At 45.9% G+C, this 143,759-nt stretch overlaps 2 protein-coding genes and 1 pseudogene across 2 annotated transcripts; 2 read left to right on the top strand and 1 right to left on the bottom strand.

The window, feature by feature from the left end:
* The first annotated feature begins 56,307 nt into the window (after positions 1-56,307).
* Ccdc174 (coiled-coil domain containing 174) lies at positions 56,308-77,349 on the top strand. The gene is made up of 11 exons (XM_021165298.3): positions 56,308-56,435; positions 58,597-58,701; positions 59,602-59,702; positions 63,652-63,710; positions 66,472-66,658; positions 69,187-69,282; positions 70,528-70,670; positions 71,085-71,179; positions 72,836-72,968; positions 75,644-75,796; positions 76,780-77,349. Exons 1-11 carry the CDS (start codon positions 56,394-56,396, stop codon positions 77,073-77,075), a joined length of 1,410 nt encoding a protein of 469 aa, XP_021020957.1. The 5' UTR covers positions 56,308-56,393; the 3' UTR covers positions 77,076-77,349.
* On the bottom strand, positions 60,274-60,813 carry LOC147003883 (small ribosomal subunit protein uS17 pseudogene; annotated as a pseudogene).
* A 3,087-nt stretch (positions 77,350-80,436) lies between the features above and the next one.
* On the top strand, positions 80,437-138,212 carry Fam194c (family with sequence similarity 149 member C). The gene is made up of 19 exons (XM_021165293.3): positions 80,437-81,634; positions 91,464-91,516; positions 91,755-92,423; positions 93,457-93,597; positions 94,437-94,553; positions 95,115-95,123; positions 95,478-95,610; positions 96,447-96,716; positions 106,553-106,702; positions 107,880-108,000; positions 115,472-115,603; positions 119,839-119,962; positions 121,232-121,475; positions 129,758-130,061; positions 131,667-131,774; positions 132,866-133,008; positions 136,779-136,874; positions 137,423-137,557; positions 138,037-138,212. Exons 3-19 carry the CDS (start codon positions 91,946-91,948, stop codon positions 138,131-138,133), a joined length of 2,802 nt encoding a protein of 933 aa, XP_021020952.1. The 5' UTR covers positions 80,437-81,634; positions 91,464-91,516; positions 91,755-91,945; the 3' UTR covers positions 138,134-138,212.
* Positions 138,213-143,759: the final 5,547 nt, after the last annotated feature.

The raw sequence follows: 143,759 nt of genomic DNA, 5'->3' as shown, positions 1-143,759 counted from the left end.
CATAATCGCATGGTCCAGCTGCTCCAGCCCCTGGCAGCCAACTACTGCCCTACAGAATAAAATGTCCAAGCTCAGGACTTAAAAACCTCCCTGGGAATCTCCACCCTGGAAAGTGCCCCTCTTCCCACCAGGAAACCCAAAACAAACCCTGTGTTCTGCCCAGTCCTCTGCTGCATCTCACCTGAGCAGGGTTTTCCCGAGGTTTGTTGTATGGTGTGACTTTGTGGTGTGACTTGGTTCTCCACAGCCAAGTTACCTTTTCCTTAGGGACCCCTTTCCCATCAGAGCTCTAATGCTTACTCTGATAGCTGAAAAACATTCTAGCCCTTTCCCCCTTCCTCTCCTGTGGCCTCCTCTACCTGTCCCTGAACTGTTACTCTCAGCCCCAGGAGGACAAGGGCAGCATGTTTAAGCTGCCTCAAGATGTTGAGGAAGCCTCTGCATCTCGTCACCAAACTGCTGGGCCATAGTGGCCAACAGGTTGGTCAGACATTACACTAGCTGGGAGAATGAGTAGACACTGAGAAAAAAACCTATTGCCTTTCCCCAGCATGGGAATAATGGCCCTAATAAGAGAGCAAGGGTCTAACTAGAACAAGGCTCATCCAGAGAAACCCCCAGCCTAGCCTGCCCTCCACAGTCAAGTGAACCAGTTCCTAAAAGTAACTAACAGACAGAAAGACAGGTACACATGGGGTGAAGAGCGGGTGGGTGGGTAGGTGGATGGATAGACAGCAGATGTACTGGTAGAGTTCTACAGAGCATTGGAGCTCCACCCTTCTCATTCAAACAAGCAGTTCTGTGCCCATAAGCCACCCAGACCGCCACCTCCTGGTACCCCACCCTCATTTTGTCCTGGAGCAACCTCTGTCCCTCCTCTTTGCTCATGTACAGTTCAAAGGGTTGACCTTGCTCCCAAGAAAGCTACTAGCTAAATTCATCCAATCAGGAAAGAAGCCATTCTCCAAGGGAGGAACAGACAACAGAATTGATCAATGGGAGATGTGCCTGGAACATTTGCTAAAGCCATCCAGGCATTCCCATGCCCCACCAGAAAGTAGAAAGATATAAGTCTGATAGACTGCTATAAACAGGAAACGTTTGGATGCGTGCTCTCTGAGTCCCTGGATACAGCCCTTCCTGAAGCTGATGTGAGCATGGAAGAAGCGCTCTCTCTCTCTCTCTCTCTCTCTGTGTGTGTGTGTGTGTGTGTGTGTGTCTCCAGTTGGGACTGGGTTTCTGTTACATAACTAAATCCTACCTAGCTGTCATTGCCTCCCTGGGAGGCATGTGCAGAAATAGCGAGGCTCTTAACTAGGAGAACTTGGAAGGCAGAAGCTGGTGATGGATCTCTTAGAGCTGAAGTTGTGGGTGGTTGTGAGCTGCCCAACATGGTGCTGGGATTGAACTCAGGTCCTCTACAGGAGCAGCACACACTGATAAATGCTGAGCCATCTCTCCAGCCTGTATTTTCACTCTTTACACTTGAACAACTCTGCTGTGTATACCAACCAGCCTTTCTTTATCTGCTCATCTGGTGATGGGCATCTTGTGACCGGTCATCCTTGTGTACACCGGTTTGTTGATCCACTTGGCAGTCCTGGTGTATCCTGTTCTCCAGAAAACCACCAGGACCTATGGCAGTGCCTGGTAGAGTTGCTGCTCAGTGGAACAACTAACAAGTCAGAAGTGGAAGCTTAGGGGTTCTTTGGAAAGTCGGTTGGATGGTGTTTCGATGAGGCAAACACATGAAGGAGTGTTTTCCTGATGTGGACACAGGCGAAAGACTAAGGCAGACTTGTGAAGGAGCCCATGAAGGTAGACACAGGAGAAAGGATGTTCTGCTAAAGCAAGCATATGAGAGGACAAGTGATGAAGGATTCTTTGCTAAAAACATGCATGTATCGGTCTGCCTTACATTGTGTAGTTGAACTGCATTTGTCGGGACTCCATAGAGAGAAACACACGAAAAAAAAACTTCTAGTGGTGTGCTGGCGGCTTCTTACCACTTCCTTGAACTCAGGCTGATTGGCAGAGTGGGGTCAGCTGAGACAGACAGGTGCTGAGGCAAGACACGTGGAGGACACGTGATGTTTGGAGGGAGAATAAAAAGGACTTGATGACCAGTGAGAGCTTAACTTGCTTATAGAGCTAGCTGTGCAATGCTCATGGGTCTCACATCTTTGCTGATCTTCGCTTCCCTGAGAGAGGCGCAGCAGAGAACACTTCTCCTGGCCTTCCTCCTGGTCCCTCCTGCTGACTCAAGCCAAGCTGAGACCTGGCTGTCTCTGCTAGGTAGGGCCACCACTGCTGATTTGTGTTTGCTATCCCATGTCTACCAAGCTGAACTGCTGGTGTATCCGTTAAGTATTTGCAAGTGGATCAAGCTGCCACTGCTGACCTGTGAACTGAACTGCCCATTTCCGGACAACACAGACTGGAGTTGCTCTGAAGAACCTTTCTAACCAGGTTCACTTCACCCGTATCCTTTCTTTCCCACTACCTAAAGGGGTGATGGGCTAAAAAAGTTAAAGCGTTTAAGAATCAAAATCAAAAATAAAGTTTGAAAAAGTTAAAGATACACAAGTCTCACAAAACCCCACTGGACCTACACTGGCCATTTCACACATGAAGACATCAATACTCAAGAAGTCTATTGTCTGAGGCAGAGGGAGAGTCGGACCTTTGACTCATAGGTGGTGCCTGCTCTACTCCCTTCCTAGACTGCTTTCTGCACTAGGGCAGCAGCTCCTAGATTTGTCACCTTATCTTAGAGCTGCTCTCGGCTTCAGGATAAGAAGGATAGGAACAGCAGGGGAGAGCTGTCTGAGTTGGGAACAGGTAGGGGGTGGGGGTGGAGTGACACAAGAACTGCAGACACAAGCTTGCAATCCTCATGGGTGGCCCTCTCAAGTGGGTCCCTATAGTCTCGTGGTCCAATCCAACGGAGAGCAGGATGCCAGTGCCTTTGGTGGAGCTCTTTTGGTCTGACTCTTAGGCATCCCTGAGGCTCATGGCACCTTGGTTGCCGGTGATGGGGCTTGGGATGGTGGATTGTGAGGTCCCTGGAGGCAAGCCTCTGAGGGGTATGCCTGGTCACCGTCCATCCCTCCCCCTCTCTGCTCTCTAGTTGTCATGAGGTGAGCAGTTTTGCTTCACCCGGGTCCTTCCACCAGGATGTTGCCTCCTCATAGGCTCGATGGGGCCGGTGGCTGACTGTAACCCCAGCTTCTGGAATGTGAGTCAGAATAGTGACCATCAGACCAACACAGACACTCACCACTTCCCAGGACAGTTTGGTCAGGTCCTGCCTGCCTCCAGGGGAAGCCGAAGGCCCTGGGCCTTCTCCGGCTGGCACTCAGCTGAGCCAGGGATGGGGTGGAGTCTAAGTCAGGGAGGAGGCTTCAGTGGGGGTCCTCAGCTTTCACCACAGGCCGCTCTCCATCAGCAGAGGCGGCTTCTATGCTGTGCCACCGGCTGTTGCTGCCTGCCTGGGTGCGGGTGGATGGGGGCAAGTGAGATATTTTATTTATGTGTTGTGCATATTTATTAGGAAGAAGTAAATAAATTAGCTGCCTGCCATCTGCACCACAGCCCACACTGAGTTCCCTCCCTCCTCTGCCCCAGGAGCTATGCAGGCTGCAACAGCAGAGCTGGCAACTGAGGGACGAGGGGGCCGCTTTTGAGAGGAAATCTCTCGATGGTGTGCAGAGCCCCGGAATGAGAATCTCTGAAGTGTAAGCTGCTGGCCAACGCCTGATCCATGCACTGGCATCTTCACTGCAGAGGCTCAGAGAAGGCAACTCTCTTGCCTGGAGACACACAGCACATGAGTGGAAGAGGTAAGCCCCAGAAAAGGGAGGCCGAAAGCCGGGTGCAGTGTGCCAAAGGAAAGGCTGGGCCCCAACACCACTCTAGTACTAGTTGCTATGGATCCACACTAGTTCCTTAGCTGTCCTGGCCATTTCTCTGTTGAGGGGGAAAAAACTGGTAGAGCAATGTCAAGGCTATGTGAAGAATCAGGATCCCCTCAAATCTCAGGTGACCTTCTAGCCCACTATGGAGGCTCCTCCCACCTCCAAGGGCCACTCAGTCCCAGCACTGCTCCAGGCTTGCTGGATGCTGAACTTCCTGTAGCCTCAGTTTCCTCTTCTATGAAATGGAACAGCACTGTGGGGAGAAAGATGCCGGCTCTGACAAGCAGACTCACAGCTATGAAACGCTTGAAAAATACATGTCAGCCAAAAACATTGGCTATGGACGGAGGCAAATATGGCAGAGCCCAGAGAGGGGTTGCCACTGGCACACAGGCACACAGTACTTGGAGCCCTCTGGAGTACAGACCACCTGCCTCCCAGGCTGCAGGCATAGAGCCAGGTGCTGAGCCTGGCCATGTCCCAGATCAGATCAGCCAGAGCTGAATCCCTTATGAAGCACCATAAATCTCCATGGAATCAAGCCTGCCCTTAGCCCACAGGCCCTGCCTGGCTGCCTCTGTCTCCCTCTAGGGCCTTTTCATTAAATTATGTGTGGGGATCCACAGCAATTGCTTTTGATTGTCCCCCAGGGAGCCACCTTCCACCTCCCTCCAGGGTACCTATGGGCAGGGACTCAGGCAGGGTTCAAGATAAAAGAATATTTTTTCAAGACGTCTGACTCAACATCCTGGAGTGGGCACCTGTGAGTCCCGAAAGGCGCCCATCACCCCTGTTGCTATGGCGGGCTGGATAACTCTATACAAGTGCAATCCTGTGGGCACCCTGGAAGTGAGGAAGTGGGGGAAAGGACTTAAAATGTACAACCACCCTACCCTAAGGCACCTGTCGGAGGAGGCCCTGTGAGCCACAGCAAGGAGTCAGGTTGTGTTTAAAGGTGAACTGAGTAGCCTCGGGAGCCCGAGAGCAACACACAGGCCTCAGCCCTGGCTTCTGTCCTAGGCAGTTAAGGCAGCTGCTCTCAGAATGCTGGCCCCACTGCTGCCTTAGCTCACCTAGCTACCCTACCCTCAGCGATTTCCTTGGAGGGCTGCACTGTTATTCCTTTTGATGAAGTGCAGTGAAGGAGTAACAGGTGGGAGGTGGCAGGCAAGGTCACATGGTAGCCTGTTAGAACCCTGCAGAGCCTAGAGCATCATGGAACTTATAGCACTGCCTTTGGCCTGGGGGCCTCTCCAGTTCCCTAGCTCCTTATCTAGTTCCCTAGAGCACATAGTGGCCACATTTCTCCATAGGTTTCTACCACTGGAAACCCTCCTTTTCCAAGTCTTCCCCAGGCTGGAGACAGCTTAAACATCACCCGCTCTGACAGACCATGTCTCTGAGCAGCTCTTCTCCCTCTGTGAACAAACATTCACTGTCCACCCAGCCCCCCAACCCTGCATGGCCCACCTGCCTTGCTCCACAAGGGCAGTGACTCAGCCTGTGTGTCCTGCACAGGGCCAGGCTAGCTGAGCGATGGGTGGGTGGAGGACAGGAAGGGAGGCAGCACCTGTAGTCCATGTGTGGGAGCCAGGTGATAGTGTCCTGAGTCCTGGTGACAGAGCTGTACCCTTCCCTCCCTGACAGAGGTCACTCAGAAATGGAAGGAGCGAGGGGTCCCTTCCCATAGGGGAAGGGGAGTCCCCATGGGATGAGAGGGAGAAATGGCCTAAAATAAGAACAGCGATGCTCCCAGAGATTTTGTGGCCACTAAAACATGACAAATAGAAGAAATAGCATAGGGGAGAGCTTCCAGGAGCCATTGCCAGGCGGATCGCAATTCTCACGGCTTTTATAAGCAAGGCTGAGTTAACCTTAGTGCCCAAATGTAGTGGAGCTGATGAATAGGGCAAGCCTGGTATGGTCACCTGATGGGTCACACAACAGCAAGAGGGTTTTTAATGACCCAGGAACATGCTGACCTTGGGAAGCCTGTGAAGGCACAGCAAAGGTAAGGCGTTGCGTGTGGTGAGACAGAGATGATAACAGAGGGTGTGTGTGTGTGTGTTTTCCCTTCCTTATAAAGCCACTAGGATTTAGTCATGGACTCTCTAGCATGTGGTGAGACAGAGACAAAAACAGAGCGTCTCTGGAATGCTGGGTCTTTATTATCAAGAAAGTCTTCAGTAACAATTACACCCTGAATCCGAAAGCTACTATGACAAAAGACTGGCTTGGTTTTTTGTTTGTTTTATTGTTAGCCAAAAGTCAGAGAATCATGCATCTATCTGTCTGGTGGGAAACCTCTGTGGCAGCACTCTTGTGTAAACTAACGTATTTTCATTATTTCAAAGGGTTGAAGTGCCCAGCAAACACCTTACAAGGAGATGTTTCCTTCTTCACTGTGGTCACCAGGACAGAATCATTAGGCAAATCTCTTTCCTCTTTTCAGCCTCCCACTTCTCAGCTGTAAAATGGGATCTCAGTGTGTTTTTCCTGACTATGATAAAGTTCCTGAGGCTGCTGCTGACTTTATGAAGGAAAGAGATCCACTGGAGCTCACAGCTCTGGGAGTAAAGTCTTTGGAGTCTTATCCTTTCGCTGCAAAATCCCAAAATCTCAAGGCTATAGAGAGCACCATGTGGGGTGTGTGTGTGTTTCCTTTTCTCTCTCTCTCTCTCTCTCTCTCTCTCTCTCTCTCTCTCTCTCTCTCTCTCTCTTCCTTGTTCCCTTTCTTATAAAACCACTAGGATTTAGTCATGGACCCTCTAGCTAAATGACCTTTCTTTCTTTCTTTTTTTTTTTTTTTTTTACTTTTTAAAATTATCTCTGTCTGTATGAATATGTGTGAGTCTATGCACATGTGTGCAGATGCTCTCAGAACCCAGAAGGGATAGGATCCCCTGGAGCTGGAGTTACTGGTAGTTGTGAGCCACATGGATGTATAAATGGAGGGTTTTGACATCAGATGTATAAACTGAGGATAGGACTGCTCCAAAGTATGGTTGAGGGAAAGGTTTTTTTATTGTAGACATGAGGTAGGGTATTACCGGAGGCATCTGGAAGAGTCCAGGGCAGTGAGAAAGTAGCACACGGAACACAGCCAGCAGACTGGACTTGTCCATGCGGCGTGGCATAGGAAGAGAATTCAGGCAGAGGAGACCAAGAGAGGGATGGGCAAGAGAGGAAGACAAAAGGGAGGACCAAGAGAGTGCACGGATGAAGTGACAGATTACAGAGGAATGAGAAATTGGGGAAGGGAAGCCATGAGCTGGGGAAGTTTTAGGGTAGGAGGAGGGGTGAGAAGCGCTGAGACTTTGGTATGCTAACAGGTGCCAAGGTAGCTAAGGTAGCTACCCATCCCACTTCTTTTGGACCTGACAATGACGTTGATGCTGGGAACCTGACCCAAGTCCTCTGCAAAAGCAGTACATACGCTTCACTACTGAGCCATCCCCGAACAGCTCATCTTCACCTTCAAAGATCCCGGCCTAAGACTTTCCCTACAGGTAGGGAGAGCATGATCCTCAGGACAGGATTTTCCCTGTCCAATTACACTAAAATATTAGTGCAGCAGGAGGCCTGTGATTGGACAAGGAAAAGGGAGGCGGAGCTAAGAGTTGCAGAGACAGAGAGCATTGGGGTGGGGTGGGAGGGCGGAGAAGGCCACAGGTAGTTATGATATAAGGATAGAAAATTTAGGATAATTTGTCAAATCTAGGTGGGCAGCTTTTATCATTCTCAATTGGTTCTGAAATTATTGTATTGGCATCTTGTGAATTGAGAATTTATTGATACATAAATCTGATTGGTTAATTATAAGCTTCAAGAGTTTTGATTTACTTGGTTCCTGGAATGTGGGACTTCCCCCCTCAGAGGTTTATGACAGAGAAGGAACTAGCAGCTCCAGGGACAAGCAAGCCAGAGCTGGGTACACAGTGATTGGTGACCATGGAGGTTAGCTGGAGAGAGTTGCCCGCGATAGTGCCGGAAGTCAGCCGGTTGTTTTTTAGTATTTCCCACAACAGTCCTCCAACCCTTATGGCTGTAGACCCACACTTGTAAATGATATCTATGATGTCTAAATAGTCCCAGGCACATGTAATTTGTTATTTTTTAATAATATATCACACATAACACACAGAAACAGAGAAAAAAAAGTCAAATACCAATGGAAGCTTTTGGTATCATTTTCTACCTTCCTCCTCGGGAGGCTGTCATGGGCGTGTCCCCACCAACCCCTAGTAGACGACTAGCTGAGCCTGTGCAGTCTTTTAAAAAAAGATTTATTTACTTAATGTATATGAGCATGCTGTCGCTGACACACCAGAAGAGGGCATCAGATCCAATTACAGATGGTTGTGAGCCACCATGTGGTTGCTGGGAAATGAACTCAGGACCTCTGGAAGAGCAGCCAGTGCTCTTAACCACAGAGTCCAGCCTGAGACTGTGCATTCTCCTTCTCCTTCTCCTTCTCCTCCTCCTCCTCCTCCTCCTCCTCCTCCTCCTCCTTCTTCTTTGTTTTGTTTTGTTTGTTTTCGAGACAGGGTTTCTCTGTATAGTTCTGGCTGTCCTGGAACTCACTTTGTAGACCAGGCTGGCCTGGAACTCAGAAATCCGCCGGTCTCTGCCTCCCAAGTGCTAGGATTAAACCAGCCAAGCCTATGCATTCTTGAAGGCAGGCTTTACCAAGCTCTTAGGCACTGTTATTGTGCAAATCTCTGGCTTTTGATCCAGAGTTAGCTCTGCATAGTAGCCCAAGTCTTTTTTTTTTTCCCCCAGAGCTAAGGACTGAACCCAGGGCCTTGTGCTTGCTAGGCAAGTGCTCTACCACTGAGCTAAATCCCCTACCCTGGTAGGCTCAAGTCTTTAACCCCATCTCTTGGAAAGCAGAAGCAGGCAGATCTCTGTGAGTTCGAGACCAACCTGGAACTCCATAGCAAGTTCCAGGTCAGCCAGTGCCACATAGTTGTGACCCTGTCTCAAAACACCCCAAACCAAAACCCAGTTATTCTGAGTGAGGTCTGTGGTTTAGCTGGTTTCTACTGGGAAGAAACAAAACAACTAAAGAACCTACTCAGAGGACCCCTGGCCACTGCATCTCTACCCAGTACCCAACTTCCCCACCTAGAACCTAAGACAGGCAAACCAAGTGGTTTCCCTGGGCCTCTGTGCATCACTGAAGGAAGGCAGCCTCAGGCATGGTCTCCCTGGACCTCTGTGCATCACTGAAGGAAGGCAGCCTCAGGCATGGTCTCCCTGGACCTCTGTGCATCACTGAAGGAAGGCAGCCTCAGCCCGTCCCAGCCTCACAGTGAAATACTGCTGCCCCTGCCACCTGCCTGCCATCCAAGACTTCACCAATCGCAAGCAGCTACTCTGTACCCCTGATATCAATCTGGTGTCCAGCCCTCTGCACCGAAGGCACAGGCTGTAAATCTCAGGCTGCAGGGGCTCCGGCAGGGAGGCATCATGGGAGAATTCATTTCTCATCCTGGAATAAATTACCTCCCCTGACAGGAAAGGGGGGCAGTTGTTCATTTGGTTGAAGAGTGGCTGTTTGGATGGCTCTCTGCCTGCTAGGATTCCCCAGCTCTCAGGGCTGGGAGGAATCTCAGCAGGAAGGCCTGGAACCTTTCCTCCCAGCCCATCTCATGGCCTACATTCCCCCGCACCCCCAACTTCCTCTGGGGCTGAGGTCTCCATCCTGCTGAAACAAGCCAAAGGGGATCCAAAGTCACTTGCTAACCAGGGACACTGAATAGCACTAGAGTCCTTTTCCTACTAAATAAGTCACTCTTAGGAGGCAGGACAACCTAACAGAGCATCAGCTACCCTCCAGGCCGGCTCCATGCCCAGGAGCAGTTGGCTAACACAGAGCAGACTCCATGTTCTTCTTGTGCTCTTTATGAGCTGTTGTGTTTTGGATTTTTTTGCCTTATTTGGTTTTGTTTTGTTTTGTTTTTTAGTTTGTTTTTATTTTCTTTCTTTCTTTCACTGTTTGGTTGGGTGGGTGGGTAAGGAGAGAGATAGATCTAGGAGGAGCTGGTGGAAGGGAAAGAATATGATCAAAATATAGTGTATGAAGACAAGTTTTAAATAAAAATGTTATAGCAGGGGCAAGGCAAGGTTGAATAGCATTTAGAGAGCCATGCAGCACTGGGTGCTGGTGGTTCTGTTGTTTAAGCTGGGGTAGGGTGCAGTGGGCTTCCCTGTGCCAGCCTCAAAGGTGAACTCACTCAACCGTGGGCTTTGTTTATTTGTTTTGAGACAGGGTCTCTCTATGGAGCCCTGGTTGTCCTGGAACTCTCCATGGAGTGGAGGCTGGCCCCGAACTCACAAAGATCCGCCCCGTATCAGTGCTGGGATTAAAGGTATGAACCACCCAGCCCCAAAGGTGCACACTCATGTTTTAGCCAGTCTCTGTGCATGATAGACTTCACAGCAGGATGCAGAAGCACGGGGTGGCATGGCCGCACTGGTGGGAAAGGAGGAAAGATAGTATCAACCATGGCTCACTGAGGTAAAGACATTTCTGACAAGACATGCTACATACAAATGGCTAACCATGTTTCCCCAGCAGAGGAGGGGTGAGGACATGGTTTGGGGCAGAGTATTTTATCAAAGCAGCCGGGCAAGTATTTAAGACACACTGAAGCAGATCTCGTCCCATGCCCCTGTGCTAGGAGGAGCAAAGGATGTCAGCATTGCCAGATTAGCAAGTAACTGTCCAATCCCCTCCAACAGGGTTCTGCTGACTGTAATGTCAATGCCTGCTTCCCCCAGGGTCTCACCAACACAGAGTGCTATGAATTTTTGCATCTCTTCTTGGTTGTTGCTTTGTTTTGTTTTGAGACAAGGTTTCCCTGTGTAGCCCTGGCTGTCCTAGAACTTGCTCTGTAAACCAGACTTGCCTTGAAATCAGAGATCTGCCTGCTTCTGTCTACCGAGTGCTGGGATCAAAGGTGTGTGCTGCCACCACCACCTCCACCCAGCTTTACATCCTCTTAAAACTGATGTTGTGCTGGGGCTATTCAGATGGTCCAGTGTGTAAAGATCCTTACCAACCAACAATGAAAGCCAGATGACCCATGCTCTTCTCCCAGAACCCATGTAAATGCAGAAGACAGGAACTGACTCTCCAAAGTTGGCTTCTGACCTTCATACCTATGCTTTGGCAAAGTGTACTTACATACACACAATAATAAGTAAAAGTGTTAAACTTGATATTATGGGGCTGAGTAGTTAAGAACACTGGCTGTTCTCGCAGGGGACCCAAGTTCATTTCCCTTTGTCACATGATGGTTCATTGACTGTTAACTCCAGTTCAGGGGATCTCATGCCCTCTTCTAGTTTATGAGGGCACTGCATGCCTACAGGTAGAACACTCACACACATAAATAAAATCTTTTGAAAAATAAATCTTTAAGACAATTGATATCGTGGCCAAGCAGTGGTGTCATACGCCTTTAATCCCAGTACTTGGGAGGCAAAGACAGGTAGATCTCTGAGCTGTATGTAGGTCAGCCTGGTCTATAAGAGTGAGTTCCAGGATAGCCAGGGTTACAGGCATACACACACACACACACACACACACACACACTTAAAAGAAAGAAGAAAGACAGAGAGAAAGACAAGAAGGAGAAAGAAAGAGAGAGAGAGAGAGAGGGAGGGAGGGAAAGAGGGAGGGAGGGAGGGAGGGAGGGAGGGAGGGAGGGAGGGAGGGAGGGAGGGAGGGAGGGAGGGAGGGAGGGAGAAGAAGGAAGGAAGGAAGGAAGGAAGGAAGAAAGAAAGAAAGAAAGAAAGAAAGAAAGAAAGAAAGAAAGAAAGAAAGAAAGAAAGAAAGAAAAATACTGAGCTATTGTCGTTATGAGTGTCCCCAATGCCACCATAACATTTTCCAAAGATGATGAGGTGGCCATCTTTCATCTCGCCCTGTTCCCTCACATGTTACCACTGCCTAGATTTCTTGACTCTTTTCACTGACTGGAGGGATCTTTCTACACTCAGAATATTATCCTTTGACAGTGCCACGTGCCGTGAACTCTTCTTCCTGGCCTGGGCTCAGCCTGAACCTTGTAGGTGGTTTCTTTTACCATACACACCTTTTTACTTTTTTTTTTTTTTTGGTTCCATTTTTTTCCCAGTCTGTTTACCTTGTGAAATTGGCCCTTGGAGTTTCTATTTCCTTAACTGATAACAAGTTGACAACTCAGTCTCTCAGAACTGTGATAAGGGGTAGAAAGATAAAATAAGACCCTGCAATTTCTGCTCGTAATGTGGTCCTTTAGTGTTCCCCCTAAGTCTGCTTGGCCCCCAGTCCTCCAGGAGCGGTGGAAGCTTCCTGAAGATGCCAACCTCCCACCTGAAAACTCAACTGTCTGAGAAAGAATGAAGTCCAAATTCCTCTAGAGTGCTATGGGCTAAGCCAGTGAGAGGCAGCTGATTGGGCTGGGCGCGGAGTATGGCAACATGCCTCCCACAGACAGCAGGAGTGGAAGCTCAGGGCTCTCATGTCTTTGAAGGAAAGCTGTGTGAAATCTCTCCTGCCGTTTAAGTTAACAACTGATATCTCAAGCCACAGAGAGCCAAACAAGCCCTGCCTTTTAGCCAAGCGCCGCCATTTTTGCTTTTCTGGTGAATCGCCCTCCATTTACAGTGTCCAGCCAGAGGGAGGACTCCGTGTCCCGGGATCAGGCTCTACAGGCACAATCCTGGGAAGAGGAGCCAATCCCCACCCCAGGAAAGGCTCTCGAGGGCAGGATGTGGACATCCAAGGGGCATCTTGGGGAAGACGGTGTGGTGCAAATCAAACCCTGGGCCTGCAGCCTGGGTTCAAGTCCAGACCTGCTCCTCGTTGTCTGCACCCTTGGAAGCCACTCAGCCTTTTTGCCTCAGTTTTTTCGTCTGAAAAATAGGGTTAAACATAGTGCCTACCTCAGCCAGGCATGCTCCTGCCTGTCTGTAATGTCAGCACTTAGACTGCTGAGACAGGAGAATTGAGAGTTCAAGACCAGACTGGGCTAGACATTAAACTGATGCCTAGTTCAGTGGTAGTGCATTTGCCTGCCTTATGCAAAGCCCTGGCTTCCATCCCAGCGCTGCCAAAATAAGTACTTACTTCACAGGGCTGCCACGAAAACTAATAGTTAACCTGGAGAGCACACAGAGCACGAACCGCAGCACACTCGGGAGCCATTGCTGCAGAGGACCCTTCCCTCACACTGTCCAGCTCCAGTGTCACCAGACAGCTTGGTCCCCTCCCGCCCACATTCCGGTCAGGATATGGGCTTTTCTCTAAGAAATGAACAGACTGTCTTCCAAGTGGCCGCTCTTGCCTTCCCGCCCGCAGACAGGTAGCAGCATTCTCTGTTGTCGTCTCAGTGTGACACTCTGGCACAGGTACAGCAGTGTGGGCTAATGTTTACTTGCCATCCCCCAGTGACAGTGATGTTCAGCATCTCCTCATGTGTTACCAGCTTTTAAAAAGTGAGAAACTTGCTTTCCCTAATTGCTGGTATTTCCTCTTTTGCTTTATTTCATTGTGCCCAAATGTCACTTCCCCAGGGAGAGTTCTCTTATCATTTTTCCCAAGGAGGAAACGGAGGCCCAGATGCCTAAACAAGTACCCATAGGTGCTGTCTAACCCAAGGCGTTTAATTATTTTTTTTAAAAACTTCTTTCAAATATTTTATCCTTTTCTTTTTAAATAAAAGGGGTTTCTGTCTGAGATTATTTTAATTACGTTTTTAAAAAATTATATGGTGCTGGAAAGGTGATGGCTCAGCAGATAAGACCTCTTGCAGAGGTCCTGACTTTGATTGCCACAACCTGTATCAGGAGGCTTACAACTAATTGCCTGTAACTCCAGCTTCAGGGTGATCCCAGGTGCCCTCCGTGGGCACCTGCACTCATGTACACCCACATATTGTTTGTTTAAAATTAATTGTAAGTTGTAAAAATGGAAGGACATGATTTTATCCTGTTCCAATATAGAAGCATACATTGATTGGCCTCTGGCTCCCAAACTTGGCCCTGGGGCACAGGAGGACATTGGTTCTACTCTGCTCTCCCTAACTAGGCTCAGACTTTATTTCTCTGCTACTATCTCACAAGGACTCCATCTCTCTCCCACCTTCATCTCTTTAGCTCCTCCCAACTTCTCTGCCTGGATACTGTTCATGCTCCCATTTTACAGAGAAGACAAGTGAGACTCAGAGGCAAAGTCATCAAGTATAGTCACACAGCTTTGGAACAACTGCTGGTACTGGTACCCATGTGGTAGTCTGGAATAGAAGTGGGAGCAAGCCTGGGTTGGCAGGTGCTGCACACCGGCGGGGGAGAGAGTCTTCAACTTAACAGGGATGCCCTGGCAACCCTCAGCCTCAGACCAGGTGATCTCTCCTCCCCAAACTTCACTGAACTCCCTGTGGGCATCCTCACAGGAAGAATGTGGGAGCCCAGGCTTGGCTCACAGCAGGTGCTCACTGCAAGCAGACTCCTCTGCCTTCCCCACTTATGTGTTGTTATGCATAGGTCAAGGAAGTGACCAGAGAACAGTGGAAGGTCAATCTGGTCCAATGGAGGTGACAAAGAGTAAAGAAGCCCTGGGCTCCCTTAACTCCTCTTGTCTTGCCTCTGAGTGAGCCCTGGGGCATTGTGGGTGATTGTTTATATAGTGGAAGACCCCAGATTTGCTGTTCAAATGGCTGAGAGGATGACATGGGAAGTGAGGAGCTGGGGACAAGGCAGAGGACAGATGTCTCATTGTGCTATATAACCACGGTTGGTCTGGAGTCATGTCAATATGTAGACCAGTCTGGCCTCAAAATCACAGAGATCCATCTGCTTGTTTCTGCCTCTCAAGCTCTGGGATCAAAGGCTGGCTCTAGAGGTAGGATTTTCTTTTTTGTTATTGTTCTCGCTAAAAATAAGGAAGAGGATGAGAAGTGTTGTTCTGGGCATGTGAAAACTTCAGCTTAGGACAGAGAAGTCAGGAGCAGGGGGAACTTTGATGCCTTCCTCCCTGGTCGTATCTCCTGCCACGCTGAAGCATGCACAGGGAGAAAGGATGCAGAGGGCTAGCCTTAGAGCCAATTTTTGTTTTGTTTTCTTTTGTTTCTTGTTTAAATAATTACCCTCTCCCACCCCCAATTGCTATGGAAAGGTGGCCCATAGCTTTGTTCCCCGGACACCTTTCTAAGGAGAATGTGGATCTCATATCTCTTCACTCACGATGTACAAGAAAAGGAAATGTTCTAAAGATGGGGAGGGAAGGAAAAGCCCAATCACAGCTTCACTTCACCCAGCAGGCCAAGTGGGGGCGGGGCAGCCATTCACTGACATCACCCGCCTCGTCATGGGAAATAACTTCCGCCGTTCAAAGCCTTATTTGCATTTTTGGAGGCACAAGGAGGCATTTAAAATCAGCTTGGGTGTTGACATTCAGTTATTAAAACCAAACAAAAGATCCCTTCCCGAGTCTGGCTAGTTCTTCTTAAATTTATCGGGTCCCCACTACCTGATTTAAAGCCCTGAGCAGATGTTTCACAGCAGGACGTCCATCAGCTCCAGATGCCGCTTTGTTCAAGCTGCGTGCATGGCACGCACTGGCAGTCACACTCACGCAGAGGGCCTGGGGCTGTGAGCATCCAAGGCTCTCTCCGGCATTTGGCATGCCCACAAGGACCATTTGTAACCCCTGCCTGCAGGTCTGACAGAGAGATGAGCAGCAGAAGTGAGTAGCCAATCACATTCCATCCTATCATCTTTCCCGTTGTCTCCTAGGTAACCGACACAGGGACACATCAGCTAGCTGGGTACCACAGGACACAGGCGTGTGCGTGCACAAGCACTTGCATGCCATCCTAACAGTCTGTAATTCCAGACAGTTGGCACGCGCCTATCAGTACCCTGGACAGCTCCTGCATCCTCCTAGGGCCTGTTGTAGACGCCTCGGGGCTTTCCCCGCATCTGCCCTGTACTCTGTCAAACCTCTGTTTGGGATGTCTCACCCAGCTGCTATTCACACTACTTGGGATCCTGCTTATCTGTGAAGACAGCCCAAGCTTGGGTTCTAAGGTTCTCACCAAAGTCCCTGCCACTGGGCCTGCACATCTTGCATCTCAAGATCTGGCTCATTCAGTCTTACAGCTTGTTACTCTCCGGCTTGTCTCCTTCCTTGCCGCCAAATCACAGGGTTCAACATGTATGACCCCTGCATACCTATCCTTTTCTCTGTACCCGCTGCTCCTGGCCCAAATCACTGCTCCTTTGCTCTGGGCCTAGCTTATTCTTCCTATCCTTCAGGCAACTGAAGTCACCTTTCTTGACCACCTGCACCTTGCCTGAAGAAATCTCTTTCCCTGGGACTTTACAGTACATTTCCCCCACTCTGAAGCTGTCCCTCCTCATTGACTTGTATACTTCTTCATCTGTCCCTTGAGTGTGAACTGTCCCTGCAGGTCTTTTGTTCACAGTGGGACCCTCCACACAGAACAGAGCCCTAGGCATACTGGCTGCTGCTGCTTCGTTTCCCATCTCTATGGAGAAGGATGGGCATCTTCTGATATCCCCTGACTAACAACCCAAGAGGGTGTCAGAGAGTAGGAAGGACCAATAAAGGAGCAACCCAAATCAGGCCAACCCACAGAAGATGCTGCTGGCAGACAGCCGACCATCTCCATGGAGTTGCACAGGGCCTCTTCTCGTCCCTCAGTACCATCCTCCACACACTGGGTACCTTGGATGTCTGGCAGACCAAAGCAACTTTCCACTAAAGACCAGTTTTGGTGTTTCTAATGCACAGTCACTGGCTGCTGTGTGCATGTATGTGTATGGGGAAATCTTTCATGAAGCACTCGCTGCAATGAATAGAAGAGAATGTGTCACTGTCTATAGGAGCATGAAGGTCAAGGTGAAGGTTCACTAGAACTTCTCTCTCTTTCTCTCAAACACACACACACACACACACACACACACACACACGAACACGAACACACACAGAGTGAGCATCTGGAAGCAAGTATCATACAACTCTCTCCACAATTGAATGGCCATGTGTTTACTTCTTCCAAGAACCTGGCCACTACTCCAGGCCCTAAAAATTGTGCCAAGTAGTCCTATCTCTTGAAGTCAACCTCAGAGTGCAAGACCAGACAGTGACCAAATAGCCATACCATAGACACTACCCTGTGGATTCAACTGGGTCCTAGCAATGAAGACTGTCACAGAGGCTGTGACACACCACAAGCTCCACACTGGGTCCCAAGCCCTTCACTGATCAGTGTACTAGATTGTTTCCCCAAATCTAAGGTCAGGTCAGCTGTAACACTCAGGAAGGAAGACCTCCTATTGTGTACTGGTCCCTACACTAGGACAGGACAGCAGGGACTCTTCATGACACCTGCAGGGTGAATGACAATCTAAAGTTGCAAATCAGGGTGGAGAACTTACCTAGCATACATGAGGCCCTGTCCAGTGCTTAACACTGACAAAGGAAAGGGGTGGGAGATTAGCATGGCCAGGGTCCCACAGCTGACACTTAGAGAGGCTGCCACAGCTTCAGCTGTCAACCTGACACTAGCCCGGAGTCACCTGGAAGAGGGAACCTTCATGAAGACATTGCTTCCGTGGGCATACCTGTGAGGAATTTCATCCATTGCTAACGTTGGAGGGCCCAGCAGTCCACTGTGCAGGAACAGCACAGAGCATGTAGGCCTGGACTCTGTCTTAAAAGGCCAACTAAGCATGAGCCAAGAAACAATCCCAGAAAGAAGCAGCATTTCCTTCATGGCCTCTATTAGTTCCTGCCTCCATAGTCCTGCCCGAGCTCCTGCCCCGGCTTCCCACTATAACGGACTGTGACCTATAAGCAAAATAAACTCTTTCCTCTCCCCCACCCCCAGTTGCTCTTGGTTTTGACGTTTATCGCAGCAACAGATAAGCAAACTAGGACAGAGATGTTAGACAGACTTGAGTCTGGTCCCGAAGGCCTTACATTACCCAGCAAGGCACCCAGAGGAGTCAGTCTTGTTCAAAACACCCCTTTGTCTGAGTAAGCGCCTCTCTGATAGACGCCAGCGGCCCTGTCTCTGTATCTCTTCTGCTGTCTGCTTAGCTCACCTCCCACCACCCAGCCTTTTGTCCAGCGGGACCCACATCTCGGAACAAACCCACGGGAACCAATTTTCCTGCAGTCCAGAGAAAGCCAGAGATCTTGTCTCTTTAAAATAGTAATTTCCTGTCTCGAGATGGCTGCATCAGCCACCCGTGATGTAGCGCTGAGGTCAAGGGTCAACCCCAACTAAGATTTTCCAGGAAAGGCTGAGTGCTGCCTGTCACCAGGAAATGGCCTCTGCCAACAGAAGGCAGCCATGGCAGGCAAAGCTCCCAGGGGTCAGTGACCCCATCCCTCACTGGTGTCACAGACCTCATATGCACTCCTTATGTAGGGAATACATGCCACCACCTGCTTTCACACACACCCTGTACTGTGTATCACACGGTGCTCTATGTACACTTGTCACATGACCCAGGTCACAGGCCCGTGTGTGCCCATGGAGCAGGGGAGGGGCTGAACAAGAGAGCAGCACTTTCCCTACCAGGACATTACAGCTCCCAACTTCAAAGCTGGCTCTGGGCTATGTGTTGGGTCAGGACTAAGGCCTCAGAAAAGACCTAGCCAAAAGACCTAGCTGTTTCCAGAAAGCCCATATTGGGGGGGTTGTGTCGGGGCGCACCTGGCTGAGCTAGAATTCCTTCTTGATTTGCCGGCTCCCTGAGAACACTTCATACCCCAGCTGTTGGCCCTACTCAGTGCCTCCCTCTTCACCTCAGGCAAGAAACTTCCCCCTCCTTGTCCCTAAGGTGCCCAGATGTGCCGTTCAGCTTCTGAGTGCTAGGCCCATAAGCATCTTAGGCACCAACTCAGGCTTGATGGATTATCGGGGTCTAAGCAGAACGGATGGACAGGACCAGTTCCACAGGCCCACCGTTCCTCAGAGCAAGCTTAGGAAATGAAGACTGTAAATTTCAACTTGGGGGCTAAAAGACACCTAAAGCTTTTGGGTCTTATAAATTTAAATTCACATCCCAACTATCCCCACTATCGGGCTGTGTGACCTTGGGGACCGGGCTTCACCTCTCTGAGGCCATTCTCACCTGTAAAGTGGAAAGAATCACAGCGCCCCCGAGAGGTGGTTGTGAAGGTTAAAGACAGGGGCAGGTGTGAGGCAGTGCTCGTGCCACCCAGTGTCGCCCTCAAATGTGAGCTGTGGAGCGGGGGATGGCAGCTGCCTTTTGCCTCACCTGGTCCGGGACTCGCGGCCCTAGGAATTCCTAATTAGCACCAAACCCAAACTTTGCTCCGCTGTGACAGCCCGGCGCAAGTCCTCCCACTGCCGCTTCACCCTCATCCTCTACCCTGCGGGTGGTGAAGACAACAGGTAAGGGGAGGGGCAGCCTGGAGGTGCGGCGTCGCAGCGCTGCGGCAGGGGAAGCCCAGCAGGGACCCTCGTCAGCGCCAGTCTCTTTATAACTTGGGCTGCTGCGGGCTCCGGGTGCGTGCAGTGCCGCAGGCCCAGAGTGCGCAGGAAAGTTGGGCGCAGAGCTCTGTCAGATCGGGGTCCCTGCGCTCTCGGCCCCGCGGGCGGCGCGGAGGAGGAGGCACGTGGCTGTTAATGGCCCGGATCCTCTGCGGCTGTGCGCACCGCGGTCCTGTCGAGCTCTGTGCAAAGCGCGCGTCCCGCGGTGACCCTCCGGCCCCAGGGACACTTGGCCCCTCCGCGCCCGCGTCCTACCTTCGTCCGGCAGCCGCTGCAAGCAGAACGCGAGGTTCCTGCGCCAGCCCCGCATCCCCGCAGCCGCCGGGCGGCCCCACCCGGCCTCGCCCCCGCCGGGCCAGGCGCAGCGCAGGGCTCCGGAGGCCGCGGGCCCAGCGCACGGGGCATGAGCGGCCGGCTCGGTAGATGCCGCCGGCTCCGCTCCGGCTTCCGCGCCCGCCCGCGGCTGAGCAGCGGCTCCCCGAGAGCGCGCGCTTTCCCGGCGGGGGCGGGGCGGGGCGGCGCGGGAGCCAGGCGGGAGGGGCGCCTGGAGGAGGAGGGCCTCGCACCCGCAACCTGCCAGCGCCGGCCTCCCGCCCCAGCGTTCTGCACTCAAGGATTCATGAATGAACGATTGCGTGGGGGAATCTATGCATACGTGCATGGATGAATGAATGAATGAATGAATGAATGAACGAACAGGTCAGTAAGTAAAGGAATGATATGAATGCAAGGATGAATGAATGAATGATTGCATCGTGAATAAATGGACGAGAGAACAAACAAATGAATGCATGGGGCGAATAAATGCCTGCATGCATGGGGAATGAATGGGTTAGTAAGAAATGAACAAATGCATGAATGAATGGATGACCAGATGGGTGAACAAATGAACGAGTGGGTAATAGACTGAAGGGGTGTGAATAAGTGACTGACTGAATAAATGAATGAGGTCATAAAATGATTATTTCCTCATTGATTAATGAGGAAATTAGTGAAGGAAATAGGTGACTGTTAAATGAATCCTTGTCCTCCAGCTTTACCTGTGACAGGCAAAAGGCATCCAGGACCCTGCCCTGAGGCCTGGGCTCCTTCCTGCTGTAGAGGGAGGCCTAAGGCTTGGATTGTGTAAGCGAAGCCAGAGAGGCTTACACAGAAGGGTAGGGCTCATCTGAAGATGACTGTCTGAACATCTGGGGAAGGGGGGAGTGGGAGGATGTCTGCTGGGTTCGTCTCTTTACCTAGAATGGTTCCACCCCATCAGGCTGGCAGCTGTTGGGTTCAGTAGACCTCAGCTCTGAGGAACAGCTTAGAACAGCCAGGTGTGGAGAGGGAGGGTACAAGAGGGTCTCTCTGGTCGAGTGATGGGCAGGTAGGTGCACTGCCTCCGCCTGGAGCCTAGGTCTGTCAGAGCTTAACTATGTCTGTGGGAAAATCATTAATTTCTCTGAGCCTCCCTCCCTCTCTGAAGCTGCAAATCTTCACACCGTGAAGAACACCGTGATGCTCCAGCAGGTCAAGTCAGGCTGGAGCCAGGAGTTTGTGTTCTAGAAGGGAGCCTCATGGCAGAATAGGGAGCTTGATCTATCAGCCCATCCATTTAAACTCTGGCCTTCAGAAAGAGCACCTTTGAAAGAAGAGTGTGACTTCAGATCCTCAACTATTCGTTACGGTTGCTGTAATTGACCCCATTTAGCAAATGAAGATACTGGGGCTCAGAAAGGTGAAGCCCAGTGCCCAATGCCACACAGCCAGGAGCTAGCAGAACTGACATTTAAATCTGGGTCTGCCCAGCTGCAAGGCACCCCAGTCAGCACTACCCACGAAGCCTGACATATACGCTTGTCACTTATTTGTGCTCCTAACAACCCTTGATGGATCCCATCACAGGCTGCTATTCATTCCGAGCCATTAATCACTCCACTCAGCAGGACTGAGGCTGAGAGCCAGGGAGGGGCAGATCAGCCAGACTCAAGTTTGCAAAGTGAATTCTGGAACGAGGCCTAATAATAGCTGTGTGTCCCATGGGAGAGTGGGTACCCACAGGGAGCTATGCACCCAACAAAGAAGCGAGTCTCCAAGCAGGGGCACTGCACGTTTCTCCCATCTGTGCCCAGAATGATGGTCGCTATGGCTAGAATGCCAGCGTTCCAAGGAGGATGGGGTAGATTTACTGATGGAAGAGGAGAAGGTCCCTATGCTCAGACAGGGCCCCCAGAAGAGGCCAATGAGGCATTCAGGAGACAGTGGCAGGGGGTAGGGACAGCCTGTGTAGGGAGGGTCTTCAGTGACCTGTTGCTGACAAACTGGTTGTCATGTAGTACAGCCACTTCACCATGACTGTGGATTCTGCAAAAAGGATACATAACAATCCTACAAAGATATAGAGAACGGGGCAGGATGCAGGGCAGCTGACAACTGGGGCTGGGATCCTCTGGGATATTCCCTTGCTGGTTGGTTCCTGGTGTCTGCAACTTGAGCTGGCATGGGTCCTCAAAGGTGGGATGAGTGAAGACTGACCCTCCCCCATTTGGGAGAAGGGCTAGTCAGTTACTCTAACTCAGCTGGAGTCATCCAACTTATCAAGAGAAGTTGTTGGTTTTGACTCGTGGGTTCGGAGGTTTCAAGCCAAGGTCACCTGACCTGGCTGTGTGGGACTTGTGGTGGCACACATCTCGGGAGAGCTCTCGAGGCTAGGAAGCAGGACCTGCAGAAAGCCCCAACACAAGCATCTTTCTAATGACCTGAAGATCTCTGGACTCCAGTCTTTTGATATTTCTCCACTTCCCATGAACACCAAGCTGGAGACCAAGTCTTTAAAATGTGAGTCTTTGGAGTGTCCCTCAGATTCAACTGACAGCAGCATGTGAATACACAGGTGGCCCCTGAGTGAGGATGGGCTGATTCAGGACCTGCTGACTGAATGGTGATATAAACGTGACACACAGTGCTCTGTAGAAAGAGCTGCTCTTGGCTCTGGGCAGCAGTTCATGGTCAGGTACTCAGCTCTGTCCATCCCAACCAAGAGGGACATGGCCTGACATCTGCTTAGCCAGCTGCAGCTGAGCTATGGTGGACCACAGGCCAGGCGTGTTCTGGGTATTCTCAACCTGGGATACTTTGGCTTGCAGTAGGTTTCTATGAACAGAACCCCACTGTAATACACATAGTGTTGGAGCTAGGAGAAGCAGCAGCCCAGGACACCCAGTCCTGGGGCTATGACATAAGTTATACTCAGAGAAACAGAAATGGAAGGAAAAGGAATGGGACAATGAGCTGCCTGGCCTCCTAACTGAGACATGGCCTCTGGTGACTTTCTAACTGGACCTCAGTTGTGTCCTTTGTAAAAGAGAAATAAACTCAACCCTGCCTGCAAGGGTTGACATGAGAATTGAAAGAGTTTACATGAGTAAGGCGTCTTCTGTTTGCCTCACAGAGAAGGCACTATGGAAGTGTGAGGTCTTCTGAAGAACAGTAGCCGCATGGCGCAAGGCTGTCAGGCTAGCTGATAAAAGCTGGCTGTTGCCACCTCAATGGCACTCAAGTATGTTCAGCCCATGAAGCTGGCCTGCCTGCCACATGGTCTGCTCCCCCATCCTACATAGCCTAGGCTTCTGAGCAGGTAGGTCCCAGCGTGTCCTTGTTAGAAGACTGGTAAAGACTACAAGACCTGCTGCAGACAGGAACCAGACTCAGCCAAGGTCATTTCCAGGGTTCAGGCACAGATCCTGGGCCCAGCCTGGCTTCCAGGCCCTTTGGCTTGGGTTCCCTGGGAATACAAAGGGAGGGGGGATCGGCTCTGGTGCACTAAAGCTCCAAACACTCACTGACTGCAATTTGGGGAATCTGCCAGCCTTTGGTGGAGGGTAGACAGAATTGGGCTCGGGAATGTGGGGTGGGTAGGGTCAAGGGAACTGAGACAAAACACTGGGGCAGAGGAAATCACTGTCATTAGTTATTTTTAATGTAAAAACCAAACAGGAAGCTTTCCTAGCATTTGACATGGAATGACAACCAGCATATACATTCAATTTGTAATCATGTACATACTTTGGGGTATGCACTCCCAAGCCATTTTGCTCACAAAGGACCTGGAAGTTCAGAGAGCCTTGTGCAAAAGTAATCACCCCAGCACAGGCCAGCCCTCTGGGTGAGTCTACCTGCAGTCAGCACTAACAGTTGCTCTGCAATTACTGCAGGACCCAGCAGGCTCCCAGCAGCCTTTGTGCTCTCACTGCAGCTCCTGTATAAGGCACCACATGGAGCTGAGTGGAGCCCGGCCTCCCCCTTGTCCCTAGCTGTTCTTCATTCTTCCCTGATGATTGCCACTGCACAGTTGGTATTCTACATGCTTCTATGCCCTTTGCCTTCTGCAACATAATCCAGATCTTTCTGTTGGCCTAACCGGAGACAGTGTTGAGCATTCAAAAGAGCAAAGGCTTTGCAGTTACATAGCCAGGGCCCAAACCCCACACCGTTATTCCATACATTCACTATGTGGATGCTTATTGAGATCCCACTAAGTGCAAGCCACTATATTTCATGCTGGAGTACAGCAGTGACTGGACCAAAATCTTTGCTCTCATGAGCTAACATGCCAACAGATCAGCTCACCTAATCCACAAACCCAGTAATATCACTGCACTTCTCTGAGCTTCAGTTTACCTACCTTGGAAGTAGAGCTTACAGCATGACAAATGTAAGGGGCTGGGAACATTTACAGAGGCATTCCATGTGCCTAGATCTAGAATGAACCTCATTCGAACCGTGCTTTCTGCAGCTATTGACAAATATAGATGATAAAGGGAAAGAGGTTCCCAAGGAAAAGTGGGGTGTGCAGAGCATGAACTAGCCCCTTGAGGGGCTTTCTGTACTATCCAGCCAGGAATAAAGAAGCCCATAATATTCTGGCATGGAGGTGAAGTTCTCTAGCCCCAGAAACTCTGCTTTACCCTGCCTGCCAGAGAGGCTAGATGCTGGCTCTGCTCCTTCGTGATCACATGGTCCCCAGAGGAAATGGGTCCCTGGTCCCTGGTAAAACCAGTAGTAACTAGTGGAACAAAGGCTTGGGACCCAGGACTCTCAGCATTTGAGTTGTACAAATCGTATGTGTGTGTGAGTGTGTGTGAGTGTACTCAAATGCACATGCATGTGAAGGTCAAAGGTCAACTTTGAATACTGTTTCCTGAAAGCTGTCCCCCATTGTTTTTTGAAACAGCCTCTCACTGTGACTTGGGTCACTTTACTGACTGAGGTATTTCTCTAGCCCCAAGACTTCGATTCTTGGGACACAATACAGCTGTAATTATCCAGGTGCGGGGTGGAGTGAAGGGAAAAGAACAGGGAAATGGGGCTAACCTATTCTCAGCATGGTAGTTCAGCCATGGATATCACTTGCTTACCTGCCTAGTCAGACCACAGCCTTAGCCCTCCTCAGTAGCCTAGAGACCTTTTAGGGACCATGTTTCTAGAGGGCTCAGGGTTCTGATCTTTTAAATGTGGTTTGAATAAGTGTCCTCCAAAGGTCTAGTGTTAACTATGTGGTTGCAGACCCATGAGGCTGTAGGTGGTGGTGATGGAAGAACCATTAAGAGGTGAGGCTTGATGGGTGGAAGTAAGACCACTGGGATATGCTCTTCAAGGGGATGTCAGAACACGGTCCCTTCTTTCTTGTTCACTTCCTCCCTGCCCAGCTCCTTGCTCCTTCCCACCACGATAAACCAGGATGTTGTTGCTGTCGCCTGGTTTTAAGACATGGTCTCACTGTGTAGCCCTGACCAGCCTGGAACTTGCTTTGCAGTCCAAGCTGACCTTGAATCCATAGAGATTCATCTGCCTCTACCTCCGCCATAGTGCTGTGTTTAAAGATGTCCACCATGCCCATCCCTCCATGATAATCCTAGAGCAACAGGGTCGAGGGACTATGGGCTGTCTATGTTTGGCAGGGTCTTACTATGCAGCCCTAGCTGGCTTGAACTTGCTAGCTGGCCATGAACTCAAAAAAGTTTCATCCATGCCGGGCAGTAGTGGTGCATGCCTTTAATCCTAGCACTTGGGAGGCAGAGGCAGGCAGATTTCTGAGTTCCAGGCCAGCCTTGGTCTACAGAGTGAGTTCCAGGACAGCCAAGGCTACACAGAAAAACCCTGTCTGGAAAAACCAAAAAAAGAAAAAAAAAGAAGAAGAAGAAGAACTTTTATCCTATCTATGCTGCTTGAGTGCTGGGATCAAAGACCTACTGCACCATGCAATGCAATTTTAAGTTCAAATAGAGTGATATACACTTGCTGTGTCCACAACCACAGGAAAGGGAACCGTCCTCTGGAGAAAGGTAATAAGCAGCTCTTCCGTGTTTCATGCACCCTATCTGACTTTCCATTTAAAAGCATGTTTTAACAACTGTACCAGTTAACAGATAAGATGGGAAGAGAAAAGCAAAACAAAACAAAAAAAGTCATAGAAATAGACCAAGAAGTTTAGTATTGTTACTGTAGACAATGTGGTATTATCGCAGAAGGCAGTGTCATCAAGCACAGGTTTAGAAATGGCCCAGAACAGAGCGTTCTAGAGACTATAACAAATTTCACCCAGCACCAGGGTCTATAAGAAGATTTAAGGACAACGACAACAAAAAAAGTGGGCCCTGACATCAAGAACCCGACGCTTACGGCTTAATAAACACATCTTCAGAGGGTTAGTGGCTTGGAAGGCAGTCTTTTTACCAGATATGCAGAAAACTATTTCTGTATAAGGAATTAATGAAAAACACAGAAATGAAACCCGGGGCCCAGGAGAACGTGTACTATCCGTGTAACACTGACACCAGGCAGGAAGAAAAAATAAAATGGAACAGAAACAATATTTTTCATAATGACCCAAAATTTCCAAAATTAGTGGGGAAAATAGACATCAATTTCTTAGCAGGATAAATTGAAGAGAAATCATATTTAAACATATAAGAAAAACTTCTAAAATCCAAATCAAAGTAGTCACAAAGACCAAAACATTGTTGTCTCATCTGTGTATGGAATCTGCAAAATGAAGGTCACAGAAGCAGAGCAAAGAACAGTACACACCATTGGCTGGGATTTGGGGACTGGAGAATCTTGGTTAAAAGAGACAAAATTGGGAGCTGGAGAGATGGCTTGGCAGTTAGGATCGCTGGATGCTCTTGCAGAGGACCTGGGTTCCATTCTCAGGTCCCACATAGCAGCTCACAACCATCTGAAACTCCAGTTCCAGGGGGGACCTGATGCCCTCTCCTGAACTTCTCTGGCATTACATGCATGTGGTACATAGATATACATGCAGGAAAAACACTCGTGCACATACAAATAAATAAAATTAAAAAAAAGAGAGAGACAATTTTTTGAAACAAATAGAGGAACAAATTTAACAATTCAGTTGTACAGTGGGGTGACTATAGATGACAATGTACTGTATATTTGAAAAATCATGTCAAGCATGGTACACACCTTTAATCCCAGAACTGAGGAGGCAGAGGCAGGCTGATCACTCTGAGTTTGGGGTCAGCCTGGTCTACATAGCAAGTTCCAGGCCAGCCAGGGATACACAGGAAGATTCAAAACATTCAAACATTTTTTAATGTTTTTTTTTAATTACATATTTTCCTCAATTACATTTCCAATGCTATCCCAAAAGTTCCCCATACCCTCCCCCCCCCTTCCCTACCCACCCATTCCCATTTTTTGGCCCTGGCGTTCCCCTGTACTGGGGCATGTAAAGTTTGCGTGTCCAATGGGCCTCTCTTTCCAGTGGTGGCCAACTAGGCCATCTTTTGATACATATGCAGCTAGAGTCAAGAGCTCCGGGGTACTGGTTAGTTCATAATGTTGTTGCACCTACAGGGTTGCAGATCTCTTTAGCTCCTTGGATACTTTCTCTAGCTCCTCCATTGGGGGCCCTGTGATCCATCCAATAGCTGACTGTGAGCATCCACTTATGTGTTTGCTAGGCCCACTTATGTGTTTGCTAGTCTCACAAGAAACAGCTATATCAGGGTCCTTTCAGCAAACGCTTGCTAGTGTATGCAATGGTGTCATCGTTTGGAGGCTAATTATGGGATGGATCCCTGGATATGGCAGTCTCTAGATGGTCCATCCTTTTGTCTCAGCTCCAAACTTTGTCTCTGTAACTCCTTCCATGGGTGAATATCTTCTGGGATTCAAATTCATGATAGCAATGGGGAAAGTTTGAATGAAATTAAAGTAGTCTAAGACCTGGCATTTTTCAAAATAGGAAGTATAAATTTGCACTTGATTCTAATGAATCAAAGGGAGACTGTAATATTAAGCTAACAACTAAGGCAGTAAAGGATTTTTCGTTGATATCCTAACCCAGGACGTATGAAGCAGTAACAAATACTTCTCAGTTCCTCTCAGATAAGGAAAGAAAAGAGAGGAAGCAAGCAAAATAGTTAGGACTGACAAACATTAGAAAGGTAAGTATAACATGGAATTAACTCATTGAATATTTTGTTAGTACTTAGAGCAAGGAGTGGGCTCGGCAATTAAGGCAGAGTCGCTTCTGCCATTTGAAATAGAATGTAAAGACAAGAGAGGAATTCAGGAGATGCCCAATGAACAGAGCTTGCTATGTGAGCTTAAGGACCTGATGATGTGGGATCCCCACATGCACCTGTAGCCCCAGCTCTGGAGGGGCTGACACAGCATTTCCCTAGCCTGGACTAGTGAGCTCCAGGTTCAAGGAGAGACCCTGTCTCAAAACAATAAGGTGGAGAGGAACTGAGGAAGACATTCTAGAGGTAACCCCTGGCCTCCACATGAACCTGCATGGGCAGGCAGACATGCAGACACATGTACACAGACCAAACACATACAAAACATGGAGAGAGAGACAGAGACAGACAGAGATAGAGAGACAGAGATTCAGGTCCATAGGGAACACAGACTGCGGGTAGGCAGGGGACACTGAAGAATGTGGTTAAACAACATATTTATGTTTGCAATTGTGAAGGAAAAGAATGATGGAGACCCTTGGATTATCAAGCTCCCAAATCATAAAAGCATCTATTTAAGAGTCCTGGGTTCATCCGGTCAATCCTGTCATTTTGTAGGCCAATAGACTGATATGTAAGCAAAAAGATAAACTTCAAACATAAGCATGTATTCATGGTTTTCACATTGCCATGACAAAGCGCTCAAGAAGGAAGGGCTTCCATTAGCTCGCAGTCTGGGGTGAAGCTGGGAAGATGTGTGAACAGGAATGTCAAGGGCTGCTCACACTTGCCCACAGTCCAGAGCACTGAGAGATGCCCACTTGTGCTCGGCTCACTTCCTGCCTTTTGATTCAGTCCAGGATCCCTTGGGATGGTGCCGCTCACATTCAGGGTGGGGGTGTCACCACCTGAGGCAAACCAATCTGGAAACACCCTCACAGATGCAGCCAGAGGCATGTATCCCTAGTAACTCTACATCCAGTCAGATTGACAATCTAAGATTAACCAATCACAGGGGGAAGGCATGATGGCTGCCATCATCAGCCTGGTCTGGTGGCGCACACCTGTAAACTCAGAAATTGGGTAGAAGCAAGAGACAAAGGTCATTCTTCACTACATATTGATCTCCCCCCCCCCCCCCGAGGCTAGCCTGGGCTATGTAAGACTCTGTCTCAAAAGATCAAAAGCAAAACAGAACTGTGTGCCCAGCTGGGAACCAAGTGTTCTAACACATGAACCTTTGAGGAAAACGTCACACTTAAAAAACATAACACAGACTGTAACACAATTAATGTGCGGTGTGGAGCCCTCATTCTGTGACCTTTGGGAGGTTAGATCAGAAGCAGAAGCACTACAAGCAAGAGACCAATCAGGAGCCAGTGCAATGCCTTGGAAATGACTGGAGAGGAGGAAGTGCATACAGGTGACATGTGATGTAGCTGACCTCCAGGAGAGGCAGACTTTGATGAGAGCGCATGCTTTGTGTAGTGTAACAAACAGCTCCCCCTGCCTACACAGCATGGTAGTTACAGGGCAAAAAAGGCAAGAGGGCTGAAAGGATGGGGGTTTATTTGTTTGCTTGCTTGGTTGGTTGTTTGCTTGGTTGTTTTGTTTTGGCCTCTAGCTGGGCATTGCTAGCTGTAGTTAAGGAAATGCAATGAGTTGTGACTTAAAGAATGTCAGCTGATAGATAAGTGTCTCTTGTAGTCAGTCATTATAAAGGAGTTGGTACGGTGGGGAAGGGCAAGAGTCTAGGAAAAAAAAACAAACCCCAGCAGTCAGGAGGCAGAAGGCAGGTGGATATCTGTGAATTTGAGGCCAGTCTGGTCTACATAGCAAGTTCCAAGACAGCCAGGCCTACACAGTAAGACCTTGTCTCAACCTTCCCCCTGCCCCGCAAAAAAAAAAAACAAAAAAAACAAAAAACCAGAAAACAAAACACCACCACCACCACCACCAAAACCCACAAAGAAAATAATAACAAACACCATGTTGCTTTATTTCTGGAAACCAAATTTGAGATTCCTCATTGTTTAGCCAAAATGAAAGTGCTTTACAAAACGGTGTGTTAACATGTCTAACAGTGGAGATCACTGGTTGTTGTAGCAAACACAAAAAATAGCTGGACAGTTTCTACTTACATGAGTGTAAAACCCTCTCTGAGCAGCCACTCAGGGCGCAACCCTCTTCCAGGCTATGGCTACCATTTTAACATACCTGTATATGTCTAGCTGATGGGGGGAGGTACAGGATATAGGATTGTGTTGAGAGTATTTATGGTCCAGGTCTGGAAAAAGTGAAGATAACCTAAAAGATGGATGCTTACAAGTCCCATGGCCTTAGACCAGCTGCTCTTGGGGCCAAGCCTCAGGGACCCCTAAGTGCTTAAAAAGGAGAGTGCTCAGAGTGAAAGAGGTCCGGCTAGAATGCAGCCTCTGCCCAGCCAGTCTTTGCAGCAGCTCCTTTCCTGGGCACCCTACTGATGCACATTTGATGAGTCCCTACTTAGAAGACTGCCTGGTGCCAGGATCTCTTACCTGGGAAATGAATTTACAACAAAGCCATACTTGCTGCTTCCCAACACCTGCCCCACCTTCCTGGGAGTTAGAGAGCCTACAGTGAAACCTTCTCATGCCCAAAGTGTGTAAGAAGGATTCTGCTTCTACCACACAGGCTCTGATTTCTCTCTTTAGATCCCATGATGCTGTCTGTCACTGATGCTGGGTCCTGGACTGTCCTTGGGGGTCCTGCCATGCTTTTGCTCCTCTGTCTATCTGCCTATTAATAACTGTTGTAATAACTCCCCAGCAATCTGCCCCAGTGTCCTCTGGCACCCACAGCCCCAATCCAAGACACAACAAGGAAAACCAAAAGAGAAACAGAATTGAGCCATCATCAGAGCTCAGAAGAAGTCAGTGCTAAAGAGACCCCTCTTCCATCTCACAGCCCGAGTGTCACTTCCCCAACTTCCTCCAGTCTCCAGTCAAGTGCAGGTGGGAACAGTGGGGAGCCCACACTCCCAAGAGAGGGTCTGGGTAGGGCTAAGGCTGTGTCCCCTGCAGCAGGAGAGAAAGGCAGTCTCCAGTGAGGAGAATTTGGAACAAGGACTGCAAGGGTGGTGTGCAGGTTTGAATGAGAAATGTCCCAGGAGGGCATTTGAACACCTGGTCCCCAGTTGGTGGTACTGTTTGAGGAACCATTGGTTAAAAGTGGAGACTGGCTTGCCCATGTGTGTCCCTATTTGCGAGGGGACACAAGGAAGAAACTGCCCACATGATTGCTCCATGATATGGTTAAGGTTTTTATTATGGTTGTGGGGGAGAGAACAGCCAGAGGTATCTGAAAGAATGCAGAGCAGAGAGAGAAGGGAGTAGACTAAACATGGCCAGAAGGCTGGACACAGCCAGGGCTAGGGAAGCGGGAGAGTGGGGGAGAATAAATAGTGGACATGGCAAGATGGGAAGAGATAAAGCATAGAACACAGTCAAAGGTGGGAATAAAATAAGAGAATAAGTGGGTAGCAAGATAGTTACCTACTTATCTATATCTATATCATATATATCTTTATCTATCTAGATAGAGGGAGGGAGGGGAGGAGAGAGGGAGGGAGAATAGTGGGTTATAAGGGGAAAGTAACCATGGGAGGGAAGGATCGTGTAGGGCTTTGAAATGTATTAAAGTACTTGTGATTTGGGACTGAAGGAGCCTGGAGGCTGGCATGGGCTTTGATATGCAGCCATGAGTCTAGGTCAATGGAAAGCCATTGTCTGACAGGCAAAAGAAATGACTGTTTTTGCCACATGGGAACCGGTTTCAGAAGTTCTTGAGGAATGCAGGCTTTTACCTAACTACCAGAAATCCCCCTACAGTCCGGGTTGAGCTCATTTCTGAATTCTTGAACAGCCTGACACAAACAACTGGAGTAGGCTCTGATGTTTCAAACCCCTGTGCCATTTCCAGTGTGTTCCCACTTGCTCTTCCCCTCTCCCTCTCCCTTCTCTCTTGGTCTTTCCCCATGTATCTGTCTCTGTCTGAAGCTCTGTCTCACCCACAGCTCTCTCAGGTTTAAATGTGAATGCTCAGCTTTCTCACTCCCCTGCCTCCTCTTGCTGCCACAGTTCTCTACCACACCAGACCCTTCTCCTCTGTAACTGTAAGCTCAAATAAACTCTTCTATATGAGACCACTTGTCGACAAGGCCAGCCTGGTCTACAGAGTGAGTTCCAGGACATCCAGGGCTACACAGAGAAACCCTGCCTCAAACAAAAAAGATAAAGTAGGGAGATGGAGAGGGGGTGTGAGTTATTCTCAGCTCCCCCACTGGCCCCTTTGCTCCCCTGTGCCTGCCATCAGACCTTTGGTGGCTTGCTACTTTTATTACTTCTTCACTTTCATTGCTTGTTGCAGTTCAACTCTTACAAAGAATCCCAAGGGAACATCTAGAAATGTCATGTCCCATGACTCACAACAGCACTCTGGGAAGAATAACTCAATGAGTGCCAACCAAGTGTCAGGCCAGCGCTGGACACAGTACCATGGACCCCCTATCCCCCAAGGATCAATGCTCCTGGAGTGAACAGGCCACCCAACTTTATCCTGCTTCATCTTCCCTCCAGGAGAAGAGCTTCCATTTGTGGCTGTTACTATCTGAGTTTCTCACTAGAGCAGAGTCCTGTGGGGCTGATGGATTCTTTCCCTGTTGTCCCTGGTCTGACAAGGAGCAGTGCCATAAAACACAGGCATTTGTAAGGTCTTAGTCATTATTAATTCTTCTAAGCATCAAAAGAAACAGGTTTTCTTTTGTTCTGATTTTAAGGATGACAAGACTAAATGCTAAAGGGTTGAGGCAGTTTACCCCCTCCCCCCCAAGAAGTAGCAAAACTGGGGATCACTGCGGCCTGGTCCCAGACTGGGCTTTTTTGAGTCTGTTGACTGAATCAGGGACTTGCCCTTCCCACATCGGGAAACTGAGGTCAGACTTTGACTGTATTGCTTCCAAAGCCTATGTCCCTCATGATCTGGACATGGAGGTCTAATCAGAGTGACTGGGCTTCCACTGCTCCGAACATCCTTAGTGTAGGAGCCTTGTATACTCGAAAGCCTCAGAGGCAAACAAGGAGTTGGAGGCTCTGGAATGTCACTGAAAAGAGTCAGAGAGCTGAGGAAGGAATGCCCCAGGGAACACACAGTGTCCTTCCTGTCACTTGTGAGCAGTGGTCTCTACTAGGCCCTGGCTTCCCCTTCTTTTGCTCTGTCTAGAAAACTGTCTGTGTTCTACATGGCTCTTCTCTGCTCTGGCTGAGCCTACTGCCTACAGGGTACAGGAACCTCTGGTCAGATCCAGGGCTTCAAATTCCCAAACCCAGAAGGCCAGACTCAGGAAAAATCAAATGGCATTTTACCAACAGATCTCAGCCTTGGCAATTAAAATCCTATCATTTTTATTTGAAAATCACTGAAAGCTGAAAAAATCCAGACTTTGTGATTCTGGGTTGGCAAGATGGCTCAGTGGGAAAGGATGCTATGTTTCTGCTCTTTATTCTTCCCTGACAAACAAATGTTGGGATGAGTGGGACTTCAGAAAAAAGCAAAGGGTCTCTTTCTTTCTCTCTCTGTCTCGCTCTGTCTCTTTCTGTCTCTGTCTATCTCTATCTCTCTGTGTCTCTGCCTCTGTTTCTGTCTTCTCTGTCTCTCTGTCTCTCTCTGTCTCTGTCTCTCTCTCTGTCTCTCTGTCTCTGTCTCTGTCTCTGTCTCTCTCTCTGTCTCTCTGTCTCTGTCTCTGTCTCTCTCTCTGTCTCTCTGTCTCTGTCTCTGTCTCTCTCTGTCTCTGTCTCTCTCTGTCTCTCTCTGTCTCTCTCTGTCTCTCTCTGTCTCTCTCTCTCTCTCTCTCTCTCTCTCTCTGTGTGTGTGTGTGTGTGTGTGTGTGTGTGTGTGTGTGTGTGTCTTTGTTTTTCTCTCTCTCTAACTAGCAAAGCTCAATTTAGGGATTGAATGGTAGCTCAATAGATAAGGGCTCATCTTGAAATGGCTTTGTTGCGTGGGAGCCTAGGGACCTTGTTTACCACTATGAAAAAAATCTCATATTCTTCCCTTAAAGAGGCAAACCTAACTGTCCTTTGAGAACTATAGGCTGGAGTTTGCCCAGTTTTGGATGCCTACCCTACAGCGTGGCAGAATTTATAACCACCCCATCCTCTTATCCTGTCTGCTGCCAGCCCACCCCAGGGGCTGCTGTGTGACAGCGGTTCCTAGTTGTTGTTGGCCATTAGACAGATGTTTCTGTCTGCAGGACAGCATGCTGTGGCACAGACTGTCCCTAGGCATAGCTGGGGCTGAGGCTCTGGCTGCATCCAAGGCATATCCAATTCAGAATGGGAAGTCTCCTCACCAGCATCCCCAGCTTACCTCAGGCAAAGGCTGGTGAACAGAGCTGTAGGGAAGGCAGCTGGAGAGAGCTTAATATTTGATGAACACCCACTGCATGTCAGACCAGTATCTGTGGACACACGGGATCTTTGTGCACATAGAACCTTTGTGCTGAGTTTTGGTCTAGCTAGGGAAACAGATGTCAAGTATTCACTTGAATTAATGCACAGTTTCCAAAGCCAGTCAACCTTACAAGACACGTTGAGGCTCTAGAGCCCAACCACTGCTGCTGTTTTCACAAATCCAGCTTAACTGTCCCATCTTTTGGATGTTCACTTTTGCCTTACATCATCCACAGAATCCAGACAGGATGAAGTTAGGGGCCACTTCGGGTAAACACTGACCCTAACCAATCAGAACATACCATTCCTTGACCTCTCTAATGATTGGTCAGAGATGTATCTGGGACCTAAGTAGGTCTTTTGTAAAGACAACTGGGAGAAAAGGAAGCTCTCATTCAGCTGGAGCTTCTAAACTGGAAGATCAAAAATCTGGAACCACTCTGGGGTCCCAAAGGAGCCTTCACCAAAGCAGGGAGTCCAAAGGAGGAGGTGAGAGACTTGCCACCGGCAGACTCTGGCAGTGCATTTGAGATCCTAGATTCAGTGATACTCCAGGCCAGACACCCTCCCCTGCCCCCCACTCCCCACCCCCACCCCAGCTTTTCTGTTATCTGATCCAGCAGTCACCCTTTCTGGCTTAAATCTCTCTAAATTTGTTTTCCCATCAACTGCAACTGAGAGCTTAGTCTGCCGCTAAGGGACTGAAGGGTCCTGGAAGGCAACCCTGAGAAGTGACATTCATGCTGAGCACTGAAGGGCAGTGCAAAGTGAAGGAGATAAGAGATCATGTGTGAACTCAGCACTTGGGGGATTTGAAAACTATGAGATATTCAGGGAACTAACTCATCCTTTGTGGGTAGAGTCACCGTGGGGGGCAGGCCATTCGTAATTGTGCCTACTGCTTACGTCAGTCTATGCTTTCAGCTTCAGTAAACATGGAAACATTGGTCATCTCTATCCAGCTATGCTAAAACCTATGCTCTAATGTGCCCTGTGTGGGAAGAACACAGTCTTCCTGTTCTGACCGGTCTCAGGAGAGCAGGGCCCAAGCTGCCTTCAAAAGTACCCAAGCTTCAGGCTTTAGAGGAAGGAGAGGAGAAGGAGTGAGGGAGGGAGAGAGAGAAGGAAAGGGATGGGGGTGGGGCCAGAGAAAGAACAATTAAAACAAAAAAGCAATAACAAACTGTAAATGGACCTACTTTTTAAATACAAATAAGCATTTCATAATTTACTAGCTTTATAATATCATATAATTTTGTGGTTCCGACTTTCTTCAATTTTAAGTGTTTGGTTTTTTCATTATGAAAGTCATAAACTCCATTTTGGAATGTGCAGAAGAGAACTGTAACTCTTTATAATGTTCTTGTCCTAACCCAACTGCAGTTGGGTTTGTGGTACTCTTCTTTCTGTTTGGCTGCTTCCATGCAGTGAGGAGGCCAGTGCCACTTTTCAAATGTGGATGTGTGCATAGGTCCCTAGGGATTTATTTAAAGCAATTCCTGGCTCAGTGGGTCTGGGGTGGCATTGTGACTGCATACATCTAATGTGCCAGGCAGTTTCAGACCTCAGAGCAAGCCAGGCACAGCCAGACCAATGCCAGACTTTTTGGCCTCAAGCAACCCACTCAAAGCTTTTGTGTCACTCTGAATCCCGGTCTGCAAGGTTTCGCTGTTAATATCTAGTTGAATTAAAGGGACAGAGTCAGGAAGTGCTCAAGTACCACTGTCATGCAACTGGGAGAACTGGGTGGCTTTGGAAGGACAATGTTGAGGGTCCACTAAAGCATGAGACCTATGAAAGCTGTTCCAGAGGGAGTTTCCTAGCAGTGTGTCCCCAGCAACTGCTGAGGAGCATGGTCCTAGCATTGCAGGACTCCCGCTTGCCTCAGAGAATTGTTCTATTTTGCACAAGGTGTCTCCACACCTCCCTCACCCTTTCCTCCCACAGCACCTACATAAATGCTCTCTGTTCCTGTTTAATTAGGTCTGCTATTGTTTCTGTTTCCTTTCTGTTGCTATGGTAAAACACTCTGACCAATAGTAACTTGGCAAGAAAAAGGTTTATCTGGGTTATACTTCCAGGTCACAGTTTATCACTGAGGGAAGTCAGGGCAAGAACTTGAAGCAGAAACCATGGAGAAACACTACTTTGTTGGCTCACTCACAGATTCATGCTTAGCTAGCTTTCTTATACAGCTCATGACCATCTGCCTAGGGAATGGTGCTGCCTGCAGTGAGCTGGGTCATTCTACATCAACTAACAATCAAGACAATCCCCTATAGACATGCTAATCTGATCTAGGCAACTCCTCGATAGGGATTTTTCTCTCAGATGACTCTAGGCTGTGTCAGGTTGACTATTAGAGCTAACTAGGCTAGCTACTAAGGTAGGCCATATAACTAGCTTGCTAACCCTCAGCCTCAGTCTATGCTCCCTGACTGTTTACAGCTGAAATGTTCTGTTATAAGTCTATAGAATATCTACCTTTTGGTGGTGGGAGCATATATTCATTAATTCTCTGGGGCCCTAACCCAACAAAGTTAACTCCACTTTTTCTTTCACTTAGCATGAACAGACACCTGCCTGATGCTTACCCTCATAGCCTGGCATTTACCTTCCCAGGGTCTGGCTCCTTTTAATGCCCTTGCTTCATCTTCAGGGCTCCAATTGAGCCAAAAAACACTCCCAGATCCCACCTCTAGGTCTCTGTCAGGTTATCTACCCTGTCTCTGTGTTGGTCAGCTTTCTGTCACCATAACAAAACATAGAGGAAAGAAAGATTTCTTCTAACTCTTGGTTTAAGGTTATGGTCTCTTGTTCAGGGCTTTGGGCCTGAAGTAAAGCAGACTGTCATGGCAGAGAGGGTATGGTGGAACAGAAGTGCGTCCCTCACTGGAATAAGGAAGTAGAGAGTGCACAGGGGCTAGGCACTATATACTTTAATCCCCAAAGTAACCTCTTCCTCCAACCAGATCCCACCTCTCAGTTCCTCCTACCTCCCAGTAATGCCACAGGTTATTGATGGATTGATCAATTGATCATGAGCGCCCCCATGATCCCACTACCTTTCAATGACTGGTTCCATCACCAGGTGTTACTGGCAATTTTATAAATATTTGTTGTAGCCTTAACCCAGCTAGCTAGCTCCCAAATAATTGAGACCGGACTACTTATATTTATTTAACACGCTTTAAGGGCACAACAACTGAGCAGTATTACTCTATTTTAATCCTCTACACTAATCTGTCTACCTCCCAGTCAAAATCCTAGTGATAGTTGCATTTCAGTACTGATCTGTCTCTCTGGGCACCAGGTGTTTTCTCAGGGTGTCTCCCTCTCTTTCCCGGCCACTTCCCACTCTCACTGTGAGGAAGTCCAGCACTATTCTCTCCCCTGCTCAATCATTGGCTGATCAGCTTCTTTATTGACTAATCAGGAAATAATTGGGGAGCAGTGTTTTGCAACCAGATATGGGGGCACAGAAATCAGCATTTGAATAATACAAGGATAATCTTTCTTTACACAATAACATTAGACCTACAACCAGGGATCCAAGCTTCCATCACATGAGTCTCTTAGAGGGATGCTTTATATCTAATAGTCACAGCCTCAAGTGAGATTCCCTGCCTTGATCCCTACAGAACCAACTTTCCTCCACTCCTCAAAACCTGGGTCAGAAACCTCTTTGTTCACAAGTCTTCAACTTCCTTGCCTATGAGAGCCAACCTCATCTTGTGCTTGCCTTGTGTCTTGAACTCATCATATATAAGGCATGAGGTCTGAGGAGCAATCAGCTTTGGACTAAAACAAGAGTTGAGACCAAGGTTTAAGTTGTGTTGCTGGGACTCGACCTAAGAATGGGCTCTGTTTCCTTTTCTGTAGTTTTTCCTTCAGAAACTTCAGAAACCATCTCAGGTTTCACTTTGCCTTCCTGATTCCAGTTTGAAAGTCATCATGTCCCCAGAAGCCCAACAAAACTCCAGGACTGAGTATCTTTGGTCCACTCTGGTCATAGGTTGATGTTTACACCAATTTCTGTGACTAGGGGAATCAGCAGCCTGATTGGCTCATCTAGGATCACATGGTTACTGGTGGAGTCAGAGGGACCCCAAGTAGAGGTCGTTTTCTGGAAGCCCAGGCCCCACAGGGGCCACAGGGAAGTTACTTAGAGACCTTTCCCATAACTATGGCTTGTGTCTGACTCTCCTCCGGCTATGCAGGGAGAATGCGTCCTTCTAGTTTGTCATTCCAGAGCATCATTCCAGCCCAGCAGATGAGGAGTTTTGTAAATGGCCTTTAAACTACTTTTGATGCAATTGGCTTCCTATGTAGGTCACCCAGGGAGTAAATCAGAGCAGAATGTGACAGAGATCTTTTTGTCTGACAATGTGTATTAAGAAATGTGTCCTGACATTTGGAGGGTCACAAGTTGAGGTTATCTCAGTGTCCATGTCAGTGAAAAGGCCTCATAGAATCTGCCCATCGTGCTGGGTGCAGGTAGGACTCCTATCTGGATGAGTGAGCAATGTCCAGTGACGTCGAGGCTGGTGTTCTGGGACTTTCTGATGGTATGCTAAGGGGGTTGTCAATTTCAAGGGACAAGAGGAAGGTTCTAGAATTCCTTGTGTTAGTTATTTTTCTGTTGTGATAAAACACCATGACCAAGGTTTTATTTAGCTGCCCTTCCAGAGGGATGAGTCTGCCATAGTTGGGAAGTGTAAAGGCAAGTAGCAGGCATGGTTCTAGCAAACAGATGCTGAGGGCTCACATCTCAAACTGCAAGTAACGCACACACAACAACAACAACAACAACAACAACAACAACAACAACAACAAAACAGGTACGGGTACGGGGAAAGAGAACACAGTAGGAATGGTACCAGGCTCTGAAACTTCAAAGTCCACCACCAGTGACATACTTCTTCCAGCAAGGGCACACATCTTAAATCTACCCAAACGGTGTCACCAAGTGGAGACCAAGCATTCAAACATCTGAACCTATGAGGGACATTCTCATTTATACCACCACACCTTCTTTGGAGCCTTGAGGAAATACGCCTCTTACTTTGGTTGTCCTCAGAGGTGAACCTCTGAGAGATAGGAAATCTCTCAGCTGTGATTTGGAGAGGACAATGCACTGAGAGGCCTTGAGAACAGAGAGCAGGCAGCTGGTGCAGAGCACTGGGCCTACACACTGCCTGAGCAACTGGAGCAGAAGGCCAGGGATATGGGAGACCCAGGCAGAAGCACCAGAGAGTTGTTCTACTTGAACACTGAGAGAGCTGGCATGCATGTACCCCAACTGTTGTAAGCCATTGGTTGGATCTGCTCCACAGGGGTGGTAATTGGTCAGCAAATCTAGCATTGAGAAGGAAGCCTCAGGCACTGCCAGATGGGCAGGCCTCTGTGGCTTGAAGAGGGTGAGGGGTCTAACAGTGGGTGGGCACAGGCTGAGGAGGCCTTTCCTCTTCCCAAGCTACAGGCAAACCATTCTCTGGAGGAAAGCAGAGCATGATTCTGAAAATCAGGCCACCTCAAGTGCTTAGTATTGGTGGACTCCAGGGGCAGAGGCCATGAGGTAGCTTCAAGGCCTGAGGAAGCCACATGGCAGGTGAGTCAGGCAGGGTCAGGGCTATGTTCTTTTCTCTGCTGTTTTCCTCTGTTTTTTATGAATGTACCCGGGGCTGGAGCCAGAGCCTCCTGGAGTTGGGAGGCAGCACAGGTTAAGTAGTTCTCACTGCTTTCAACAAGATCCGGATGAAATGTTTCAGATGCACAAAGGGAAGAAGCAGCTGTTCAATGGACATCCATGTGGAACCACTCCAAGTGTATGGTGCTGCCCCAGGCTGGAGACAAAGCTTGGCTGTTGGACCCAGCTCTTCAGGATATAAGTTGGGTTTCCTAAGCTCTCCTCCAACATCCCCCTAGCAGTAGAGTCATGGGAAGTGATAGGAAATATGTGCCTTTCCTTCAGAACTGGACGCTATAGCTCCCACCAAAGTAAACCATGAAGTCAGATCATAGTCAGGTGGAGAGGGATTCTCCCTTTAAACAGAAAGAGCCATAAAGTCCCACTGCACAGGGTAGTGGGCACAGGGAAGCCAGTGGGGACATATGGAAATGGCTGGTCTGTCTCTGGTGCCACTACTCTTAGCTGATTTTCAAACTGCTTCTGAACAGAGAGAGGAGGAAGAATGGGGAGGAAGATCAGTGTGCCAGAAAGCCGGTGTTTCTTCCCTGTCCCACATAGACTGTATGGATGTCCCATGGATAGTAGCTTCCAGACAATGTTCCATGGACCCAGGCACACTACACCATCCTGTGGTAAATGATCCTATATATGAACCAATTGTTCTACTAACTAGATAGTCCTTGACATTGTCCTGGACCCCAAACTCAACACTGATATGAGTCACTTGAAAGCTGAGAGCCGGGTACTTACTATGATGGGGAGATTCCTCGGGCAGGTAACCTGGAGAGAGCCCTTTGGGGTTGTGTGGCACATTGCATGTGTGCCAAGGAACAGACATTCTGGGTGTGTGTCTCCATGCTCAGGGAGGTCCCGGTAAGAGAGCTCTGTGTGGACAAGTAAACACAGTTACTTGTTGGACTTGAGAGAGGTCAGAGGGTGGTCATCTGTCCCATCCTCATTCATGGGGTCTCACCCATTCAGTCTGCTGAGAGGTGTGTGTGTCACATTTTAATTGACTGTAGAAGCTGGTACGTCTAAGTATTATTGAAGTCTCATTTTAAAGGCAAAGTTAGGAACAATCCAGATGTTCTTCTCTCTGCCTTTCCCCAGCCCATGAGCACAGGTGCATTTCAAGAAGTGGAATGAAGGTAGTGGCCTGTCTCTTCAGCAAGAAAGTAGAAAGAACTGTACTGTAGCCACATAGTGAAGCCACAGTGGCCACCCACAGATGTCTCTGTCTTGTTCGCTCTGGCTTTCTGTGGTGAGAGGTTTTGTCTGAAGCACTGGGCCTCCTCATGTGTGCTGGGCAGGTGCTCTATGCTGATCTTTGAGTAACACAGGGTCTACCACAGTAACATTCTGCAAGGCTTCCCCCTCACGTGTTGGTTTGTGTTGTTAAGTGTCCCTGCAGAGGGAGAAATGCAGACAGGCAGAACCACAGCATTTACCAGGAAGACCCAGACAGCGGAAGCTGTGAGTTTCCTGTGTTCAAGGCACAGTGCATATGGGGGCAATCTCCAGGCTACTGCCTCTAGGGAGCTAAAAGGTGGCTGAACCCTTCTTCAGTCCACAGATCTTGGCACTACTTTTCTCTACAATTCCTAACTTCAGCTTCCATAATGCAAGCTTTCTCTTTCCTAGCCTTGTAACCTAAAGGGGAAGTGATGGCTCCCCAAAATAAACCAGGGCACTGTGATGAGAAAGGGGAATGGGAACGTCCACAGAATCCTTTGATCTGGCCCTCAGGGGCTAGTCTGTAGCCTATGCCCACTCATCATCTTGTCCCTCGTCAGGGCAACTGGGTAGAAGGGTAGTTAGGAGCCTCCACTGAGGACATCAGAGGCGACTCTCCCAAAGGGCCAGGGAAGGAAGGCATAGAGACTTCCATGAAGCTCCTTATGCTTGGTGATGGTCTTTTGGGCTTCTGTAGAGTACCATAAACATCGTGGCTTAGAAACTTATCACACCAAAGGAGTGATTAGTCACACAGAGGATAAGAATTTCAGTAGATGATGAATTTGAGGAATACAGGCTTTGGGACCATAACAGTCACCCAGGATCGATGGTGTGAATTAGTTCTCTGTGCTGATTCCATGCAGAGAAAGCCTGTTTTCTTTGATGAAATAACCTTTCCCACTAATGAGTCTTACTTTAGCCTGGAAGAGGCAGAGTTTGAATTAGTTTTGGTTTTCTTCTCTAAATGACCACAAAGGTTTTTTTCTTTAAGCAACAGGAAGCAGCATCCCCATCTGAAGGAAAGTCATCAGGCCATCAATGTCACCATCATGCCTGTTGTTCGTGAGTTACCCCTCAGCTCCTCCAGGCAAGGTTCCTGTGTTCTCACTGGGAGTTAGTTACAGACGAGTGTGCCTTCACATCCACAGACCGCCACACATACACACAGGGCTCAACACAGCCACACAGTTCCCCAGGCCAGATACGTAGACGACAGTGCGTCTACCCCTCAGCTCTGCAAAGCTTGTTCGTTCTTAGACAGTTGGGTGTGAATATCGCAATGGCATTTATAGCGTCTTTGCCACACTGTCTCACCCACTCGGAACCACGCACCTGCAGAGGAAGGGTGAGCATACAGCAGCAGATGTTGTGTGCCCTGGGAATGCTTAAATATGTGCTTGCTCTAGAAGGCGTGTGTTACCCAACACAGACCTGGGGGAGGAGGAGGAGAGAGATGGGTTTTAACTTTTTCCTCTCTTTTATCCCTTCCTTTCCCCTCTTTCCCTTCCCCTTTCCTTTTCTTTGATCTCAAGTGGCACAGGCTAGCCTTGGCCTCTCTGTGTAGCTGAGGATGACCTTAAGTCACCCTTGTGCCTAGTTTATGGGGTGCTAGTCTTTTGTGCATATTAAGAAAGCTCTCTGTCAATCAAGCTATATTCCTGCCCACATTTAATATTTAAGAGTAGGGTCTTGGTATGGTGTCTAGGGTGGCGTGTGCTGGCTATTCCCAGGCACAGTCCCACTACCAACACTTAATGTGGATACTTCTTGCTTATAGCACACAGTAGTGAAAAACTCCCAATGCTCAGGTAATCCTCTTGCCTCACCTCTGGAGAATGGGCACAGCAGGTGCTGGAACAAGATGTATGGTATGCCACTGTACCCAGTAAGCTGTGTGTGTGTGTGTGGGGGGGGTGTTGTATACACACAAGTGCAGATGCATGTGGGGACACATATATGTAGAGGCCTAAGTTCAATGGGTTTCTTCTCCTGATCATTTCCCACTCTTATTGATTGATTGATTGAGACAATGTCTATGCTCATCAGTTTGGCTAAGTAGTCTGGCCAGTTAACTTCAATGGCATGCTTATCTCTGTCCCCCAACCTCTAGATACAGAAGCATGGTGACACCCCTGGCTATTTACATGGGTGTAAGGAGGATCTAAACTGAGGCCCTCATTCTTTCACAGCAGGCACTATCATGTAAAGTATAAGTCTTCTCCCCAGTCCTTTAAAACAAACTCAGGAAGATGTTGGAACTTATATAGGAAAAGAAATAGAGCAAACCCAGGCAGTGGAGTCAGACATACCTGGTTGTAAGTACAAACTCTAATCACATTTAGTAATCTGTGTGATGTTGGGTTACTTACTTAGCCTCTCTGAGCCTCTTCGTTTGCCAGATGGGGCTCTCAGAGGGATTGCCCTATTAGGGTTATGGTAAAGACAAGTTGGATTATCAATCCACAAGCTGCACCATACAGAGATGAGCATTTCAGGGCTGCGGAGATGCTCAGTCAGTAAAATGCTTGCCTTGCAAACACGAGGTCCCAAGATGGATGCCAGAACCTAAGTATAGATATATATCAAAAAAAAAAAATTCAAAAGCTGGAGAGATGGCTCAGCAACTGAGAGTATTGGCTGCTCCTACAGAGGCCAAGAGTTTAGATTCCAGCACCCAGATGTTGGCTCACGACCACCCTGCCCGCTTTTGACCTCCACTGGCATCAGGCATGTGCATAGTGCACAGACTTAGACACACGTGAAGCACACATAAATATAACCTTTCAAAAATCTAAATATTTTTTTAAAAAGGAAAGAAAACTTAAGCATGGTGAGGTAAGTACTGGAGGGACAGAGATGGGCAGATCCCTGGGACTCACTGGCTACAGCCTGCTCTAATTGATGAGTTCCAAGCCTGTGAGAGATCCTATCTCAAACAAACAAACAAACAACAAAGACAAAAAACAAAAAGTTGAAGCACAGCATAGTGGCTCATGCCTTTAATCCTAGTATTCATGAAGCAGAGACAGGGAGATCACTCCGTGGCCTAAAACCAACCAACCAACCAACCAACCAACCAACCAACAGAAACAAAGTAGGTAGTTCCTGAGGAATGAGGCCTGAGCTGAGGTGAACCTCCTGACATCTTGCACACACAAGAAGAAATAAGCATTTCTTTATTGAAGCATCATGGTTAAGTGTGGCATGCTGGGACTCCACCCAGATAGTAAAGGCACTTACAGCCTTTTTCTGGCTTTAAGCTTTTCACCTCCAGCTGTCACATCACCAATCCTGAGGCCAGTTGCACACAGCACAGGCTGCAGCTTGTGGCTAACTCTGATGTGGGGACCTTCTGCTAGAGCAAATGTGGAGGAGGTTGGCTACCTCTCTTAATCTGTTTTTTTCCATTGTTACATCAAAATACTTGACAGCAGAAGTTTACTCCCATCATGGTTCTGGGGACTGGGAAGCCCAAAAGTGTGGTGCCAGAATTGAGCGATGGCCTTGTGCTGAAGGCTGAAGCCATGGAGGAAGGGCATGGGCCTGATTCCCAGGACTGGCACTGCCAATCACAAGGTGAACATTAGGCAGATGTTCTTTTGAGGGTGCCATCCCTGGTGGTCTCCCTCTCTTAGTACCATGGGGTTAATAAATTCCCAGTCCGAAGCACTGTGACCCTGGCTGCCTTCCTCCCCAAGTCACGGTCCTCAGGCATGGATGCCCTCCAGGCATGTCTCTCTCATGAGGAGCCCAGGAGGAAAGCCATTGTCCTTATGATCCTTGTGACAACCACAGTTCCCTACCCCCACCCCAGTCTTGTCTCCTAGCTTACTGTCTAGATCTGTATCCATCTAGACTAGCCAGGAAATTAAAATGGGCATCGGGACCTTGGCAATAAATAACTCAGGCCCGAGGCTCCTGTCTGCATAAAGGATGTGATCTGGGGCTTCTTATCAAGTCAGTCTCAATTCAGGCACTGGGGCCACAGAGAACTCAGACTACTTCTATCTCTGGATATGAGAGGATGGGTTCAGCAAGAAGATGCAAAGAAAGAGAAAGGGGAGAGATCTGTCCAGGAGCTCGAGCCTTTAGGTGCATCAGCAGGGCATGGGTGAATGCTCCTCTATGGCCTTGAATGGGTTCTATACCTCCTTGAGCCTCTGATCCCTAATCTGTAAAGTAGGGACAGTGATATGCCTTAACGTGGCTCTTGTCAAATTAAATGAGTCAATTCGGGCATGGTGGGGCACCCCTCTAATCCCAGCACTCAGAAGGCAAGAGGCAGAGGCAAAAGGTAGGCAGAGCTCTGCAAATTCAAGGCTACCCTGGTCTACACAAAGAGTTCTGGGACAACCAGGGCTACATAAAGAGATCCTGTCAAAAAGAATGAGAGAGAGAGAGAGAGAGAGAGAGAGAGAGAGAGAGAGAGAGAGAGAGAGAGAGAGAGAGAGGAAGGAAGGAAGGAAGGAAGAAAGAAAAAGAAAGAAAGAAAGAAAGAAAGAAAGAAAGAAAGAAAGAAAGAAAGAAAGAAGGAAGGAAGGAAGGAAGGAAGGAAGGAAGGAAGGAAGGAAGGAAGGAAGGAAGGAAAGAAAGAAAGAAAGAAAGAAAGAAAGAAAGAAAGAAAGAAAGGCCGACAAAAAAGAAATTTAAATAAAACTCATCAGTTCTCGAAATTATCAGTCTTTCTTTACTGATTTGGACTTTTTGCTTTTATAATTTTTCTACTTCCTTGAGGTAGAATGCCATTTATTTTATTTTTGAGACAGGCTCTCACTGTATGGTCCTGATTGGCCTGGAATTTGTTTTGTAGCCTAGGCTGGCCTTAAACTCACAGAGATCCACCTACCTCTGCCTCCTGAGTACTGGGATTAAAGATATTGGCCACTATTCCTGGACCAGAGTATTGTTTATTTAAGAACTTCTTTCCTGCCTGCTGTTTTGGTGTGGAAATTTCTAGTTGTAAATTTCCTCTTGTTCATTGCTGAGTTTTTCACATTAGCTAAGGGATGGAAGGAGCCTAGGTATCCCTCAGCCAACATATGAACAGAGAATTTTAAACCAGGGGTGGTGGCACATGCCTGCAATCCCATAACTTGGGAGGACAGTCAGGAAGATGACAACCTCAAAGCCACATGGGGTCCCTAGCAAGAGCCTATCTAAAACAACACCCAAACAATGTGGTGCAGACACACAATGCAGCCTTTACAAGAATGATGCTTGTGACACTATGGCTGAGCAGAGAAGGAGTTACACTAAGTGAAACAAGCCAGGCACAGAAACAAGAGGCCACGTGGTCTCATTCTTAGGGGGAATCTAAAGCTGAACTCAAAGAACCAAAGCACAGAAAGATTGATGGTTCCTACAGATGGGGCTCGAGGGTGGGATGGAGAGGAATTTATCAAAGATCACCAAGCTTAAGCTGAGCAAGAGGGATGCAGTCCAGCACTGTACTGCACAGTGGTGACCGAGCTAAAACTGATGCAGCAAGCTCTTGGATTTTGCAGGAAGAGATTTTAAACATTTCAACCACAAAAGAGCAATAAGCAAGGTGACAGATTTGTTAATGAGCCTGATAAAATCATCACACATTGTACAATAACATCAAAACATCACACATCCTAAAAATATGTTATTATTTGTCAATTTATAATTTAAAAATGTGGGTTGGAGAGATGACTTAACCATTAAAAGCGCTTACTGTTCTTGCAGAGGACCCTGATCTGATTCCCAGCACCCACATAGTGGCTCACCACCCCCTGTAACTCCAGTTCCAGGGAATCTGATACTGTTTGTGGCTTCTAGGAGCTCCTAAATACACACAGTGTATATACTAACAAGCAAGCAAACACATAATCATAAAATCAATCGCACGAAGCACGAAGCTGCTATAGGTAAGTTTCTTCTGAAGAAAGAGCAAGTGGAAAAGTAACTTTCAATAGAGCAACTTGGCAGAGACCACTGAGGTTCCCGCTCACAAATAACAGCATGCATGTTTTCAGGGTGAAGGCTCTAAGATAGCCTCCCTTCAACTCATCCTATTCCGGCTCTGAGGAAGTCAGAAAATCTAAATTGAAGAATCTACTATTATACTAACCAGCCAACCAACCATTCAACCAACCAACCAAACCACAAGGGCTGAAGAAATGGCTTAACGTAAGAGTGCTTGTTCTTGCAGAGGGCCCAGGTTCAATTTCCAGCACCTATATGGCAGCTTTCAACTGTCTGTAATCTCATCTATCTGTAACCCTAGTTCCAAGGACTCCAGCGCCCTCTTCTGGTCTCCCTGAGCAATGCAGGCATATGCTACACATACATAAAAGCAGGAACACACACACACACACACACACACACACACACACACACACACACACACACACACGGTTTGTTGAAAACTGCCAAGGTCACCAGAAACAAAGACAATCTGTGCTGTGATTTGGAGCTTAAAAGGCCCCCAAAGGTCTATGTGCTGAAGCCTTGGAGGTAGTGGAACCTTTAAGAGGAGGGGCACAGTGGGAGGAAGTCAGATCATTGGGGCTGTGCCCTAGAAGAGGATCCTGGGACTCTGGCCTTTCCCCTTCCCCTCCTTCCTTCTCCATCTTCCTCTACTTCAGTACCTGTTCACACCATAATGAACTGCACCATCATAGGCTGAAAGCCATGGAGCCAAGAAAGATAGACGCATCAGAACCTCTGAAACTGGGAGCCAAATACATATTCCCCCCTCATAAGTCAATTAGCACAAGTATTTTGTCGTAGCCACAGAAAGCAGACTAATACAGTCTGAGAAACTCTGACAGGAGGAAACGGAAGTTAAACACAGTGTGGCAGCCTGGATGAACAACAATGGGGAGAAAGAACAGACTTGTTGACAGCACGTATGAAGGTTGGGTCCTGCATGTGACAAAAGTCCTGCAGTGAAATGTCCACACAGGGAAGTGACCGAGGACCGTGTAGGAACTCCCCATGCTATCTTCAAATGCTTCTATAAATCTGAAACCTTAGAATAAAATAGTATATTTTAAAATACACTTAAGAAAGTACTTGCCCACTGCTTGGCATGTGGAAGACACTCCCATGGGTTCCCAGCTAGAGGACTCACAGGTGTTTTGCTTGGCCGTGGAGGCATATGCCTATACTTAAAATACAGGTGGCTTGGTTCTCTTTCTGATTATCAGTGAGAGTGTGAACTAGGGAACCGTCCCCGTTATTAGAAAATAGACCTTGCCAGCCCAGCAGCACAGGGATCTTGTTAATCCCTAAGTCAGACCACCACATCCCTCCTCTGCCTACCACTCTCCATGGCTCCTGCCTTACACAGGACAGGCACTGAAGTGCCTCAAGATGATCTACGAAGCACCAAGAGGTAGACATAAGCACTTTCCTGACTCCTGCTGGGTACATTGTCCTCTCTGTTGTAGTGGCCATCTGACACCTTCCCTCATCTGCCTGGAACCCTTCCCCCACCCCCCACCCCTGCCCTGGCCCCACACTGTAGCACATTCTCAGAGTCAACACTATGACTGTCCCCAGTGTCCGGTGTTCTTCTTGTCACCATTTCAGCTCCTACTTGTGGTCAGATGTGGATCTCATCAAGGTGTGTTTCCTTGCTAATGCTTGAATCAGGAATCTCCCAGAGGCCCTGGATCTCATCAAGGTGTGTCTCCTTGCTAATGCTTGAATCAGGAATCTCCCAGAGGCCCTGGATCTCATCAAGGTGTGTCTCCTTGCTAATGCTTGAATCAGGAATCTCCCAGAGGCCCTGGATCTCATCAAGGTGTGTCTCCTTGCTAATGCTTGAATCAGGAATCTCCCAGAGGCCCTGGATCTCATCAAGGTGTGTCTCCTTGCTAATGCTTGAATCAGGAATCTCCCAGAGGCCCTGGATCTCATCAAGGTGTGTTTCCTTGCTAATGCTTGAATCAGGAATCTCCCAGAGGCCCTGGATCTCATCAAGGTGTGTCTCCTTGCTAATGCTTGAATCAGGAATCTCCCAGAGGCCCTGGATCTCATCAAGGTGTGTCTCCTTGCTAATGCTTGAATCAGGAATCTCCCAGAGGCCCTGGATCTCATCAAGGTGTGTCTCCTTGCTAATGCTTGAATCAGGAATCTCCCAGAGGCCCTGGATCTCATCAAGGTGTGTCTCCTTGCTAATGCTTGAATCAGGAATCTCCCAGAGGCCCTGGATCTCATCAAGGTGTGTCTCCTTGCTAATGCTTGAATCAGGAATCTCCCAGAGGCCCTGGATCTCATCAAGGTGTGTCTCCTTGCTAATGCTTGAATCAGGAATCTCCCAGAGGCCCTGGATCTCATCAAGGTGTGTCTCCTTGCTAATGCTTGAATCAGGAATCTCCCAGAGGCCCTGGATCTCATCAAGGTGTGTCTCCTTGCTAATGCTTGAATCAGGAATCTCCCAGAGGCCCTGGATCTCATCAAGGTGTGTCTCCTTGCTAATGCTTGAATCAGGAATCTCCCAGAGGCCCTGGATCTCATCAAGGTGTGTCTCCTTGCTAATGCTTGAATCAGGAATCTCCCAGAGGCTCTGGATCTCATCAAGGTGTGTCTCCTTGCTAATGCTTGAATCAGGAATCTCCCAGAGGCCCTGGATCTCATCAAGGTGTGTCTCCTTGCTAATGCTTGAATCAGGAATCTCCCAGAGGCCCTGGATCTCATCAAGGTGTGTCTCCTTGCTAATGCTTGAATCAGGAATCTCCCAGAGGCCCTGGATCTCATCAAGGTGTGTCTCCTTGCTAATGCTTGAATCAGGAATCTCCCAGAGGCCCTGGATCTCATCAAGGTGTGTCTCCTTGCTAATGCTTGAATCAGGAATCTCCCAGAGGCCCTGGATCTCATCAAGGTGTGTCTCCTTGCTAATGCTTGAATCAGGAATCTCCCAGAGGCCCTGAAGGTGGTGTTCTGGGGAAGTGGCAAAGCTTAGTGAGAGGTCCTTAAGTGATGAGGGTGTGCCCTTGAAGGGAACCCTTGATCTCTCTCCCTCTTCCCCTCCTCACTCCTCTCTCTCCCCTCTCCCCTTCCCTCCCTCCCTGGCCATGAGGTAAAAACACTTAGCTAGCTACCTTCTGCTCCCACAATACTATGCTTCATCACTATGGGTCTGTAACAACGGGGCCAGCCAACCATGGACTCAAATCTCTGAACCCATGAGCCAGCATAAACCTTTCTTTTTTGTAAGTTGGTTGTCTTTGCCACTCATTACAGTGACAAGCTGGTGGACATACCCTGATCTTGAGGAAGGGCCACAGCATGCACTGATTGCCCCAAAGGGGAGGCCTGCTTCCCAGCAGCCTGACCGGAGTGGCACAGGCACCTCCTCTGTCTAACTCTGCCCCTCAGCCAGCCTCTCTGCCACTCAGTGATGCTATTTCTTAAGGATGACAGCCCTGCTTCTCGGTCATGGGTCTCAGGTCCCCTCTTCTCACCAGGGCTGTGGGCTTTAAGTGATTCTTTTCAAGACAGGTAGTGGGGCCTGTTCTGGCCTTCCTCCCAGAACAAAGAAAATTGATGTATGTAAGTCCAAAAATGAAGTCAGAATGTGACCTTCTTTGGGAAGAGTGTCACTGTAGATGTCATTAGTTAAAGTGAGGTCACCTGGATTCCAGAAGGTCACATAGCTTTCTATCTCACATAGCCAATGTCTTTACATGAAGACAGTCATGCAAAGATAGATACACAGGGATGTGTTGATAGGATTAGAGAGATGGCTGTAAGGCCAGGAAAGCTGAGGACTGCCAGCCATCAGCAGGAACTTGGAGTAAGCCAATGACAGGTCTTTCTGCAGAAATAATTTGGGGACAAGAGGCTGAATTCTTTTTCCTTTCCCCAGTAGAGTTCAACTCCAAGCTGTATGCCCTTGTATACACACTTGCCTTCTCTGTGTTTCTTTCTGCTTCTGTATAAGAACAGTGACAGCCCCTGCCCCCTGAGGGGCCATAATGACACTGACAGTCTTGCCTGACCCTCATGAAGGTCAGCTGCACTGCCATCCAGAGCCCCTCTCTTCTTATCTTTTTGCCTTCTGTCTCATCCTGTGCCCTTGTTGAAAATCCAGGTTTTTTTTTTTTTTTTCAGTCTAACCTAATCTCTTCGCACACATTGGACTCAGCTGATTCATCCACTGCTGAATAATTCGTATTAGAGTCAGGGGTGTCAGAGATGGAACAAAGGTGAGGGTTCTGTATGCTGGACAAGTGAGGGGAGACACAATTTTCCTTCAGGGAAACAGAATATGTATAAAACATAGTTTTCAGATGCTAAAAGGCTTCCTGGGTTCAATTAAGCCTGGAGACTTTACAGCCAATTAGAATCTCACAGTAGCAGCCTCAGCAGCCCTGATTGCAATGGGCGAGGCTGGCCTGCAGTGTGTCCTTAGGTGCCTCCTTGCTGGAACACCCCTGCAGGTCATTGAGCCTGGCTGTAGCCACGCTCCTGGGGAAGAGAGGACTGATGGCTGTTTTAGAAGGTCTTCTCTCTCTCCCCACTCAATTTAAAACCAACAGAAGATTTCATAGACAGTACATATCCCACAGAAATGAAAAGGAAAAAGAGAATCCACCTGCCACCCACAGCACCCCTGGGGCCCAGCAGCTGTGAGACGCACTGTCAAATATGCAGTGTCACCATACAGACTGTTGTCACCTACAGCTCTGAGGGATGTGCACACAGCTGTTTCCATATGCAGGCTGGTTGTAGCTTGAATATAAAATGTCCCACATACTCTCCTGTGATTGAACACTTGGTCCCTTGCTGATAGTGTGTTTCAGAAGTCATGACAACTTTAGGGCATGTGGCCTCACTGGAGGAAGTGGATCACTGTGAGGAGGGTTTTGTGGCATTTTTATTTTAATCTGGGATCTACTTCCCCTCCACTTTTAACTTTCTGTTCCACCAGCATGTTGTTACTGGATTTAGGATCACGCCCTGTGCCCCAACAAGCCAGGTTCAACCACTCATCCTTGAAAAGCTAACTAAGAGAGTAAAATTAATAGTGAGAAGAAGAAAAGGGAGATTTTGGTCAATGTGGCCACACTGAGAAAGATTGAGGTCCAGTGACTCAGATGTGTCTTTGGACTGTTGAGGTAAGGTTACAGATTACGTAGAGGGCCAGGGTTATGCATTGCTAAGTAGTCCTGGTCAAGGCATAGTCCTCCCATCCTTGTCTTGGTTCCACGCTCTTGCAGGGTGGCCTGTAAACCTTTTCCCAGGAGAACAGCTTAGCTAGCCCAAGCTTTAGGCTTTTTCATTTAGTTTTTAAAAATTTCATGTCTATGGGTATTTCTCCTGCATTTATGTCCATATAACCACATGCAAGACTGGTGCCTGCAGAGGTCAGAAGAGCATTTCAGATTCTCTGGAATTAGGGTTACAAATAGTTGGGAGCTGCTGTATGGGCTCTGGGAATCAAACCCAGGTCCTCTGGAAGCACATTTAGTGCTCTTAACTACCGAGCTATCTCTCTAGCCCCATTCAAGCTCTTTTCTTCTTCCAGCATGAGTTTCACTGGGGAAATTACAGTTTCTGAGGATCCATTGTTTCAATCATCTGACAGCCAAAGTAAGGGGCACAGTGCCCCTAGAACAGCTTCATCCCTTCCAGCTGGTCAAGGAAGTGAAGGGTCCCAGTTTGGATGGAGCTTAGAGTTGTGGGATAGAGCAACCTACCACCATACCCTCCCTTCAAACTATAAGCTAAGATAAGCCTTCTTCCCCTAAATTACTCTTGTCAGATAATTGGTCATAACAATCAATAACATCAATGAATACAAAGCCAGTTTCTCTTCTTGTTTTATGATTTAAAACATTTAATGTAATTTCTAAATTTCTGGTAGATCCCCCCCCCCCCAAGACAGGGTTTTTCTGTATAGCCCTGGTTGTTCTATAGACCAGGCTGGCCTCGAACTCAGAAATCAGCCTGCCTCTGCCTTCCAAGTGCTGGGATTAAAGGCATGTGCCACCACTGCCCGGCTCTGGTAGATTTTTTTTTAATTAGATATTTTATTTATTTACATTTCAAATGTTATAAGCTTTCCCACTTTCCCCTCCACGACCCCTCTACCCCATTCACCTCCCACCCGCTTCTATGAGGGTGCCCCCCACTCCTCTCTCATTCCCCAACCCTTCCCTACACTGGGGTATCGAGCCTTCACAGGACCAAGGGCCTCCCCTCCCATTGATACTAGATAAAGCCATCCTCTGCTATGTATGCAGCTGGACCATGTTTCATTCAGGGTCATTTTCATCTCATGGTGTCAAATCTCTTGTGTGCTCAGCCAGCCAGAGACTCTGATTCATGGTGTAGAAATTTATTTAATCCCAACTTGGGGTTTCTACCCACTCCACCTTAGATCATTTAGTTTCTGGATAAAAAAAAAAAAAACCTTTATATTTACAATAAGCCTTAAACAACACAAGAGCTGGGCAGATATGACCCTCTATGATATTAGAATCTACTTCACTATCCATAATCCTGAGTTATTGTTTACTATGTTTCTGGGCTGCTCTTAACTCCAATTGGCCAGCCCTCAGGGCCACACTCTCTTGACTCCTAAACCATAGCAGCTTCTCTTTCCTCCTCCTCCACCTTCTTCCCTTCATTTTCTCCAGCCTCAAGTCTGGAAAACCTAAACCCCACCTATGTCTCTTCTGCCCAACTATTGGCTGTTGGTATCTTTATTTGGCAATGAGAAATAACTTGGGAACAGGGTCACTTAATTTCTATATGCTGACTCTCTCATCTCTGGGGCAAGCAGACTTGAGGGCCCAATATTAGCCTTAGAATACAAGCAGCATCAGGCCAACCTACTACAATTCAAGGTGTGGTTTAGCAGACAGCACACTGGAAAAGGGTACTGGGTTGCAGCTGCACTGTTGGGACTGGACAGAGAAAAGCAATTCCAGACAGACTCAGCTGCTGGGAAGGCATCAAAGGAAAAAGATCTTTTAGAAACAGGATGTATGAGAATGTGTGGGTCTGCCAGGACAGTATTCTGGCCAATATCACATTCTGTGTAACAGCTGGGGAAACAAAGGAGACTCAATGGCTTATTTCTATCCCTCCCCAGTGCCAAGGATAGAACCCAGGTTCAGGCACATGCTAAGTATGTGCTACAATACTGAGCTATATCCTATCCTTTTCTAGTAATGCCTTTGTCTTGGGAGGTTTCTCATTAGTGGGGTGCCACTCTGTGAGAACTTCTATGGTGTAAGCTAACATAGCCAATCAGGAGATAAAAACAGATTCCCCACAGGCATTCTACAGACAAAGTAAGACTGTAATAATGCCATACAGTCTTCTAGGGAAGGATATCTTTCTTTCTTTCTTTCTTTTTTTCTGATTTTTTGAGACAGGGTTTCTCTGTGTAGCCCTGGCTGTCCTGGAACTCACTCTGTAGACCAGGCTGGCCTTGAACTCAGAAATTCGCCTGCTTCTGTCTCCCAAGTGCTGGGGGGAAGGATATCTTAAAATTATTTCACTTACAACTTCTTTTTACCCAATATTATTTTCATGACTTGAGGTATATATATATACATACATACACACACACACACATATATATATATATGGATACTTTAAAATTACTTTAAAACAATTCTTTGGCATATATATATATTCACCATTTATTAAAGATGAAAAACAATTTGTATCCTAATGACATGAATGTGCTTGTTTTCAACAAAAGGAATTAAATATTGGCTAAACATTTGATACTATAGGTCACAGAGCATCTTCAGTGTTTTTCAGAGTTGATTGTTTTGGCTTTATCATCGTCAATGTGGAGAACACTGCTTTGCAAAGATACAGCAAATTCATGTTTAGGGCCATTTCAGAAATTGTTGGAAATTTTGTCCTAAATCCCAGGTCAAAATTATTTTAATTCTTTAGCAATTCAAACAGTAATTTCAAAATTAGAGTATTCTGGGGGCTGGTTGGGGTGGCACAGAGCTTCAATCCCAGCATAAGGGAGGAAGAGGTAAGCAGGTATCTTTGAGTTCAAGGCCAGCATGGTCTACAAAGCAAGTTCCAGGCAGCCAGGAGTACCCAGTGAGACCCTGCCAAATGAATGTATGAATGAATAGTTAAAATTTAAATATTCTGTTGGGCATAGTGGCTCACACATGTAATCCTAGCATTTAGAGGGCAGAGGCAGAAGGACTGTTGCAAATTTGAGGCCAGCCAAGTCTACATAGAGAGTTTGAGGCCAGGTGGCTATACAGTAAGACCCCATCTCAAAAAAAAAAAAAAAGCCTAAAAAGCAAAACAACAAACAAACAAACAAAACCAACAAAATAAGCTGGGCGTGGTGGCGCACGCCTTTAATCCCAGTACTCAGGAGGCAGGGGCAGGTGGATTTCTGAGTTCGAGGCCAGCCTGGTCTACAAAGTGAGTTCCAGGACAGCCAGGGCTATACAGAGAAACCCTGTCTCGAAAAACAAAAACAAAACCCAAAAAAACCAAAAACAAACAAACAAACAAACAAAAAAAACCCAACAAAACAAAACAAAAAAAATCACAAAACACCAAAGAAAACCAACATAAAACGAGTGTTTCTCATAGCCTGTTCTTAAACAATAATTCCCACCACTACCAGTTTCATTAAATTCCTTTTGTTTTCATGTTGGAGACAGGAGTTTACTTAGCTCTCTTCATACGCTGCTATTCTTTTCCATCATCTAAGACTCTCCAGTCAATATAGTGTGTATTGCAATGAAAGCTATCTTCCTTCCTTCTCTAGATGGCGACAATACTCGTCATTTTCACCTCACTTTCTGCTCTCTTCAAGATGGCCAATTGCGATCAATTCCAACCCCTCTGACCTTCTCAAAATGGCGACGTAGCGACTAGGGACCTCGTACTGACGCTTTCAAGATGGCGCCGAGGTCGTAAATCCAAGTCGCAAAATGACGCAAACTCAGTGTCGCTATCAAAGACACTTCCGGTTCTGCTGCGGGGTGTGGGTGGCGGACTCATAGGGTCTGACTGAGGCCACAGGGAGGCTGCGTCTTGGGATCGGACGCCTTGGCGGGACGATGGACCGAAAGAAAAAACCTTTGGACGTTACAGCCTCCTCGGTGAGTTCAAGTGTGGCTTAGCTCGGTGCTCCGCGTCCCCTCCGCCTGTCTCAGTCGAGAATGGTGACCTAACTGTTGTCCCACGCAAGTCAGGGGCCTGGACTGCCCATCTGACAAGGATCCTGACAGACCCTCTCCCCGCAGAGACCCTCCTCAGCTTCCTTACTCACAGGATCCTGAACTCGGCTCCGCCAGGCGCCTGGGCTCGGTTCCTCTCAAACCCAGGCGGGTCTCGGACGCCATTCTCCCAGGGATCTCAGGGCGCATCCTGCGGGTCAGCCGCCGCCACAGCCGGCTCTCTGTCCGCAGGGACTTGGAGGACGAGCCCTTCCTGGGTTCTCCACTAGTCCAAAGCCCTTCTCGAGCACTGGGATATGATTTGTCTTCCCAGGACTCCCAGAGTACCCAGGGTCCCCCAGCAGGATCCAGACAAGTTAGTTAGTGCCTTGTGGGATGAGGTACCCGGGCCAGTAAGGTCTGACAGGATGTAAGGAGTTTTGCTAACTTAACCACTCTCAGCATAAAACTTGTAAACACTGTACACAATCTGTGTCCGTGCTTCATATGCCTGCTGCCATCGAGTCTTCAGAAGTGCTTTTGAATGTAGGTGGTATTAATTGTCACTCTTAATGGATAATGAAGTTGACACTCAAAGGTGAATCCTGTTTTCCTCAATGTACACACAGATTTGTTGTGTGACAAGCCAGGCTCAGTTTGACTGACTGCAAAATGGTGCCTTTTCTGTTTGTTCAAAACCTCTAATGTATCAAATTTTTTGTTGGAATTTGTTTTTTAATATAGAAAAATTGGTCTTAGTAATCGTGTTTGCTTGGATTCAGTGCTTGCAAACCGAATTAATCAGGCAGTATATGCACATGCGCTTAACTTTAGCATGTAAGTGTCAGAGACAAGAGGACAGAGGCCACTGTAAGTCAGAGGCCAGCCTGAGCTACGTAGTTCCAGGATAGCCAGGGCTACACAGTGAGACCCTTTCTTTAAAAACCAAACCAAACTAAAGTTAACTTGTCCAGAGGATAATGTTTTTAATAATTACAACACAAACGAAGTCCCGGAATTGATTGGTCATTTTGTAATTCAGAAGTAGTTGTAGAATAGAAAGATACATAGCTAGGTAATTGATACATTTACAAAGTTAAAAGAAAAGGTAAATGTCTCTTCCTCCTCCTCCTCCTCCTCCTCCTCCTCCTCCTCCTCCTTCTCCTCCTCCTTCTTCTTCTTCTTCTTCTTCAGAATTTTAAATATTGGGTCCTGGAATGAAACTCCTTTACATTGTTACCATCCCTGTCAATAGTACCTTTAAGTGGATTTCTTTCAAATAGAAATTACTGAACTCAGTTATTTAAAAACAAACAAACAAACGAACAAACAAAAACCAAAAGGTTTTTGGGGCTGGAGAGATAGGTTAAGAGCACTGCAGCTCTCTCAGACAACCGTGGTTTATTTCCAGCACCCACATGGTGGTTCTAAACTGTAGCTTCAGTTCCAGGAGATAGATAGATAGATCTCTCTCTCTCTCTCTAGATCGATAGATCTCTCTCTCTCTCACACACACACACACCACCACCACCACCAACAACAACAACAACAAATGCACACTAAAAAACAAAAAGGAATCATTAAAAAAATGTTTTTAAAGATTTTAAATTTTGTGTATAACTGTTTTCCCGTTTTATGTGCAATACATGTACGCCTGGTGTGGAAGTGGAGTTAATATGTGGATGGTCGTATGCCACCATGTGGGTGCTAGGAACCTACCCGAGTCTTCTGCAAGTGCTCTTTAACTGCTGACCATCTCTTCAGCCTCGGAGTTCTCGCTGCCCCATTCTCTTCACCCGAGCTCCCCTCTCCCATTTGCTTATTTATTTTACATATGTGAGTACACTGTCCCTGTCTTTAGACACACATTGGAGCCCATTATAGATGGTTGTGAACCATCATGTAGTTGCCAGGAATTGGACTCAGGACCTCCGGAAGAGCACTTAGTGCTCTTAACCTCTGAACCGTCTCTCCAGCCCAAACATTGTGTTTCTTGTTCATGTTCAGGAAGCTCAAATCTTCCTTGGAGAATTACTGTTGCTTAGCGATCCAGTCACCTGCCAGAATTGAGTTAAATATTGTTCTCTCTCTTATTTTATTCTAGTTGGTAGATCTTAAGGCGGAGCTCTTTCGAAAACAAGAAGAATTCAAACAAGAAAAACTTCTAAAAGATTCTGGAGCTTTTGGAAAACCAAAGACAATTAATAAGGTAAAAATATCTCTACCAATTCCAAACATTGGGAGAATTGTATTATATTTTAAGTTTTTGAAAAATGTTAGTGGTTATCTGTAAATAAGTAAATGTTTAAGGAAAAAAAAATTCCTGATTGAATATTTGCATAAATTTTATTAAATATTAAAATTAGTAAGATTATTTAGTACTCTTTAAAAATTTCTATTTTACTAATATATGTGTGTGTATGTGCACTTGTGTGAATACATATGACATGTGTGCATGTGTGTGTCACCTGTGCATGGGTGCCTTCAGAGACCAGAAAAGGGTCTTAGATCCCCTGAAAATGGAGTTATTTGTGGTAGTAGGACAAGCAGTTTGGGTGCTAGGAACTGAGCTAAGGTCCTCTGCAAGAGCAATAAGCCGTCATAAAGAATGCTGAGCTGTCTTTCCAGTTCCAATATTCGTCTTTAATATGCTGTTGGTAAGTGGACTGTTTACATTCTCATGGAAGATTAGCATGTATTTTATATTCAAACAGAAATAAACAACTGTAAAATATAGAAATAGACTTAAAATTTGAAAGAGTTTAATAAGAGTTTACAAGTTTTTATAGATAGTCATCTCCCATATTCCTTTGCATTCTGCTCGTGTTCATTGGAATATTGAATGGTATAGTAATCAATCGGTCAGGGGTAACAGTCAATTGAGAAAGTACCTCAGTGATGTTCAGAAGGACTTTCTTTCTTTATGTGATTTAGGACTGGTTTACAGCCCCGACTCTGCCATGCGCTGTGGAGGCTGTAAATTAGTTGTCAGCATAAGTAGTTCTCTGATGACTCCTGAGATGTAAGGATTTTCTGTGATTTTGATGCATATGAGCTGTTTATTTTGTGACCATGAGGTTTTATTGTATTCTTTTGAATCATTCTGCAGAAGCCAAGTATCTGGAACAAACAAAATGCAGGCGTTACAAGTCGAGCAGAGAAAGACGCTGAACAGAAGCTTGAGGAGCAGAAGACTTTAGACAAAGCAAGGTAGTTCCTCCTGAATGGGAAGTTACCAGACAAAGAAATAGACATTCAGATGCTGCCCTTCCTGATCTGCATCCTTTTAGCCCAGTACTCCACAGTGTGAATACCATGTCCCTTGATATCCGAGGGGTTTTGGTTGGTCCTGGAACCCTCCTCTACCTCATATCAAAGCTGACAGATGCTCAAAATTGATAACATGGTGTGGTTTGTGAAAGTATTCATCATACTTTAAAGTCTTTCTAGATTCCTTGCTATGCCTAAAATGGTGCAACTGCTATATAAATAGTTGTTATTCTGTATTTTTTAGGGAATGCCAAGAAAGAAGATCTGTATAGACAGATACACAGTATACATTAGCAACAATGTAACATTGTTTTGTGATATTGTTTCTTTTCAGTAAGTTGAATCTGGAGATAGGACTCTGGATATGGAGGGCCAACTCTTCTAAAATATTGTAATTTACACAGAGCCAACTCTTCTAAAATATTGTAATTTACACATATCTACTGTTTTACATAAAGAAAAAAAATAATTCAGTTTAGAAAATGAAATAGGGTCCTGTTTTGAGCTTTTATCACACACTAAATCTACCAACATTTTTTTTTTAAGTTGGAAAATAACTTTATTTGTTCTGGGAGTTGGCCAGCATCTTCTCAGAACTTCTGGAACTGCTTCTTGGTGCTGGCAGCCTTGGTGAACTTGCACACAGTAAAGCGTACTGCCTTACTCAGGGCCCTACACCCTCCCACAGTGATGATGGCTGTGCATCCCTGAAAAGGGGACAGGTGTACAGATACAGTTTTGTGGTGCTTCTCAATTGATTGTACCTTTGGATGAGGTGGATATAGTTCCAGCAGATGACTGTGATCCTCTGTGTCTTCATCTTGGTCACGATACCAGACAGGCTCCAACGTTGGTTGGCAATGTTACCAGTGAAGAGGCATTTCTTGTCTATTTAGGAGCCCTCAGTGGCTTTATTGAGCATCTTGAAGCCTAAACCAATGTTCTTGTAGTACTCAGGGAGCCTTTCCTCACTAGCTTCTGTCAGCACAACCCACTTCTTGTTTTAAAAGATTATGAGCTGCTTCTGGTAAGCACGCTCAGTCTGCATGTCTACTATCTTTCTGGCAGCTGAGAAAATGAACAAGCTATATCAACAATTTTTGTTGTTGTTTGGTTGGTTTTTCGAGACAAGATTTCTCTGTGTAGCCCTGGCTGTCCTAGAATTTGCTCTGTAGATCAGGCTAGCCTTGATCTCAGAGATCTACCTGCCTCTGCATCTGGAATTAAAGGCATTGACCACTACCACCTGATCTATATCAGTAGTTTTTAAAAATGTATATTTCTAGGAATGGAATACCATGATCTGTCCACAGAGTCATATCTTCAACTTATCAGCACATTTTTAAGAAGTGTCCCATGGGTGTTCTAGGCTAGGTGATAAGATGTTAATATTTAGAGACCCCAAACTTTCCCTCCCAAACCAAGAATACAATTAAAAGAGGGGTAAAAAGAACATTCTAGAGCTGACAGGGTCTGCAACCCTATAGGTGGAACAACAATATGAACTAACCAGTACCCCAGAGTTCGTGTCTCTAGCTGCATATGTATCAGAAGATGGTCTAGTCGGCCATCATTGGGAAGAGAGGCCCTAGGTCTTGCAAATTTTATATGTCCCAGTACAGGGGAATGTCAGGACCAAGAAATGGGAGTGAGTGGGTAGGGGAGCAGGGCCGGGTGTGTGTGGTATAGGGGACTTTCAGGATAGCATTTGAAATGTAAATAAAAAAAAAATCTAATAAAAAATTAAACAAAAAACAAAATAAAAAAAAGAACATTGTAATACCTGTCTCCTAAATTCACTGATTAGCCGTTGTCATACTTGCTTTTCTCTGTTCTTCCCCAACACCTGTAGAGGAAGACTTTTAAGAGTCATGACAATTTGCCTGTGAATATTTCAGTATATATCTATCTGAATAAGGACATTATCCTACACAATATTTACTATTACTGTGTGGCTCATATTTCAGATTTTGCCAATTGTCTCAGCAATTATGTCCTAAATAGGTTTTGTAAAAATTCAAGATTCACAAAGTGAGTTCCAGGACAGCCAGGGCTATTATACAGAGAAATCATATCCTAAAAAATTAGAGAGAAAAAAAAAATCAGGATTCAAAGATTGTATTCTATACATGCCTGTAATTTTCAGATCTCTCCAGTTGTTTTGCCTTTTGTTGTCAGTTACTCTGCCGACATTTTAAAGTGTCTAGGCCATTTTTTCCCCTGCTATGCCCTGCATCTGAATAGGGTTACATTAAAGTTTTTATTTAAGAATACAGTGTAGTTTTTGTGTATTACCCAATAAACCTTACCCAGAGGCTCATAATTGTCAGTTTGAGTCATTGATAATGATGAGTTTGATCCCTTGGTTAGAAAAGTCTGGTAGAGTTCTCCACTGTAAAGATGCCCTTTCTCCTGTGTGGTTAAATAGGAACCTGAGGTGGGTAACTTTGAGACTAAGTCTTCTGGTCACTAAAACATTTGCATGTATGGTTTGTATTATTGGGAAGTCTTGCTGCTGCTGAGTTATTAGTGGATTTCCTCTGTTTATCAGCTAGCATTCTTTTGTGAAGTGGCAGTAGTTTCCTGTACTTGAAGAATCCCAAGTTGTAACCTCTGCCTTGATAGCCATCTGCTTTTGTGCATGATAAGAACTCTGCAGCATCATTGGACTGGGGAGATGGCTCAGTGATAAAGTACTTGCTGGACAAGCATAAGGACCCAAGTTAGAGCCCAAAATCCTCACAGGAAAGTCAGCCACAGTAGTATAGATTTTTATCCCACTGGTGGGGAGCAGAGACTGGCAGATGCCTGGTACTTATTCTCCAGTCAATTTAATTTCTTTGGGGAGATCCAGGTTCCACTAAGAGACCTTGACTTAAAAACAACGTGGCTAACTCCTAAGGAATGACACCTGAGGTCAGTATATGCCGACTCATACATGGACACCCAAAGGAACACACACACACACAGAGGCATACACATGCACCCCTGCACACAGGGTGTGTGTGTGGGGGAGCAGTAAAGATGAGAAAATGGCATTACTTTGTGTTATCCAGTTAATTTTTGTGACAACTCTTAGAAGCAATAAATAGAATGTGTTCTGTCAGGTTATAGGAACTGAAACAGAAAGTTTAAGTAATTATGTGATAACGTGTGACCCAGGGTCTTTATGGTCTCTTTGTGCCATTAGGAGTTAAATTTTCCATTGTGATTAATGAGATCTTGACACTGATGGCCTCTTTGGGGCTTCTCTCTTTAGGTAATTATGGTGGCCTTTTTAGTCTGTCATGATAAATGCCACCAAAATTATGTGAGCAGAGAGGCTAGTATATTGAAACACCAGGGTTGTAGCTTGTTTTATATTAGTTTGTGGCTTAAATGTATTGCTTGTACTCTTTGAAATAAGTATTGCTAATGCTTTTAACAACTATAACTTAGTATAAAGCAGTGTAATAAACCACAAATGACCAGGACCCTGGTCTAAAAGCACCATGGCAAAGAGGGGATTACCTTGAATCTGGGGATCCTTTATGAAATTAAAAAAAAAAAAATGTTACGTTTAGATACATCTTTCTTCTGGCATGTAACTTAAGTTGTATTTAGCAGCTAAACTGTTGGAGCCTCAACTCAGTGCATCCATCTATTCACTGTCAGAAACTTACTGAGCAGTTACTCTGTACCAAGAATGGCTTCAGGTTTGAAGGCACACTGCTGCTTTCACAGTGAAGTGGATGCGGTGGGTCTGAAGGTCTCTCAGGCCCCGGCAGTCAGCACTTGCTGTACCCATCTTCTCATGGCAGGCCTCTGAGGAAGCTGCTGTCAAGCTGATAGTTTGGGGCAGAAGGACAGTTGTAAGACCATGTCTAATACTTGTATGTTTTTCTCCTAGGGAAAAATTGGAAGAAAAGGCCAAATTATATGAAAAGATGACTAAAGGAGATTTTCTAGGTAAATAAAAGTTTCTATTTCTTTATTGTCTCGAATTCATACAGATCTTCAGTATTAATTGTTTGAATGATTCTAAAAGGGAGAAATTTTAAAAATCAAGTCTGCACTAATAATTTGATGTTCTGTTGGGTACCAGGTAGTTTGTTAGGAGCCATCAGGGACAGGGCAGTATAAGGAGCCAGTTCTGCAGCCTTCACAGCAGATCTCATCCGGTGGAGGAGGAGAGCATAGCAACAAGGAGACAGTTGAACTGGAGCAGCCTTGCGTTCAGTGACAGCCATGCGTGTGGGAAAAGTAAGGTTGTGCAGAATTGTGGTCCCATCTAGGCTCTTGGGGTTTTGTGTCCCTTTTTCCTTTCCTTTGTCTCTCTATTTTCAGCTTTATTTCTGTTTTTATTTTTATTTTATTTTAACTTCATGTTTTGCAGTGTTTTCTTCTATTGCATTTATATTTTTGTGTATATGACAGATGTGTGTGGCTGTGAGTATGTTATTGTGTGTGAGTGCAGACATGTTAATGCCACAGCATGGGAGTGGAGCTAGTGTAGAGCCTTACCTTCAGCCTTGTTTGAGACAGGATCTGGAGGGGTCTGTTCCACCTCCCATCTTGCTGCTGCCATAGGAGGGCTGGGATTACAGATGTGCTGCAAATCTGGCTTTATGCAGACTATGGGGATCTGCACTCAGGTCTTCATGATTGGGCAGCAAGTACTTTCCCTTGGATTCATCTCTTACACTTTTTCATTTTAGTTCTCTTCCTACCTTTATCCAGTTGGGAAATCTTTATTTTTCTATTTGCTAATTCCTAGCTCGCTCTTTTTTTCTCTCTCCAGAATGGTCTAGTCTATTCTTCTTCTTTCTCTTTTAGTTTATTTAACTTTGCTTTCTCTTTTTCTCCCCTTTCCTTGTCTTTTTCCTTTATTATGCTAACATTGTTCCATACCCTAAGTAATTTCGACTTCATGGCATAGTCTATTAGTAGTTGTATAATGTGCTTGTAATTGGTTTAAACGTCTGTAATACAATTCCCTTTTGTCATATCCCCCTGAAATAGAAATCAGTATTCATAGTTGCACAACAGTATAAGAGACTTTCTGGGCCAGTGCACACATCATTGGCAGGAGGCAGGGAGAGCCAAGTATGCATTCAGGAAATTTCTAGAGGGCAATGCTGTGATATGGTAAGCTGGAGAAAAGGATCCTGTAGGGGAGAGGGGAAGGGCTGCAGGTCAGCAGTTCTGCTGTGTCTAGCACACAAGACTGCAGTGGCTGTGGGCCATCATTTGCCTCTTCTCAGATAGCATGGATTTTCTACACTTCAGGGAGTTCAGCATGGAAAAGTCAGTCATTCCCAAAGCTGAAAGCTATGGTGAGAATGCTGCCCTCCAGAAGAGGAGCAAGGTGTTCATCTCTAGGATGTCTCACTACTGTGTGTTTCTGCACTTCAGCTCTCAAAGAACATACCGCTTTCTTCTTATGGCTTTGAAAACTTTGTTTTATTCTTTTTTTTTCTTTTCCTTTTGATTCAAACTTTTATTGTTACTACTGAAAACCAGAGGCTGGAGAGATGGCTGGCTTAACAGTTAAGAGCACTTGCTGTGCTTACAGAGGACCAGAGTTTGATTCCCAGCACCCCTCTTGGGCAACTCACAACTGCCTGTAACTCAGCTGTAGGAGAACTGATGTTCTCTTTTGCCTTCTGAGGGCGCCTGAACTCCCATACACTCCTCTACCCCGTACATGTAATTAAAACAACATGAAAATATAGTAACTCAGTCAAAGGAGTATGTCTGAGGAGAGTGGGTTTTGTCACACACACACACACACACACACACACACACACACCCATCTCTTAATACTTATTACTCTACTTGTGTATCTGAGCTGGTGAAGTCTTGGAGCCTTAGCTGTCTCCACTGTTACACTGTAAAGGGGGTGACATCACTTGGTGATAGGGAACCCAGTGTCCTTGCTCAGTCTCTGTCCTTAGAAAAAGAACTATGTTGAATCCATCCTGAAGAGCCTGACTTCAATGACTACCTGAAAACAATGTCTACTTGTGAGAACTGAGGACGTGTGTGTGTATGTGTGTGTGTGTGTGTGTGTGTGTGTGTGTGTGTGTGTGTGTGTGTGTGTGAGTGTGCGTGCGCGTGCGTGGGCACGCATGTGAGAGTGAGAGAGAGAGGTTCTCACTGTGTAGCCCTGGAAGGCCTGGAGCTCACTATGTAATTCAGTCTGACCTCAAACAGATCTACCTGCGTCTGCCTCCTAAGTGCTGTGATTAGAGATGTGCACACTATGCCCCAGCTTAAGAGCATGTTGTTTACCTGTGTTAGAACCTTTCAAGCACTTCTTTCCACCAGTGTAAGCTAAATGATGCAACTCATATGCTTAGAAAGGCCTGTTACACCACAGCAAGAAAGGTCCACTCTCTTGACTGGGACACGTGCTGTTGTGTGTGTGTCTCTTGTATGCTGTCAGCTGTGAGTTGCTCAAAATTGAATAGGTGTGTTGTCTCACATGGGCTTACTGCTCACACAGCATGTTGATAACACAGCAGGAGCCTCACGGCTTTTTGGAGTATAATGGTGTTATGGATGGCTTATTTAGAGCTTCCTGTCAAGTGCTTGGAGGCTGTGTCTGCAAATTGTCCCAGGTGCAGGCATTGACTGGCGAACAGTCAGACAATGGGGCCCTTCTCAGTTCCAGCTCTGGTTTTCTTTTTTAATTTCGAGAATCTGTAAATTGATTTTTGTGCCCTAGATGAGGAAGTGGAGGACATGTACCTTGTGGATTTCACACAGAAGATCATAGACAAGCGAAAAGAAATGGAGGTGCTTGGTGCCACGAGAGAGTCCCGAATGGAGGAAGAGAGAGATGATGATGATGATGATGAAGGAGAGTTTTCTGACAAAGACATCCCTCCTCCTCAAGACCCCAGTGAGGAATGGTGGGTAATGGGGGTCAGATCGAAGTGATCCTCTCAGACTCACATGGCTTTTTGAGAAATGTTTTGTTTGATCGTTATTATGGCAATTTCTTTTCTTATTCTGCCTGGGTTTTCTGTCTTCTAAGAACCATCCCTTTAAATTGGGATGAGCTAGTGTATTGATTATATAGAAATGGGTGGGCCAGTGGAGAGGTAACATTAGTGACTGCAGATAAAAATTGAGCATCTATATGTTGTGCCTAGTGTGGTCCAGGCCCAAGGATCCCTGGGCAGCAGTCCATCATCAATGCCCTGCTCCCTTACTGCCATGCTACTGCCTTACGTGTGCCCTGGTGCAGATGCCAGGTCCTGGGAAGGGGTCCCCTTTGAGCAAGCTGTATTCTAGCTACACTGTTTTCTGGTAACACCAAAACTCCACTGCATCTCCCTTAAATTCCCTCCTGGAAGCAAGTGTGTTCCTTCTGGGAGTATAAGCAGATAATTTGCAGAACTTCATTGATGTTTTCCTGTATGTACATAAAAGATGGAGGAACCCAACCTTATGCAGATCAGAGTGAAAATTCTACCACAGTGTCTTTCATGTCACTTAGCAGAGCTTGCCATTGCTTAGACATCACCGACATCCTGACTGCATGCTGGGGCTGGCCCTCTCTTAAACTCTTGTTGTTGGGGATTTCTTAGAGAACTGTTTATAGTGTTTCTTAGTCTTTAAATTAGCCCCTTGGACAGGTATTTATGCATAAAGAGAAATCCCTACTTCTGAGGATGTCGGAGAACCTTCCTCTTTATATTGCTGAAGGTGTCCACTGGGTCCATGTTTTCTTACTTTTAAATAACTTACATCTAATGTTACTATTGTGGGTAGACATGTGACTGTATGCTACATGGGTCACAGAGAAGAACATGGCTTCTCTGTGCCTTTCTAGTTTTCTAGTCTTAAGTACTTGCTTCCTCATCTGAACTAATTTTGGGGGGAGGTTGGGGGTGGGCATCTTATCTTTTATTTATAGTTGACCCATTCTAAGCCTTTTTACCAGCAAAACATTTGAGGTAAACTTTTACTTGTTTTTGTAATCTGCCTAACTTGTGTCTTCTGGCTTGAACCCTTCCTGTTTCCCGAGAACAGTCCTCCTTCATTCCCCCAGTCTCTCCAGGTTCGTGCTGGCTGGGACTGCTCAGTAAGCAGTTGCTGATGAGCTAGAGCCATTGCTGACTCCTGGATTCCCTTTGTTGGCATTGTGTGCTTTGGAGGCTTGCTCCAGAACAGAATAGCTATGATTGCTTTTCAAGGCAGAAATCCCATCTCTTTGAATGGTCTAATGTCTTTTAATTCTTTTCGTATTAATGCCTTTATGATTACAAGCAGCTTGCCAGCGATTTGAGGAATTTGGAGGGCAATTGAAGGTGTCACATGCCACCATATGGTACAGTAAGACACACTTCAAGCAGTTCCCACACTTTTTTTTGTTTTTGAATTAAGCTTCAGAATTGTGACTACTTGTAAATCCTTTTGGTAATTAGATCCCAGGTGGTGAAAAATCTTTCTGCAAAAATACTGTAAATAATTACACAGACCATCTGGCTAGATGGTTTTCTCTCCCATTCAGTAAAAAAAAAGGAGAGAAAGCAAGAAAAAAGAAAATGAAGGCACTGTTTTGTTTAGTTGTAGGTTTGATTTCTTGTGACAATCATCTATAAGACTAAAGGAGTGGATTCCCAAGCATTTGGGTTTTAAAGCTAACAAGGAAACCAGTGTCACTTGAGAGGAAAGAAATTACAGGCAACAGCACAGCCAGTGGAATCAGAACTTGAATTGCTTTGCTTACTAATAAAGTCCTATATTATTAAGTCCTTAACTGTATGCCCTAAACTCTGCTCCAGACTCTGGGAGATTTAGTGCTTGTGATAACAAATATGAAAATTATGTTATACCATAGTGTAAAGGACCTGGTTTCTATAAAAACCTGCCCATACTTGGTTGTTAGGAAGTCTCAACGTTTTGTTTAACCTTATGCTTGGTCTTGGGGGAAAGATGAAGAAAGGGGTATATTGTTTGTCTTCCTCCTACTCAAAGTGGATCCAAAAGATACTGTGACTTATATTAAAAACTCTTAAGCTCGCTGGAGAGAATGTGTCAGTTAGAAACAGAGCAGTAATAAAGAGTGAAACCTGAGTACACTGGGGAGGGAGAATGAAATTTGGAGTACATAGTCTAGTGGCAAAAATGCACATGCAAATTAAGAGAGTTCTTCCATGTCACCATTTCTGTATTGGTAATTTGTCTTTGAAATCAGAAACATGATCAACTCCTTCCTGCAGTTCCTAAAACTGAGATTTAGTAGAGGGCACAGCAAGCTTAGTGAGTCTCAGCTGCTGGTGGTTTGTTTGTTTATTTGGGTTTTTTTCCCCCTGTGCTCGTGGTCCCTTAGCTGCAAGGTTCTTGGTAATGGTCTATAATGACATTGCCAATCCTCTGACACAGGGATCTGCCCATGGTACAAACTGTCTTCCCAATGTCTAACTTACAGGGTGGATTACGTGGACTCTTTGGGCCGATCCCGGCGCTGCATGAGAAAGGATTTACCAAGTCTGTTGGAGATGGATAAAAATCTTCAGGGGAGACTGTAAGTTTAACATGTGGCCTTTGTGTGGAACACAGCCACAGGGATTGTCTTCTGGGAGAGGCTGCTACATGACTGTATGTTGCTAAAGACCATTAATAGTAAGAATAGACACTGAAGCCTGTACAGTTAGCATATTCAGACACTTCATAATCTTCTATGCTCAGGGAACAACCTGAATGCATAATACTTGACTTATTGGTTTTATGTTTGTTTGTTTGTTTGTTTGTTTGTTTGTTTGTTTTCTGAAACCCATGTTTTGGGGGTTGGGAGGATTGGGGAGAATTAGTCACATTATTCCCTGAGCTTCTGACTCAGCTTCCCAGGCAGGCACCCTGTTCTGGTCACGTGCATTGTAACTGCTGAAAGGGTTATATAAGTTGACTGTTGGGTTGGAAGAGTGTCTGAAGGTTGCAAATACAGAATGAGCCCAAACCTAGCTAACAAATCAGCCTTTGTGGACAGAGGGTTTGAGAAGGTCCACTTGCTTTTATTCACTTCTTAGTCATAGGCCTTTGTATTTTGAAACAAAGGCCTCATGACAATATTTCTAATGAGACCAAAGAAATAAACATTTGAAAGTATCTTGGTGATTAAAATTCCCTGTAGTCAGCCTTATATGAAAAGTATTAGAGAAGCTCCACCTTTGTGAGCCCTTCAAGGTTGAGGCATCCTGTGCGTAGGCCTGGAGTAAGCACATAGGGGCCACTGCACAAATCATGGCATCTGCTGGGACACTGGAGGCACTGTAAGAGCGCAACCATGTCTTCAGACAAGAGGCCATTCAGAGAAGTTTAGTGGTTCATCATTCCTGGCTAGGCCACCTCCCATATGTCAGCAAGACAAGGGAAGAAAGGAAAAGTCACTTTTCTTGAACACTGAGGCAAGATCCATCATGCTCATGTGTAAGTCTGGGAATTGATTTAAAAATGATAAAATAAGGTCAGCAAGATGGCTCATTGGCTTAAAGGACTTGCTGCTAAGCTTAATGACCTGAGTTTAGTCCTGGGAACCCACATAGTAGATGGAAAAAATAAATAGATTCCTAAAAGTTGAAAGCAGTCTCCTGACTTCTCCATTCATGCTGTGGAGATGTGCATGTGTGTATACATTGCATACATGCCCATGTGTATATATACACACAGTATATAAATGAATGTTTAAAACTATTAAAACAGTTGTATAGACTTCTTAGTCAGAAACCTCTGTAAGTGTTGCTGTCTCATGGCTTTCCTATTCCTCTACCAGTTTTGTTAGTCCTGCTAATGAAAAAACTTTGTTATCTGAAGACATGAGGAAAGAACTTCAGCGTCAGCAATGGGAGGAAGAAGAAAGGGAGGCCTTGAAAAAGCCAATGGGGCCCATCCATTATGAAGACATCCGGGAAAATGGTACTGTTGGGGTTGCTTGTTTGTCTGCAGCTTTTAAAATCTTTTTTAAAAATGCTAGACAGTGGCAGGCTGAAAGCCATGTGCTGTCAGAGCAGGACTCTGATGTGGTCAGACTGTACAGCAGAGGGTGAAAGCATCATTTTTGTCCACAGCCTAAGAGACTTGGGGACCTCTTCCTAACAGAAGGTTTGTTAGCCCAAGAATTTGTTCCCAGAGAGGAGAGAAGACTGCCAGGCTGAGGAGCCTGAGTGTGTCTGTCACTTAGTAAATAGTAAAACAGTTTAACTTTTGTGGTTTTAATGTATATTTGTGCAAATATCAATGTGTGTCTGTTTTGGTTTGTCTGGGAACTTGTTGTACAAGTGATTTGCTAATTATAGAAATCTAATCTTTTGATACTTTTGGTTGTTTCAGAGGCCCGACAACTTGGTGTTGGGTATTTTGCCTTTGCCCGAGACAAAGAGTTAAGAAACAAGCAAATGAAAACTTTAGAGATGCTTCGTGAACAGGTACAAGTTAAAGTTTAAGTTATTGTTATGGATTTGAATAATTTTTTTAATTGATAGGCCATGCTTTTAAAAATGTAGTAAATCCAGAGACTCATAGCTAAGCCTTGGGTGGAGAGAGAGTCCAAATTGGAGCTTGGAGACCCCCACAGAAAAGGGGTCAAGGACACCAGGAGAACACAGCCCACAGAATCAACCTAAGCAGGGCTCATCGAGGCTCACAGAGACTGAAGTGGCAATTACTGAGCCTTCTTGGGGCTGTGCCTTGTCCTCTGCTTACATGTATACATACATACATACATACATACATACATACATACATACATACATACATACAATGGTTGTTAGCTTGGTGGGATTGGCGTATCTCTCATTCTCCTGCTTTTGGGACCCTATTCCTCTCCCTGGGTTGCCTTCATCCAGCCCTAAGGGTTTGTGCCTGGTCTTACTATAACTTATTATGCCATGTTTGGTTCATATCCCTGGGAGGCCTGTCCTTTTCTGAAGGGAATGGAGGAGGAGTGAATCTACAGGAGAGGGGAGGTGGGGGACAGGGCTGGAAGGAGCAGAAGGAGGGGACATTGCAGTTGGGATGTATTGTCTGAGAGAAGAATAAAACATGTAGTAAATAAAATGAAAATTGATATTCAGAATGTCATTATTGGTTTCTTAAAGGTAGCTACCAAATTATTGTGGATTTCCAAACTCAAAATTATAAATGTTTTAGAAGTAGTCTGTGCTTTGCTACATTTTGTTTTTATTAGTAGTATATGTGTGTATAATGTGTATGTGTGGGCATATGTGTCATGGCATGTGTAGTGGTCAGAGGACAACTTTATGGAGTTGATCTCTCCTTCCACCTTTGTGTTGATGTCAGGCTTACATCATTGCCGCAAGCATCTTTACCCACTGAACCATTACTAGACCTTTTATTATTACCATTAGTACTAGGTTTGTGCAAGTTCTGCCTGCATCTTTGTATGTGTACCATATGCACGTGTAGTTCCTGCAGAGACCAGAGAGGACATTGAATTCCTTGGAACTGGAATTATGAATGGTTTTAAGCCACTATGTGGATGCTAGCAAACTGAATCTGGGTCCTCAGCAAGAGCAGCAAGTGTTCTTAATCTTTCTAGCCTCCAGCCTTGCTGTTTTAAATCTAGTTTCAAACATGGTAATTTTGATGACCTAGGTTAGGAACTGGGAGGTTCTAAGAGACCTAGGAGTAAAAGAGAACTGAATAGCTTGCTTCTATGTGGAGGCTTCTACTGTGCTCTGTGAGTTCTCATTTAGCTTCCTAAGCATCAGAGGCTGTGACGGTCTGCTTTATAGGGCACCATTTTCAGAGTCTTTGGGAGAGCTGCTTAGAGGTGATATGAAAATGAATTAGCACTTTTTTCTCCCTGTTTTTGGTTTTTCAAGACAGGATTTCTTTGTATTTCCCTGACTGTCCTGAAACTCGCTCTGTAGACCAGGCTGGCCACAAACTCACAGAGATCCATCTGACTCTGCCTCCCCAGTGCTGGGATTAAAGGCGTGTACCACCATTGCCTGTCTTAATTAGCACTTTTTTTAAAAAGTGAATTATTTCATCTTTTTAAACAAATGTTATGAATTTGACTTCAGGTGAATAATTTTCTAACTTTTTATTCTAACCAGACAACAGATCAGAGAATAAAACGAGAAAACATAAAGGAAAAGAGAAAAGCTATGTTAGAAGCAAGACTGGCAAAGCTTCGACAAAAGAAGATGAAAAAATCAAAAGAGGATGGAACTGAAGAAGAAGGCAGAGGTACAGCACGGCTCAGATTTCTGACTTCAAAGGGAGGGTTATGTCTACAGGGTCTCACTCATAGGGTTGCAATCAGCGACTTAGCTTTACTCTTAGATACTTCTGTCTATTTATTGTTGTATGTGATGTGTGAGTGAGTGTAGGTGTGCATGTGCCATAGCACGGGTGTGGAAGTTAGAGGACAGTTTTCAGTAGTGTGCTTTTTGCTTTCTCTGTGATATCCCTGGTTCAGATTCAGGTCATCAGGTTTGCTCAGAAGGCACTCTTACCCACTGAGCCATCTCATGGTCCAGGAGCAATTTTTATAGCTGGAATGTTTCAGAATGACAATCTCATGTTTTTAGACAATAGACAAGGATATTAACAAATAATACATTGAGTTGCTTTTTATAAGGACAGTTGAGTAAACTATTTAAAAGAAAAGTTTAGCTCTGTATAGATAGGACATAGATTTTTAATTTTTTTTAAAGATTTATTTATTTATTATATGTAAGTACACTGTAGTTATCTCCAGACACCCCAGAAGAGGGAGTCAGATCTTATTACAGATGGTTGTGAGCCACCATGTGATTGCTGGGATTTGAACTCAGGACCTCTGGAAGAGCAGTCAGTACTCTTAACTGCTGAGCCATTTCTCCAGCCCAAATTTTAAAGTTTAACAATATATACATAAAAACATAGAAACTACATATTTGGGGGAGTGCCATGTGATGTTTTGGTAACTGTGTATATTAGGTGATCTAAATCAAGGTAGATGTCTGCCTCATGCATTTATCATTTCTATGGTAAAAAAACATTTAAAATCATTTTTTTCTAGTCTTTTCAACTTCAGCTTTTTGTTGTTGTTGTTGTTGGGGTTTTTTTTGTTTGGTTGGTTTTTGTTTGGTTTTTCGAGACAGGGTTTCTCTGTGTAGCCCTGGATGTCCTGGAACTCACTCTGTAGACCAGGCTGACCTCAAACTCAGAAATCCGCCTGCCTCTGCCTCCCAAGTGCTGGGATTAAAGGCGTGCGCCACCACCGCCCAGCAACTTCAGCTTTTTTAATGTTTAAAATTCTATCTAATTGTGTGTGTGTGTTTTGCCTGTGTGCATGTTCTATGTTGGTGTCCCATGCCTGCAGAGGCTAGAAGAAGACATCAGATCCCTAGGAACTCAAGTCACAGAAAGTTGCTAACCACTATGAGGGTGCTGGAAATCAATCCTTGGGTCCTCTGGAAGTGCAACCAATGCTCTTAATTGCTGAGACATCTCTCTAGGTCCGACTTCAGCTTTTTTGCTTATAGTTAGTTTTTTGTTGTAATGTACTTTTCTTTGTAAAATGTTCTTACCAACTTGGGTATTAAGGTAAAAAGCAGCTGGAGACAGAAATTCAAACTGAAGAGCTGTGCTGTAGAAACAAGATGGAACTCACTTTCCCGGGAGACAGCTGTGAGATGCTGTGATCAGACAGGCTTAGTCTGCGTTATAGAGTAGAAGCCAAATTGCTAACTTTAGCCCTTCCCTAAATGGTTCCAATATACAAGCCTGCCTGTCTGTTTTAACATTGAAAAGTGCAAGAGTATCTAGGTCATCCGGTCCCAGGTTTCCTCTCATCTTGCTGTTTCTGCTGCTCTCTAGTGTCGCTTTCCTCTATGTTGCTCCAAGTTTGCTCCCTGGCACCTGTTCCTGATCCAGTCCAGGACCAGGTCAGGGAAGCAGGGAGAGAGGAAGAGGATCCAGCTTTCCTTTTCAGGATGTGAGTGGGACGTTGTGGCCCAGTGTTTGCATCGCACTGGCTAGAGTTTAGCGGCAGAGGAAGCTGAAAAGTGGCTTCTCCTGGGAGATGAGATTGAAACTTGGGAACATTCTACCAACAAGAGCTCCAGTTTAGGACTGGCTAGAATCTTCTCTTCCTTTTCTATCCTTTGAGCAAGGCCTCATGTAACACTGACAAGACACCAGAAAAGCTTAGGAATTGAAAATTCCGTGTTTAGTTTCAGATAAAGGCTGTTTCTTGTTGAGTTCTGCATGGTGTCTGGTTTTGTTCTGCCTCTTGAACATTTGTCCTAGAAGATGTGAAGTGAAATTTTCCCACACTTCTTGAAAATCAACTTTCATTAAGATTTTAAAACTAGGGCCAAAATGGAACAGGTGATTTCACCTCTCCAGCATGCTGCTTGCTTGTTCCTCTTGCTATTTTAGTTGGATAATTTGAGGATTTAGGGTTCTTCAGTTGTTCCTAGGGAACACAGGGATTGACATCTGTTCAACTTCAACTTGAATGTTGAGTCTTCTAGATACTTTATACATGTTTACCATTGATCAGCTCAATGTTTTCTTGTTGATAAAATAGCAATAAAATTGTTAGAATTGTTTAAGGACTTAGGCGATCTGTTGTATAGAAATTGCTGAAGTGTTGTCAAGATAGCTCAAGAGTGCAAGCCTGGCTTTCTGAATCTGACCCTAGAAACCCACATATAGGGTAATCAACTGCACCGAGCTGTTCTCTGAGCTCTACGTGTGCTCTGGCATTCACACCTACTCACAGACATAGAGAAAGAACTGTTAGCAAACTGCTTCACTGCTGTCTAAGTGAGGCTCGTTTGCTGTTCCCGTTAGCACTAGTGATTAGTTTTACTTCAAAATTAGGATGTTAAGTTTTTACACCATGGTGACAAGGTCTTGTTTCCTTACAGAAGCAGATGGAGTTGTTCCTGAGCCCTCAGAGCCAAAGCCTGTACCTGCCCCAGCTCCTGTGGCCCAGAACAGCAAGGTGGAGGTCATCATCCAGGAGAGGAGGGACACCAAGCCTGGGGTGCCACACATCCGAGAGTGGGACCGAGGGAAAGGTAGGCTTTTAGCTGTCAGCTTCTTGAGGGGCCCTTGAGAAGGGGGTTTTGGTTTTAAGTAAAAGTGTGATTCTGGTGAGATTTCATTTTTATTATGGTGCAGAGATGGATTCTAGGGCCTTAAACACACTAGGCAAGAGTTCTACTGCTGGGCTCCACCTTCAGCCCCACAGTCACTCTCAGGGCTCCTGAGGCTTAAGTCTCCAAGTCTCTGAACCTGTTTCTTCTCCATATTGAACAGTAGTTATTTATAAACAGGGAATGGCAAAACATGATCAAAAGACCAGCATCTACAAAGGTATTTTGTCCACAGAATAATTTTCTAAAAAGTGCATGGGAAGTTTAGATCCATACTTTTAGGTTTGGGTTTCAGCTTAGAATGTTACCCTCCAGGAACTGCTTTTAAGGTATGAGAGAGGCCGGTGTCTGAGGAATTCTGTCTTTAGCCATCCTCTATATTCGGTTGAAAGTTTACCTGAGCTTTCATTGTACAGGCACATTTCTAAATTTTCACCAAAGTGCCCACCACAGTCTTTGCCGCAGTAGACTGTGTGTTATGCCTCTTTCAAAACTACTTCAGTGGAATGTTAGCTCCTGCTGTTGGAGTTGGTGAGAAATGTATAGAACCACTGCTCATATTGGATGAGCCCCTTCTGTGTTTTCCAGAACACAACAAATGAGAGACTGCTTTGATGTGAAACACCTAATCATGCCAGTGCCAGCAGAAACTTGACTGTTTCATTTCTCTGTAGTTGTAGTGCCCTTTTGGCAGTGTGGTCCAGAGCCTGTCAGCCTCTCCATAGAGCCATCATCTAATCTTTCCTTGTCGTAGGCTACTCCATTTCTTAGCTGGGTTTTGTGTTGCTATCCTTGTTCTTAGATAATCTGTGGTGGCTTTTAAAATGCATATAAGAACTGAAAAGTATTCAATAAATTTGACTGATTCATAATTGTTTTTAATAATACCCTTTCTATTTTCATAGACTTTTCCTTTGGATTCTGGTCGAAGAAGCAGTCAGAACTCCGAGCTGAGCGAGATCCTGAGTTTGCCCCACCTTCAAATTACTTTGTGGGTCAAAAGAGAACTGCTCCTATGAGTAGCCAGCCATGGAACAGACCAGGATCAGCACCAAGTGACTTGGGACATTCCTCTGGCCAGAGCCAGGAACCCAGCTCTTCACACACATCCACTCCTGCCCCTGAAAGCTCACCACAAGCACCCACAGTCACTTTCCAAACACTAGATGATATGATATCTTATTATAAACAAGTCACATGACCATGTAAAACATGCTGGTTGCATTTGTGTCAGAAGTCAGGCAGGACTGAGTTTTACTTCTTTCTTCCTGTGCTTTCCCAGGGAGCACAGGCTTGAGGCCACATTAGTTGACAGGGTGGAGTGAGAGCTCATTGACTTTGGTTGTTCATTTTCTTACCACTTGGTATAGGGGGACTATCTCCTCCTCTCCATGCTGACCCAGCTGTGACTCTTTTGGGGTTCACACATTTTGAGGTGTGTGAACTATAAATGCTAATCTGAGAAATCTGAGAAACTTGTTTCTGTTTTAGATTACTTTATGTATGTGAACATCGTGCCTTCTTGTATATATGTGTACCATGTGTGCCTGGTGCCCAAGGAGGTCAGAAGAGGGTGTAGGATACCCTGGGACGGGAGTTATGTATAATTGCAAGCTACTATGTGGGTGCTGGGAACGGGACTTTGGTCCTCCACAACAAGAGTAGCCAGTGCTCTTAACTACGGATTCATCTCTCCATACCCCTCTGAGGGGCTTTAACCCTTCTTTACAAACACACCCTCTCATGACTTCGCTTTTAGGGCTCCATTATTTTCTTTTCAGAAGTGTTAGCATGCAGGTGTCTACTCCACAGATTCAGCTTCCCAGACAGGTGATGGAGCAACATCAGGAGGATTTGTCCAACAGGCAAATGAGGGCCTATTATAGAGGGCTGTGTGGGAAAAGGAAGCTGCTGGGACACTAGGTAGTCACATCTGAAGCTCTAAGGTCGGGGAAGAGCACCTACAGTTCAGAGGTAGAAGTTGGTAGATGATCTGTTCCCTGTTACTCAGTTGCCTATGTCTGTCCTCTGCAGATATCTGGAGTTGGGCTGAATTATTTGGGCATTTGCAAAGGCTGCTGAGCTGTTTAGAAACCAGTGTTCCTTAGTTTTGCCAGTTAGAGCTTTGACTTGTTTCCTGCTTCTGTGCCTTCTGGTGCTCTCCATTACTTTAGTCTTCTTGACTCTCTGAGTAGGTCAGACTTGGACCCCATGGTGCTGAGCAGGTAGGTCCCTGCCTATATTCTTATTTAGCAGGGACGTTTGGTGCACAGGAATCTAAAGGACGTCACTCAGTAGGGGTGTTGGGAGCATTCACCTATGCAGCTGCAGTCAGGCAGGCAGGAGTTGACCACCAAGCCTCTGGGACAGCGTAGCAAAGGAAAACCCACCTCTTTGGGGTTTCCTTGATGCTTTGTCTCTGCTCACATGAGTGGAAATGCCCCGTTCTTCCTCGAAGTCATGTGGCATTTGTATTGGAACAAGACTTATGTCTAATTTCCAGATTTAAGCTTTTCCTAGTATCTTCTGCTGCCAGTCTTTTTGCCCCAGTATTAACAAAGTTTGGACAAATCCCAAAATTACCTCTGAACTCCACAACAAAAGCAGAAGCTAGACATAATGCAGTCCTGTTAGTCTCATCAGGCAAATACCTCCTTTAAATACATCAAAACTCAGCTACCCTTATTTTTTTTCCAGAAATGACACATGTATCCTAAAATTCATATGGAAATACTAGGGACCCAGAATAGCCAGAAAAAAGTTGGAGGACTAAAGATAAGGGCCGAAACTATAAATTCAGCTAAAATAAGGAAATAGTTTAGAGGAGAAAGAAGGAAATAGAATTACTAGACATGTCACAACTGTAAGCAAAAGCAGAAAAGAGCCAAACATGGTGCACACCTTGGGAGCAGAGGCTGGAGAATCTCAGTGGGCTCAAGGCCAGCCTGGACTACATACAAGCTGCAGGCAGAATAAAAGGAAAACAGTTTGATCGCTGGAGATAAAGTGCTTTTATGAGGCAGAGTATCAAGAAGAGAATGTGGTGGGATAAGAGAAGGCAGGAGTGACAGCCAGGCAGCAATGGGCCTATTTGAATGGAGCCAGAAGGCATGGGAAGACCTGGCCACCACAGCCCTTTGGTGAGCAGCAGCAGTAGTCAAGCGCAGTTACTCTTCACCTCATCTAGTACCTGTAGGTCATTTTCCTCCAAGGTTTTGAAGACTTAAGTTTCTTTCTAGTCACCTCTTTACGACACCAGTTAAAAGGTCTGTATACAGTCCCTCAGATTTAGCTTGAAGTCAGCTTCAGAAACTTACTTTTCATGGACCAGCTTTGTGCCAGGGTGTCCAGCAGATGGCAGCAGAGTCCTCAGAGTTCAGAGCCACGCACCAAAGACTATTGGCTTCCTAAGGATGCAATCAATGTTTCACTTTCATTTTGTTTCTTTCCTTTTGGGGGGAGACAGTTTCTTGTAGCTCAAACTTCGTATGTAGCAGAGATTGAACATTTTTTAGTTTATTCTTTGACAATTTTTGTATATGTATGTGCATAGTGTATTGTTTCCCCTCACTTTCTGCCCTCCTCAGATCTCCTTCCACCCTGTCAACTTCCCCTCTTCCACACAAGTCCTTTTTTCCCATCTTTTCATTTTGTTGTGTTGTGATCCACTGATTTTATCTGAGACTATCTGTGATCTGTCTTTTGGGACCTAGGCAATGACTGCCTTACCATCAGAATCCATCCCAACCAATTGTTCAGCAAGGAGAGATAGGGCCCCTTGATCCCCTCCCCAATCAGTGATTGCTCCTGATAGTCACTTTTGTAGGCCCTGTGCAGGCAGTTGTAGCTACTGTCAAGACTGGGTGTGCTGTGTCTGTGCAATGGCTATGCTCTGCACTGAAGATGGCATTTCTCAGTCCTCTGCCTTCCAGCTTGGCACTCTGTTCCCTTTTCTGGTGTTCCTAATCCTCGAGGGATGTGCGCTCAGCAGTCACTTGTTCTCAGCACCTGAGCACAGTGTGGATGGATGGAGAGCCACAGGAGGCTCAAGTGTCAGTATCGACTTTCTGATCCTCTTGTGTGTACCGCTCTGTCCCTAGAGTGTTAGGATTACAGGTGTGGCCACCCCACCGGGTTTATGCCTTGCTGGGTTTTTAACCCAGGGTTATTTTTGCACATTAGGTAAACATTCTACCAACTGAACTACATTTCCAGGCCATTTTTAACTTTGTTAGAACCATATCTTAAAAATGAAATTATGGTGGCACACACCTTTAATCCCAGCACTTGGGAGGCAGGGGCAGGCAAATTTGTGAGTTCCAGGACAGCCAGGGCTACATGGAGGAACCCTGTCTTGAAAAAAAAAAAAAAAAAGAAAAAAGGAAAAAAAGAAAAGAATTTAATTTTTTTATTGAACTTAATATATTCAGAACATCTTAATATACATTCAGGATACAGAAAACATCAAGAGGTACTTTGTTTCTTTTTTTAAAAAGTATATATATATATATATATATATATATATAGAGAGAGAGAGAGAGAGAGAGAGAGAGAGAGAGAGAGTGAGTGAGTCAGGGGCTCTGTATATATATAAAATCCCTGGCTGTATTGAAACTTGCTATGTAAACCAGGCTGGCAACAAACTCAGAGATCAGTCTGCTTTGTTTTCATACTAAATTCCAGAGTGCACTGTAGCCTGCAGTGTAGCCGAGTTTGCACACTCAGTACAGATACACTTTTATCTGTATTTAGGTGTCATAAAGCAGTTGAAAAGTACTAAATTCATATCCAGGTTGTCTCAAACATATAAATCTTCTGATAGTTGAGTGAAGTTTTAAATTTAAAAATTTTTGGTGGTGTGTGGTTTGAGGTGTCAGGTTTGCCTTGCACATGTTTGTCGTGTGCTGTCATTGAGCTACAGCTCCAGTTTCAACTTTTAAGCTCAAAATTTTGTTACTGTGTGTATCTCTGTATGGGGTCAGAGGACAACTGGTAGGGTTGGTTTTCCTGTTCCACCTTTACATGGGTTAGCTCCAGGTTCAAGCTTAGGTAGCTAGGTCTCAAGCACTTCGCTCAGCTGCCTGCCCCCTTTCCCACCAAGTGTTAAATTTACATTAGGGAAATTGAAGTTGAATCCTTTTGTTGTGCTAACTTGTGTGCAGGACTGCTCCAAATAACCATTTGCTGGCTTTGTGGTCCCTGTACATTATCTTCCCATTAATGACCAAAGATTGGCAAGCCGGTTTCTCCCAGGTGCACATCCAAGACTTATGACCGTGTCTGAATTGGAAGTGGTTAAGCCTACAGGAGAATGTTCTCGTGTCTTCTCTGCATGTCTGGAGAGCAGAGCAAGCCATTGAGAAGACTGCTTTGAGTTCCTTGTTTTCACTGTAACCTCTCCTCTGGGCTTTGTGTGTTTGGGCGCAGTTCCTTTGAATTGGTGTACTGAATCATTCTGCTGGCCTGCAGAATGCCCAAAGGAGAGCATTTGAATCCATATACATGAGGTGCCTGCTGCACTTAGCTATGCATTTGCCAGAGGCGTGGCTAATTCCCCTGGGTTGCTCTTCAGCTGGTCTGGTTGTGACATACAGATGAGGCAGTGGAATTTAGAATCCGGAACAGGGGTGGGTACTGGTCTTTACAGTTAACACAACAGGATAGCCACACCATATGTGGCTCAAGTTTCCTTTTGAACCAGTAAGACAAGCTGAGTCAGTTATATGCCAGACTGTTCACATAAAATGCTACATAGCCAAGGTGAGTGATAATAACTAAAAATAATTTGTTGGCTTGAAAATGGTGAGAAGAGACTCATGTGGCTTGAGGACTCGTGTGACTTATGGAGGCTATTGGTATGTGCCTTCGTGTTTGAAGAGTGAGTGATTCACGTGTACTGGTGAGGGCTCAGTGTGGCCCTGGGGTTGATGGTAATGTTTAGGAAACTGGAAAGTCGAGCTGTTCAGGTGAAGCCATGTTTTCATCTGAACCCGTGCCCATTGCTCAGGTTGACAGTGCATGCCTTTAATCCCAGCAGATCTCTGAGGTCTACAGAGTGAGTTCCAGTTCAGCCAGGGCTATACGGTGATATGTGCTCTCAAAAATAAAATAAAAAATAAACTAAACCCTGACCTCTAGCAGAGCCTTGGTGCCCTGCAGTGGTTCCTGATATCCAGGCAGCACACGTGTGTACAGAAAATGGGTGTCCACACATAACAGTCAGAGGCTCATTTCCTTTCCACTCTGAGTTTAAACACCCCCTCTCTTTTTCCCTTCCCTTCCTTCTTTCTTTTCTTCCTCCTCCCATCCCCCTTTCTTCTTATTTTCTCCCTCCCTCCCTCCCTCCCTCCCTCCCTCCCTCCCTCCCTCCCTCCCTTCTTTTTCATTTAAATCCATTTCTAACTGCCATGTTTCCCCAGCTCCCAAAGCTCACCTTTTGTTGTTTTAAGCATTTTCCCAGGCCATGCTTTGTCCTCTTCTGTGTCTTGTACACTATCAGCATTAAGTTTCTCAGAGCTGGAACAGGGCCCCCAATGGAGGAGCTAGAGAAAGTACCCAAGGAGCTGGGGGGATCTGCAACCCTATAGGTGGAACATCAATATGAACTAACCAGTACCCCAGAGCTTGTGTCTCTAGCTGCATATGTAGCAGAAGATGTCCTAGTGGGCCATCATTGGGAAGAGAGGCCCCTAGGTCTTGCAAACTTTATATGCCTCAGTACAAGGGAACACCAGGGCCAAGAAGTGGGAATGGGTGGGTAGGGGAGCAGGGTTGGGGGAGAGTATAGGGAACTTTCGGGATAGCATTTGAAATGTAAATGAAGAAAATATCTAATAAAAAAATTGAAAAAAAAAAAAAAGCAAAAAGAAAAGACCTGGCTCTGCTCTCCACCTGGTCTCCTAGGTTACAGGTACTCTGAGAGTCGTGCAGAACATTTGGCTTCTTGGATGCTAGTTTAAATTTCCAGGGAGCGCTGGTCAGTGCAGTGTGTAATGTACCATTTACATTACATGTAGCTGGTTTGCTTTCATTTAAAGTTTCTAAAACAGAGCTGCTCAATTACTTTTAGTTATTGCCTAGTAGTTCATCAAAATAACAGAAACAGAAGCACTGGTCAGCATTCAGACATGGTAGGAAAGGACCAGCCAGGGCACCTTTTAGATCAATTTAAATTGTTTTCTCACACTGCCACCTTCCCTCTGTCTTTGAAATGTCCCCTTGAGTATCACTTTGAGAAGTAGCATCACTCACTGACATGGAAAGGCATTCATTCTTAATCGATCCTTTCAGGAAATTCATCTCAGTGGGCCTGTTAACACTGCAATGACTGTCCCTGTAGAGGGGTCAGGTATTTAGAAGGGTTGGTACCCCAAGACTGTATTGCCAGGGTTTCCTGTTGAGCCTTGGCATGACAGGGTGGAGCAGGATGCATACTGGCCCTCATCATGTGTGCTAAGATGCACTTCTCTGTGTGGCCTGTTTTCCTGCCTGCTGGAGAACTCTCTAGCATCTCTTTAGATAATACTACCTTATATGCCAAGCAGCTCAGGGGACAGCAGGGATGAGGACATCTCTTCCATTATCAGAAGCCATGCTTACTCACAGGGCAGTCACACAAACCACTTCTACACATTAAACCCTTAGAGGAGTATTTCTGACCCAAGCCAGAAGGAACCAGAAACTAGGGAAGCATGGCCAGATGACCGGGGAAGCCTGCTTTCCTTTTGTTTTTGAGTCCTCGGCACTTTTACCCAACTTTGTTCGTGGCTCAGTACCACTACAGGGAAGGATATGTGTCCTCCTTTTAAACCTCAGCCAAAATGTACCTCTTCTCATACGTGTTTTGTGGTGGGTGTGTCCATACCAGTATCACAAAAATAGGAGCAATATGCTGCACTATGCTGCCATGGCTGTGACAACTGTGATGTCACCAAATGTTGGGACATTTCCACTTATGACCCGAAGGGTCCAGTGCTGAGGACGCCATCTGTCATCATGTGCCCATGTCGGTGCTGAATGAAACGTTTGCATATATAGTAACTACAAGCATTGGTTAAGCAGGCATGATCCTGTTTCATCTGTGGCTTCCCCAGGCTCTCTGTGCCCACCGTGCCACACTATTCCTAGAGGGCTTTGTTATTCCATCATCTGTTTTTTCCCCTCCTATCTGCTTGGTAACTTCTTAGCTTCAGGAACACCCTCTGGTCTGCCTCCTGTTGATGTTTTTCTTTGGTGTTATTGGTGGTTTGAATGATAGATGTTCCTCTGTATTCTCTGGAATTGAAATACTTGGCCCCCAGTTTGTACACTGTGTGTATCTGTGTGCTTTTGTATGTTTGTACACATGCACATGCATGCTTATGTATGCACTTGCTAGAGAGGTATGTCACTGAGGTAGGTTTTGAGAGCTTAAAGACTTGCACCATTTTGAATTTTCTCTTTACTTGCAGCTTGAAAACTGAAATTCAGGCTGGAAGCCACTCCTGTTGCCATGCCTGCCTGCTGGCATGCTTCCCTACTGAGATGATCGTGTGTCTCTCTCTAGAGCCTTACACCCAAATAAATCCTTTCCTCCATACATTACCTTGGCCATGGAATTTTATCACAGCAATAGAAAAGTAACAAATACCAGGAGTTGGATATTGCAGTAACAGACCTGACCATGCTGGTTTGTTTGTTTGTTTTGAGGAATGTGGAAAATTGTAAAGTTTTAGACTAAAAAAGCAGCTGAGGGGCTGGTGAGATGGCACAGTGGGTAAGAGCACCCGACTGCTCTTCCAAAGGTCCGAAGTTCAAATCCCAGCAACCACATGGTGGCTCACAACCACCCATAATGAGATCTGATGCCCTCTTCTGGTGTGTTTGAAGACAGCTACAGTGTATTTACATATAATAAATAAATAAATAAATAAATAAATAAATAAATAAATAAATAAATCTTTAAAAAGCAGCTGCACACTTTAAGCAGAGTTTAACGGGCCATCCTAGTTGGAGCTTGGAAGACAGTAGTGCTGAGAGCTGCATGGATCGTGGAGGCCCAACATACGAGGTTTCAGAGGGGAACCATATTAGCAAGTGTACTGGAGAGCATTAGTATGATATTTGGGCAAAAATGTGGCTGCCTTTCTAAGAGCCTTCGTGAGACTGAGTTTACAGGCAATGGACTAATTTCTTCGGAGGCAGAGTAGATTTTAAGACAGCCTGCTACTGACTCTGTTGCATAGTTGATAGTAATCATAGGCAGTGAAGAAGAGCAAGGGAGGCAGAAAGAAATATAAAATATAGGTTGAGAAGAAAAAGAATCCCAGGAAGCTTAATGTTGCAGACAAGTCTTGTGCTGAAAGAGTTAGGGAAATTAAAAGAAAGGTCTGATCAGTAGCAGTAGTAGTAGGGAGAGAACTGAGAACTCATCTAGCTAAACTTCCAACTTGTGAAAAGAAAAGGCATGGAGAATTTTCTGCTTCTAGAAAGTAACAATAAACAAAAAGTACAGCAAGTGTGATTCAGTGGGGGCCAGGGTTCATCCAAAGCTGGGAACTGGACTGGGTCCATGTGGTGCTCACTTTAGAGGCATGAAGGATACACTAGTTAAGAGGTTGTAGACTCTTCCTCTGGTCTCAGAGAGCTGCAGAATCCAGGCATATAGCAGGGAAGCCTCGTATGGGGGCCTCTGTGTGAAGCAGAGGAAGTGAAGCTTATGTTGCATCAGAGACCTCAGCGTGTTTGAAATATCAGGGCCGTGAGACATCTGCCAGAGGGAGTGGAATCAGCCTGAGAGAGACATGCCCGGAGCTGGAGAGACGTAACCATCTAAACTCTGATCAAACATTGGAGCCACAGGATTTGGAGTTTGCCCTGCTGAGTTTTGGACTTGCTTTGATCCAGTATTTTTTCACTGTCCCCAATCATCCTATTTGAAACAGTAATGAACATCTATGCCATTGTATTTTGGACATATATATATTTTTTTTTAATTTCATAGGAGGTTACAGAAAAGAGATTGCCTTGTGTCTCAGTAAAACTTTGGACTTTTAAAAAGTGATGGGACTGAGAAACTACAGGGACGTTAGAAGTTGGGCTGATTGTTTTGCATTATGTAAAGGCCATGAGACTAGGGGCTAGGGAGTAGGATGTGGTAGCTTTGAACAATAGATGTCCCTCTGTATTCTCAGGCATTTGAGTACTTGGCCCCCAGTTTATGGCACAGTTGTGGGGAGGCTTCAGGAATGCCATTGAGACAGGTTTGGGGAGCTTAAAGACTTGTCCCCTTTTCAGTTTGCTCTCTGCATGCTGCCTGAAGTTTGGAAGGTGAACTCTCAGCGTTCCTGCCGTCATCTTTTCCTGCTGCCCATGTCTCACTGTGACAGTGATGCTTATCTTCCTGAACCATAAACCCGGATAGAAGCCCCTCCCTCCATAAGTCGCCATGGTCATGACCTTGTCACAGCAATAGAAACATAACTAATATAGATCCATGGCCTTTATACATTGTTTTTGGTAGTGTGACTCCTATTGTAAGCCAGTTTCATTTCATTATTACTTTTGACATCATGTTTCTCAAGGGCAAGATTTGTGTCTCAATCCTGGAAAAGTGAACGTAGAATCAAATTAGGTGGACAAGGAGGAGAGCTGGGTTGACCTAAAATGGCTACTCAGAAATCACATTTGATGGGAAGAGTAGAGCTCTGAATGAAGAGGGGACTTGTAGACACAAGAAACAAAGGGCCCACCTTCCCATGTGAGAGAAGTTTGGAGACAGGTAAAAAGATGGTACAGGGTTCCACAGTGTCATCAGGAGTCTAGATTCTACTGTCCTGAATGGCTCCCCCTAGCTCATCACTTCCTTTTTCCAAGGTAACCTCATGGTTCAAAATGGCTGCTAGAGATATGCCTACCTCATCCATTCCAGGCAAGCACGGAAGCAGGGCAGTGACTGAGAAATGTTTGTTTGTTTGTTTGTTTGTTTGTTTTCTCCTTAAATGCAGCCTCCTTTAAAAATAAGTCTCAAGGTCCTTTAGCCAACAGCTTCCTCTTCATCTTATAGGTACAGTGTAGTAAGACACTCATTTTTTATACAGATTTTGAAGAGATATAATACCTATGCATTTAATTAAAATAACTTTTTAAATAATAAAATGGCCTTTAGGTCTGAGTAGATATGTTTCCAAGTTTAAAGAATACCTGATTAGTGTGTGACGTGTTTAATGTCATTAGAGACATGGGATTGTAATCAAATCACTAACTTCACATCCACCAGATCAAAACAGAATCAAAACAATAACGGTGACAAGACTGTCCAAAAGGGCATATAGAACTTGGGATCCCCATAACATTGCTGGTGACTGTGAAGCAGGGTCACTGCTTTGGTAAAGTCTGAGAGTTCTTAGAAAGGTAGACATTGAGCCCTGGGGAGGTGACTCAATCAATAAAATGCCTTCTGTGTAAGTAATGAGGAACTGAGTTCTGCTCTCTATCACTCCTGTCTGGCACGACTACAGCCCCAGTGTGGTGTGAGGGAGTGATGGGGACAGGGAGAGACGAAGACAGGAGGATCTCTAATGTTCATTCGCCAGCCAGTGTAGCCAATCAGTGAGCTCTAGTTTTGGTGTAAAACCTGTCTACAAAAAATGTGAAATGGAGAATGATCAAGAGAGTCACTGAAAACTGGCATGTAGCCTCCACTTACACACACACACCCTCCCGCACATGTCCCCCTGCCACACACACATAACATAGGGTGAGCAAGATAGTTCACAGGTGAAGTACTTGATGTGTAAGGCTGGCAACTTGAGTTCAATCCTTTGAATCCATGTAAAGGTAGATGAGGGTCAACCTTACACAGTTGTCCTCTGACCTTCACATACATGTCACACACACACACATGCACAGACAAAATGATAAGATGAAAAGCAAGGCTTGGTGTGGTGTTCCATGCTTTTTAACTTTATTTTGTGTATGGGCATTTTGTCTGCATCTGTGTTTATGTACCACATGCATGCCTGGTGCTCTTAAGGCTAGAGGAGAGCATCAAATCCCCTGGGACTGATTTATATATAGCTTCGAGCCATCATGTTGGTACTGGGAATTGAACTAGGGTCCTCTGGAATAGCAGCCAGTGCTTTTAACCATTGGGCCATTCCTCCAGCCTCGTGACACATGCCTTTCATCTCAGAGCTAGAGATAGTTGGATCTCTGGGAGTGCTGAGGCCATTTGGTTTACATAGTTTTAGACAAACCAGAGCAACAGTGAGACTGTCTCAACAAACAGCAATAAAAGTCTAAAAGTAATGACATACTTATGCATGCTGCCATGTGGGTAAATTTTTACAAATCATTTGTTTTATGTATATGAGTGTTTTGTCTGCATATATGTCTGTGCACTCTTTGTACAGTGCCAGAAGAGGCCAGAAGAGGGGTCTGATACTCTGGATCTAGAGTTAGAGATGGCTGTGAGCTACCATGTGGGTGCTGGGAATTGAACCTGTGTCACTCTGAATTGCTGATTCATGTCTTCAGCTCATGAGTAAAACAAAAAAAAAAAAATTTTTTTTTTGAGGTAGCATTTCTCTGTGTAGCCCTGGCTGTCCTGGAACTTGCTCTGTAGACTAAGTTGGCCTTGGACTCAGAGATCTGATAGCTTCTGCCTCCCAAATTGTGGGATTAAATGTGTATGCCACCATGCCTAGCCTACCATGGATAACATTTAAAAGCATCATGACAAACCATTACAAAGGATCACATATATATATATTATATTTTTTTCTGAGAATTTCATTCTTGCATATAATGTGTTTTGATCAGACCACCCAGCCCCTTTTCTTCCTACTAACTTCCTCTGAACTTCTCTAATCTTTTTACCTGGTAACTTCATGTCTTCTTCTTTTCCTTTTTTTGCTTTTAAAGCTCACTATATTAGCTACTTTTCCATTTCTGTGATAAGATATCATGACCGTAAGCAGCTTACAGAAGCAAGAGTTTATTTTGGCTTAGAGTTCCAGAGGGAAAGCCTGTGTGTGCATCCAGGAAAGGCAGTAACATAAAGCTGACTGATTAAATCTCTATATAACCAAAACTGGGGGGGGGAGAGAGAGGGGGGGGAGAGAGAGGGGGGAGAGAGAGAGGGGAGAGAGAGGAGAGAGGAGAGAGAGAGAGAGAGAGAGAGAGAGAGAGAGAGAGAGAGAGAGAGAGAGAGAGAGAGAGAGAGAGATTGAGATTAGGAAGTCAGGTAAGGGTATAAACCCTCAAAGCCAACCCTGTATGATACTTCAGCCAGCAAGCCTGTACCTCCTAAAGGTTCCCATAGTTCAGAACCAAGAGTTCACATACATGAATGAGCCTGGGACATATCTCATTTAAATCACCATGCCCACCAAGACCAATTAGTGCAGCTGTACATGGGTGTAGGTCCAACTGGTACATGTGAAACATACCAGTGGCCACATCCTCTGACAAACATGACTTCTTCCTCTGGTAGCCATCAAGTGCCAGTAGCTCCTCAGAGGGTAAGAAGGACCACATAATTCATGACTCCATATTAAATGTCCACAGCAGCCAAATCTGAGATATTCAGAAATAGCTCAGTTGGTATCTTGCTTGCTGTGAAGCATGAGGACCCAGATTCAACACCCAGTATCATATTTGCCATGTGTGTTTTGTAGTAGGTAGTGTAATTCCAGTACTGGGGAGAGACAGTGGCTCACTGATCACCTGGTCTAGCTTGCCAGTGACCCCCCAGGTCCCACTAAGAATAAAACAAGGTGTGTGGCTTTTGAGGAACAACACTTAGATTGACCTCTAGCCTCCCCGTGTTGGCATGCACATATACATACATCTACACATAATCATGCATATATAAATTTATCTATTTGTATGGCATGTCTTCATAATCAACCTCAAATGGTAGGAACTAGTTAGGAGGATGGGGGAGAATTTTTCCAAATAGGTAACATTGAGCAATTTCAGGGACTGCTTAACCATCCTCTTTTCTTCCTTTGAGTCCTGACTGAAGAGGAATGAGGAGGAGGAGGAGGAGGAGGAGGAGAAAAAGGGGGAGATGGTGGGGGGTGATGGGGGAAGAAATATCATTGTCGTCGTCATCATCATCATCTGCCCTGTACAGTTAGGGTCAGACCCCTCTGGCTTGGTGCCTTGCTGCCCGAGATTCTGAATGGGGTCTTTGTTCTGTGGACTAATCATTCCAGAACAAATCTATTTTTCTGTGTCTGCAAAGCTGAGAAATGGCAATGCCAGAGGTCAGCAAATCGACACAGGAAGCCACTTTGTCTTCAAGCCTGTAGAATGTTAGCTTTGTCCTATGGGACTCTTGTTGTTTAGGAACTTTGTTCCTGATGGATGAGCAAAGATAGCTCAAAGGCCAGAGAATGTGGTGTAGTATTTGCAAAAGTCTCCATGCTTTGAATCTAGGAACAGACAACTCCCAATCAAGGGCTTCGGTTCCTCATCAGCCAAAGTCTTGGAAAAGAGTACCATGGGCCTTCAATGTAAGCACTGCAGGTGTTTCCCTAAGGAACTATCCTGGAATGGTGACCTTGGGGTGGTTCCCAAGGTCAGAGCTTGAAAAGGCAAAGAGAATTGCCTGTTTGGGAAAGTGGACAGGATGGGAAGTAGAAAAAGAGATGGCTGGACGGCTGCACTTAGTGCCAAGGATGGTGAGAGGATGCAGCCAGCAGCCTGCCCTCTGCTCTTGTGGTTGACATCATGGTAAAGATGCTGGATTGGCTTCTGGATAGGTGACAGGTGAGCCAGCACTGAAGGAAGATGCTGGAAAGGCCATGAAAGCAAAGAAAGCCCTGGCGAGTTGCTCTCAGTAGACACTCCTGCACATTGCCCTACTGTAGAGGCTCACATCCTCACGAAGGCCCTCAGAAATAAGCAACCAAGCACTGTTCTCATAGAGCATAAAGTCCAGAAAAGTTTGTTTTCATAAATCTGTTATCTGCTAAATTCTACCCCCCCACACACACACACAATGTTTACTTGAACACTGAGAGACTTTGAGCAGCTCTGTGAAAGAGGAAAAATGCTTCCCACTGTCCACTAGTGTAAGGGTATACATTTTCTACACTATAACATCTGTGCTGTTGTGGTACATCCTCCGGTCAGTGACGTCCTTCTTTCTTTCCTCCTTCCTTCCTTCCTTCCTTCCTTCCTTCCTTCCTTCCTTCCTTCCTTCCTTCCTTCCTTCCTTCCTTCCTTTCGTTTTGTTTTTCAAGACAGGGTTTCTCTGTATAGCTCTGGCTGTCCTGGAACTCACTTTGTAGACCAGGCTGGCCTTGAACTCAGAAATCTGCCTGCCTCTGCCTCCCGAATGCTGGGATCAAAGGCGTGTGCCACCACGCCCAGCTCAGTGGCGTCTTTCTAACAGTGCATTTCCAGCTGTCCATGTCCTAGGCTTGGTGGAATGTGGTATCAGGTTCTGAACTTCGGGGTTGCATCGCCCTCCAGGCTTTTCTGTCTGGCCTAGTCTGTACATGTTGGGTCCTCAGATGCCCACCACAGGCGTGTGATCCATAGCTCCCATGTTCCTGTCTCTGGAGAGAGCCAACGGCATCCTTTTGGTTTTTTACAGGCTTTTGTCAGTAGGCCGCAGGCAGATCTTCCACCAGGTCACTAATTACAAAGGTGTGGTGAGACTTCCCTCCAGGCCCCGCCCCTTCTGCTCATCTAGCTCCCAAGGTTCCTCCCTTAGGCCCTCACTTCCTGTCACCCTCTTGGGAACTTTTCTGGACCCACCCTTAGCAGCAGGCCTGTCCCAGGGTTGCTCTCTCACACTGCTGTTCCTGGGAAGGTGGGGGAGGGGAGCAGTGCTTCATTCTGGCATGAAAGGCTGACCAGCAACCTTCTCATCCTTCTGAGACAGAAACTGATGGCTCAGTGACCTTTGAGGGTGATTTCTGCATGTGCACTCCATCTTTCCCCGAGGCTTCTCTGTAGGTAAGAGCTTCTGGCCCACTTGCGAAGACACTTGCCAGGGTGCTGAGTCTTTACAGCTGAGTGTCCCTCTCCCTCGAGATGGACAGTATCACCTAGCAGTATGCTTGCCCAGACAACATGAACCAGGTCAAAAGCAACCGAGAACTGTACCTGCAATACTCAGCCTCGGCCCCCAAACTGCTGGCGCACGTCTCCAAACTCCTCATTTTTTGCCGCAACTCGGGCATTTCCATCCCAAAGGGCATTAGGAATATTTTTGAGTTCACCTGGGAGGAGCTCATCAACGACCCTGCGGTGCCCACTGCCTCCGAGATCCAGGATCTGGTGGTCACTTTTGGGACTCCTACGGTGGTGCTTGCAGAAGTGATCCCAGTGCAGGTCTTCCCCATGCAGAAGAAGCAACCCCCGCCAGCCCCAGCACCTCCACTAATGCCCACAGCCACCAGTGGGGGCAAGTACGTCACCCCCACCCCCACCTCTGCTAAGCTGATGCCCAGTTGCCAAAACACCCTGCATAAGTTCCAGCGGCAATCCATCCACCTGTTGACAGAGCTGCTTTCCCTGAAGATGAAGGCCATGGTGGAGTCTGCCTCTGGTAAGGCTGCTCGCAGATTCTCCTCTGTTTCTACACGGCTAGGTAGGGTGTGTGTGTGTGTGTGTGTGTGTGTATACCACATGCACCCCAACAGGTATGAGTTGAGCATACATAATCTAAAATATTCTGTGGTCTAAAGGCTATTGAGTGCCCATATGATACCACAATGGAATATTCCACTGCTGACAGTGCATGATAATTTGCATGTAAGATAATATTCAATATGCATACAGGGTGCACAGGAAGCATCAGAGAATTTCCATGTCTTTTGAGTCCCATCCCCATACATCCCAGTATATATAGGAAGACATTTCAAAATATCAACCTCCCCTAAACCCCATACCCTTTTGGTTCTAAACCTTGGGATAAGGAATACTTAACCTGTATAAGTATGCACTGGGAATGGGTGGAGCATGGCCATGAGTCTGCTGCAAGAGATGTGCCTCCCTTTTTCCTACCCAGTACCCTCCCCTTTCCCCCCTGCTCTCCCACCCTCCCTCCCTTCCAGTCACCCATCTCTGGAGAGCCCATTCAAAACTTAGCGGTGGTGGCAGCGAGAGGTTACCAGTGTTGAAGGAAGAGCTTGAGGTGATGGTGCAGAGGTGGGCAGAGCTTCATTGATGAGTGGAGACATGGAATTCATGAATCAAGAGTCTGGTTCAACCAATGTCAAAGGCATTCTAAGAGCCCAGTGCCTCCTAACTGAGGGCCATTCTAGGGCTGGGGAAGACCCTGAAGTTCAGCAGAAGTCCTCAGTGGTCAGCTGTGGGCAGGCAGGGGAGAAGGGGGCAGGCAGGAGGACAGGGGGTCAGGGTGTGGGCAGGGGTAGAGGAGCATGAAGGCAGGCAAGCAGGTAAGCTGGGAGCAAAATACTGCCTGCTGGATCTTAAACTCTCTGTCCAACCAAGCGTGCACTTCAGGGACTCCTCATCCTTGCATCTTCACTTTTATCTCCTGGGCCATTGGTAAAGGCCCTTTTCTGGAAGAGTCATCTATGCCAGGAGGAAAACACTGTCTTTCCTTTTTCCTTCAGCAGGTGCCAATCCTTTGGACATCACCAAGCGCTTTGTGGAGGCCAGCCAGCTCCTCCATCTCAACGCAAAGGAGATGGCCTTTGACTGCCTGACTGGCACTGTTGGGAAAAGCTGCTTAAGTACAGCACAGCTGGGGAAAGGTAGGGAACAAGGGCAAGCACGCCCGCAAGGTGAGAGAAAGGCCCACGCTCCCAAGGGTGGAAGTGGCTGTGGAGCAGCTCCAGAGGCTGTGCTGCTGGCAAGAAGAGCGCACGCACCTCTGGCAGAGGGCGGCTGCTTGTTGGTGGACGCGTCTGCACCTCCCAACGCACAGTCCCGCCCCTCAGGCCCTTCCTACGGTGTGCTTCTTAGCAGTCTGTCCTCGAGGTTTTACAATTTCCAGGCGGTTGCAGAGTAGCCCTTTAGTACACATGGTAAAGATGTCACAGCAAGGAAGTCACCCCTCAGACTGCTGTCAATCCTGGCGCTCCGTGTCTGAGCTCACCTGTTTATGGTATGTGGGAATCAGCTCCCAGTGCTAGCCACAACTCCACTCCAGGAGTCCTGCAGGGTTGCTTGTTAGAGTCATTTGGAGAGACAGAAAACTTAGAAATATACTGTCCATCAATGAAGACAAAGTATGGCCCATTGCAGATACTGTTTCATAGCGAGCAACAAAATGAGGTCTTTCCTTACAAGACTTCCTGATTGGTTTATGACTCCAGGTAACTTTGGAATAGCTGGCCCACTGTTTAAAAGAGAAGAACACTTTACATTTTTGTAATTTAACCGAAGTGTTAAGCATGGTAAAGAAGACTTACTCTTTTTTTTTTTTTTTTTGAGACAGGGTTTCTCTGTGTAGCCCTGGCTGTCCTGGAACTCACTCTGTAGACCAGGCTGGTCTCGAACTCAGAAATCTGCCTGCCTCTGCCTCCTGAGTACTGGGATTAAAGGCATGCGCCACCACAGCTCGGCTAGAAGACTTACTCTTTTCCCCTAGAATCCTCCATGAACATTTCTGCTATGGGAGTGAACACACCTTACCAGCTGGTCTACCAGACTTCTACAGCCTGCCTGAGCTTCTCCCTCTGCACGGGAAAGGATAGCAGGAAGAAAGGTACCATCTCCAGCCACAGAGCTTCAGTATCCTGGGACACACGGGTCCTCATAAGTGCTCCAGAGCCGCAGCACATCTAGTCACAGCAGCAGGATTGCATTGCTTCCCCTACATACCCCCCAACCCCACTCGATCTAGTTCTGTAACCCAGGCAGTATCTAGGGTGTGAAGGAGACAGCTCTGTCCAGCCACACCATCAGTGGGAGAAACAGTGGCATTTGTATCCCAAACTTAGCAGGCTCCAGTTCTGCGTTCCAGAAGGGACTACTGCTATGTGTGGGCAGAAGCAAAGCCACAGAAGTCTCTCCTGCTCTGTTGAGAGAGTCTTACCCAGAAGGGAGGGAACAGCAGGGGAAATAGATAGCAGATGAGAGGAAGAAGCTCCCGAGGGAAGGTGTGTGGGAGGAGCCTGCTGAGAATAGGAAAGGCCTCGGGACTTTCCATCCATCCTGCCAACTATGATGACAGATGAGCTAGACAGACAGGTGTGTGTGAGTGTTGGGGGGTCGGGTAGTGAAGGAGGGCCAGGGAGGCCTCATGCTGCCCCTTTAATTCCCACAGATATTGGAGGTAAGGCTAGAAGTTGAGAAGCTTGAAGCCAGTTCTTCACCCATCCTGGCTGCCTGTGTGACTTGTCTTCCTCATGCTTCACTGTTCTTGGTAAAAGGGGGGCTGACTCTAGGGGACAATGGAAGCATCGGCAGTGAGGCCCACTTCGTTGCTATTGCTGCTGTTCACCGCTGTGTTCCTCAGCCTCTGAATTATCGACTGACCCAGTTAGCAGGCAATGATCCCTATTGCAGCATAGCACAAAAGAGCCTCCTAACATGTCCTGCAGTCCTTTCCCAGGAGAATGTGACACTCAGGGACCCACCTCTGAAGCCCACCATATCTGTATCTCTATCTCCTCACCTCTGACTACAGCAAAGGCAAAGCCCGTGGATGATGTCTCGCCTCAGCCCGTCCGAGCCCGGACCCCTCCTGAAAACACTGTTGTTGAGTTGCCTGACCCCTGCCCCGAGGCCCGGGAAAAGCTGCAGGATATGTGTCGCCACATGTGAGTGCCTGGGGCACAGGACATGGGGCACAAGGACAGATGGGTGTCACAGCAGTAAATGCATACCTCATGTCAGCCCAGCTATGTCCTTTACACACACACACACACACACACACACACACCACATAGTCCATCCGATTTACAGATAAGAAAAAAAAAGCAGTTGCGGAGCTGGCCCTGCTCTGTTAGCCCAACTCCTGTTCAGCTGTCTCTGCCTCTGAAACATCCTCCCTCACCCAAGGAAGTCATTTGTGTCATTGCAGTTCATAGACTTTGTGCCCTAAGTAGTAATTTTTTGGGGACATAGTTTGCTAAGTGTTCAAGAAAAAAAAACTCTCTCAAAACAATTTTGTTCACATAGGTGATTCACAGTTTATTACTTGGGGATACTGTGAGGCCTAGCAGAAAACCATTTCTCTAATGGCACAGCTTATAAAGATTAACCCCCTTTCCTATGTCTTCTGGGATCACTGGGCCAGGTCACAGGTAGGAGCAGCCACTCAGCTTACCTCTGTACTGTGGTGTGCTAGAATAATCCCACCTGGAACTTCAGGATAGTGGGTGAAGGGATACTAGCGGCTCTCCAGAGTCCCCCTCTGTGCGCAGCCATGCTCTGTAGGTGCAATCAGACAATGCTAATCTTCCCAGGGCGCTGCCACCTTCCCACTTCCTCCTAAAAATACTACCTTTGCATATGAGGAAGAACAGGATGGGGATCTGTGCTTTAGGACAAGGGGACTGGGGTGGGAGTCTTGGATGTTGGAAAGGGGCTATGGAGAACCTCTCTGGAGAGTGAGAACGAGCGCCTAGAAGACGCGTTCATCTCCTTCCCACAGAGAGGCCGAAAGGATCTTATGGAGAGGGAGGAATGCCTCCTGCCCCATGATTTTTCGAAACTACAGGTCAAGGATATCCTCTCATTTAATGTTGGCCTCCAAGGGGGACTCTCACCATCCTCTCACTACGGGGACTCAGATTACTGCTTCCGCCCCTCACCAGCCTTCCAGCCAGCATGCTCAAATGGGCCGCCATTCTCAAGAGTGGAAGGGGCCCAAGAAGCCCATCAAGCTGCATTACACGTTCTATGACGGCTCCTCCTTCATTTAATATCCTTTGGATGGGTGTCACTCTTTCTGCCCAACTTTGCCCCAGAGAACCCCTGGGCTTGAAACAGCTAACTGTTCACTGGGGACTCTTGGTCAACTAGAGAAGCCTGGTGGGGGTGCTCCCCGGAGGGCAAGTGTTGGTCCAGGTCAGGCTCTGCAGGGACTGAAAGAGTTCAGAGTTTAAGTTCAGTACCTAATACCTGTGAGAAGCTTGTCTGTGCAGGCAGATCCTTGCCTTCAAAGCTCTGCCAGGAAAGAGGAAGCTACCAAGAGGGTGGTTCATTTCCAGTGGGAGGAGATGTGAGCTATGTCTAAATGGTCTGGGGAGGGTCGTTTCTCTGATCCTTCTTCACAGGTTGTTTTACTCCTGTGGTCTTTGTGCTTCACCTTTAAGGTTCAAGTGCTTGAAGTCTAAGCCCCGCATCCCACTTGCAGCACATTTGCTTGACCTGCAGCTGAACTCAGCCTTGGATGGCTGAATGCTTATGCTGGGTGGTGGCAGAACAGGACACATTTCTCTTATGATCTGATGGGCACTATAGACCCTCTTCCAAGAAATCTGCACGTGTGTGTACATCCAAACACGTATAAATCGTGAGCTGCAGCAGCAGGGAACTTATGGCCCATGGAAAGCTGCTGCTTGAGAGACCATGGGGTCCTCTTGCCCTAGTTCTGACTCTTCACTGCATTAACCATGTTCGACACAGGTTTTTACAAGTTAGCGTTCTAGCAAGGGGACCGGAGAAGGGTTGCCTGGGATTTTTTTTGTTCTTACCTGTCCCAGAATTTTGAGGTACCACAGGTAGAATCACCTCCAACCTCTTACTCACTGCGTATGGGAACACTCAACTTGATGCCGACAGTGATGGCATCCTGCCAATAAGTCCATTTTCTCCTTGGGAGACACAGAGGCCAGGGTCGGTTCTTATGTATATTCGTTACTTGTCTTGTTGGGGTGTGACAAAACACCATATCAGGTATTTGGGGAAGGAAGGGTTTATTTTGGCTCTCGGTATGAAGGTATTGCATGTCAGGCCTGGAGGCAGATGTGTGAAGTAGTTGTTCACATGAGCCACAGCCGGAAAACAGCTAGCGACAAGCCCCAGTGTTCTGCTTGCATCCTCCCTTTTATCCATTCTGGAACCCTGGCCCACGGAATGGTGTTGTCTGCATTCAGGATGGGCCTTTCTACCTCAGTGAAACCTCTCTGGGAGGAAATCTCATCACAGACACTCCCAGTGGCTTGTCTCCTACATGACCGTAACTGTCACTGACAGTCCACAGCAGCCAGCACAGTGACCCTGCACACATTCTTCCTCAATCTATCTTCCTTGCTTCTCTTGGCTACATGCTGAATGAGTTGAACCACGCAATCTTAAAGAAGTTCTGCATCAGGTTCCGGGACTCCGCTGAAAGTAGTCTGCACAGGTGAGAGTGTGCACTACAAAAGCTAACAGCTTCTGGGACAGGAGGGAGCCACAGAGCTGAGGCAGCGCCCTTTTCGGGCTCCAGACATCCGGCCACCTTCCCGGCCAGAGGACAGGTGTCCGCCCGGCCTGAGAGGGCATTGCCTCAGCATCGGCGGAAGACATCTTGGTTCTGAGACTCCGCCGAAAGTAGTCTGCACAGGTGAGAGTGTGGACTACAGAAGCTAACAGCTTCTATGACAGGCCAAAGCAACACAGCTTCTGGGAAAGGTCCTGTTTTGGGCCTTCATCTTCGGCCAGGAGGGAGGTCCAAATGCCAGATATCTGTGCACCTTCCCTGTAAGAGGAGAGCTTGCCTGAAGAGAGTGCTCTGACCACTGAAACTCAGAGGAGAGAGCTAGTCTCCCAGGTCTGCTAATAGAGGGTAACAGAATCACCAGAGGAACAAACTCTAAACAGAGACAACTATAACAACTAACTCCAGAGATTACCGGATGGCGAAAGATAAACTTAAGAATCTTACTAACAGAAACCAAGACCACTCACCATCATCAGAACCCAGCACTCCCACTTCACCCAGTCCAGGGCACCTCAACACACCCGAAAAGCTAGACCTGGATTTAAAAGCATATCTCATGATGATGGTAGAGGACATCAAGAAGGACTTTAATAACTCACTTAAAGAAATACAGGAGAACACTGCTAAACAGGTAGAAGACATTAAAGAGGAAGCACAAAAATCCCTTAAAGAATTGCAGGAAAATACAACCAAACAGGTGATGGAATTGAATAAAACTATCCAAGACCTAAAAAGGGAAGTAGACACAATAAAGAAAACCCAAAGTGAGGCAACGCTGGAGATAGAAACCCTAGGAAAGAAATCTGGAACCATAGATGCGAGCATCAGCAACAGAATACAAGAGATGGAAGAGAGAATCTCAGGTGCAGAAGATTCCATAGAGAACATCTGTACAACAATCAAAGAAAATGGAAAATGCAAAAAGATCCTAACTAAAAACATCCAGGAAATCCAGGACACAATGAGAAGACCAAACCTACAGATAATAGGAGTAGATGAGAATGAAGATTTTCAACTTAAAGGGCCAGCAAATATCTTCAACAAAATTATAGAAGAAAACTTCCCAAACCTAAAGAAATGCCCATGAACATACAAGAAGCCTACAGAACTCCAAATAGACTGGACCAGAAAAGAAATTTCTCCCGACACATAATAATCAGAACAACAAATGCACTAAATAAAGATAGAATATTAAAAGCAGTAAGGGAAAAAGGTCAAGTAACATATAAAGGCAAGCCTATCAGAATTACACCAGATTCTTCACCAGAGACTATGAAAGCCAGAAGAGCCTGGACAGATGTTATACAGACACTAAGAGAACACAAATGCCAGCCCAGGCTACTATACCCAGCCAAACTCTCAATTACCATAGATGGAGAAACCAAAGTATTCTACAACAAAAGCAAATTCACACATTATCTTTCCATGAATCCAGCCCTTCAAAGGATAATAACAGAAAAAAACCAATACAAGGACGGAAACCACGTCCTATAAAAAGCAAGAAGGTAATCACTCAACAAACCTAAAACAAGACAGCCACAAGAACAGAATGCCAACTTTAGCAACAAAAATAATAGGAAGCAACAATTACTTTTCCTTAATATCTCTTAATATCAATGGACTCAACTCCCCAATAAAAAGACATAGACTAACAGACTGGCTACACAAACAGGACCCAACATTTTGCTGCTTACAGGAAACTCATCTCAGAGAAAAAGATGGACACTACCTCAGAATGAAAGGCTGGAAAACAATTTTCCAAGCAAATGGTATGAAGAAACAAGCTGGAGTAGCCATTCTAATATCTAATAAAATCGACTTCCAACCCAAAGTCATCAAAAAAGACAAGGAGGGGCACTTCATACTCATCAAAGGTAAAATCCTCCAAGAGGAACTAACAATTCTGAATATCTATGCTCCAAATACAAGGGCAGCCACATTCATTAAAGAAACTTTAGTAAAGCTCAAAGCACACATTGCACCTCACACAATAATAGTGAGAGAGTTCAACACACCACTTTCACCAATGGACCGATCATGGAAACAGAAACTAAACAGGGACACAGTGAAACTAACAGAAGTTATGAAACAAATGGATCTAACAGATATCTACAGAACATTTTATCCTAAAACAAAAGGATATACCTTCTTCTCAGTACCTCATGGTACCTTTTCCAAAATTGAGCACATAATTGGTCACAAAACAAACCTCAACATACACAAAAATATTGAAATTGTCCCATGCATCCTATCAGATCACCATGGACTAAGGCTGATCTTCAACAACAAAATAAATAATAGAAAGCCAACATTCACATGGAAACTGAACAACACTCTTCTCAATGATACCTTGGTAAAGGAAGGAATAAAGAAAGAAATTAAGGACTTTTTGGAGTTTAATGAAAATGAAGCCACAACATAATCAAACTTATGGGACACAATGAAAGCATTTCTAAGAGGAAAACTCATAGCTCCGAGTGCCTCCAAAAAGAAACTAGAGAGAGCACACATTAGCAGCTTGACAACACACCTAAAAGCTCTAGAACAAAAGGAAGCAAATTCACCCAAAAGGAGTAGACGGCAGGAAATAATCAAACTCAGGGGTGAAATCAACCAAGTGGAAATAAGAAGAACTATTCAAAGAATCAACCAATTGAGGAGCTGGTTCTTTGAGAAAATCAACAAGATAGATAAACCATTAGCCAGACTCACTAGAGGGCACAGGGAAAGCATCCTATTTAACAAAATCAGAAATGGAAAGGGAGACATAACAACAGATCCTGAAGAAATCCAAAACACCATCAGATCCTTCTACAAAAGGCTATACTCAACAAAACTGGAGAACCTGGATGAAATGGACAAGTTTCTAGACAGATACCAGGTTCCAAAGTTAAATCAAGATCAGGTTAATGATCTAAACACTCCTATATCCCCTAAAGAAATAGAAGCAGTCATTAATAGTCTCCCAACCAAAACCAGCCCAGGACCAGATGGGTTTAGTGCAGAGTTCTATCAGACCTTCAAAGAAGATCTAATCCCAGTTATTCACAAACTATTCCACAAAATAGAAACAGAAGGTACTCTACCCAACTCATTCTATGAAGCCACAATTACTCTGATACCTAAACCACAAAAAGACCCAACAAAGAGAACTTCAGACCAATTTCCCTTATGAATATCGATGCAAAAATCCTCAATAAAGTTCTTGCTAACCGAATCCAAGAACACATCAAAACAATCATCCATCCTGACCAAGTAGGTTTCATCCCAGGGATGCAGGGATGGTTCAATATATGGAAATCCATCAACATAATCCAGTACATAAACAAACTCAAAGACAAAACCCACATGATCATCTCATTAGATGTGGAGAAAACATTTGACAAAATCCAACACCCATTCATGATAAAAGTCTTGGAAAGATCAGGAATTCAAGGCCCATACCTAACCATGATAAAAGCAATCTACAGCAAACCAGTAGCCAACATCAAAGTAAATGGTGAGAAGCTGGAAGCAATCTCACTAAAATCAGGGACTAGACAAGGCTGTCCACTCTCTCCCTACCTATTCAACATTGTACGTGAAGTCCTAGCCAGAGCAATTAGACAACAAAAGGAGATCAAGGGGATACAAATTGGAAAGGAAGAAGTCAAAATATCACTTTTTGCAGATGATATGATACTATATATAAGTGACCCTAAAAATTCCACCAGAGAACTCCTAAACCTGATAAACAGCTTCAATGAAGTAGCTGGATATAAAATTAACTCAAACAAGTCAATGGCCTTTCTGTACACAAAGGATAAACAGGCTGAGAAAGAAATTAGGGAAACAACACCCTTCTCAATAGTCACAAATAATATAAAATCATGACTAACTAAGGAAGTGAAAGATCTGTATGATAAGAACTTCAAGCCTCTGAAGAAAGAAATTAAAGAAAATCTCAGAAGATGGAAAGATCTCCCATGCTCATGGATTGGCAGGATCAATATAGTAAAAATGGCTGTCTTGCCAAAAGCAATCTACAGATTCAATGCATTCCCCATCAAAATTCCAAATCAATTCTTCAACGAATTAGAAAGGGCAATCGGCAGATTCATCTGGAATAACAAAAAACCTAGGATAGCAAAAACTCTTCTCAAGGATAAAAGAACCTCTGGTGGAATCGCCATGCCTGACCTAAAGCTGTACTACAGAGCAATTGTGATAAAAACTGCATGGCACTGGTATAGTGACAGACAAGTAGACCAATGGAACAGAATTGAAGACCCAGAGATGAGCCCACACACCTATGGTCACTTGATCTTTGACAAGGGAGCTAAAACCATCCAGTGGAAAAAAGACAGCATTTTCAGCAAATGGTGCTGGCACAACTAGCGGTTATCATGTAGAAGATTGCGAATTGATCCATTTCTATCTCCTTGTACTAAGGTCAAATCTAAGTGGATTAAGGAACTCCACATAAAACCAGAGACACTGAAACTTATAGAGGAGAAAGTAGGGAGAAGCCTCAAAGATATGGGTACAGGGGAAAAATTCCTGAATAGAACAGCAATGGCTTGTGCTGTAAGGTCGAGAATCGATAAATGGGACCTCATAAAGTTGCAAAGCTTCTGCAAGGCAAAAGACACCATCAATAAGACAAAAAGACCACCAACAGATTGGGAAAGGATCTTTACCTATCCTAAATCAGATAGGGGACTAATATCCAATATATATAAAGAACTCAAGAAGGTGGACTCCAGAAAATCAAATAACCCCATTAAAAAATGGGGCTCAGAGCTGAACAAAGAATTCTCCCCTGAGGAATACTGAATGGCAGAGAAGCACCTGAAAAAATGTTCAACATCCTTAATCATCAGGGAAATGCAAATCAAAACAACCCTGAGATTCCACCTCACAGCAGTCAGAATGGCTAAGATTAAAAATTCAGATGCTGGTGAGGATGTGGAGAAAGAGGAACACTCCTCCATTATTGGTGGGATTTCAAGCTTGTACAACCACTCTGGAAATCAGTCTTGCGGTTCTTCAGAAAATTGGACATAGTACTACCGGAGGATCCCGCAATACCTCTCCTGGGCATATATCCAGAAGATGTCCCAACCGGTAAGAAGGACACATGCTCCACTATGTTCATAGCAGCCTTATTTATAATAGCCAGAAGCTGGAAAGAACCCAGATGCCCCTCAACAGAGGAATGGATACAGAAAATGTGGTACACTTACACAATGGAGTACTACTCAGCTATTAAAAAGAATGAATTTATAAAATTCCTAGGCAAATGGATGGACCAGGAGGGCATCATCCTGAGTGAGGTAACCCAATCACAAAGGAACTCACACAATATGTACTCACTGATAAGTGGATATTAGACCAGAAACTTAGGATACCCAATATATAAGATACAATTTGCTAACTCAAGAAGAATGAAGACCAAAGTGTGGACACTGTGCCCCTCCTTAGAATTGGGAACAAAACACCCATGGAAGGAGTTACAGAGACAAAGTTTGGAGCTGTGACGAAACGATGGACCATCTAGAGACTGCCATATCATCCCATAATTGGGATCCCATAATTGGATCTATCCCATAATCAGTTTCCAAACGCTGACACCGTTGCATACACTAGCAAGATTGTGCTGATAGGACCCTGATATAGCTGTCTCTTGTGAGACTATGCCGGGGCCTAGCAAACACATAAGTGGATGCTCACAGTCAGCTATTGGATGGAGCACAGGGCCCCCAATGGAGGAGCTAGAGAAAGTACCCAAGGAGCTAAAGGGATCTGCAACCCTATAGGTGGAACAACATTATGAACTAACCAGTACCCCTGAGCTCTTGTCTTTAGCTGCATATGTATCAAAAGATTGCCTGGTTGGCCATCACTGGAAAGAGAGGCTCATTGGACTTGCAAACTTTATATGCTCCAGTACAGTGGAATGCCAGGGCCAAAAAGTGGGAGTGGGTGGGTAGAGGAGTGGGGGGGGTGGTGGTATGGGGTACTTTTGGGATAGCATTGGAAATGTAAATGAGGAAAAAAAATTGAAAAAAAAAAAAAAAAAGAAGTTCTGCATCACTGTGTCCAAAGGCTAAGGTCCACCTTAGCTGTTGAATCCTTCCTGAGTGAAATGTTTGGAGAGATTTTCTTCACCACCTGGTTTCTGTAGAGTGCTGGCTTTAGCCACCAACTCTGTTTTTGCACACAGAGCTCAGATAAAAAAAAGAGCTCGTCTTTGTGGTGGCCTGTTTCAGGCCGTCGCTGATTTCAACCTCCTGGTGCAGCCCTCAGAACCAGCTGTGCTCAGTTTAGCCTTCTTCACAGGAATCAGCTGGAATTCCCTGGTATCAGTGATGCTCAGTAGCTTTGCCTTGTTCCTTTTGGCAGACAGCCTTTGTAGTGTGTTCTAGTCCTAGCTCATCCTTTGGTGAGGCAGTTGCTAAGACTTGAACCCAAGGCTTCAGTGTGCCAAATACACTCTACCCCTGATCAAGTCCAAATTTCCCAATTTTTGTTGCTAATGCTTTTGGTTTCACATCTATGACATCATTGCCAAATCTAAAGTCATGGCATTTACCCTGTGTTTCCCTTCTAACAGCTTTATAGATGGAGCTTTTAGTATAGGTCCTCAGGTATTCTGAGCCAGCATTTGCATCTTGTATGAGCCAAGGGCTCATTCCTCTGCACATGGGTATCCTATTGTCCCAGTGCCTTGTTGAAGAGACCACTTTTCCCTCTTTGAATGGTCCTGGAAATCTTGGCAAAAAATAAATTGACTATAGATGGAAGGATCTATATTTAGACTCATTTTTAATTCACTGTTCTAATTTTGATGTCTATCTTTATGCCAGACCACATTGCTTTAATTATTAAAGATTTGTGGTAAGTTTTTAAGTTAACAAGTGTTGTGAATCCTCCATGGTTTTGGGGGGCAATAATTTTCTTTTCTTTTCTTTTTTCTTTTCTTTCTCCTCCTCCCCTTCCTCCTCTTCCTCTTCTTCCTCCTCCTTCTCTTCTTCCTCTTCTTTTTCCTCTTCCTCCTCTTCCTCCTCCTCCTTCTTTTTCTCCTTCTAACATAGTCTCTCTGTGTAGCTCTGGCTGTCCTGGAACTCTAAGAGATTTGCCTACCTCTGTCTCCCAAATTCTAGGATTAAAGCTGTTCACAAGCATATCCAGCTTCATCCAGTGTACTGCACTTCTTTAGATATTCTCCTCTCTGTCTCCTTCTTTTCCCTGGATTTCTGGAATTCCTGTTATACATATGTTGCTGTGCCTGATGATCTTTCTTGGGGCCCTGAGTTTCTAATCTTCCTTGGATTGTTGTTGTTGTTAGATAGATAGATAGATAGATAGATAGATACTATCTTACATTGTTGTTTAGGTGGACCTGAAAGTATGTAGCTCAGGCTAGCCTAGAACTCGGGTATTTTCCTGTCTGTCTCCCAGGCTCTGGGACTCCAGGCATGAGCTGTCAGGCTGGGGTTTCTTCTTTCCCTTTATTCTTTACAGTCTGGATAATTTCAGCTCATTGGCTTTCCCGTAAATGATTTTTGTATTTTCTTGTTTAATTTACTGCTATACTTATTTAGGGAAAACTTTGTTTTGCCCATTTCACTATCTACCTAAGCTCTAGAATTTTGGATAGGTTCCTTTGTGTCCTTTCTACCTGCAGATCACCCTCCCTCCTTCCATTTCTGTTTTTATTTGGCTGGTGGGAAAAACTGAGGGAAATGGATTGCAATGCCAGCCAGTCTAGTCTTCCTACCTGGAACACTGCTTCTGCAGTTCTACACAGAGAAGCTGCCAACACAGCCTTTCTGAGGATCAGTGATTCCTGAGGCCTCTGAGCTAGGCAAGGAGCAGAGAGACATTATTTTCCTACAAAACTGGTCAAAAGGGGAGACAGCCTGACAGTGCTGAAAATACTGCTGGCTCTGGACCCATGCTCTGGCTCTGTAGTCATTGTGGCGTCACATGGGACAAGGCATTTTCTACCCCTCTGACTTCTCCCTCGGGTGAACTCCTCACTCTAGTTTTCCTGAGATCTTCATGTCTTAGCATTAAAAAGTCCATGTCCCTGGTACCATTCAGACCTGTGAAAACCCTACTGACATGCGAAATGGAGATAGGACTACCTCAGTAGATACAGGAAGGCTTTGGGGCACGGCTGGGTTCTGTGATTATTTAATCATGACATATGCAAAGCACAGACAGGATCTGTGAAGGGAAGGAACAATACACAAGAGAAGAATCCTTTCATGTGCCTCTCTGGGGACCCCTGAGACCTGCACCTCGAGAATCCTCTGTTAGTTCAACTTGACTGTATCTGCCAGCTATCCCTCGGGAAATATTGCCTTACTTCAGATTCCCACGTGCTGCAGAGGGAAACCCATCACCTGCCTCTTTAATGACATGCCCAATACCTTCCTGGCTCTGTTCAATGCTGAAGGCCTGGGGTGTGTTTACTACAACCTGAAGAACTGGTGAGTGGGTCAGGGGAAGTCTAGCCTCATGAGGTGGGTCTGTGCTGCGTTTTCCACAGTGAGAAGGAAGCCACTCCACTGGGTACCCCAGGACACTAAGATCTCCATTCTTGTGGTGTTGTTGTTGTTTTCTGGGTTAAGGACCAGGAGCTCATAAATACTAAGCAAGCACTCTGCCACTGAGCTACATCCCCATGTCTTACACCTGGAAGAATTCTTTAATAGAAAAAGTTTCTGACCCCAGGAGTGGGTGAACAAGATGGGTGCTGTTTTGTTACTTTCCTCCTTACCGTGACAAAGCAGCTGATGTAACTTGAAGAAGCAAAGACTTATCTGGGCTCACAGTTTTAGAGCTGTTAGTTTGTCAGAGCACAGTGGATTAGGGAGGTTCTCATCATGGTGACCTAGGAAATAGACAAAGGAACTTACAGGAAGGGATCAGAGCAAAATACTGCCCTCCCTAAGATACAGTTCAGTGACTAACTTCCGCTACCTAGGCCATACCTCCTGCCTTTTGCCACCTCCTAATAATGCCAGTGTACTATGAACCCGTCAAAGGATTAATCTGCTGGTTAGGATAGAGCCCTGAGGACCTGCTCATTTCTGAAAGCACAGGTAGACCCAGAGGCATGATCCACTAATCTAGGCATTTCCAAGCTACTCAAGTTGACATTTCAGGTTAACCATCATGCATAGTCTCTAAAGAGCAGCACATACTCTCGACAGCCAAGAGTTGATTTTTGTCTGGCTTGACTTAAGTTTTTGTTTTTTGTTTTTTTTTTTTTTTTAAAGAAGTGACTTCCTTTCATGTTTACATGTTCTAGTTCACATTTTGGTGCTTGATATCTTTGTGCCAGGCTCCTGAGTTACAGAAAAAAAAATTCATCTTTTGGGTTTGACTTGAGCCTACATTGTCTGCCTTAGCCTGTCCCTTCTCCATAGACACCCCCACTAGCATTAGTTGGTGTTAGGAGTCTTAGCCTACAGTGAGTGGAGAGATAAAGCTGATCACAGGAGACTTCAGACTCTTCCCTTCCCTTCCTCAGACTGTCTAGGTCAGGTAAACTTTCTTTCAGACTGGGGAAGACTCTCCCAGCCCTGCCCATTGGTAGTCTGTGGTGATGAAGGGGTTCTCTCAGGGCCTATAAGTACTTTTTATGTTTTGTGTATCTCCCAGCTGTCCATATGTTTTGGTTTTGGATGAAGAAGGTGGGATCACAAATGACCAAAAGGGCTACATAGTCCACAAGTGGAGCTGGGCCAGCAAGACTGAGACATTGCTCTCTCTGGAATACAAGGTACATGGGCAGCACGGTTGGGATGGCCTCCACAGGCTGCTCAGCACTGAAGGAAGTGCCTGTCAGACAACACTGCCCCGGGACCACCTGATCCTGTTCAGAGGTGATGAGACAGTCAGCAGTGGTCCAGAGGTCGTGAGACAGTCAGCAGTGGTCCAGAGGTCGTGAGACAGTCAGCAGTGGTACAGAGCATGTCACTTGCTATTCACCAGCCTGTAGCAATGTTAGGCGACTGCACTGAGCCTTCATGGCAACCTATTTGATTTTTATTTGATTTTATTGTAAAAAAAAAAAATCTGTCACTTTGTAAAGCATCATTTATAGTGGTTGGCAGCTTTATTTTTAATAATGTTATTTTTTTTAACTTTCTTAGACATTTTATTACTTTTATTTTACTTTGTAGAAAACTGGCTCCTGAAGAACCAAGCAATACTTGAAAAGTTGGAAAACTCAGGTTCATTTTATCCTGGCTTAGCCTGAGCTCGTGCTCTGCAAATGCAGCGGCTCACTTGTGGGTGTTTGTTTGTTTACAGTTTTTGTAGGCTGTGTGTTAGTTTTGAAATTTTCTGCCTACTACATGGCCATTTTCAGGCGGGTTTACATTTCATGACCATGGAGGGCAACTTTCACTGTACTTAAGCCTGTTTACAGAAGCAAACATTGTGGGTAGCAGTTAGGACATTCTGCCTTCAGTAAGCAGAACTTCTCTAGCCAGCAGGGGCACAAAAGGAGAGTCTGGCATGCTTGTGCTAGAAGCAAGGCTTTGATTCGCTTGTCTCCATCTCTCTATAGCTCTTAGGGCACAGTTGTTATCCAGCTATCAGAGTTCAAGACAATACTTTAACTAAGTAAGGAACATATTTAGTAAATGTACAGCATGCATTTCTTTTTGAATGTGTGTGTGTACATGTGCAGATGAGGGCATACCATGGCATACATGCAGAAGTCAGGGGACAATTTGCAGGAGTTGGTTCTTTTCTACTACCTGAGTCCCAAAGCTTGAATTCTGGTTGTCCATCTTGGCAGCATGTACCTTTGCCCACTGAGCCTTCTTGCTGACCTAATAGCTTTTTAAAAATAGTGCCCATTGTGTGACTTTCCTGAGAAGGTGTGAACAAATGTCTGCTCACCCTCGATAGGGCATGAACCCACAAACCAAAGAAACGTTTCTACCACAGTCTGGCTTGGCACATGAATTTATTGGAAGTGACTTATCAATGTATGAGTGAGAGTTACTTAAACAGCCTGAAGGGCTCAAAAGCAACTAGCTGCATTATCAAGCAGCCATCCCTAGCGTGGGTGATAGCCCACAAAAGATGGATCCTGAGAGTTTTCTACACAGCTTGTATGCAGCTGGCAAGTGCCAGTGTCGTTCCAGACAGCTCAGCTGGCTCCAGAGTTTCTTCCCCAGAAGCCATTTCTCTCTTATATCCTCTAGGCAGGGGCCCTGTGAGAATTAAGTTTTGGCTTTCCTGAACTTGAACGCTTGTTCATTTCCTAAGTATTAGGAGCCTCTGTCCTCCCTCCAGGACAGTGTTTTAACTTGGAGGAAATTGCTGCACAGTAATGCCTATCTGTGGCAATAATATAGACAGGCTGGCACCGAACTCATGATCTTTCTGCTCAGTCTTCTGCTTGCTAGGATTATAGGTGTACATCATCATATATTTAGCTCTATGCCTTATTCTGGAGCTACACAGCAAAGGTCTATGCAGTCAGAAGTAGCCTGGACTAGAAGGTGGCCCATGACTTATAACATGGAGTGATGTACCCTTCAGAGGTGGGGGAGGGAGGAAAATTCTAGATAAAATGAAAGAGCATTACTCCTAAAGGCTTTGTGTTGGGTCTGGTGTGGCACAGTTTAAGTTCCTGTGTGCTCCCATGAAGGAAGGGAACACAATGAGTAGATGACTTAAGGTGGGATTATCAGGCATCAGGCTCTAGACAGTTTGCATGCTGTCTTTTTTTGTTTTTCTAAGACTTACTTATTATATATATATGAGTACACTGTTACTGTCTTCAGACACACCAGAAGAGGGCATTAAATCCCATTACAGATGGTTGTAAGCCATCATGTGGTGGCTGGGAATTGAACTCAGGACCTCTGGAAGAGCAGTCAGTGTTCTTAACTGCTGAGCCATCTCTCCAGCCCTTGCATGCTATCTTTAACCAGTTTTAACTTAAATACTTTCATGACAAGTTTATTTTTCCTTTCATCATTGAATATAATCACATCAGCTGTCTCAAAGTCTAATGTGTGAAGATCTCTGTGTCCTGGTTGTGCCAAACACAATCAGCTTCAGTCAACCACACTCTGTTGCCTTGAGAGTGGCTCACCATTTCCTAGTCCCTCCTCTTCCATAGAACTTCGGGTGACAGACTGCCGCTGCTATGCTGTGGAATCTCAGAATCCTGATGTCTTTTTTTGAGAATGATATTGGACATCCTTGTTCTAAAAGGCAAAGAGGGCTGGTGAGATGGCTCAGTGGGTAAGAGCACCCAACTGCTCTTCCGAAGGTCCAGAGTTCAAATCCCAGCAACCACATGGTGGCTCACAACCATCCATAACGAGATCTGGAGCCCTCTTCTGGAGTGTCTGAAGACAGCTACAGTGTACTTACATATAATAAATAAATCTTTAAAAAAAAATAAATAAAAGGCAAAGAACTTGATCAGGCTGAAGCTATGAACTTTTACCCCATTAGCAGTAGACAGAAGCTCAAAATACTCCATTTTTTAATTTCGCTACCTGTGAGTAGCAAAATTAAAAATGGAGTATTTTGAGTCTCGAGACTGTCTTCTCTTGCAGGGTTCAGGGACTGGTCAGAGATTTGGACAAGTTTGTACACAGAACTCTAGGCTCTCCTCAGACTCACTCCTCCTGAAGTCTTTGCACACTTTACGGTGATTCTGTTGCCCAGGTTTTATTGTGTGGATTCCCTCACGACAAGGTGGTGGCTTTAGCCATAACTGTGGCCTCCAAGCTAGAGCCCATCCTTTCCTAACCGTCACTCTTCAGTCTCTGCCTGGCGTTGCTCCCTCTTCTTAGCCACTGAGTAGTAGTTTGGGGGAGGTTTGTTTTGGTTTTCTTCTTCTTCTTTTTTTTTTTTTTTTTACTTTTTTTTAATTAGGTATTTTCCTCAATTACATTTCCAATGCTATCCAAAAAGTCCCCAATACACTCCCCCCCCCCAGTCCCCCACCCACCCACCCCCACCCCTTGGCCCTGGCATTCCCCTGTACTGGGGCATATAAAGTTGGCAAGTCCAATGGGCCTCTCTTTCCAGTGATGGCCGACTAGGCCATCTTTCGATACAAATGCAGCTAGAGTCAAGAGCTCTGGGGTACTGGTTAGTTCATAATAATGATCCACCTATGGGGTTGCAGTTCCCTTTAGCTCCTTGGGTACTTTCTCTAGCTTCTCCATTGGGAGCCCTGTGATACATCCAATAGCTGACTGTGAACATCCACTCCTGTGTTTGCTAGGCCCCGGCATCGTCTCACAAGAGACAGCTATATTTGGGTCCTTTCAGCAAAATCTTGCTAGTGTATGCAATGGTGTCAGCGTTTGGAAGCTGATTATGGGATGGATCCCTGGATACGGCAGTCTCTAAATGGTCCATCCTTTCATCACAGCTACGAACTTTGTCTCTGTAACTCCTTCCCTGGGTGTTTTGTTCCCAATTCTAAGAAGGGGCACAGTGTCCACACTTTGGTCTTCGTTCTTCTTGAGTTTCATGCGTTTAACAAATTGTATCTTATATCTTGGGTATCCTAAGTTTTTGGTCTAATATCCACTTATCAGTGAGTACATATTGTGTGAGTTCCTTTGTGAATATGTTACCTCACTCAGAATGATGCCCTCCAGATCCATCCATTTGCCTAGGAATTTCATAAATTCATTCCTTTTAATAGCTGAGTAGTACTCCATTGTGTAAATGTACCACATTTTCTGTATCCATTCCTCTGTTGAGGGACATCTGGGTTCTTTCCAGCTTCTGGCTATTATAAATAAGGCTGCTATGAACATAGTGGAGCATGTGTCCTTCTTACCGGTTGGAACATCTTCTGGGTATATGCCCAGGAGAGGTATTGCTGGATCCTCTGGTAGTATTATGTCCAATTTTCTGAGGAACCGCCAAACTGATTTCCAGAGTGGTTGTACCAGCTTGCAATCCCACCAACAATGAAGGAGTGTTCCTCTTTCTCCACATCCTTGCCAGCATCTGCTGTCACCTGAATTTTTGATCTTAGCCATTCTGACTGGTGTGAGGTGGAATCTCAGGGTTGTTTTGAGTTGCATTTCCCTGATGATTAAGGATGTTGAACATTTTTTCAGGTGCTTCTCTGCCATTCGGTATTCCTCAGGTGAGAATTCTTTGTTCAGTTCTGAGCCCCATTTTTTAATGGGGTTATTTGATTTTCTGGAGTCCACCTTCTTGAGTTCCTTATATATATTGGATATTAGTCCCCTATCTGATTTAGGATAGGTAAAGATCCTTTCCCAATCTGTTGGTGGTCTTTTTGTCTTATTGATGGTGTCTTTTGCCTTGCAGAAGCTTTGCAACTTTATGAGGTCCCATTTATCGATTCTCGATCTTACAGCGCAAGCCTTTGCTGTTCTATTCAGGAATTTTTCCCCTGTACCCATATCTTTGAGGCTTTTCCCTACTTTCTCCTCTATAAGTTTCAGTGTCTCTGGTTTTATGTGGAGTTCCTTAATCCACTTAGATTTGACCTTAGTACAAGGAGATAGGAATGGATCAATTCGCATTCTTCTACATGATAACCGCCAGTTGTGCCAGCACCATTTGTTGAAAATGCTGTCTTTTTTCCACTGGATGGTTTTTGCTCCCTTGTCAAAGATCAAGTGACCATAGGTATGTGGGTTGATCTCAGGGCCTTCAATTCTGTTCCATTGGTCTACTTGTCTGTCGTTATACCAGTACTATGCAGTTTTTATCACAATTGCTCTGTAGTACAGCTTTAGGTCAGGCATGGTGATTCCACCAGAGGTTCTTTTATCCTTTCTTCTTAAACTCTTTAGTTACCAGTGGGAGGGTCAACCTGTTAGGGGCTGGGTCAACTCTGTTTGCAGTAGGAGCAGCTGCTTAGCTTTTAAGCTGAGAGCAGGAATGCCCACGGTCAAGCGTCACCGTGGAGGATTAATAAGAAGCAGAGACCAGATCGATGGAGAGAGCTGGCTTAGCGACTAAGGCTCTGTACTGCTCAGGCAGAAGACCTGAGTGTGGGTTCTAGCACCCACACTGGGTGGCTCACCATGGCCTGGAACTCTAACTCTAGGGGATCTGCATGCTCTGTTCCCATGGACACTTGCACTCACACACACACAACTCCCCCCACCACACCCCCGCACATAATTATAAGTAATACAATCAGGGCTACACAGAGAAACCCTGTCTCGAAAAACCAAAACAAAAAACAAACAAAAATCTACTTTTTGTATTTTAGGCAAGGAAGGATCATGAAATGGATGAGTGGAATGGCTAGTGAGGTTACTAGCCAGATCGAGCAGGTTTTCTTAAACAGGAGCCATGCTAACAAATGAATGCTAGCATCCAGGATGGAGCTGTAGATGAGGATGAAGATGCTGCAAGACTCCCTTGGATCAGGAACAGATATGAGCATCTTAAATTAATTTAATTAATTTTTTTAGTTAGCATACAAAATAACAAGTTTTTAATAACATTTTGCACATATCTATTACTATGCCCTGTACAGTTTTAGATGTGCTGATTTGACTCAGTGGAATATCTGGGACCTATACTTTGGTTCCTGACCTGAGAGAGAACAGACACGTCGGGTAGCAAATAATCTCTTAAAAAGAAGAGCTTTGACTGAGTTTGTAGAGCATCTATATTGTGGGCTTTAAGAGAGGGCAGATACCCAGGAAGTAGGACAATAAATAAGCTGCAGCTGTACCATGGTAAGCCGTATGCATATTTTGGTCCATGAAGGATGCCCAGCACTCTCTGAGAGTAACTCTATTATCTCCAGGCTCAGAGAAGGTAATCAAATTCCCTATAACTGCACAATTGATAAGATTCAAAACTGGAATTAGAACCTGGCCCCTCAGCAGGGCTTGAGTTCATGATGACATCTCTGTTCCATATCTCTCTGGACAAGGAGTTTCTTTTACGTAAGAGTGATCAGCAACCGGGCAGTGGTGGCACACGCCTTTAATCCCAGCACTTGGGAGGCAGAGGCAGGCAGATTTCTGAGTTCGAGGCCAGCAGCCTGGTCTACAAAGTGAGTTCCAGGACAGCCAGTGATCAGCAAATCTGAAGATATCCAGAGACTTGGCACATACTGGCTTATTTATTGTCTTTGGGGTGCTGATGGGCCAGATCCAGATGATTGAGTGCATGAAGCAGAGACTCAGCGATGAGACAGTGAAGCCCTGACTATGGGCCAACATCTGGACTAATGAAAGAAGAAGCAGAGTAGAGAGCTCTCTTGATTCAGAACAGCCTAGGGGGGTATCTGCAGGTAAAGAGATGTTATATTCAGAGCCCTGAAGACTGGAAGGAACACAGTGGTAGAGGGTTGCATGCTCTGGGGCATTGCATAAATAATGCTCAGAACTGGCAAATTGCCCAGAAGTAAACAGGCAGCCCTGTTCTCTGTGCTCTGAACTATCCTCTCATGAAAGGCAGGAGCATTTATGACATAGAAATACTCTCCTGCCATTAAAAATGTCATTGGGCCAGGTGGTGGTGACAGTATACACCTTTAATCCTAGCACTCTGGAGGCGGAGGCAGATGGATCTCTGTGAGTTTGAGGCCATCCTGGTCTACAGAGCAAGTTCTAGGATAGCCAGGACTACACTGAGAAACCCTGTCTTGAAAAACAAACAAAGCCGGGCGTGGTGGTGCACGCCTTTAATCCCAGCACAGGCAGGCGGATTTCTGAGTTTGAGGCCAGCCTGGTCTACAAAGTGAGTGCCAGGACAGCCAGGGCTACACAGAGAAACCCTGTCTCGAAAAACCAAAAAACAAAAAAGAAAGAAAAACAAACAAACAAACAAACAAACAAAAATCATTTGAACTGAACAGTCGCTCCATACCTATTTCATGCTGAGGACTCTGAGATTCAGGGAGACTGCACGGCTTACTAACAGACCAAGATTTAGTCAGCTGAGCAGTTGCCTGAACAGCTGCAGCTGTGTGATCCAGGACCCACGATGGTGTACCGGTGCGGTGTTCAGGACTCAAGCTGACTCGCTGTCTGGCTCACCTGTGCTGCTTCGCAGCTATTTCCAAGAGTGAGTTGGAAGAGAAGGAACAGGGAAGGAAGGCATTGCTGACGTTCTCAGTAAATCTCCAAGAGATCACAGACTTTAGCCCAAGATCTGGAAAGCTTACGCATCTCAGCTCCAAGCTGAAAGGGCTTTGTGCCTTGGGCTTGGAAGAAACAGTGATCCACAAGTGCTGATTTCTTTATCTGCAGGTGAATGAACAAATGAAGCTCACAGTCTTGGGGCAGGACTCCATCACCGTCACCTTCACCTCCATGAATGAGACGGTAACAATCAGTGTGTCACCCAAAAGCTGTCCCCATAACGTGCTGCATGACAAACGGGTAAGGCAAAGTGGCTTGAGTAGGGCAGAGCATGTGGGGCATCTAGCCCTGGCTCAGGGTGTCTCAGCAGAGCTTGCCACACCAGGGCTTCCCCTCCTACTGTGTACACAGGGTTTCTCCATATCTCCATGCTTAAGCAACTATGAATGGAAATTTCTCAGAGAAAGATGCTGTGTCTGAACTGAACACACACAGTCTGCTTGTATCTTACTCCCTGAAGAGCACACATGCAATAACGACTGGTGCAGGGCCCTCACTGTACTAGAATACCAGGAAATCTAGAGGTGGCATGGGTGTGGGAAAGTGTGAATCCCATGCCATGTACGCAAGGGACTTGAGTAGGCTGGGGTATCTGTGGAGATGTTCACATCTGTGAGAATACAGATCCCATAAGCAGGGAGATGGCTGCATTTTCCCATTATTTATTGAGAGGATAAAAATACAACAGAACCTTTTTAAGTCCAATCTTTCCATCCATTGGTCCAACTGTGGTCCAGCCAAAACAACATCATAGAAAAGACAGAGTGGATGAATCAGATGCCATCCCTAAACCTCGAGGTGTCCAAAAGACAGCCCTTGGCATGGAAGTAAGGCTGAGCTAACTAAGATCACTGTAATTCACTTGTTGAAATCATGGCTGGGATTGGCTCCTAGGAGTAGAGGCAGCTAGCCCAGTGCAGGCCTGTTTACACTTGTCCCCCTGCAGGAATCACAAATAGTAATGTTTTTCCCTTCAGTGGAATCCTGGCTGGAATGACCAATTCTAAGGCCCCAACCAAGGTGCTCTTAAGCTATAGGACATTACCATTGCATGCCATAGGCTCTCAGGCCCTCAGAGACAGCTGACTCCCTTTCAGTTACACAGAGACATGGGGCAGGCCCCATTCATTGTAGGCCCACAGTATAAGAAGACGACTCCTGATATCCCCAAAGAACAGCATCATGGCTGCTTTACCCATTGCATTTTCTCCAGCACCATCTCTCTCTCATTAATTTATTAAAGAGTTTAGCAAACCTTTATTAGCACTTGCAGTGTATCATGATAGACACTGAAGATGCAGAAATGAAGCCTCTTCCCAGTCTGGAACTTTCAGTCTAATGGGAGGGATGAAAGAGCACACACCAAGCCCGGCAGTGGTGGTGCATGCCTTTAATCCCAGCACTTGGGAGGCAGAGACAGAGGCAGGCAGATTTCTGAGTTCGAGGCCAGCCTGGTCTACAAAGTAAGTTTCAGGACAGCCAGGGCTATACAGAGAAACCCTGACTCGAAAAACCAAAAAAAAAAAAAAAAAAAGAGCACACACCAGTTATGAGTCCAGCCTGGTTCATGCCACATAACAGAGGCATAGGGAACTTCTGAGACTCAAGGAAAGAAGGTGTTTACCAAAGCTCAAAACTCTCATAGGAACACCAAGGACTCTCAGGTGCCTGTGAGCTCAGACTACACCAGTGGCAAGAATTCTAACTACAGTGGGCTTAGGTACAGTACAGAGTAGAGAATTTGACCAGCACATGAGAAAGAAAGTAAGAGAGGAAGGAAGCACAGTTGGCAAGCAAGTAGGCTAGGTGAGCGAGCCATGATGAGGAGGCTTGCATGTTGATGCCTCTCTCACGTCCATTTGGCTTCAGGTTCTTCTGATGGCCATTGTTAAATGCACACTATGTCTGAGGAGCAACTTAAAGCTCCTCCAGAGGAGCTGAATGAACTGACTCTCCAGTCCGTGCAGCCTGGGAACACTAAAGTAATTCAAGTGGAGTTTCGCCTTACTTCAGTGCAACTGTAGTGGGCCAGAGCTAGAGCGGAGCTGTGCTGTCCAATTTGGCAGACACAGCACCAGTCACGCAAGACTGTCAAACCTTTAAACTGCAAGGAGTCCAAATTTATTTGAAATCTCAGTGAAAACACATCCTGTGTTTCAAAGACTTAATGGGATGGGAAGAGAATGTAAAATTTCTCAGTAATTGCCAATTTTTATTGCGTGTTAAATGATCATTGTAAATATACTCGAGAAAATAAATATATTATTAGACTTAACTATACCTTTAGGATGTTTTGAATATGGCTGCCAAGCATTAAACTAGCTCACATTGTATTTCTACTCTACTGTGCTAAATGTTGAGTATAGGTCTCTATCAAGGGGCTCCCAAAGGCACTGCCTGACAGGAAGTAGAAGGATGACAAGTTATTTAAAATGACACAATAACTCAAGGAACATGACTATCTTGGGGACATTCAACACAGAGATAAACAGGCCGCTGCATTAAAATAGCCTCAGAAAACATGTTGCATTATAGATGACACACTAGTAACAGAGAAGGCTGACTTGCCAAAAGAGCATTCTGTCTGTAATTGCTTCTATTTAAAAAGTCACGGTGTCTTCTGTAATGTATATTTATAACCAGATGAACAGAAACAAATGAATAAATGTAATCATTTCCTGTGAGCCATGGGATTTTCAAGCTTTGTCCTGAACTACAAGGTTCAGCATTTCAAGTTATTTTTGCGTGAACTCCCAGCTCAGATAACTGCTCATCTTAGATCCTTGAAACTGGCAGTTTCAAGGACAAAGGACAAAGAAAACTTTCAGAGCATTGAGTCTGGCAAAGAGCCCAGGTTCGGAAGAGGCCACACAGAGCCTTGGTCCAGGCACTTTCCTGGTATAGCTTGAGTTTCGCTATCTATATAGCCATGTGTAATAGCCAACCCAACTTTAGCTCTATCCTGGGATTCTTAGTCTTTTTCAACCACAAGTTTAGCTTGCTTGGCTCTGGTTCTGTAAAAATACATGGCTACCTAGAAAGGCCAGGACTCGGGGAGGATAGCATCTCTGTCACTGGGAAGCTTGTTTAAATGGTTTCCCCAGATACCCATCCCAGAGAGAGCCACCTATCATAGCGACAGGCAGAATGGCAGCTCCAGCTTTTATAGCCCTGAGGCCTGGCTCCTCACTAAATATTTCTATCAAGGCAGCACTTTGGAAGCGAGGCAATGCTTCGGCTTAAATGCTTTATTAGCTCAGAGTGCTGCCTTGGATCCTTTTTGGAACCAGTGTGGATATAAATTACAAATAAATAAATAAAATTAGAAATAGTGGCTGGGACTACTCAGGATGACTCGGGCTTTGCTAGTAACCAGGGCCATCCTTTATGGAGGTCTTACCAGCTTAGTCCTTGTCCTGATTATTTGTCTATTCCTCTTCCTATTAACTCCATCTGAGGCTTAAAGTCCACAGAAGAAAACTTTTCATTCTTTTACTCTGTTAAGTGAGCAATAGAAAAAGCATAGAGCCTACTTACTCTTCAGGAGTCAGCCACATTTAGGGATGAAAGGAAGTGAAAAATGAACAGGGCAGACATGATGGGAACGGTAGATGTGGGCAGTTAGTAGAAAGCAAATGCCACTGGCCAAAGTACCAAGGGAATGCTTCTGGGGGGAGGACTGATCACAGTGAACGCTGGATTCTGAGCACAGTTCTCCAGTACCGTGGAGGCCTTTGGCTCTTCAGAGCAGCTTCTTCAGAAAATGAGACTAGTACACAGAAGCTTAGTGGAAATGACTGCTTTGAGGATTGGGGCAGAGAGAGGTTGAACTTCAGGGAAGCTGATGCAGAAGTATCGGGGATACCACAGGAAGTCCTGAAGCCAAATGACCCTTCAGAGTAACCCCAAGTCCAGGTGAGAGCCTGGCCTTTTGTGATGTGGAGGACCTGCTGGTCTCTGCAACCTTGGGTAGCTTGGCTTTTTCAGCTAGGAATTGTCCACAGCCAGTATTCTGGTAGCTGGCCAGGTGGAAGGACTCTAGAAATGCTATTGCACTACTTGTCAGGAGCTCATATCCATCCAGTCATTCATAAAGCAATAGTATTTACTGAGCACCTTCTGCATGGAGTCAGAGGACACCAAGACACTGCCCTTACTCCCCCAAAGCTTGCAGTTTAGGGGGGACAGAACAAATGTACCCAGTTACTTAAGTGTTAACTTACCTTTCAGTCATATAGCACACTGGGAGTCAAGGCAAAGAGTCATACTACACAGTAGCATCAAAGAAGCCCTCTACAGTGGGAGAGTGGAGTTAGGTCTGGTCCTGCGTGCTGAAAGAACTGAGAGGCAGAGATGTCTTCTAGGCAGAAGGGACAGTCACTTAACCTTCAGAGCAGAGTCAGTCCTTCTGAGCAGGCAGACAGCTCCCTGAGGGCAGGTGACCTCTGCCCCCAACCCCATTTGCCTCCCTCCAGCCAGTTCGCAGGATCAGCCTCATGGATGAAAAGGTGTCAAAGACAAACAGAGCCCTGGCTGAGATCAAGAAGCGGTTTCAGAAGACTGTGACTCAGTTTATGAACTCTGTGTTGCTGGCAGCAGGTAAGGGCAGAGAGGTGCACGGGCCTACTGGAAAGCCTCTCAAATCTTGGGTCACCTGTCTCAAAGTTGAGTCTCTTTCACCTCTTGAGCTTCTGCCTTCTAAGAGGCAGAGCCACCCAGTATTTCCTAAGGGGATTGCCCGAGGACACAGATAGGACTAGTGAATGGAGATAACTTTAATGGCTAAGCTCTCCCACTCTGTGTTTTTAGTGTCTCTGTGCAATTACGTTATTTTCCTACCTCTCACAGACTTTGTGCATTCCTCTGTGTCCTCTCTGCTATGTCCCCTATGTCCTCTGTCATCCTTTATAACTGGCACTTGTTCCTCTCTCCTCGGTGGATGATCTCAGAAGAGAAAAATCTAGTCACTTTATAAGACCGTCACTGCTAGACACAGAGCAGTCCCAGGCCCTGTGTGAGAGGCCTCAGGAGCCTTCCATGTCTGTGCTCTCCGATCTGCTGGTAGCCCTTGGGAACAAGGTGCTACCATCTCCTAGTTTGGACTGCAGGCATGTTCTCCACAGCTTCTACAAGGAGCTTCTCTTTTGCAGCAGAGACTTGGTTCAATTGTGCCTTTCCCTTGTGAGCCTTCCTTGACTTCCCTCACAGAGTGGGGCTCCCCACCTCTTCCTGATGGTTCCCATGGCTGCTCTGAAAGTCCTCTACACTGCTCTAGTTATAAATCTTGTTACCCAATCTTGTGACTATCCCCTTGTTTGCCCACCCCCTTTGTCCTCTGTCACAAGTTCTCAGTGGCAAAGGGCCTGTCTTGGGTTGTCTTATTCCCAGCATCCATTTAATAAAGGCTTGCTAGGTGAATGAAAGAACAATAGGTCTCTGGCCTCAGAAATGTCTACTGGACTAAGTAGAGAAGGCAAGATGAAAACAAAACAAAACAAAACCCATAACAGAACAAAGAAGAGGATGAAATCAGACCTGAGAGACTGTATTCTCAGGGAAGGGAACACAGGATGTAGCTAACTTCACTGTGGAGTATTGTGGACATGATAAGGCTCACAGCGCATCTGGAGAAAGTAAGGTTGAGGCTGGGTCATGCAGAACAAGTAGAAATGAGAGGTGTTCATTCATGCCCACTGCTGAGTGGGGCAGTGTGTTAGCTGCAGAGCAAGGCAGGCTGGACGGGGGCCAGTGAAGGTTAGCGAGTGTGATCTAAAACAGACTCCAAGGGTCCAGTTGGTAGGGGCCAGGAAGCAGAGTCAGAGGTGACCTGGTAGTTTGAGAAAGTAACAACAGCATTCCTGTTGACAGGTCTGTTCACCTTAGAATATCCCAACCCAAAAGAAACAGAAGCTAGTCGGGTCAAGTTGAAACCCGGGTCTACTCAGGATCGGATCCGTAAGACAAGTTTATACCAAGGAGAAAACCATATGCGAATCCAGTCAGCCCGACAGGACTCCATAATTAACGAGACACTGAAGGAGGATTCTATACCCACATCCTTGGCCCATGTTCAAAAGAAGAACAGCAAAGTCCAGGTCAAAGTCTTTCCAAGGTTGGCTTATTTCTCCATTTCTTCTATAGAGCCAGGGGATGTGATGGGTAGTACGGATGCAGGGGAGCTACACAAGCCCCTCTCTGTAGCTCCTACTCGAGGGGTGGAGAAAAATAGGAGATTGAATAGGTGTTTAACTGATATCTTTTATCATCAAACATTTATTGTGTGTATGTGTGTACACGCATATGGGTGTACATACGGCATGGGATGAATGTGGAGACCAGAGGACACATCAGGGCAATCGCTTTTCTCCTCACAGTGTGAGTTCCAGAGATTGAACTTGAGTTCTCAGGCTTGGTCACAAGCACCTTTACTTGATAAGCCATCTCAGTGGTCCCCAAATGATGCCATTTCAGATGGCAATGGGGATAATAAGAAAAGGTTTCAGAACACTGTGTCATAATAGGGACTGCTCACGGGCCAGACCTACCTTGGCTACCTAATTTTTATAGATTTTTAAGTACTTTGGGGAAAACCAGAAGAGGGCTGTTTTATAACATATGAAACGAGAGGAAGCTCAGTGGTATTCTTTGATGGTATTCTGTTGGAGCACAATCACATCCGTCATTTTGGACCATCCATAGCTGCTTCCCCATAGCATGGAGATGTTGAGTCTTTGTGATGGAGCCCATCAGGCCTCTGAAGGCTGGGATACATATTTTCTAGTCCACTACAGGAAAGACTAACCCATTTCTGGAACAGAGTGACTGGGAGTAGGCTGGCAAGGCTGCCTTCAGTCAGGGTGTCAGGAAAACTGCTGTAAAGTGGTATTTACAGGGAGGGTGAAGGATGAGAGAAGCGAGACAGGGGCAGCTCCCAGGAGCGACAGGAGCGAGCACAGGGGGTGCGTGCTGGGGAGATCAGTGTGGCCATCTGCTATAAAGGGGCTGGCAAGATGGCTCCACAGAGTAGAAGGAGAGAGCTGACTCCTAAACCTTGTACTTCACACCTTCACACATGTTCTGCGGCAGAAATACATATACAAGATCAATGTTCTGTTGAGAAGTTTGGAAGTTTGGTTTCTTTTAAAACACAGAAATATTATGAGACTATGTTTTTGTTTTAATCCCTGGTGTGGGATACGGGGCTGCTTCAGACTGTCTACAACAGCTGACTATGATTTGCCTTGTGCTTGCTGGCAGGGACGTGATTTTGCCCGCTGCAGCTAGTTTCTGTGACTGTGTAATGTTTGGAATTCTGTGGACTTTTCAGAGAGTTTATAAATGATAGGTGGGCTGGGCGTGGTGGCACATGCCTTTAATCCAGCATTTGGGAGGCAGAGGCAGGCGGATTTCTGAGTTCGAGGCCAGCCTGGTCTACAGAGTGAGTTCCAGGACAGCCAGGGCTACACAGAGAAACCCTATCTCTAAAAAAACAAAACAAAACAAAAATCCAAACAAACATTGTGACCAACACAGATTAGCTGTTATTTTAACTTTGTTTAAATGGTTGTATATGGTTTATTTTCTTGAAGTGTGGCTTTTTTTTCACTCAGTATTATGATTTGAGATTTACTTGTTCTTTCTCATCGCTGTATAACAATTTATTATATGATCATGCCATGAAATTTTTTTAAAAGATTTATTTATTAAATGTAAGTACACTGTAGTTGTCTTCAGACACACCAGAAGAGGGTGTCAAATCTCGTTATGGGTGGTTGTGAGCCACCATGTGGTTGCTGGGATTTGAACTCCAGATCTTTTGAAGAGCAGTCAGTGCTCTTAACCACTGAGCCATCTCATCAGCCCCATGCCATGAATTCTGATGTTATAGGTGTTTGGCTCCTCATACTTTTTGTGCTGCCAATTGTGCTCCTGTTGGCATTTGTCTTTTATATGATTGGCAAATGTTAAGGTTTGTAAAGCTGTGGAACGTGTGTGCATGAGTGTGTGCGTGTATGTGTGTGTGTGTGTGCATATGCTTAGCTTCCTGTACAGACTTTAGGTTTTCTGCAGCAGTTCTAGCAAGTTCTACTCCCCACATCAGTGTTTGAGAGCTCCAGTTGCTCCATGTTCATACCAGTGATATGCTGCTCTGCTTTCTCTAAAAGAATGTATAGAATAATATGTGTGTATGTATGTATGCATATCTGTGTGTGTATTGTGGCATATGCACATTTGTTGGGTGGTATTGAATGTCCATCATTCATGCTCCATCATTCTTTGCCTTATTTCCTTGGCACAGGGTGGTTTCTCACTGAACTTAGAGTTCATCTGGCATCCAGCAAGCTCCGGCCATCCTGTCTCCACTCACTCACAGCTGTGGTTATCGGAGTTTGTGGCCATGCCTTGGTTTTTATTTATGTGCTGTGGATTTGAACTCAGGTCTTCCTGCTTGTGCAGCAAACACCCTTAGCCACCAAATCATCTCCCCAACCCCTAGATTATGTTTCATGCTGCTTCTATTTCGAAATAATTTTGTATAAGGTATAATTTATGAGTTGAAATTTGTTTTGCTCCTGGCTATATAGTTGTTTCCTCAACATTAAAAACAGAGAACCTTTTCTTCTTTGCACCCCTTCCGCAGAAGTCTCCTTTGTAGGTAGCTTTTAAAAATAAATTGCTTTTATAAATATAGAGCTTGCTAGACTACTTGCTTTTTCTTGAATGAATATTTAGTAATTCATGTCTCTAAGGGAATTGGTCATCCAAGTCATTGGATTTATACGACATGGTGTTGTTCCTAGTCCCCACTCCCCCCAGGACCTTCTTTTGCAAACTTCTAATGCTTATTTCGTGTGTGTGAATACTCACTTGTACCACCGCATACAAGGAGGAGTCAGAGAACAGGTAGATTCTTGCTGAAGTAGGCTCTATCTCCAGGATCAAACTCAGGTTGCCAAGCTGTGGTAGGTGCCTTTGCTGGCTGAGCCCTGTGTGCCCGGCCTTCTTGATGTCTGTAGCATCCCTAGTGGTGTCTCCTCGGCTCTGCCACTTTTCCTTTATGTATTTAGGACTCACTGAACAGTGCATGCTGATATAATCAGTATGGTTCTAGGTGGAATAACTTCTCTCCATTATTAAGTTCTCCTTTAATAACAATTTTTGTTTCATTTTATTACTTGTGCATGAGTGCAAGTATTTGTGGAGGACAGAAGAAACCTGTCAGATCCCCTGGGGCCACTCAGTGTAGCTGCTGGGAACCAAGCTCTTAATTACCGAGCAGTCTCTCCAGTCCCTTTCTATAACGATCTTTTTACTTACTTTTTCCCTGGTATTAGTGTAGATACTCCTGATTTCTTCTAATTATTAGTTGTGTGATATGTTTTCTTCCAATCTATTACTTTCAACTTAATTGTATATTTGAATCCAAAATACATCACTTATGGAGAACATGTATTAAAACAGAGAATGTGGTGTTATTTATATTTTTTATATATTATTTGCTTAATGTCAATCTTATCTCTTAAAAAATGACAAATTTCTTTTGCTCTCAAGTTTCTCTCTCTCTTTGTGTGTGTGTGTGTGTGTGTGTGTGTTGTTATTGTTTGAGACAGGGTCTAAGAATAGCCTAGGCTGGGCTGGAATTGTTTACTTCTATTTTAGCCTCTTGAGTACTGGGTTTTCAGCACCACTGCACATATGTTCCTATCTGTTGACAATTCAATTGTAAAAAACGGCAAAGAGTGCTTTGCACCAGTCTTACTATCTTCACACTTCCTTAATCCTCCCTTTTCTGCTCAGAGTCACTGCAGAGTTTTTCTTTTCTTCTCTGTGCATTCAGTTCTAGTTTTGTTTTACTTTTTATAATTTCTGTCTCTCTGATAGCCTCTGTTTGATGAGACACTGTTCTGGATTCCTTTAGTTCTTGTTCCATAATTTGCTTTCAATATATCTAAAAATTAATTTACGTCCCCTTTCTAGGAGATCCAGTGTCTAAGTTTCCTAAGGAGCGGTTTCTATTTATATTCTATTTATAGTTTCTTTGAATATCCCGCACAGCCTTTCCTTGAAAACTGATTATTTTAAATATAGTAGCTGTAGAAGACCATCTCTCTTTCCCTAGGGTTCTTTGTGCCAGATTTGTTTAGTAGCTTTTACAAACTCTTTTTGCAAGGGCTGTGTTTTCTACTGTGCAGTCCTTAAAGTCTCCACTCAGTCACCCTAGCGGTCAGCTGATGGCCTGACACAGAGCCCCTGGACACTTAAGCTGCTGCGGACGGCTCTCTGTGGGGCATTACTCTGAGCCTTCGCCCAGGCCGTCCACAGCTGTGTATCAGTGTTCATACTCTATTTGCATAGCTTCAGAGGTGAAAGATGAGGGTGTTCTTGGGATTTTCTCCAGCCTGGTATGTAGATCCTTCAGTGTCCTTGGGAGACTTTAAAGCCTCCACATCTTTTTTTCCATTTGCTGGGATTTTTTTTTTTTAAGGTCTGTACCCGCGTGCTTGCCTTGCACACACAGTCTCATCTGACCTTTTTTTTACCTTCACTGAAATAAGGACTGACCAAAATAAAATTGGAAGAGAAAAGGATTTATTTGGTGTGGGACGCCTGACTCGCCAGCAAGAAAGACAGCACAATAGGATCCTTCTGCACACGTTTATTGGGCTGCGCATTGACTGTGTAGGCGAAAGACTCCGAGCCCTGGGCCTCTCACTCTTATATACTATCAGTTCCCATCCACTCACAGCAGGCCACATCACCTCACCAGGTACGCAGCTTCAGCTAATCAGGGCAGCAGGGGCATATCTCCACCAAAATGACTTCGCCAGTAACCTGGTACACCTGCGCAGCTCTCACGATGTTTGTGGCTTATATTCAGATGTATGAGGAAGTCAGGTGCAAGTCATAAGACTTAGCTGCAGTCCCTGGCGCCTTCTTGGGACTGCTGCCACACCTGCTCCCCACAATTTGGCATACAGGTAACAGACGAAACAAGAACGGAAGCAGAGACCATGGAGGGAACACTGCTCACTGCCTTGTTTTTCCTGGCTTGCTCAGCTGCCTCTCATATACAGCCCAAGTCTCCTTGCCCAGAGATGGCATCGGCCACCATGGGCTTGGCCCTCCCACATCAATCAGCAATAAAGGAACAGACACAGACGTGCTCAGGCCACTCTGAGGGAGGCGGTTTCTCATCTGAGGCTTTCTCTTCCCCGATATCAGGTTGACAGATGAAACTGACTATGACAAGTGCTTTCAACAAATACTTGCTGGGGCTGCTCACAGCAGACCCTGAGCTCAGCCTTAGACATGTCAGCTACACCACCATCATTCCTTGAACCTGATCCACACCCCCACCTCCTAACAGGACAGGACCTAAGAAGAGTGGTAGAGAAGCCAGCTCAGAAGCCAGCTTCCTTGCACCAAAGCTTGGCAGTTTCTCATTCATGAACTTTCCTAAGGTTATAGTCAGCTTGTCTGCCTGTCTGTCTTCCTCTGTCTTTCCCTAACTTTGTTGCCAACTTTAGTGGAAGAACAGTTTTGGTGTTCCTTTCCTGCTGTTCTTGGTGACTTCCCTGTTTCCAAAGTTTTGAGAACATGTTCTGAATCCTTGTTGGTAAATTGATTTGGTCCCAGTTTATCATATGTTAAAGTGTGTGTGTGTGTGTGTGTGTGTGTGTGTGTGTGTGTGTTGTTATGCGCGTATCTGTAAGTGTGCATGTGGAGGTCAGGAATTGACTTCAGTGTCTTCCTCTGTGGTCATCCACCTAACTTTCTGAGGAAAGGTCTCTCAGTAACCTTGGTGCTTGCAGTTTAGCTACACTAGCTGGCCAGCAAGCTCTGGGGATCTGTCTGTTCTGCCTAACTCCAGCACTGGAGTTAGATGTGTGGTCCACCATGCCCAGTGTTTTATATGGGTGTCAGGAGCCCAAACTCGGGTCCTCTTCTTTTTTTTTTCCTGTCTTTATTTTATTTTATTTTTTTTAAATATTTTTTTTATTATGTATTTTCCTCAATTACATTTCCAATGCTATCCCAAAAGTCCCCCATACCTCCACCCACTTCCCTACCCACCCATTCCCATTCTTTTGGCCCTGGCATTCCCCTGTATTAGGGCATATAAAGTTTGCAAGTCCAATGGGCCTCTCTTTCCAGTGATGGCCCGGTCCTCTTCTTGAACAATGAGAACTTCACTCACTGAGTCACCTGTCCAGCCCCAAATGTTGGCTTTCCCAATCCACTTCCAGGTCTTCACATAGCAGCTACTTGCTCACCACAGCTGGGGTAGAAGCTCCTGTCTAGGAGAATAATAAGAGAAGAATTTGTTCTATTTGCCTCTATTCTAAATTGTAAGAAATTGTAGAGTCTATTTCTCCTACATTAAAAGCCTTGATCACTTTGGATTTACTCTGGTATAAACCATGATGAATAGAATTAACATTCCTCCTGGGTGTTTAGATCCTTAAACAAGAGATACTCTACTTTATTTTTATTATATATTTGGTACTGTGGATCAAATCCAGGACTGCACATAAACTAAATGCATGCTACATCTCTGTGTTCTTCCCCTCTCCCCTGAGCAGATGTTCTTACCAACTTTGGTCCACAAGTATTTACCATCATTAAATTTCCTCTGAAGAATTATGAATTGTAAGGCCAGGTGTGGCAGTGTATGCCCACAATCTCAGCACCAGGAAGGCTGAGGCAGGAGGATTACCATGAGCTCAAAGCTAGTGTGGGATACTTACCAAGACCCTGTGTCAAAAATAAATGAGTGGCTGGAGAGATGGCTCTGCAGTTACGAGTGCCTGTTGCTCTTGCAGAGGACTAGTTTCGGTCCCCAGCACTCGCGTGGTGGCTCACACTATCTGTAACTTCCAGGGAATCAGATGGCCTCTTCAGTTCACTGTGCACACACATACATGCAGGCAAAACATTCACATTTAAAATAAAATGAATGTATTTAAAATGAACCAACTGACTAACAAGTGGTGACTCACAGGCCTTGCTCTTGTCTTGGGATGACTTAGCCTTGCTAATCTGAGGCCTTGCTACTTCAAACGCTTCGCTCAACTTGGGCAGACCATTCCCCTTATGGGAAGATGCTTTCTGCATTTGACCTGTATGTGGTGATAACTGTTCTGTCTTGCCTATGCTGTGGGTACAAAATTAGCCAAGGTAAAGCCTATTCCAAGGGCCATAGACCCTGTAAAAATCTGTGTAAAACGGCAATCATGAGAGGGAAACTCAGAGCAGTACTTTACGTCTAACGGTGCCTACATTGTGTCAGCACATCGCAGGAGGCTGATAAATGCTGGAGTGTTCGGGAATCTCTATGGCGTTTTTGTTGGGCCAAGTGCTCTATTGTAGTCCACCAATCAAAGCACTGCAAGTAGCTGATCTCTTGGAACTTGTAATAAGATAGGAAAGTTTAATAATAAAAATAAGAGGACGCTGCTGCTGGTGGCAGTGCATGCCTTTAATACCAGCACTTAGGAGGCAGAGGCAAGTGGATCTCTGAATCTGAGTCCAGTCTGTTCTACAGAGAATAGCCAGGTCTATACAGAGAAATGATGATGATGATGATGATGGTGATGGTGATGGTGATATGATATATAATGACTATGAATAAATGAATAAATAAAATAAGGGCGGAAATGGTATGTTAAACAGCCAGAAGTACTTGAGAGAAAGATAAAGCAGGCAAGAAAGCATGTTGAGGTGGAAACATTCAATGGGGTGCTTAGAAAGTCACTAGGATGGTGCCATTTCAATAGATTTAAAGGTGGCAAGAGAATATGCTTGTAGGGCAAAAACAAAGGCCTAAGCAGAAGTCAGTGTGGCCCTAGCATAGCAAGTAGAGTGAGAGTACTGAGAAGGGTGAGAGGGCTTAGGGGGAGTGAGAAGCAGGCCTGGATCTTGTGCACCCTGCATTGCCTTAACTGGAAGAAAGCCCAGGGAGGCTTCCAAAGACCGAGTCAGATTCTGACAGAAACCCTCAGTGGCTCTGAGAGATGAGGGAAGGAAGGCCAAACCCTTAGGCACCACTTAAGACGTGATCAGAGGCTGGACTCTATTGGTGGCAGTGGAGGACAGTCAGATTCTGGGTTTATCTTAAGCTGGGGAAGAGGCTTGTGGGGGGATTGGTGAAATGTGGGGTGTAGGGTCACAGTCAGGAATGGCTCTGAGATGCAAGCTGAGTAACTTCTTTTGCACATGGGGAAACTGAGGCCTGGAGTAGCTAGGGGTCCCTCACACTGTTAGAGGTACTAGCCCAGGACCTGCCCATAGCCCAGGCACTGCAGTGGGCTTCTTTCTGTATTGAAGCAAGAGCTGTCTGGGGAGGGGTTGAGGCCTGCCCACAGGCTCCTACCACTGTGTTCCTCCTTATAGAGGGAAGCGCAGAGAGGTGCGCAGCCCCACCAGGTGGGCAGCCTCACCCTCTGACTGCCCACTGGTGCTGCGGAGGCTCATTCGCAAGGAAGACATCCGGGCTGGCTGCAAATGTATCGTGAAGGCACCCCTGGTGTCCGACTTGGAGCTGGAGCGTTTCCTGTCTGCACCTCGGAACCCCAACCAAGTGCTGGTATTTGGAATAATGTCTAGCCAGGATCCCACACTCACCGCACAGCTGCAGTGGCTCATGGATACACTGTATAGCCATCTGCAGCAGGGCCGGTCTTCACCCTGCACCCAGGTTGGTCCAGGGCCATGTGAGGTGGCCTATCAGGCTAAGGCCAGGGGACGCAGAACCCAAAATGACCCCACTGTAGGAGGATGGGTTTGATGTCTGTCAGTTCCTTTTCTTTCCAGGGCCTTGGCACACATTGCTCTTTCTGTCTGGAGCATTTTGTCCCATCGTCTCTCTCCTGCTCATTCTTCTCTTCCAGGATGAATGTCACCACACTAGGGCAGGTGCTGCTTCTGCCCCTTGAGACAAGGTCAAGGCACGGCCTTTTTCTATCAGAGCATTTAGCAGTTTATGTCTACAACTGGTTTGAATGGTCAAGGGCAAGGACAATGCCCACCACCCATGCTCTCACATTTCAGCAAATGTCTGTGGGCTGTTCCCAGGTTCCCCAGTGTGTTGGGCTTGTGTCAGGTTCTGAATACCTGCCACTGGTTCAGCACGAGTCAGTCCCAGTATGACTGTAGCCACAATGGGCCCTGGAGAGGGCCATGACAGGACAGCTCTGGAATGTGTGACTTCTGCCTCCTGGGGTTAGAATGAGCCCCTAGGATGCTCAGGACTTTGGCAGGCAGCTGAGTGTCCCTGGCAGTGGCTCATGCAGGGATGAGGACAGCTTGAGGCCCCAGTTTTAAGTCTAAAGGGTGCTAAAGCATAAGGGTAAGGGCACAGGAAACCTCTTTCCCTCTAGAGCACTTCTTAAGTCCGTCCTCATCACGCTGAGTGTGCCTTCATTCAGAACGGTGTTAGCAATGGTGAAAGGCTGAGTCCCCAGACTCGTGTGGACATATGGGTGAGGGAAATTTTCCAAGCTGCCTCGCCCCTTGAGCCTGTTGCTGCAGAGTTCTGAATCTATGTGAGGACCCTGGGGTAGGGATCTGCTCTAGAAGTGCGGCCTTCCATATCTACCCTCAGGCCTGGATATTAGCTCCGGAAGCTCAGAATTTAGAGCCCTCCTGAAATCAGATGTTCCTTCCCCATTTCGTTTCCAGCTTACTTCCATCTAGAGAATGTTCACTAAGAACCTGCTCTGGGCTCACGTGTTCTATAGAAATTCCTCATGGGAATGTACAGTTGACTATAGTTCATCTGGGGGCTATTAATTATCCACTAATAATTATTCCTAAGGAATAAAATGCTTGGGTGTCTTATTACGGCCACAGGCAGTGTGAATGGGGCCAAGTTCTGACCTGAAGTAGTAGGAGATGGAGAAGTGGCAGTGAGTCTTGGAGACAGGCTTGGAGGGTAGTGCTGGACCTCACAGAGAACTGCCCTCTGCCCGGGCTAATAGCTGCTCATTCATGCTCGAGTCCCACAATGGCTAAAGACCACAAAGGGGTCAAGAGGGGCAGCCAGTGAGAGGTGGGGCAAAGGCTTCTCTGAGCTGGGCAACATAGCAGATCTTCCAGAGTGAGGGACATCATATTCCACAGATTCCCCAGGGGAATCTAGTGTTGACTCATAAAGAGGTCTAGTGGTGACTCTAGTGATGACTTCCCTGCACAGGCTCAGAGCAGATCTGGATACCTCCTCTTAGGAAAGTGATGGATGTGTGAAAGTTAACATGGATCTTTTTGCATCAGGATAACCAGTTCCCACATGTCTATTTGGCAGTGCCGACATGACCCTTACCGCCTGCTGCGGTATGACCTGGACAGCCCGCTGCAGAAGGATCCTCCCCTAATGGTGAAGAAGTTTGCGGTGATACACGGGATGGTTTTGGTGAGCAGGGGGCCTTGCTAAGGGCTAGACATTTATCACCAGCCCCCACTGTCTCAGCCAGATCAGGGAGAAGAGGACAAGACCTGCCGATCTTCTACCATCCATAATGAGGCCCAGAGAGCAGGACTGACTGAGAGCCACCCAACAGACTTCCACCCCCCATCCCAGGAGGTGGAGGGGTTGGGTGACATTCACACAGAGAATCGAGTCTACTCATCTGATTGTTATTAAATTATACTAAAAGATTCTCAAACCTTATATGCTTATTGAAAACTCAGGTATACACTCTAGAAACAAATGGCGCCTTCATATCACCCAGGCTCTTAACTCCTCTATCTGGCACTTAAGTTCTGGAGCTCCGGCTAGGCCACACCCACCTAACATTATCGTGTCTGGACTTTTCTGTCTTTCTTTACATGCATAATTGAGGGCAACACCTTTCCAACTATAGAGCACCTTTCTACATCTTGAGCAAGCAACACCAGCATTTTTACCTTGTTATCACTAACCTAGCTGCTTTTATTGGAAGGTTCTTTCCAACTCTCCCTTCTCCCTTTTTTTCTTTTCCTTTATAATAATGTTATGATGAATAACCATGCCTAGCATGACCGGTGTCCATGTTGGAGAATGATATACACAGAGAGTAGAGGGTGTGAAACCCCCATTCCATAGGATGAGCTGGACAGTGCATCTTGATATGTGGTTTTGAAGCAGAATGGGGGTAGACAGCTGTAGGCAGGTGGGTAGGAGTCTGTGGGTGGGTAAAACTGTGGCCTTTCTGCAACCTAGGTGAGGTATGAAGTATACATCTGAAAGGCTCCCAGTAGGGGCTGAAAGCTGGGCAGGTTGGGCTGCCTTGTGACTCAGGAGGGCCTATGCAGGGGCCAGGCTCAATCATGTCTCCCTTGGTTGCTGATGGAGGCTAGTGTGATTTCCCATGCTATCAAAGGCCTGAATCCTAAACCATCTCTGAGCAAGCAGCCTGTGTCCAGTCCAACTAAGACTTGGAACTTGGCTGTCAGTATAGTCATGTTACTATGTCAATATACTGAGGGTGTTTCTTATTTCATTTCTTTCCTGTTTTCCAATAGATGTTTGCTGGGGGCAAGCTCCTATTTGGGGGCTGTGTGCTAAATGGCTACGGCTTCAGCAAGCAGAATCTGCTGAAACAGATCTTCCGGGCTCAACAGGATTGCAAGATGGGCTACTTCCTGCCGGACAACTACAAATTCAAGTAAGAGTGGACAAGCCATCCCAGGAGGGATAGTGGGCAGGAGAGCAGGTGGTGCCAGAGGGTGAGATGGGGAAAAGCCAGAATGCGGAAGTGGGATGCAGTCTCTCTACAGTCCCCTGAGCAAACGGAGGGGTTTACAGGTGGGTAGGGGGAGAGGGAAGAGCAGGAAGGAAGAGGTTTACAAGGTCATGCTGTTTGTCTCTTTGAGCCATAACTTTGGCCAAAGGGCGGTGTGAGAAACAAGGCACTGCTTCTTTGCCCAGTGACCCACTCAGCTGGAGATATCGGAAACACACTTTTTGGGGCAGGAGGTCCAGCCTTCCCCCTCATCTGCAGCTTATGCACACATTCAGCTTGTTTTCTGCTGGGTTGCCAGGAGGGCCTCACAGATACAGTCACTGGTGGAGGAGGCTTAGGTATGAGCAAACACCTAGGTGCTGCCTCCTCCTAAGCGTGTCCAAGCTGGCACTGGTGAGTGGTAGAAGGCCTTCTCTGAGCTCAGAACACTGTAGTCTGGTCCAGGAGGAGCCTGAGCTTTATGCTAAGGTCTGCGTCCAGCGAGCACTAGCAGGTTCCAGATTCCACTGTGATCTGTGGTGCAGGCTCCTGTGAAACTTGCTCGGTCAGGGGTCCCAAGACACAGTTGGGATAATACAACATATCTTTATGATTTGTTTATAATACAGAGCTTTACTCTGTATTATCTGGTGACTGTCAAGCAGTCATGTGGGCTCCCAAATCTTTGTCTCTTTGCCTTTAAAATGAAGATAACACTCAGTCTTGCAAATTCTTAAGGATTCCACAAAAAGTGTCTGTGAACAAGATCTGTTAAGTGGTAAACAATGATCAAACTTAGGATAATTGTTATCTGTAATATTTGTATGCAGACCTGAGCCACCTGTTGAACACCCCCACAGCACCAAGTTAAGTCCATTCCCACACAGACAGACCTAAAGATGTCTATCTTGTTTGTTTCTTTGTTTGTTTTTTGTTTGGTTGGTTGGTTTTTCAAGACATGGCTCCTCTCTGTTAGACTTGGCTGTCCTGAAACTTGTTCTGTAGGCTAGGCTGGCCCCAAACTCAGAGATATGCTGGCCTCTACTTTCCAAGTGCTAGGATTAAAGGTGTGTGCCACCATGCCTAGATGCAGTTTTCTAGCGTGACGCCAGCTCCCCTTGGGGAGCTGATTTGGGTTTTGTCAGTATGCTTCACCCTGAGGTTGCGAATCCATTCATGGGAAGTCTGTGGAGGTCCCACCACATGACCTCAGGGTTTTGGAGTGCTCAGAGGGAAGCACGTGTAGAATGTGGTCGTTAATGAGCAGCCTGAGTGAGTCTGTGTCCACCTGCACACACTGCGAATGACACTTACCCTCAGCCTTCTTCACTAGGGTTGGGGACAGCAAAGGGAGGTCAAATGTGGCTTGTAAGCACCAGTATCTGTGAGCCGAGAGGTGTTACCCTGCCACGTTCATACTCTACCAAGGAGGTAGCTACAAGAGGGACCAGGATAGAGTAGTGTGAGATATACATGGAGGCTGAGCCAATGGGAGATCAGACCAGACAGAGAAAATGGTTGGTACCCTAGAAACACAAAGGGGCTTAACCTGCAGCAGGCTCCAAAGGTGCCTGTGTGTATAGGAGGCCCCAGTGTAGTAGAGAAATGGCTAATGGGAACATCCTTGCCTCCCTCTACCTGGTCCTTATCCCACCCTCCTCCAAGGATGGAGTGGGCAGCCACTGAGGACAACCACCTGGAGGTGCCTTTGTTGCCAATTTGGGATTAACAGATTTAAACTGGATGAAACATCCTTAAACTGGTTGGCACACGGGTTTTGACAATTTAAATGGATCCGGTTTGAGTTCTTGGTAGCAGAAAGATGCTAGCCAAGAGCTCTTTCAGCTCTGAGAAGTGTTACAGCTTAAACATTCTTAGAGGGCTTCAGGACATCAACCCAGAGCAGGCCCTTGCAGAACAAATCTGCTAGCCAACAGCAGGGACACCCAGAGCAGCAGGGCTGGAAAGCCGGAAGCAGCTCAAGCAGGAATTCTCACCTGCTGCCGAAGTAGGGGCTCAAATGGACTCTGTGCATAGGGACAGTTCTGTCCCCTGCCTGTCTTGAAGGCAGCCATCACTGAGAGTGAGTGGCCTTCCTTCAGTGAGGATGGACAACTGGCTGCAGCCCAACCCGAAGTCTCCCTTTTTTGATTCCTCCCTCTGGCAACAGTTCTGTCTCTGCAATCCCCAGAACATCCGATTGTACTGGGTACCCGCTGGACCCTGATTGGCTGAATGTGGGTATGCAAATAAAGTGAAAAATAGGATCAGTCAGGGAAGAATTGTTAAATCTGATTGGGGAGGGAGAAGAATACTTACACCCCCCCCAAGTTGTTAGCAGTTCACCATCAGGTTGAGAAGACTTTCTACAGAGGCAGGGACACTTGAAAGACAGGGATTTGTTTGTTTGTTTGTTTGTTTGTCTGTTCCTGCTGCTATGGAAGCTCAGTAGGGAGATCTTAGTCAGGCTGCTGCTGCTGCTTTTACTTTCCTTTTGTGGCAGCAGAGTACACAGTTGTGTAACACTTGCAAGTGTGCCTGTGGTATCTTGGGGTCCTTTGCTGCCTATAGAACATGACATGGTCATCAGAGAGAGGAGTGTGGAACTGTGGGCTCCAAGTTCTCTGTTCTCTATTGCTAGAGTCTGGTTGGGTGTCTGTGCATAGAATAGCAACCCAGGACCCTAAGCTAGGAGATCCTGGCACACAGCACGTACACCTTATGGAAGGAGAAACTGAGGGCCAGCAAGGAAAGGGATGTGCCATAAATAGCAAATCCAGGCTACACTACAACCATGACCTTTATCTTCTCTGTACCTCGGTCATGGCCTGAAGGGATGGGATATAACCATCTCAGGGTTGTTTTTACAGGAGACAATCAAAATCTACCAGAAACAGCCATACTCTGCAGTAACAAAAACAACTTGAAAACCATCTTGGCCCCATAAACTTAATGCTGTACAAACTGTAATGTGTTCAGTGGACCACAGAGAACACAGCGAACAGTTATGAAATGTGTGAAAGACAAAGTCCTTTGTAAATTGCCCATATCCCTGATAAGTCACAGTGGGTACTGGGAGCTACTGAGTGCCCTAGAGAACTAGGGCATGGTCTCAGAAACTGCTGGGCCTGCTCTCAGACCTGCTCCTCCCAAGCAGCAGAGCACTTTGCAAGCTGCCATGAACCATGCTCAGTGCCCAACAGCACTTGGTAAACCACAGGCAATCTATGAAGGACAGAGCATCTTATAAACTATCAAGTGAAGGCTTGCTTGTGCTGTGGGTGCTTCCAGTTATGAGGGGGTTCTTCACCCCTGGGTCACTGTACTGCACCCCTCTCTTCTGCCCACCTTAGAAGAGGTGGGGCCAGCTGAGTCACAACAGGAGGTGGCCAGGGACTAGTGAAGAGAGGCGGCTGTAGCAAGCTGCCATGTTCCACAGGTTCATGTGCTGAAATCCTTAGCTCCACAGTGATGGAGTTAGGAAAGTGGACTCTGGGAAGTGTCTAGGCCACAAGGGCAGAGACGCCACGAGTGGAGTTAATACCTACAAGCTAGTGTCCCCATTCTGCCATGTGACAAGAGTGAGAGGTTGCCATCTACGAGGATGTCATCCATGAGTGTCAGTAGGCACTCAGTCTTTTGGCTCCTTGATGATGGACTGCCAGTTTTGAGAACTGAGTGCAGTTCATGTCAATGATCTGTTTGCCCTGCAGGCATGACGCTTTTAAAGCATCCAGAATAGCCAAACCGTATGGCTTAAGCAGCAGAGGTGTGCCATCTCAGTTCTTGGGACTGGAGACTGAACCCAGGTATAGGTGGGCCATAGTCCCTCTCAAGTCACATTCTCGCCTCTCTTTGGCTTTGGTGACAGTACTACCCTGATGTGACACTAGTCATGCAGGATTAGGGGCCCACCTTATTCCAGAACGACTATATCTCAACTATTGTGTCTCTACTGATGCCACATTCTGGGGCCCTGGGGTTGGGATTTCTGCATATGAATTTGGGGGATACATTTGGCCAACAGCACTGCATGATGGCCTCTACTTAGCTCTCCTTTGCTGCTTTGCAAAGCCATCTGTAACCTGTGGGCATTGCACATGCTCAGTGTAGTATGGACCCAGGAGCTGGTAGCATGGGGGCAGGGGGCGCTATGCAGTTCTTCACAGAAGTTAAACTGACCTCCAGTGGTCCTCAGGTTCCAAGAACAAACCCTTTCTCCCTCGTAACAACTGGGAAGAAGAGTGCTCTGCTAGTCCCTCTGGTGTCTGGAACAGGGTGGGATAGCACTCGGTGAACTCTGGGCTCTCACCTCTGAACCCCCTAAGCTATGTCATCTTGTCACCCTCCCCTGCAGCATGTCAACCTATGTCACAAACCTGGATGATACTGAGTCAACTAAAAAGCCCCCATCTGATGATTATGAAGGCAGTGTCTCTTCAGTGGCGCTTGTGGACAAAGTAGAAAAAGAACCACCTCCCTCCCCTGAGAAGTATGTTTTCCCCATGACTCTAGTTGGTAGATTAGCGATGGCTCATTACAGAATTCCCCAGCTTGGACACAGGCCATGAAGGCCTTCCATAGCATGCCTTATGCCTTGGTAATCTGTGTCCCTATGGGTGTAGGCTACCCCAGCCCTTGAATGACAGCCTTGTTTTGCACAGTGTCCCACTGGGTGTCAGGGTTGTACACTTTGTAGCAAGGCCCCAAGTCCCAGATTCATCTGTCAGAAGGATGGAGGAGGCTCTCAACTCCAGCAAGTTTCTTGGTGATGGTGACAGGGGACCAAATACCAATTCTGCAGTGTCCCCCTTTCCAGAAAGATAGAAAAGTGCTAGGATCAGACTACGGGCCCAAGAGGGATCTGTCCCCTGCCACTCTCCCTCTAGGGTCACACCCTCATCAGCTAAGCCAGGCTTTCTGCCCCTTCCCTTGATGTCTAGCACCTGCATTTTCCCATTGTGTATTTAGGGTCAAACCGCCTGAAATAGAACTGCAGCCTTTCACCAAAACGAGGAGGAGCAGTAAGAGGACTGCTGGCTTTAAGAAGTCAAACTCTAAGAAGTGACACTGGGTAGCCAGCAATGCCTTCCCCACACCCAGCCCCACCTCCTGGTCTCCCACCCCCCTTTAATAAATGCATGTGCCTCCAGAGTCTGGATGAGGCGGTGGGGTGGGGGGCAGGCCCCGCTCTGACTCCAAGAAGGCCAGAAGTCCCCATGGTTAGTTTCAGGCTGGGTTCTTAAAAACTTGCTACCCCCCAACTCAGAGCTTTCTCTGTGGCCAGGAGTAAACCTGGGAAGACCGTTCTGGGGAACAAATGTCTCACAGCCAAGGGACTGCCTGCTCAACCATTCAGCAACCCTAGGGAGCCTCAGCAGGGGCTGGACTGTCTCCCATCCTCTGTTGAGTGGGAAAGACTTCTCATAGAAAGTAGAGGAGAGAGGAGGACACAGAAGGGGGAGAAGAGACTGAAGGAATGGTGAAAAGAGATGAGAAAGCGGGCAGGAGAGAGAAGGATGGAAGGGCAGATAGGGATGCCAAAGGATGAAGGAGAACAAGAGGAAGAGGAGGAGTGGGCTGAAGGCCAGAGTCCAGCAGACACCTTGCAGGCTCTCATTCCCATTTAGCCCAGCAATGGAACGTGTGGGTAGACTGGGTTCTCATTTTCCTGAATTCATGGTCCTGGAGCATCTTTTATCAGCATCCAGAGGCCCCAGGCAGCTCTCCTCTTGGGTGCTTGCTGCCTTGTCCCTTACCTCTGAGAGAGCTGGAGATCTCAAGACTGTACGATTGGTAGGAACCATATCCCCATAGCAAAGCTTGTGGAAGGTCTGCCTCGGCCTTTGTGCCTAGTAGAGTCCAGGTCCCAAACTCCAGGCAGCATTTGGCGATGTATTTTACAGATAAGAGCAAGAAGGCAAAGGGCTAAAGTTCTGTTCTGTCCTTGTAGACAGATACCCCTAAACCTGGTGAAGGTTAGAACCAAAGCTTCTGCTCAGACGACAGTCTGAAATAAAGCCTCAGACCTGCACCTCTCTGGCCTTTAGGCCCTGTTGCTCAGCTGTGCTCACAGAGATACGCTAAGTAGTTAGTGCTCTGTGCACAGGAGAAGAGGCAAGGCAGGTCCTGGAGGTATGCAGGATGCTTATTGCCCTGGAGCAGGGTGGAGTGGAGGTAGGGGGGTGGGGAGAGCTGGGGGTTGGGGGTGGGGGAGTGTGCCTGTGAATAGGAGCACCTCCCACTGGCAAAGCAGGCAGTGAGTGTCCAGAGCAACATCATCAGGTTGCTCCTGGAAGAGGAGGAAGAGGAGGAGGAGGAGGAGGAAGAGGAGGAAAGGGTAGAGAAGAGGAAAGCTTACTTTATGGAAATGCCAGAAGAATGTGTAGGCTTCCCTCCACAGTGGCTCTTACAAAGACAGGAAGGTGCTGGATTGTCTGAGCTGTGATTAGTGTAGGGCTTCTTAAACTTTTCCCATTTGGGACCAAGAAATTTTTTTTTTTTTTTTTTACATAACCCTGGGCATATAGGTATGCAAATCTAACATTTACTGATAATAATTAAAAAATGTATTTAAAAACATGTGACTTTACATTTGTTAAGGATGAAAGCAACTTTGCATCTTTGTGCAATGAGTGTGTTTATGTATTTTACATAATCTTGCCTGAATATTCAATGCTGTAAAACTTAGAAAGCTTGTCAGATCTGCAGAATTGATAGGTATTCTCATTTTATAATCGTCAATGCTATAAGGATCATCAATGCTAAGAATGTCACTTTATATAAACATAAAGTGGCAGAAGTATACTCAGAACCATTTTTTAGAAATGGTTAGGCAATATTAAAATAATGTATTATGTCCAAATAAGGTTTGTCCTAGACATACAAAATTGGTCCAAGGTCACTCCCCATATAATAAAGAAAAAAAAAAAAAACCCAAACACTAGCTTCACTTGTGAGGAAATGCAGCAGATACAATCTCAGAAAACCAAAACTAGATTAACACCTTAACTTTAAAAGGTTGATGAGAAAAACCTTCAGCAAACACTTGCTTCACACAGACTCATTAAATGCCAGTGAGGTTAGAAAGAAGACAAGGCTGCCGCCAGCACTACCAAAAATAATGTGTGCTGGAGACCTGAGCCCTCCACAAAAGAAAGCAAGGGACAGGACATGAGAGGAAAGGATCAAACGGAGTCACTGCAGATGCCTTCTTTACCTAGAAAACCCAACAATCAATGGGTTCAACCTCAGAGCTGTGACACCAGATAAAAGCATAAGGTCGCTTTCTTACCACAAAAGGCCCAGGGCCAAGATACAGGGCCTGTGAGTGCCGTGGGGACCTGAGCAGAAATGACGCCCATCGATGCTTAGAGTGACCTGAAGCTGGAAGGGGGAGGCTGTCCACCAGAAGGCCAGCATGTGGACCCAAGGCCGTCAGGGCGCACCACAATGCAAAGCTGCTAGTGGCTGAGGTCCCTGGTGCCTCTCACCTAAGACCCTTGAGTATCTTTTTCATAAAGTAAAGCCATCCCCTACACTCTCCCTCCCAGCCATGCTGAGACTGGGCAAGCAGCTTTGGCTTCTGGGTCTCCATGTCTTCATCCATAAAATGTGCCGGGCTAGGATAGCAACCTCAGATATAATGCAGTGAATGCCTTTAGCTTGGGTTTGGAAGATGTATATGAGAACAGATTATAATTATTAAGCACATCCCCCATTGCCATTTTCCACACTAGCAGGGCCCACCTACCTGTGGGTTGTCTCCCAGGCTCCAGCATCAGGAAGGGTTAAGGAGCTTGGCTACCAGCCAAGCAGAAATAGCATCCCCATATCTGTACAATCTCCCTCCTCCAGCCCAGCCTTTGGAAATGAAAGCCTAGCCTAGCTCAGGCTCCTCTGCCCGATGCTTCCTAATGACCTCAATCAGGGAGCGTGGGTACCCTCTCTCAGCCCCATCAGCTCCCCAGCTCAAAGGAAACTCTGAGCTGCCCTAAAGCTGTCAGTTCACATGTGGGAGAGACTGAGTTGTGCCCACTGCTGGTTTAGTTTGAAGGAAAGAAAATTGGAAAAGGAAGGCTGAGGGGTTCCTGGGGTGGAAAATGGTGGCTGGGGAATTACTGTGGCCATGTGCCCTGGGTCTTAGCTCATCCTTCTCTGGACCTGAGCAGGGGGTTTCCAGCTGCAGATTATGGCCCACTAATGAGTTAAAAACCCCATTTGGAGGATGTGATCCACATTTTGAAGAAGATAGCTGGAATGGGAAATGGCATGGTGCATGTAGAAAGGTGGCAGGCTCTATTTCAGCCACCCTGAGTGTAATATCTGACACATAGGCTCTGAAGCACACACCACCCCCTTGCCCCAGCCATCTGTGTGTGTGAGCTCAGATATTCTATTTAAAATGACTATTGTTGGAGGACCTAGCTTACTGTGGATGGTACCACCCCTGAGAAGGTGGTTTGGGATCATCTAGAAAAGCAAGCTGAGCAAGTCATGAGGAACAAACCATTAAGCAGCATTTCACTATAGCCAGCCTCTGCTTCAGTTTCTGCCTCTGGGTTCCTGCCCTGTCTTCCCTTGATGGTGTGGACAGTCATATGGAAGTGTAAGCCAAATAACCCCCTTCTCCCCCAAGTTGTTTCTGGTCATGGTCTTTACCACAGACATAGAAAGCAAACTAAGAGTTTGAGTGGTGCATGTGCATGTGAGTGTGCACAGTTGTGCATTCAGAGAGGCCAGAGGAGGACATTGGGTGTCCTGCTCTATCATGCTGCATCTCATTCCCCTGAAGACAAAGTCTCACTAACCTACATCAGGCTGTGGCCATTCTCCTGCCTCTACCCCAGACAGTGGAAGAGCTTTGAACTCAGCTCCTCAAGCTTGTACAGCCAGTGCTTTTGCCCACTGAGCCATCTCCTAGGCCCAGCTCTTGGTCATTCTAATAGGCAGGTAATGGTACCTACCTCATTGTCTTTAAACTGTGTTTCTCTAATGGGTTTCTTTCTACAAGTCATTTGACATCAGTATCTCTTCTTAAGTGCAGTATCACTGGGTGTTTGGTCTGTTTTGTTAATGAGGTTGTCATCTCTCTATATATTTATATAATATATGTTTTATTATATATTATATGTAATTATAAATATTATACATGCATACATGTATTATATGTTATATAATATATAAATTACATATAGTACAGTATATATTTATATATAAGACTACACACATATATATGTATATATCTATATCTAGATAGATAGATAGATAGATAGATAGATAGATAGATAGATAGATAGATAGATGGATGGATGGATGGATGGATGGATGGATGGATGGATGGATAGATGGATAGATAGATAGATAGATAGATAGATAGATAGATAGATAGATAGATAGATAGATAGATAGATAGATATAAATCATCCCTCCCCCAGAGCTGGGATGGGACCTAGGGCTTTGCGCATGTGCTAGGCAAATACTATTTCACTGTGTTCAGTCTTTGGACAACAGTCTTTTATTGGATATGGATTCTGTAAACATTCTCTTACAGTCTGTGACTGTCTTCTCTCTCTCTTTTTTTTTTGGTATTATGTTTTGCAGAGCAGAAAATTTTAAGTTTAATTAAGTTCAGCTTGGCAACTTTTTCTTCCATGGGTCACATCTTTGCTGTTGTAGCTAAACGACATTGTCATAATCAATGTTATTTAGATTTTCTCTGGAGTTTTGTAGTCTGACTTTCTACCCTTTGGCCTAAGACCCATCCCAAGTTAGCCTAAGTGACAAGCTTAAGTCCTGTGCAGATTCACTGTTTGGTACACGCCTGTGCCACACTGCTTTCATATACATTGTATCACCTTTGCTCCTCTGTGAACGGCTGGTTCACAGCACTTGTGTGGCTTCAGTTATGGCGTCTCTTCTTGTTTCACCTCTGCTTGCTTCTTCTTCACCATGACCACAGAGAATTGATGCTGACTGTGATATAGTACGTGTTGAAGTCTGGGGGTGTCTCCAAGTTTTGTTGTTCTGTCATTTCTCAGAAGTAGAAATCAAAACACCAAGATGCTAAGTCATTTGCCCAGTGTCACAGCCTTTGTCATGGCTGGTGGAAAAGCAAGCTGATGCAGCCCCTCGAGAAAGCATTAAACTCAAATCTTTTGATTACACAGTTTGCATTTGAGACCTGTATTAAAACAGGAAATGAGAAGAGAGAAAAGGAATAGGATGCATGATAGTTGCTCGTGCATAGCTTCATAGGATTTCACCTGATTGTGGAAACAAACGTCTGGACAGGCCCATGAGATGTTATTATCTATGTTAGGCTAATTGAGAAGACCCACTCCAAATAAGAGTAACACCACACCCCATGCTGAGGACTACAGACTACGTGTAAAGGAGAAAGTGCACACCAGCCTTCGTCATGACGCTCTCCTGCTATGGAAATGATGACGTGGCAAACTGTTTTCATGTTCTTGGGGAAAACAGGAGTGTCATGACTTCCTGCCATGATAAATGGACGTTCCCTCCTTAATTTGCTTTTGTCAGGCATTTGGGGCTTTCTTTTTGTTGTTTGTTTGTATATGTCAGGCATTTGAGAAGGTAGCTTCTACAGGAGATAACAATAGAATGTCAGGCTTCCACTATATCCTCTGAAGCCACCAGTGACCGCTGAGTAAGGTTTGCCAAGCTGGCCA

The sequence above is a fragment of the Mus caroli genome, unplaced genomic scaffold (genome assembly GCF_978045245.1).
Source record: "Mus caroli unplaced genomic scaffold, Mus_caroli_1 scaffold_7, whole genome shotgun sequence".
Classification (NCBI taxonomy): domain Eukaryota; kingdom Metazoa; phylum Chordata; class Mammalia; order Rodentia; family Muridae; genus Mus; species Mus caroli.
The sequence above is the reverse complement of the archived record's forward strand: the minus strand, read 5'-3'. Positions and strand labels throughout refer to the sequence as shown.

Coding starts and splice junctions, on each gene's coding strand:
- Ccdc174 (XM_021165298.3), top strand. CDS start 56,394: ATGGACCGAAAGAAAAAACCTTTGGACGTTACAGCCTCCTCG. Junction 63,711..66,471: donor GACTAAAGGAGATTTTCTAG/GTAAATAAAAGT, acceptor TTTGTGCCCTAG/ATGAGGAAGTGGAGGACATG. Junction 66,659..69,186: donor CAAGACCCCAGTGAGGAATG/GTGGGTAATGGG, acceptor TCTAACTTACAG/GGTGGATTACGTGGACTCTT.
- Fam194c (XM_021165293.3), top strand. CDS start 91,946: ATGAACCAGGTCAAAAGCAACCGAGAACTGTACCTGCAATACTCAGCC. Junction 93,598..94,436: donor TACAGCACAGCTGGGGAAAG/GTAGGGAACAAG, acceptor CTTTTCCCCTAG/AATCCTCCATGAACATTTCT. Junction 115,604..119,838: donor ACGTGCTGCATGACAAACGG/GTAAGGCAAAGT, acceptor GCCTCCCTCCAG/CCAGTTCGCAGGATCAGCCT.